Source organism: Ornithorhynchus anatinus, chromosome 3 (assembly GCF_004115215.2).
Source record: "Ornithorhynchus anatinus isolate Pmale09 chromosome 3, mOrnAna1.pri.v4, whole genome shotgun sequence".
Lineage (NCBI taxonomy): Eukaryota > Metazoa > Chordata > Mammalia > Monotremata > Ornithorhynchidae > Ornithorhynchus > Ornithorhynchus anatinus.
In genome coordinates this window covers 62,715,126-62,859,304 of record NC_041730.1, presented here as the reverse complement: position 1 = coordinate 62,859,304, position 144,179 = coordinate 62,715,126, and the positions used below count along the sequence as shown (strand labels likewise).

Genomic DNA, 144,179 nt, shown 5'->3' with positions numbered 1-144,179 from the left:
GATGTGCCTTCAATAAGGCTTTGAAGGGGGAGAGGGTAATTATCTGTAATTATGAGGAAGGAGGGCATTCCAGGCCAGAGGCAGGATGTGAGCAAGAGATTGGAGGCCTAGTGGAAAGTGTGCAGCACTGGGAATCAGAGGATCCGGGTTCAAATCCTGGCTCTGCCACTTGTCTTCTCTGTGACCTTGAGCAAGTTACTTAACTTCTATGTGCCTCAGTTACTTCAGCTGTAAAATGGAAACTAAGACTGTGAGCTCTGTGAGGGACCCGGACCGTGTCCCACCCGGTTATCTCGTATCTACTCCAGCGTTTTGTATGGTGCCTGATGCACAATAAGCGGCTAGCAAATACCATCAAAAATAGATGCATCTTGGCTACCCCACACCAGGGAGGAAGAGCAAAACCAGCAGGCCACCAGAAAGAGGAGAACAGAGATTCCGCTACCCAATTTAGGATGAACAAATCCCAGTAGGGCATAAAGAACGAGGGGTCAAAGACAAGGCTGTTTGAGATGATCCTTTGACAGGGGTCAGAAGACCCATTTCAAGCAGGGGCAGGAAGGCACGGCTCACCCTTACAGCAAAGATAAAGCCCCGGGCGGCCCCAGCCACTAGGAAAAGCGATCCAGGGGACCCTATAACAAAGAAAGCTGCTCCCAGAGGCAGTTCACAGAGTCCAAAACTTTCCCTATTTTCCTCCTTTTGCCTCTGAGTTGCATTCTGAGCGCGGCAGCTTCATAAAAGTCGGAATTGGATCCCCAGATTATTACGAGGCCGACCGGGGCTTAATCTTCTAGATGTTTTCATATTTGAGAGTAAAGAGGCATTCAGCACTTATCTAAAATTAAAATGGTGAGAAGTGAAACCCCTTGCAGGTAGATGAGTGTGATTTGCATTCACGGGTGCTTTTGTTCCCATTATTTGAGTCTCCATTCTGCCTTGCAGTGGGAGGAGGAGTGAATTAAGCTTGGTGTATAAGGCTTGGTTGTTTTCATAATAAATTTGGCATCACCTTCAGGAAATTGCACCCTTTTAATACAGGAATGTTTTTATTTAGATTCAGGTTTTCATCAGCCTGATGAGGCATGCAGTGTACTAGTAAATAATTAATCGGTTTCCAAAAGAAGGCGATCGCAAGGAATGTCAGCGCCTGACGTTGATAGCTTTATGAAACACCGGATAAAGGGAAAGTTATCAGCAAGGGGCCCCTGACGCCAGGAATGAAGTGAATTAGAGACTCTCTTCCTTCACCAAGACAAATTTGTGTTGGGTAACGGTGCTTTGCTGGGGAAGCCAATTGGAAAAGAATGATAGAGGCCCAGCCACTGAAGTTCATCAAAGTCATTTGTTTCAGGTAAGCTCATTTTTCACAGGCCAAGGGGATATTTACCTGGAGTCCACCTGTAAGGTATAGCCGACAGATTGAATGGTACAATGCTTTATTATATTTCACACCCTGGTGATTCAATATGATGTAGAGGGCGGGGGGCGGTGGGGGAAGGGAAAAGAGAAAGAGAGGGAGGGAAAAGAGGAAGAGAGAGAGAAAGGACGAGATTAAAAAATGCTAAGATGCTGTACTGTTTCCATTTAATATATATTTGTTGCCGCACTCAAGTAGACAAAAGGATCTTGAGTAACAGTCCGCAGTGAATTATGCTGCCCCGTGTCCTAGTATTCAGAGCAAACTTTTCCTTTCCCCGTGAGAGGGTGGAAGCTTGATTTCCAATTGTCTGGGTCATCAAGTCCCAAGGGCCATATCCTTCCTCGGGCTGTTGCTGCAGAAAGATCCTCACAACTCACCTAGGGAGATGAACCTCTCTCTGGAGCAGACTGGACTCCTACAATCTCCTCCTCTCAGGACTCCTTCCTTCCTACTTGTTCATGTTAATGGCACTTGCTCAACAATTACTCTGGGCCACATGCTGTGCTCAGTACTAGGATAGCTGCAATACAATCAGTTGAGGCCGAACCCCTGTCCCATATAGAGTTTACTGTGTAATCAAAGGGCCAAGATGATCATCCTGCTTGTTGATTTGATCGGCTCTCTCTCCTTTACTCTTCGCTTTATAGCTTTAGAAGAGCAGAAATTCTGTGGCCTGGGCCAACCAAAACCGGAGTATTCCCTGGTCAAGCTTAGTCGGGGAGGATGAACCACACCGTTACCGTATGCCCTTCAAAATCCTACAGAAGGCATATCTCCTCCGAGAGGCCTTCCCTGACTAAGCTCCCCTTTCCTCTTCTCTCACTCCCTTTTGCATCACCCTGACTTGCTCCCTTTGTTCTCCCCACCCCCAGCCCCACAGCACTTACATACATATCTGTAATTTATCCCTTTGTTCTCCCCCTTCCCAGCCCCACAGCAATTACATACATATCTGTAATTTATCTATATTAAGGTCTGTCTCCCTTGACTCTAGACTATAAGCGTACTGTGGGCAGGGAATGTGTTTGTTTACTGTTGTATTATACTTTCCCAAGTGCTTAGTACAGTACTCTACACACAGCAAGTGCTCAATAAATGCAACTGAATGAATGAATGAATGCAGGGCACTTGTGGACTCCTGGGCCTTATAGTGCAATTGGACACACAGGGAATTACATTCATGTGTGGTGATCCCCTCCCAGACTGAGGAGAAGCATAATATGAAGCTGAAGGGCAGAGAGAGGAAGGAGACATGAGAAGAAGAGGGAAAATTCACAGGCCACCTGTCTGACCCGAAACAACCTGCTAAATCATCAGACTGGAAGTCCGCCTGACCTAGTAGAAAGAGCCTGAGCATCGGAAATACCTAGGTTCTAATCCTGGCACCACCATTTGCCTGCTGTGTGTGGCTTCGGACAAGACACATCTTATCTGTGCCTCGGTCTCCTCGTCTGTCAAATGCGGATTAAAGACCTCTTCTTCCTCGCCCTTAGATTGTGAGAACCACGCGGGACAGGGACTGTGTATGACCTGATTATCTTGTATCTACCCCAGTGCTTAGTTCGGTGTTTGGCACATAGTAAGCATTTAACAAATACCATTATTATCACGATTATCCCAAAGTGTACAGTGAAAGTAAAACAGCTAGGCAGCAAACAAAAGATCTGACCAAAGTCACCTGGGAAGCAAAAACTACGCTTAAACGATCCATAAGTGTGGGTGGTTCATTTATCATGTGATATACATGCACTATCGTAATGTGCGTTTTAGAACATTACATTACTGGAGGGCATGTATATGTTCAGAACCCTCACAGCAAGGCGTGGGAACTCCAGAAATTTAAAATCAGAACAAAGTGTATATCAGCAGAGCTAAGAAGCACCAGAAAACAAGAGAGGTTTCTGAGGGCCAAAGGCAAAATAAGAGAACTGAGGATGAAGGAAACAACCACGTGGCTCAGTGGAAAGAGTCCTGGCTTGGGAGTCAGAGGTCGTGGGTTCTAATCCCAGCTCCGCCACTTGTCTGCTGTGTGACCTTGGGCAAGTCACTTAACTTCTCAGTGCCTCAGTTACCTCATCTGTAAAAATGGGGATTTAAAAATGTGAGCCCCACGTGGGATAATCTGATTACCCTGTCTCTACCCCAGCGATTAGAACAGTGCTCTGCACATAGTAAGTGCTTAACAAATACCATCATCATTATTATTATTATCACTCTCCTGGCTTGCAATTTTCTAATCATTTATATCCAGCAGGGTGGACCTAGAATGGAATGTATCATTATTATTATTATTATTAATGGTATTTATTAAGCCAAGAGTATGTGCAAGCACTATGCAAATGCTGGGGGAGATACAAGTGAACCATTTGAGACAAAGACTCTGACGTACATCGAGCTCACAGTCTAAGAAGTAGACTCACCCAACCCTCAGTCCCACAGTATTTACATACATCTCTGTAATGTATTTCTATTAGTGTCTATCCCCCCCAAAGACTGTAAGCTTCTTGTGGGCAGGGTACATGGTCATTCATTCATTGTCATATTTATTTAGAACTTACTGTGTGCAGAGTACAACAGTGAACAGACACATTCCCTATCCACAAATATGTTTCCAACTCTGTTGCACTGTACTCCCCCCAAGTGCTTTGCACACATTAAGTGCTCAATAAATACCACTGACGGATTGATTAATTGCCCCAGAAAAGGCTGATTGGCCTCAGAAACACAGCCCCTGCTTTAGACCAACCACCTTTTTCCTAGCTCTCTCTAGTCCAGTCTTAGGTCAAGAAAATTAATATGGCGGGTGGGGGGGTGGGTTGTGGCGCGGTGTGTGTGTGTGTGTGTTTAACACTCCCTATTTTAATTCACCTGTGCTGGGAGAGAATTGAGAGCGGAGACTTGAGTTGACCCCGTGGAAGAAAGCAGTGGCAAACCACCTCCTTATTTTTACCAAAAAAACTCCGTGGCTACACTACCAGAACAATTGTAGGTGAGGATGGGGCATTCACGGAGAGGTGTGTCCATGGCATCGTCGTCGCTATGGATAGGAGACAACTCCACCGCATAAGACAAGAACAGACAAGACCTAAAGTAGTACAGCACCTCTGTCAAAACCACTCTCAACAGGAAACTCTTTTGTTCTGCAAAAGATTAAAGCACCTGGGTGACAACTGGGGGAGGAAATTTGCAACCTCCAAGATCATTAATCCACCGAGTAATAACTTGAAAACTAAGAATCAATCTTATACAGAAGGCAAGGCTTTAGTTCTAAACTAATGGGCTGCCTTCTGCACTGCATCTCGTTAACCAAGACCCAAATACATAATGGCCTCCATTTGCATACCAGCTCTCTCTCCCAGCTACGGTTAGTAGTGTCCCTGAAAAGAAAGCAGCCCCATCGGGCAGCTGCTTAAAGGTTTCAGGATGGAGTTGCTGTTAACCAAGGTAGGGGAGGGGAAAGGGAGTGAGCGGAGAATCCGGACACTGGGCGTACACTAGCACAGCGTTCTTCGACTGAGACCGGGATCCCATCCCATTTCTTCTCTCTCCTCCCTTGTGCTCCTCAAAGTGGGGAGAATGGGTATGGGGACGGGACTCAGCTCTAATGGAAGGGAAGATTCTACCTTGGTTCTATCACTGGTTAATAAAAACAGAGGGGTTGACTTACTTCATGCCAATCTTTTCTCCTCTGGGCTTTCCCAAACCCATGATATTCTGACACTGTGAGCGCCTACTCGATGTAAATGCCAGACTACTTGTTTTGTTTTGCTGTCTGTCTCCTCCTTTTAGACCGTGAGTCCATTGTTGGGCAGGGATTGTCTCTATCTGCTGCCGAATTGTACATTCCAAGCACTTAGTACAGTGCTCTGCACCCAGTAAGCGCTCAATAAATACGATTGAATGAAAGAATGAATGGATGAATGAATTAATCTGCCTCAGCTGAGGCAGCGTGGCTTAGTGGACAGAGCACGGGCTTGAGAGTCAGAAAGATCTGGATTCTAATCCCGGCTTTGCCATGTATCTGCTGTGTGACCTTGGGCAAATCACTTAACTTCTCTGTGCCTCGGTTATCTCATCTGTGAAATAGGGATTAAGAGTGTGAACCCCATGTGGAACAGGGCCCGTGTCCAACCTGACTGACTTGTATTTGCCCCAGTGCTTAGAAGAGTAAGCGCTTAACAAGTACCGTAATTATTATTATTATTATTATTGAGGGTGAGCGAACTATGGCAGATTGCACAGGCTCCCATTTGTAGTGGGGAGAGAGAGGCAGGGAGGATCCAAAGTGTCAGACCCTATGGTCATCAGAACCAGGCAATGCCATTCCTGGATAAGACCAACGGTCCCATTCCCCATTCCAGACCAGAGGTAGATGCAACACAGCCAGCATGACCCTGAATCAAAGTTTAGGTGATTTGGGGATTCAGTGGCAGGAGCAGAAATCAATCAATCAACAGACTTATTGAGTCCTTACTGAGTGCAGAGAACAGTACTAAGCACTTGGAAAAGTTCAGTACAACACATTTCTTGCCCACGACAAGCTGACAGTCTAGAAAACTGAATATACAATACAGAACGGGGAGAGAAGATTGCTGCTTTAGAGTCCTTTTCCATTTTGTTGGGTTCCAAGGTCTGAAATAACGCCTGGTGTTTTCACATTTCTTGATACACAACCAAGTTCTCTGGTACTGCAGAACCTCACAGAAGGAAAACTCATGTTATCATTCTTGCTCCATGTCCAAAACTAAGCCCTTGTGACCAATCATTTCTTCCAACATTGCAATGCAGCATATCCAGATAGATGAGTGTTGTCTGAAGAATGTTCTCTGATTCTGCCTTCATTTTCTAGTCAAGACATGCAGTGAAAACAACACATTCTACTAGAACAGAGTTGTACGTGCAAAGTGGGGTTTGCACATATATCATTAAAGGCAGCATCACAACCAGTGATGGATTTCACTTCCAATAAACACTGGAAAAACATGTACTCAGAATGTCCAGAGTGTATTTTCTTTCTCTTTCTTGCTCTCTCTCTTTTCTCTCCCATCCCGGGTTTCCCTGCCCCCAGCCCACCTCTCTCCCTTTCTGAAACAGAGAAACAGGTGTAGAAGTTTCGTATTTTCATCATGTGCCACGTATGAAGCAGTTTGGCGTAATGGATATAGCACAGGCCTGAGAATCAAAAGGTTAAGGGTTCTAATCCTGGCTCCACCACTTGTCTGCTGTATGACCTTGGGCAAATCACTTCAATTCTCTGTGCCTCAGTTCCCTCACCTGTAAAATGGGTTTTGAGACTGTGAACCCCACATGGGACAGGAATTGCGTCAACCCGATTTGTTAGCATCCACCCCAGCACTCAATAGAGTGCCTGGCACATAGTAAGTGCTTGACAAATACTATTATTAATAAACTGTTTCAGTTAGTGTTCAATCCAGTCTTCACTGGACACCTGCCACTGAGCTCCCTGTGAGCTTCTTGTGCACTTCTGAAGAGGTCCGCTGAAATCTGGATGAAAAGTTTACCGAATCCCCAAACTACATGCAAGACCGTCAAAAATTTGCAGCTTCTATGAAGGCATACATATGTTTCCAATACTTTTCTATGACATTGTCGAAAAGTAGATAGCTTGCCAAAGCCACTCCTTGTTCTCTTTTATCTATCAGTCAGTGGTATTTCTTAAGCACTTACTATGAGCAGCTCACCATGTGCAGCTCACTAAGCACTTTGGTCAATACAGTGCAATAGAGTTAAGCAGCAGCATGGCCTAATGGATAGGGCATGGGCCTGGGAGTCGGAAGGACCTGGGTTCTAATCTCAGGCCCTCCATTTGTCTGCTGTGTGACTTTGAGCAAGTTAATTCACTTCCCTGAGCCTCAGTTACCTCATCTGTAAAATAGGGATTTAGACTGTGAGCCCCATGTGGGACATGGACTGTGTCCAACTTGATTAGTTTTTATCTACCCCAGAGATTAGCAAAATGCCTAGCACATAGCAAGCACTAAAATACCATAAAAAAGAGTTGGTAGATACAATCCCTGCCACAAGGAGCTTACAGTCTAGAGCTTACAAACTTTCCACTCCTTTACAGAAAAAATATCTGCCTGAAATACAAGACTCAGATTGATCGAACCAATTTAGTTCCAATAATCAAGAGTTCAGATAAATGGGTTAAATCGGGGTTGTTCCCCTTATAATGCCCATTCTCCACTTGGTTCAGTTTTCTGAACTGCTCTGTCACTTCTCCAAGTGAACTTCAGTTACCCTGTCTCCTGAACGACTCAGTTTTAGGTAGTCAAATTTCTGCTGGACTTCAACTGGAGCCCGATTTTCCCCATTTTCCTTTCTAAAAATCGTCTTCTCCCTCGGCGAACCGTGCGTGATAAAAGTGTTTTCTGAGAAGCCCGCATCCAAATACAATGGCCAGATGAACCTGGCCGATGAGCCGTCTCAATAAGAGCACTGCCCAGCCCCACTCAGGGCTGAGCAGAGCCCCGAGAGTGAAAGTGTCAATTCATAATACTTTCAAAGTAAAAAATCCAGTCTGGATAATCCTCTTAAGTCCCAGCAGAAAATAACTAGCATGATTGATAACCCAGGGACAATCTAGGTGTGTGGATAGACTTAGGTGAGTGCATAAGGAATATTTTCTCCAAGAAATGCGATGATTTAAAGCCAAGACTTTAACCAGTTGGCTACAGGCCTGAGCCTCCCTCCGTAGGAGTTCGGTTCGCCATGTCTGAGCAGGGCCTCACTTCTGTTCGAGGTCAACTGGGCCTAATAACAGCTACACAATTAACAAAAAGTGAAATTAACAGTCACCCAGCAATCGAAAAATGAAATCTTCCTCTGCTGCTGCTTCTTTCACATTGTCCTCCTCAGCCTCACCCTTCAACAGTTTCCAGAAAGCTTGTGAGAGAAAAATCTCTAAAACATTTTGACATTTCCTCTGCAATGGCTCATGAATCCAGCCATTCCTCCCCAGTCCCTGACTCCAGTCCCCTGCATCCAGTCTCTTGTCTCCAGTCTCTGTCCATCATTCCTGCAGCAGAAATTGTTTTTTCTGAAACACAACACTCATCTTCGAAAGTCAGCAGCGGCTCCCATTGCCTCCTTGCCTCTGACTAAAGCTCTTAGCAGCGTGGTTAAAGAGCTCTGCTGCTTACCTGCTATATGATCTGGGACAGGTCACTTAACTGTTCTGTGCCTCAGTTTCCTCAACTGTAAAATGGGGATTAGATACCTATTCTCCCTCCTACTTGGACTGTGAACCCCATCTACCCCAGTGCATAGAACAGTGCTTGACACATAGTAAGTGTTTAACAAATACCATAAAAATATTTCCCCATCTCTAAAACGGAGATTTAAACCTGTTCTTCCTCCTCCTCAGACTCTGATGCCCAGGTGGGGAAAGGATGGTGTCTGGTCTACTTATTTTATCTACCCCAATGCCTGGGATAATGCTTGGCACATAGCCCTTAACAAATGTCACAATTATTATTATTATTGACTTCTGAGTTCAAGCTCCACCAGATGGACTTTCATTCCTTCTCCCACTACCAACCAGCATGTGCTCATCACTCTGCCCGGCAGCCCACCAGCCTCTTCACTCGACTGCCCCGCAACTGAATTAACACACCCCATCCTAGCCACCTAGCCTGCTCTCTCCATTCCACTTTGTCCAACTAAGACCTTCAATTTCTTCAAATCCTTCTCAGAAAGCTTTCCCCAGAGGAAGCCTTCCCCGACTAAACTCCTGCTACCTCAGTCACTACTGATCACTACTTCCTCAGCCTTTGTCTCTGACTCGAGCTTTTAGCAAGGTGGCCGAGTGGAAAGAACATTGGCCTGGAATTAAGGGACCTGGGTTCTAGTCCTGGCCCTGCCATTTGTCACAGTAGTGTGATCGTGGACAAGTCACTTCAGTTCTCTGTGCCTCAGTTACAAAGGGATAAAATGGGGATTAAGATTGTGAGCCCAATGTGGGACATGGGCTGTGTCCAACCTGATCATCTTGTATTTATCTCAGTGCTTAGTTAGAGTGCCTGGCACATAGTAAGTACTAAACAAAAGTAATTAAAAAAAGGAGAAAGAAAAGAAGGGACTAGGGGAAAGGAAAGAAGAGAAGGAACACTTCGGTATAAGAACGAAGAGGAGGAGCACTTCAATATCAGATCACACCTACAGAGAAGCAGCGTGGCTCAGTGGAAAGAGCACGGGCTTTGGAGTCAGAGGTCATGAGTTCGAATCCCAGCTCTGCCACTTGTCAGCTGTGTGACTGTGGGCAAGTCACTTCACTTCTCTGTGCCTCAGTTACCTCATCTGCAAAATGGGGATTAAGACTGTGAGCCCCACGTGGGACAACCTGATTCCCCTATGTCTACCCCAGGGCTTAGAACAGTGCTCTGCACATAGGAAGCGCTTAACAAATACCAACCTACAAGTCACAGTTTATCTGAGCTCTACTCAATAATAATAATAATAATGGTATTTGTTTAAGCCCTCTCTATGTGCCAAGCATTTTACTAAGCGCGGGAGTGGATGCAAGAAAGGGGGGTTTGACACGGTCCCTGTCCCAAATAGGGCTCACACTCTTTTAGGGTAATATCTTCATTTGGTGGTCTGCAAATGCCCAGTGGGGCTTCACAGGTCAGGAGTTGCTATCGGAGCTGATTTTAGAGATGGGCAAAGCAAGAGGTTGCTTGGGGCCCAGGTTTGAAGGGTCTGCCATTCCTGGGTTCCCCTCCCTCTGAGTAGCAGCAGTGTCCCTGAGTGCAAAGAAACCGAGGCGGACAACTCTCCTTGGATGTCTTCCTGCCACCTCAAACTCAACATGCCCGAGACAGAGCTCCTTATCTTCCCACCCAAACCCTGTCCTCTCCCAAACTTTCCTGTCACTGTGGACGGCACCACCACCCTTCCCGTCTCACAAGCCCGCAACCTTGGTGTCATCCTTGACTCCGCTCTCTCATTCACCCCACATATCCAATCCATCACCAAATCCTGACGGTCTCACCTTCACAGCATCACCTAGATCCACCCTTTCCTCTCCATCCAAACCTCTCCCACGTTACTACAATCACTCATCCTAACCCAAACTGGATTACTGCATCACCCTCCTTTCTGACCTCCCAACCTCCTGCCTCTCCCCACTTCAGTCCATACTTCACTCTACTGCCCAGGTTAGCTTTCTACAGAAACATTCAGGGCATGTCACTCCCCTCCTCAAAAACCTCCAGTGGTTGCCCAGCAACCTCCACATCAAACAAAAGCTCCTCACTATTGGCTTCAAAGCTCTCCCTCAACTTGCCCCCTTCTTAGCTCACCTTCCTTCTCTCCTTCTACATCCCATCCCTAACACTCTGCTCTTGTGGCACAGTAAGTGTACTAAGTGCTGGGTTGGATATAAAATATTCAGGTCAGATACAGCCCCGTTCCCACCTGGGGCTCACAGTTTCAGTAGGAGAAAGGTTGAGGAAATTGAGGCATAGAGGATTAAGTGACTTATCCAAGGTCATGCAATTGGCCACACTACTAAGCCCTCATTTCCCTTACTTCTTCCTCCTTCTGCCTCACCCCTGCACTTGGATTTCCACCCTTTATTCCTCCCACCCTCAGCCCCACAGCGCTTAGTTACATATCCATAATTTATTTTAATGTCTGTCTCTCCAGCTTGACAGGCAGGGAATGTGTTTACCAACTCTGTTGCACTGTACTCTCCCAAGCATTTAGTACAGTGCTCTGCACACCATAAATACTCAATAAATACTACTGATTGAGTGATTGAAGTGGCAGAGCAGTGATTAGAACCCAGGTCCTCTGACATCCAAGCCCATGCTCTTTCCAATGCTACTTACTTCTCAGTGGAACCCGAGCTCCCATAGGGTATGCATAAAGAGGATGAATTCTTATCGATTTTCCCCTTATCCAGTTTTCTATTCCAAAACAGACCCTGAAGAAAGAGCCTCCTCCTTTCACCTCTAATGTGTCCCTCCAGCTCTTCTGCCCCCCAACAAAGGACAAACAGGGGTATCTGAGGGTGCCTATCTTCCTTGCCCATCTCCCAACTCTTGATTTCCCAACCTTGATGACCTTTTAAGCAGCCATGATAATAAGTGTCTCATCTTAAAGAAACCAGCCACTGGGTCTATTGGAAATCAGGCAGTGAACTAAAAGAAATGGAATGCGGTCCCTTTCCCTTTGGGTTTAGTTTCAGGAAATCTGCGGTAGTCAGAGAGGGACTCAGACTTGGTTTTATCATTATTATTAACAGTAATAATAATGGTTTTTGTTAAGCCCTTACAGTGTGCCAGGCACTGTACTAAGCACTGGGGAGGATACAAGCAGATTGGGTAGGACACTGTCCCTGTCCCACGTGGGGCTCTCAGTCTCAATCCCCATTTGGCCCAGAGAAGTGAAGTGGCTTGACCAATACAACACAGCAGACAAGGAGTGGAGCTGAAATTAAAACCCATGGTATTCTGACTCCCAGGCCCGTGCTGCTACTTATAATCTTTTAGCTTGGTGAGAAAGGTAGTAAAAGGAGCTAACCAAAAAAGAACCAAAAAAGATTGAAGTCAGCCAGAATGCAGGGAAAATCAGAGAGCAGAGCCAGAAAAATAATAGAAACAGCCACACTTACTGAACTCCTAGTTGGTGCAGTGCACTGTACTAGGAACTTGGGAAGTACAGAACGACGAAGTGACGTTTTCCCTTACCTCAAAGACCGTACACTCTAATGGGTGACAGACATAAAAAATATTTGCAACTAGAAGGGTTGAAATAAATTATTGAGTACCTATAGAGACATGAGTGCTGAGGAGGTAAATAAGTTCAGGAATGTTAAAGTTGGATGCATCCTGGATGTGAGGCTCGTTGCCATTGGCTCCCTGTCAATCGATAAATCAGTCAATCATATTTATTGAGCATTTATCGTGCGCAGAGCACTGTATCAAGCATCTGGGACATCTCATTGGGGGTCTTCTATTTATTCCCATTTTTTTCTAATTTCCCAATAACCATAGAAGTTTCCTTAAATTCTCATTTTCCCTACCCACCCTCCCCTCTGGGTCAGCTATGGTTTTGGCTGTGTGCCTCTTCTAGCACTTTGACACTCATCCCAGTCTCACAGTACACATGTAAATTTATATTCTGCCATTTCTTCTATCTGTAGTTCATTTTAATGTCTGTCTCTCCCTGTAGACTGTAAGCTCCCTGTGGGCAGGTATCATATTATTATTATTATAATGCAATGGAGTTGGTAGACGTGATACCAGCCTACCAACCCCATTCATTATAATAATAATAATAATGGTATTTGTTAAGTGCTTACTATGTGCTGAGCACTGTTCTAAGTGCTGGGTAATAATAATGTTGGTATTTGTTAAGCGCTTACTATGCGCAGAGCACTGTTCTAAGCGCCAGGGTAGATACAGGGTAATCAGGTTGTCCCACGTGAGGTTCACAGATAATCCCCATTTTACAGATGAGGTAACTGAGGCACAGAGAAGTGAAGTGACTTGCCCACAGTCACACAGCTGACAAGTGGCAGAGCCGGCATTCGAACCCATGACCTCTGAGTACTTACCCAAGTAAGTACATGGGTACTTTCCCAAGTGCTTAGTACAGTGTTTTGCACCCAGTAAGCACTCAATAAACAACATTATTTGAATGATGGATTGATTGAGCTGTTGGGTTTGTGTCTGGGTTGGAGATGAGGGAACATCACTGCAAATTAGATGGAGGCTTCCAAAGAAGATAAACACCTTTTTCCATCAGCAATGTGGGAGGCAAGGTTCAGGTAGCCCTGTAGGTGGAATCGAAGAGGTTTTAGGACCACTCATGCTCATCAGTGTCCCTAGACTGTAAGCTCATTATGGGCAGGGAAGGTGTCTGCTAATTCTTCTGTGAGTACTCTCCCAAACCCCTACTACAGTGCTCTGCACATAGTAAGTGATCAATAAATTCCACTGACTGATCAATGCTATCCTGTCTCCCATCCTGACCCGGCTCCCTCCCTCAACCACCCTCAGACCTATAGGCTGAGAAAACAAGCGTCTACTGGCAACATTCTCAGAATTCCCCCACAAAACAAAAATTCACCTCCAAGATCAACATAAAGGAAATAGGAGAGCCAAAGTCTGTTCAGTTCCTTTTATGCCCATTGCCTGGTTTCATCTAGACCCAGCCTGATTTCTTTCGAATCCAGGCTCATGGATAAGAGCTCATTTTCATGCCGGCAGTAACTCTCTAGGCTCCTGAGTGCTATTTAATGCTCTGGATTTTAATTTTACAGAATGTTATCTTATAGTCCTGAAAGAGTAATAATTTATCAAAAAAAAAAAACCAATTTCCCCTAGGACAGCCTCCATCTCTCTCTCTTGCTTAATAAACAAGTTTCCTCCAAAGGATTTTCTGGGTGCTTCCCAGTCACCTAGTAGGAGAAGTGATGCCAAGCTCAAAGGGTATATTTATCCATGCCCATGACTTTCCTTTTATCTTTCTCTCTTTCTCCCCTCTCATATCCCCAACATCACCAAATAAATAAATGAATATTGACTTAAAACATCACGCGCAGCCAGAACCCCCAGCTCCAAATCTGTCCTTGGCTCCGACCCAAATTCCACAAGAGGTCGACTCTTCTTCAACAGACTTCTGAAGAGGAAAGGCTGCCACGCAGGATTCAGAGAGACATCAGCATCCAGAGGCACAAATAAATGCATAATGGGGATCCTGAGGTGGGAGAGGAGGTCCTGGAGTCCAGCTGGTGTAGCCGGAACAACGCAGCAGAGATTAATTCTCCAAAAATACCTAAGAATCCAAATTGGGGTTAAAAAGGATTGGCTTTCTTTTCTCTCTCTGTCAAAGAAGTGAAAAGAAAGGACTTTTCAGACTGATAAAATAAAGCACTTCATTTGCATGCAGGCAGAAAAAATAGAGATTTCTCCAAATTCTCATTTATTTGCCATCTAAATGCAGCAGGAGGGAATTATTAATATTTAAGACTACCTCTGGCCACAGCAGCATTGTTTTTCTATTTATATCCCCCTAAGGTTCGACGAGGGTTATATTATGGCCTAAGGTCAGTTTGATAATAAAGGGTGCAACTGTTTTCCTTCCTTTTGGGGTGCCCCCGTCCACACGGCTCCATTAGTACTCCGCAAGCTACCTTAAGCGGCATCTGACATGTACAAACTGTTGCCTGTAGGTTGGCTGTTTGTTTGATTTTCTGCAGTGTGAAGGTTGAGTTGAGTCATTTTGCACCCAATTACTTTGCAGTAAATTTGTCGGATGATTCTTGTCGCACGGTATTGATCCAGCATGTCACCTTGAACTTGTTTATTGACACATCAAATTCAGAAGTCAGCCCTGCTCAATTTACCACTTCCCAATTATGGCATTTATATGATGTCACAGAAGCTTCTTGTCATGTTTTGATGAGGGCTATTTTTCCCCCTCTCACCAATCACCTGAGTAGCAGTTGCCATTTTTCTCTGACCTTTCCCGAGACAGATGGCGGTTCATAAAATACATCATTAGCACACATGTCATTTTATCTTGCCTGGGTTTTTTAAGTGAACGGTACTTCATTCAACAAAAGATTTTTCAATTTCTTCCCTGACGACAACATTTCTAAGCAGCTTTTCCCAGGCTAGGGAGGAGAGGAATTAATTCTCCAGATCTTCCAGTGGAAATTCACAGCAGCACTACTCACACAACAAAAGCTCTGTAAAGAGCACATTAAGGTGGTCACAGGCAATGAGCAAAGGGGGGAAATTCACAGATAATGATGAAATGAACCAGATGTGCTCTAACATCAAAAATGTGAAGGAAATGATTTCCATTTGGGCCTAGGTGGTGGTTCCTTGCCTCTAGAATCCAGGGTCGCCACTCCTGCTCCCTGATACGGTCTAAATGTTCACTCAGTTCGGAGGAGGGGTGCGTGTGGGTGTTGGTGGGTGTACACAGGCAAGTATGCTTGTGTGTTTTTGAGAGAGGGAAAGGCACCGAAGAAGAGAGAAAGGAAGAGAAGGAGAGAGAGGAAAGAGAGGACAGTATTGGGAAAATATTAAAGGGATATGGAAATGTATACCTCCATCCAATAATTTGCCATTCTCATCTGGATGACTAACCCAGTGGAAGGCATTTGGTAAGATGGAAAATGGCCAGTAAGGAGGAGGATTGGTGGAAGATATCTGATGTCTAGAGCAAAGAGATGAGAAGAAATGAATCCTGAATGCTAATCCTACCACTGCCTCATTGTCTACCCTTACCTCCGTCTCACTATGTAAATCATTTAAGTGAGGTGGGGGGGACCTCTAGAGGTCAGCTAGTCTTTTCCTCCCCTCCTCTCCAGATGGAGACACCCCTCCGCCAATAAGGAAAGGTCCCATCCTATTTCTAAAAACATCTAGCCCCGCTTATTCTCTAATTCCCCTTAAAAGCCCAACCCAGCAATCCATCACCCTAATCAGCAAGAAGTTCATTCATTCGTTCATTCAATAGTATTTATTGAGCGCTTACTATGTGCAGAGCACTGTACAAGGTCTTTTTTATGTCCAACTTCATTCACTCTTGCTGCAGTTTAAATCTATTTTTTCTAGTTATGTCTTCCTTGGCCACTGTTGGTACAAATGACTTTTGAGTAATGCTGAGCCTCAGTTTCCTGGAGCATAAAAACAAGGCAGCTCACAATAAGGGGCTTTCAGACATTAGTGGAGTAGACAGATTCTTTCTGTCCCTCATCCTACCCAATTTTGCTCATGTAATACATAAAAATTGAAATAAGATTTCTGTAATTGAATGGCTTTTAATCATTCACTTTCCATCATTACTTAGTACCATCATGCTAACCTGGTTATTTTCCAACTGCCTGTGAAACCATCTATTATGGGACTCCAGTGTCCTATCAGAACACTATCTGGGATTTGTCTTCCCAAGAGAACAGAATGTGGGGGTTAAATTCATCCCAGAGTGTTGTCATTTTAAATCTGGCTCAAGAGGAGGAAGTCCCCAAAACATTTCTATTTGTAAACTTAAAGCTCAGAGTTTGAGGGAAAATAATTCCATTCTGATAGTACCTTGATAGACTGATTTAAGACTTTCTTGCCAAGAGTCTCAGTCCCACAAGCCCAAGGTCATTAGGAATGTTTGCATCTGGGTCAACATTAAAGAACGATGACCTGGTCTTGCACCCGAGAGGCCCTGAGGGAGGTGGTCCGGACAGTGATTCACCTTCATCCAGGACATCAGGGAGATAGGCCTGAAAGGCCTCCGGGGAAACCACCAAGACACTCAGGCTCATTTTTCTTTGTCATGGGATTCCTGAGGGAAAAACCCTTCTGAGATATGGAGGAGCCCAATCCCAGCAGCAGGGCCTAGTGGCCTAGCTCAGGTCTGAGAGTCAGAAAGACCTGGGTTCTAATCCAGGCTCCGCCACTTGCCTGCTGTGTGACTTTGGGCAAGTCGCCCAACCTCTCTGTATCTCAGTTACCTCATCTGTAAAATGGGGATTAATGCTGTGAGTTGCATGTGGGACTTGTATCTACCCCAGAGCTAAGTACAGTATCTGCCACAGAGTAAGTGCAAATGCCATTAAAAAAAGATCTGCTGAGCTACTTGGATAAAACCTGAAGAGGTGATTTTACAATATGGTTTTATAGCCTCCCCTCCCCACCAAACACCTACTCCTTCCAACCCGAATCTTCTCCCATGGGCACTTCCATTTAATTGTACTTCTCTACGGGGATGTTTCAGATTCCCTTGTTCCTCAAGGGCAGGTTGTTTAAATTTGAATTATTTGACCACCACTTCTTGTCCCGCTTCGCTGAGGCATCCCAGAAGTCACTGGACTGAAGAACAACACGTCTATTACGCCAAGCTCGGAAACTGAAGTGTGATTTTAGAGAGAGAAAAAATCAAGCCAATCAGCAGTTGCTCTTGGGTTGAGACCTTGAATGTGACATTTCAGCCTAAAGAAAGGTTTTCCACAGCTGATTTATAAAGCCCTGAAGAAAGGGTCTCAGAATGGAAGGCTGAAAGCACCTTTAGCCCCGGCGGTCTGACATAGCACCAGCTCTGACTGCTAAAGTAAAACCATCCACGTTGTTTCCTTCAATTGAGAGTGACCGATTCTACAAATATAAATTGCCCAGTTAACTCAGGCCCCCGTAATACATTTGAATCTTAATTATTAAGACTCTTCAAGTGATTTTTTTTTAATCAGCAGGACATCTGCATAATCAGGTTTATGTTAGGTCTTTCCATTATCAGTGGTATTTACGAAGTGCTTACTGTGTACTAAGAGCTTGGGAGCGTGGAGTTGGTAGACCATGTCCCCTGCCCAGTGTCCATACAGTTTTTATTTACCCAGAGGATTTGGAGGGCAGAACCAGCCTGCATATATCCTGGGCATGTCACTCCCCTTCTTAAAAACCTCCAGTGGTTGCCTATCAACCTCCGCACAAAACACAAACTTCTCACTCTAGGCTTCAAGGCTCTCCATCCCCTTGCCGCGTCCTACCTCTCCTCCCTTATCTCTTTCCACTGCCCACCCTGCACGCTCCGCTCCTCTGCCGCCCACCTCCTCACCGTCCCCCGTTCTCGCCTATCCCGCCGTCGACCCCTCGGCCACGTCCTCCCGCGGTCCCGGAACGCCCTCCCTCCTCGCCTCCGCCAAACTAATTCTCTTCCCCTCTTCAAAACCCTACTTAAAGCTCACCTCCTCCAAGAGGCCTTCCCAGGCTGAGCTCCCCTTTTCCCTTTGCTCCCTCTACCACCCCCCTTCACCTCTCCTCAGCTAAGCCCTCTTTACCCCTTTTCCCTCTGCTCCCCTCCCCTCAGCACTGTACTCGTCCGCTCAACTGTATATATTTTCATTACCCTATTTATTTTGTTAATGAGATGTACATCACCTTGATTCTATTTATTTGCTGTTGTTTTAATGAGATGTTCATCCCCTTGATCCTATTTATTGCCATTGTTCTTGTCTGTCCGTCTCCCCCGATTAGAAATGTAAGCCCGTCAAAGAGCAGGGACTGTCTCTATGTTACCGATTTGTACTTTCCAAGCGCTTAGTACAGTGTTCTGCACATAGTAAGCGCTCAATAAATACTATTGAATGAATGAATGAATTTTCATTCACCCCCGATTTGAAAGTTGTCATGTCCAAATTGTTTAACTTGTTTCATTCACAGTTATCAACTGACCTTAGTATATAGTCGAAAGGAAAGAACATTGAAGTTGAACAACTGGCTTCTTATCATATTTCTCCCAGTGACTCACCACTAGTACTTGGGAAACCACTCTGCCCTCTCTATGCCTCACTTTCCCTACCTCTAACATGGAGACAATTATCCAAGACACCCACGTTCTTATCCCACCTCTGCCAGCCCAGCTGGATAATCTTGAGAGGAATCACTTAATTTCTCCAAGAAAGCATTTGATAAGTATCATAATCAATGAGTGCCTAAGAAGTTCTAGAAAAGACCCTGATGGGTAAAAAGTTTATGTCTGCCTTCTTTGCTAGTGGTCATTTTCTTCCCTGTGGTCAGAGACCATGTCTCTTGCTTAGGTGTTTCTGTTACACTTCCTCAAGGCCTTATTGTACTATCCCACCCCCAGTGGGCACTAGATAAATACCATTATTTCTGATACTAGAGTTAAAGAATTCATGGAGATAAACAATCGAGGTGATCAGTAGGATAGAATAAATTCCATATAGGATAGACTGAAGACTCATACTCTGTCCATGAGTTTATATGTATAGGCATACTCTTTGTTACAGTCATCCTACGATCCCTCTAGACTGCAAGCGCATTATGGGCAGAGAACGTGTCCGCTAATTCTACTGTACTCTCTCAAGCACTTAGAACAGTGCTCTGCAAAGAGTAAGTGCTCCATAAATACCAGTGACTGATTAATACAGCCCAGGAATACATACAATACTGTTTAATACCTCGAATACCCAATACATTATTGCAAGATGACTAAACAAATGAAGAAAAGTGGCTCAGTGGAAACAGCACGGGCTTTGGAGTCAGAGGTCATGGGTTCGAATCCCGGCTCTGCCACCTGTCAGCTGTGTGACTGTGGGCAAGGCACTTCACTTCTCTGTGCCTCAGTTACCTCATCTGTAAAATGGGGATTAAGACTGTGAGCCCCACGTGGGACAACCTGATTCCCCTGTATCTACGCCAATGCTTAGAACAGTGCTCTGCACAAAGTAAGCGCTTAACAAATACCAACATTATTATTATTATTATTACCATCAGCTAAGATGTTGAGAATAAAAAGTCTTACATCAGTTGTAAAGGCAGTGGATAAATCAATCAATCAATGGTATTTACTGAGCATCTGCTGTGCACAGACCATTGATCTAAGCAGTTAGGACAATACAATATAACAGAGTCGGCAGATTCATTTCCTGCCCACGAGGAGCTTGCGGTCTAGAGGAGGAAGAGCAGCATAGCTTAGGGGATAGAGCACAGTTCTGAAAGTCAGAAGGATTTGGGTTCCCCACTGCCTAATGTGTAGACAAGTCACTTAACATCTCTGTGCCTCAATTAACCTCATCTGTACAATGGGCATTAATAGCGTGAGCCCCATGTGAGAAAATGGACTGTGTCCAACCAGATTAGCTCATATTTACTCCAGTGCTAGTAGAGTGCCTGGCATATAGTAACTGCTTAACAAATATACCCTTTAAAAAAAAAGACTGACATTAAAATAAATTATGGATAAGTACATTAAGTGCTGTGGGTCTGAAGGTGGGGTGAATATCAAGTGCTTAAAGGGTACAGATCCAAGTGTATAGGCAGAAGGGAGAGGGAGCAGGAGAAATGAGGGCTTAACCAGGGAAGGCCTCTGGGAGGAGGTGAATTTATAAAATGACGGATGAATTTAGAATCATAACTGAAAAACACCCTGATGGAGAGAGTTCAAAAGTTGGCAGAGGTGGTCGGAAAGAGTTGACCTTCTATAAGGTACTTTATGAAGTCAAGAAGCAGGTGTTGTCATTCCTAAATTGGACAAATTCTTCCCTGTAGTTTAATAAAACACTACCACAGTCAGCTGTACAAGTCTCCTCTGCTGCCTCCTGAAAAGATTCAGTCATGTGACAATCTTCATTTAGTTAATAGCGTAATGTTATCCTTCAAATTAACCGACTAAACAATGATTTGGTGATGTTTAGCATGACATAGCAGTGTATAGCACATGAAAGAATTTCAAATTCTTTTTCCACAGGTCCTGAAGCAAATTCCAATTTGTTACATGTAAATACATGATACATCCACCCACCGTACGACCATATTTTCAAGGAACATAAACTTGCTGAATCAGGGGTGCCACTTTCCATTCAATGGAGCTCCAGATTGATGTATTCCACTGGTTATAAATATTCTAATATCTGACTACACTATTAGATTATAAGCTTTTTGTGGGCTGAGACCATGACTCTTCCTTCTGTTATACTTTCCCTTATGCTTAGAACTATGAATTGTATTCAGCAGGCACTAAAAAAATACCATTACTATTCTTTTTTTAAAAATGGCATTTGTTAAGCACTTACTGTGGGCAAGGCATGGGAGTAGATACAAGCTTATCAGGTAGGACATAGTCCATGTCCAACACGGAGCTTACAGTATTAATCCCCACTTCACAGATGAGGTAACTGAGGCACGGAAAACATAATAATAACAGTCCTTGTTAAGTGCTTACTGTGTGCCAGTTTATGTTCTAAGCACTGGAGTAGATACGAGTTAATCAGGTTGGGCACAGTTCCTGTCCCATGTGGGGCTCACACTTTTAATCCCCATTTTACAGATGAGGTAACTGATTTGCCCCAGGTCACACAGCAGGCAAGAGCCAGAGCCGGGATTAGAACCCAGGTCCTTCTGACTCCCAGGACCATTCTCTATCCCCTAGGCTGTGCTTTTACTCCTAAAATCTTTGCTACGGCTGCTTCTATTACTAGTCCTATTACCACCACTTTTTATGGTATTCTTTATTAGAGAAGCAGCGTGGCTCAGTGGAAAGAGCACAGGCTTTGGAGTCAGAGGTCATGGGTTCGAATCCCGGCTCGGCCGCCTGTCAGCCGTGTGACTTTGGGCAAGTCACTTAACTTCTCTGTGCCTCAGTTACCTCATCTGTAAAATGGGGATTAAGACTGTGAGCCCCACGTGGGACAACCTGATTCCCCTGTGTCTACCCCAGTGCTTAGAACAGTGCTCGGCACATAATAAGCGCTTAACAAATACCAACATTATTATTATTATTAATTAATCAATCAGTGGCATTTATTGAGCATTTACTCTGGGCAGAGCACTGTACTAAGTACTTGGGAGAGTACAGTACAACAGAATTAGCCGACACATTCACCGCCCATAACGAGCTAAGTGCTTACTACGTGCCAGGCACTGTACTAAATGCTACTACTTCTACTATTACTTTTTATGGTATTTATTAAGCGCTTACTATGTGATACAAACTGTACTCCTCCTACTATTACTACTAGTAGTTGCTGTACCTAAAGAGTGCGGACAGTTCGAATAGAGAATACGCAGTCACCCAGTTCCACAGTCCCACGATAAGAGATTGAGGCTTATAGATGATCACTTCAAAACAACAAGGAAAAACTTGGACAGGGTGAAGAGCATGTGCAATCATTAGCACGGGAAGTTGTGCAGAAAAAACAAGCCCCACTAGATTTAAGAAAGATTTAGACAAATTCTTAGAAGAGAGATCAATAAGGGATTACCACGGACAGACATTAGCCATGCATAGGAATGACAAGGTGGACAATCATCTTTTGTCGGTGTCTTGGTGACCCTGTTGGAGACAAAATCCTGGGCTGCCTAGTCCTAGTTCTGACCAGGAGCATGTCTGCTAATTCTGTTGCATCGTACTTAACCAAGTGCTTAGTGCAGTGTTCTGCACATAGCAAGTGTTCAATAAATACTACAGATTGACTAACTGATCGACAGTATGGACTTCTAGGTTCCGAAGGACTTGTACTTTTCCTGAATAAGGTGTCAAAATAAATCAAGGACATGGCTATCTTAGTTAACTTTCCCATGCTGCTTAAATAAAGAAGAATACCAAGAGGAACATAAAGCCAAATCCAATCAATAAGTCACTAAATAATTTTGGTAACATTTTACATTAAGGCAACATGAATTCTTTATTAAGAGTGAATAAATAATTTTTCCTTTTTCTTAAATTATGCTAAGATGTGCAGGGGTATAAATAATTGCTCGTGTTGGCGCTTGAAAGTGCTTTTTAGCAAGTTGTGATAACATCATCTATTAACTATTTTACAATCATCCCGGCAGGTCTCCATGCATCTTGGAATAATTTATTTTGTAAAGCTACTTCTATGAATCATTTATTCATTATTATTAAAGTATTTATAAACGCTGCTTTCATTTAGCATCATATTTTCTTTACTTCCTTTGAGTATATTGACCCAAAATGAGAAACTATTTTTTTTCTCTTTCGTTAGATCAGTATTGGAAGCCAAGACCCTTTTCGCTAACAATCTCAGAACCCAGAGGCCTGTCAGTTTTCTTTATCGTTTGGAAAATATGGTCTCTCTAAGAACCGGGTAACAGCAGCTGACAGTGGCAAAGGTCACACTGGAAGATAGGGGTTGGGAACGGCACGGCCTAGTGGATAAAGTACAGGCTTGAGAGCCAGAGGACCTGAGTTCTAATTCTGGCTCTACCACCTTTCTGCTGTGAGAACTTGGGCAAGTCACAACTTCTCTCTGCCTCAGCTTCCTCAGCTTCAAAATGGGGATTCAATCCCCGCTCTCCCTCCTACTTGACCGTGAGTCCCATGTGGGACGAGAACTGTATCCGGCCTGATTATCTTGCATCTACCCAGTGTTTGACACGTAGGAAGTGCTTAATAAATACCTAAAAAAGGTTAGCTTCTTCCACTCCTATACCCCCCTGCTAAAGAGCATTAATTTAGCTAATGAGCCAGAAGACAACTGATTGAAAGGAATCAGCACCATCACTGCAAGTTCAGTGGTAGGGTTTATGGAAAGTATGTCTTTATGTACAGAAAATGGCCCCTGAACGTAAAAAAATCTGTGCATACTCTTCTCAAAGCGTTTCACAACTAACAATTTGCTCATTGCATTCCATTCCCCAGCGAGAACAAGATTGACAGGGACAAGATAGTGTGAGTGGCACTGCCAAACCACTAGCATTATAACCAATTTCACCCTGCAGGTTCTCCATCTCGGAGTACTTGGGACCAAAGCCCTCCCATCATTCCCGACGGGAGATTCCATCACAATGAGTAGAGCATAATTCTAAGCACAGTTCCCGGGGGGGGGGGGAACTAATCTAACCCAACTGCAGGTTCTCAGTCTTCCAGATCCCCTAATCAACTTAGTTACCTGACCACCTCTCTCACTGCATTTTAGAAAGGAAGTGTCATTTGACGAAGGATAGGGTGCAGTTGTTTTTTTCCATCTCCAGTGAAGAGAGGATAACAAGGTGAAAGTTTACATTGTAGTGGGAGAGCTACAAAATAGACATTAAGAAGAACTTTCCAATCAGATTGTGAATTACAAGAATACATAATCACAGGAGATAGTGGAATTTCCTTCTCCAGACAAGGATGTTTCAGGGTCTCCAGGCAAAAGGAAAAAACAGATGAACTTTATAGTCCAGCCTGACCTAGGAATTCTGTGACAGTACCATGAACCTTGACCTAAAGGTAGACTCTGACCGAGACAAGTTTTAGAGCTGTCTATCCCTCCAAAGTGAAGAGTTTGCTGTAGAATCTTTGCTTCGTAACATTAATATTTTCCTCCGGCTAGTTATACGTACATTTTCTGAGGAAAGGTTGCAGGAGAAAGGAACTGAAAATGAAGAAATGGTGGGAAAGGTATGGCGGATTAGAGGACTTCCCTGATTAAGCCCTCATTTCCCCTTCTCCCTCTCCCTCCTGTGTCACTTTTGAGCTTGGATTTGCACCCTTTTATTAACCCCTCCCTCAGCCCTACAGCACTTATGTACCTATCACTAAATGATTTATTTATACCAATATCTCTATCCCCCTTTAGACTGAAAGCTCATTGAGGAAAGAAACATGTCTTCCAACTTTGTTGTATCTTACTCTCCCAAGCACTTGGCATGCTTCTCTGCACCCAGTAAGCGCTCAATAAATATGACTGATTGCCTGATTGGTGGATACTTTGCCTTAAACTGAGCAGTGTGATCTTAAAGACAACTAAAGCTAAACTCCCATTTTGAACACAAGAGGATAAAGGACACCGTCGGGGTGATCCGGGATGGTGAGAGGATGGGTGTGAAGGGAGCTCATTGTGGGCAGGGAATGCACCTATTATATTGTTGTGTTATACTCTCCCAAGCGCTTAGTTCAAAGCCCTACACACAGTAAGTGCTCAATAAATACAATTGATTCATCGACTTCCTTGACATCCGTCATCATGTAGGTAATCCCTAATTCATTCATTCAGTTGCATTTCTTGAGCATTTACTGTCTGCAGAGCACTGTACTAAGTGCTTGGTAAGTACAATTCAGCCACAGAGACAATCCCTACCCAACAACCGACTCACAGACTAGAAGGGGGAGACAGACAACCAAACGAAACGAGTAGACAGGCATCAATACCATAATCTCCTTACATTCCTATCATTTCATTCTTAATAGCCCATTATAGACCCCCATATCTGAATTTGTATAAATCCTTCTTGGATCTATTAATATTCTCTTCCTACATAATAAGAAGGGGCATGACCTATTGGAGAGTACCAGGGACTGGGAGTCAGAAGGACCTGGGTTCTAATTCTAGCTCTGCCATTTGTCTAATGGGTGATCTTAGGCAAGTCACTTAATCCGTGCCTCATTTACCTCACTTGTAAAATGGGGGTTAAGACTGTGAGCCCCATGTGGAACATGGACTGTGTCCAACCTGAGTGGCTTGTATCTGCTCCAGAGCTTAATACAGTGTCTCGCACCTAGTAAGCACTTAACAAATAGCATACAAACAAAAATTACTAGGGCAATGGCTTCCCTTGGTTTACCCACCCACCCCATCCCCAACTAGGGAAAAAAGCTTTTTCCCTCTGTTTTGAACTTACCACAGGTAGTGCCCCCTCATTCTATTACTTGTGTGAGCTGGGGAGGGTGTGCAATTGGATGTAAGTCCAATTATCTTCATGATTAGGAAGAAGAAACCAAGATACCCACCAAATGCTATGGGAATTCTTTCATTTAGATCACGCTTTGGGTGAAATAAGTTATTCTTTGGCTTTCCATGCCTCCCATTGCTCAACCCACAGTGGTAGTTTGGCACTATCAGTCAATCAATCGGTGATACTTATTGAGCACTTATGATGTGCAAAGCACTGTACTAGGAGCTTGGGAGAGTACTGCATGGCTCAGTGGAAAGAGCCCAGGCTTGGGAGTCTGAGATCATGGGTTCGAATCCAGACTCTGCCACTTGTCAGCTGTGTGACTGTGGGCAAGTCACTTAGCTTCTCTGTGCCTCAGTTACCTTATCTGTAAAATGGGGATTAACTGTGAGCCTCATGTGGGACTACCTGATTACCCTGTATCTATCCCAGCACTTAGAACAGTGCTCTGCACATAGTAAGCGCTTAACAAATACCAACATTATTATTATTATTATTACAACCTGGCAGAATTAACGGACACTTTCCCTGTCATTTATTCATTCAATCACATTTATTGAGTGCTTACTGTGTGCAGAGCACTGTACTAAGAGCTTGGAAAGTACAATTTGGTGACAAATAGAGACAATCCCTGCCCAACTAAAGGCTCACCGAAGAGGGAAACAGACAACAAAACAAGTAGAGAGGCATCAATAGCATCAATATAAATAAATAGAATTATGGATATATACACATCATTAATAAAATAAATAGAATAATAATATACACCAATGCTATGGGGTAGGGAGGGGTGGAGCAGAGGGAGGGAAATGGGGTGATGGGGAGGGGAGGAGGAGCAGAGGAAAAGGGAGGCTCAGTCTGGGAAGGCCTCCTGGAGGAGGTGAGCTTTCAGTAGGGCTTTGAAGGGGGGAACTTCGAGGCCAGAGGAAGGACGTGGGCCAGGGGTCAACGGCGGGACAGGCGAGAACGAGGCACATTGAGGAGGTCCATAATGAGAAGCCTGACTCCCCACAACAAGGACTCCATAAACCAGCAATGAACTCAGTCCTATGGTAATTACCCATCCAAACTCATCTGGGGTTGACATGTTCCCCCAGGAGATGTACGCAGACATCTTTCAGCCACACTCTCACCAAAGGCAAACTTCACTGTCAGCGGCCTCATCTTCAAATTTGAAAGACAACCGAGTGTATTTAAACATACGGAAAGTGGAATTCTGGAGAACAAATGAATCTGTAGCTCCCTTGAACTGAGAGGTATCTAGTCCAACGCTGATCTCCCAAGCCTTTGTTGGTCCTGGTCACTTCGAGGGCCCTCTTAGAATCATATTAGTGGAGAGACATTAATAGCCATTTTCATCCGCCAGCAGGGTTTTTTGCACCCACACAAATAAGAGTGGACAGCAAACAGATGCTATCCCATTTGCAAATATTGAATTTATGACATGTCAAGTTTAAATAGCCTATGCACCAGGCTGGCGAAGGGGAAGTCCTGGAACTCATTTTTCAGGCCTATCAAACGAGCAAGGCCGTTTCCCTTACTGGCTGGAACTAGAGTACGAGAGAAAGACTGAGAGAGAGAGATTCTGGGAAAAACTCTCCCTACCTTACAAAATTCAATTTGGCTGCCTTTATTTTTTTAGTCCCAAAAAGGTCCCAAAATAGCCCCTGTGCTACTTCACGGTATCGGATGACAAGGCATGGTCCCTCAGCTACCAATTAACCTTTGTGCTGGTTTTATTCTGTGGCACATCAGTTCTCTCCTTATTATAGATGTAGGCAGAGTTATTAATCTCTTACCCTAAACAAACTATTGCAGCCACACCTCCTGCTTCCTCTCTTTAGGCTGATGGGGCATTGTCAACTCAGGAAGCCTCAGCGTTAGCCCTATTTTTAAAGATGGTTCTTATTTTTCTGGGCATAACTTTCAGGAGCTGAAAAAAATTCTTTGTAGTTATTTCTGGGATGTGGACTTGACACATTAAAAAAACCACTATAGACTGATCTGTAGCATAAAAAAAATCTAATTTTGATAATTGACTGGACAGCCCAGGGTTTGGGTTACAAGAGTTGCTTATAGGGTTTCAATTTTGCACAGGAGCCAAACATTAAAAATTGCCTGTGGGTTGGTAATTCTTTTGCAAACAATATTAGTTCAGCTGTTTCGGTCTTGTCGAGCACACTGTCACTCGAAACTTGCAGCTAATTTGTTATGCTTGGTGCATGAAAAAGATCTCAAATAATAGCAGGAGGACAGAAATGATGAGGCATTCTAGAATGTAAATATGCCGCTGTGGAACTATTTGAAAATAATGGGGCTCAATTTGCAAAAATCAGAAACCCTTTGGACCCCACACATGTGGTCATTTAATCAACAGGATTAATGTCATCTAGAAGTTTGTAGGATGGCTACCAGCAGGTCAAGGGGGAAAAGGGAGGAAGCCTGCATGAGGACTGTTGTAAAGTTGATATACATTTCCACTCCTGGTCCAGGGAGATGAACATTTACTCACAAATGCAGATCCTTGAGATCTCTCCAAACTTTTAACTTCGATCCCCATCTTTTGATAGAAACACCCATCTAATGCTTTGAGAAATTCTTTTGATTTACAGAACATCTCCTTTTACCTCAAAGGAGAATAACTGTTGAAAAGCATCTCTCTAGGGAGTAAATGCTAGTTCAGATCCCTTCCAGAGAACAGCAAAGATGAAGGTAAGAAATTGTCAAAATCTGCCTTTGCACTGGAAAGGAAAAAAGACCACCTTCCCAGAGGTATCCCCCTAACCCCATTTGGAATATAAGCACCTTGTGGACCGAGAATGTGTCTCCTCTTTATTCCGTACTTCCCGAGTGCTTAGAACAGTGCAGTGCATCAAGAGGGCATTCAATAAATGCTGCTATTTTCACGACTCCCTCGTTGGTAAAATGAGGATTGAGACTGTGAGCCCCAAGTGGGACAGGGACTGTGTCCAACCTGATTAGCTCGTATCTACCCCAGTGCTTAGAGTAGTGCTCTACACATAGTAAGCGCTTAACAAATACCAAATATTATCATTATTATTACTACTGCTTTTAATACGATTGTCATTCCTACTTCTATCACTTCTCCTACACCTGTTATTACCAAACAAAAACTTTGCAGATTCAGTTCATCTACTTCTTCCAGCCCTCAATCCAAGTTGCTTTTCCACTGATCCTCAATCAGTCAGTAGCATTTATTGAGCACTTATTCCATGCAGGACACTGTTGTAAGCAGTTGTGAGAGTACAATAAAGTTAGAAGATATAATCCCTGGCCTCAAGAAGTTGTTTCTTCTCAGAGTCATTCTGAGAATTTTCATCAGTGAGTTGCCTCCCTGCTATTTATCTGATGCAATTCTGGGGTAAAGGGAGGTGTATTTCTTAAAAGATCCTATCCAGAACCCAATATAATAATAATAATAATATTAATGTTGGTATTTGTTAAGTGCTTACTATGTGCAGAGCACTGTTCTAAGTCCTGGGGTAGATACAGGGTCATCAGGTTGTCCCAAGTGAGGCTCACAGTCTTAATCCCCATTTTACAGATGAGGTAACTGAGGCACAGAGAAGTTAAGTGACTTGCCCACAGTCACACAGCTGACAAGGGGCAGAGCTGGGATGTGACCCCTTCATCAATCAAGCTCTCGTGGAAATAAGAAAGCTCCAAACCTGCCTGCTCTCTTTTCCTACCCCTTGCTTAACCCCTTGGTCCTCCTACAGGATTCCAGCTCTTTCTCCCCAAAATCAAATTTAGCCCCCATCGGTTTTTTTTCTTGGTATTTGTTAAGTGTTTACTATGTGCTGTGCACTATACTAAGCACTGGATTAGATTCAGGCTGACCAGGTTGGATATAGTCCTTATCCCACATGGGGCTCCCAGAGTTAATCCCCATTTTACAAATGAGGTAACTGAGGAACTGAGAAGTTAAGTGATTTACCCAAGGCCACACACCAGACCTGTGGTAGAGCCGGGATTAGAATCCAGATCCTCTGACTCTCAACCCGTCCTCTTTCCGCTAGACCATGCTGCTTCTCTAAGTCGTCCGCCTCTCCGTGACCCTCATTCGGGCCTTGGATCACTCCTTGGTGGTCAGCCAGCATATAGTTTCATTCTCTCCAGTGGACAGGCCTGAGGCCCCTCCCTATTCAGTTAAATAACACGAATATATAGAACATTTTCAGGGTGTCTAGTAGGGTCCATGGGGTCCATAGTAATAATAATAATAGCTTTGGCATTTGCTAAGCACTTACCATGTGCCAAGCACTGTTCTAACCACTGAGGTAATAATGATAATTACGGTATTTATTAAGCACTACGTGTCAAGCACTTCTTTTGAGGTTTTCTGCTGAATTCACACTGAGCATAATTAGCAATATTTCTAATGCCCCAAACAAAAATCCATCATATGGAGGTAGAAAAAGCACCTGTATTCAAAGCATTATCTTTATCATAGTGGTGAAGTGACCTGCTTGGAGTGCCCAGTGGAAGTGGAAGCAGGACCAGGTAAGAACAGGACTTGCCAGAAAAGAAAATGTACAGTACATCTTAGATTTGCTCCTGGAAGAAAAAGGAGTAAACTCCTAAGTGGCAGTGATTCTGCCTAGGTGCTTAACACATCATGGAAATCTGGCAGTGAGAAGGGCCCTGGAGAGGTTATCTAATCCATCCCCCTGCCTCCAGGCAGGAGCACCTTTCCTCCTTTCTGAAGTGATGAGTGTCATTCCCCAGGGAAAAAGATTTTTTTATACCATTATTTAAAACAGAAATGAGAAGCAGTGTAGTCTAGTGGATAGAGCACAGGTCTGGGAATAGGAAGACCTGGTTTCTAATCCTGACTCTGCCAATTGCTTGCTGTGTGACCTTGGGTAAGTCACTTAATTTCTCTGTGCCTCAGTTTTCCTGTTCTTCCTCCTACTGAGACTGTGAGTCCCATGTGGAAAGGGATAGCGTCCAGCCTAATTAACTTGAATCCACTCCAGTGATTAGAATAGTGTTCGGCAAACAGTAAGCACTTAAAAAGTATCATAAAAAGTAAAATAATAATAATAATAAAAAGAAATGATCATCCTCTCCCAAGGAGACTTGGACCCACCAAGCAGTTGACTAAGCACACCATTAAGATAGCAAGGACAGGACTAAAGATGGAAATGTTCCTTAGTGTCTTCACCTATTTCCCTAAGAAATATTTACAAGAGGGAGAATTATAGAGACAATGCAGGCCAAGTCTATAAAGACTAAGATTAATTGCCTGGTTGAGCAATTCTCCAGAAAATTCAGATCCAGAAATACAGCTGTTTGGGGTTTTTTTGCCCAAATTGCCCAGATAAATGTGGTTATAGAGACCTACCATTTAGTGAAGTAAATGATCAGGAGAAGCAGCGAGGCCTAGTGGAAAGAGCAAAGATTGGAGGTCAAAAGACCTGGGTTCTAATTCCTCCTCCACCACCTATGTACTATGTGACTTTGGGCAAATCACCTAAATTCAAATCACCTAAATTCTCTGGTCCTCCGTTTCCTCACTTATAAAATGAGGATGAAATACCTGTTCTCCCTCCCCGTAAGACTGTGAGCCCCTTATGGGACAAAGATTGTGTCTCACCTGGCTATTTGGATCTAACCCAGTGCTTAGTACAGTGCATGGCATATCATAAGTTCTTAATAAAAATCACAGTTGTTGTTATTATTATTTTAAGTGTAGACTGGATCTACACATATAAATTATTCAAATAATTCAGGTCCCCAAAAAATCCACTTTGGTTCGAATAATCTGGTTAGTTCAGAAAGAAGAGGGGTTTGGGCCTGAAATATCTGGATAAAGTCACTTGCACTGAAGGGCTCATTTTTCCAGATAATGAGGCCAGATACTTACACAACCTTTCCCATCCTCCCCCTGCCTGATGTCCTAGAAGTTATCAGCCTTGGGTACATCAACTACCGCTGATCACTTCCTAGACATCTCCACCAGAAGGTCACATGACTCCCCTGGGTCCCCTGGTCCCCACCTACAAAATCATAGCTTTCAGGGCCTTCAGTGTCCTCATAATAATAATAATAATAATTGTGGCATATATTAAGCTTTCACTGTGCGGCAGGAACTGGGGTAGATGCAAATTAATCAAGTTGGACACAGTCTCTGTCCCACATGGGGCTCACATTCTTAATCCCCATTTTACAGATAACTGAGGCACAGAGAAGTGAAGTGACTTGTCCAGGCTCACACAGGAGACACGTGGAAGAGCCAGGATTAGAATCCAGGTCCTTTTGACTCCCAGGTCTGTGCTCTATCCACCAAACCACAATGTCTTTATGTGTATGTCGCCAGTTCCCTCTCCTTTTTATTTTTAGCTCGTGAGCTCCCCAAGGGACGAGGATCATGTCTAGTTCCCACTTAAATATTCTTTGCCAATGCTTAGCTACAGTGCTCTGCACACGGAAAGTGCTTAATAAATACTATTACAACTTCTACTTATACTATGACAAGCAGCATTCTGCTGGCCTCCTAATTCAGTACCCTCTCCCATCCTGAGGAGAGTGTAGAAACCACCACATGCCAACGTTTAGGAGCCGTACTCCCCCGAGGGAGAAATTCAGTCCCCACTCTTGGAGCATGCTGAGGCTTCAGTGACTTCAGACCAAGCTCTGGCCCAGTGGAATTAAATGGGCAGAAGCCTAGCTTTCGTCCTTTCGGGCCCATCTGAATCTTTGCCGCCTCCAAGGCCATTTTTCAGGCCGAAATGACATGTGTACACTTGCAGCGCTGATGGTAGCTGGACTAGAAAGATGATGGACTGCATGATTGTGTCAAAGTGCTGATTTTTCTTCATCTGAAATGGCAGGATGCACTAGGGAGCTGCAGTAGAGATTTTTTTTTTTTTCGCCACACATGGATGCAATCATGCACACACCACGTGCGTGCAGACATAAAGCCTTACTGACAAGGCCCAGCTTAGAGTCAAGTGTTTCTGACTGACCTTTGTGTGGGTCAAGATGTCTTTGTCTTCAAGGGCAAAATGCACAGCCAATGTCCGCTTTAGCATTAGACCTGCCACTTTCTTTTGAGAGGGAATAATTAGCGGGACGATGTACTGACAATGCAGTCTTATCAGTGGTATTTACTGAGCGCTTTCTGTCTGCAGAGCATTGTAGTAGGTGTTGGAGAGAATACTCTCTTCCTAGCGACAAAGTGCAAACACCAAAAGCATAAACTCTATAAGGTGGGGTGTTCAAGGATGTGTGTAGATCCAAGAGGTGGTTGGGGGGAAGGGGAACAGAGGACCCATTCATTCCATGGATTAATAGGAGATCCAGAGATCCACATGGTTGGTTAGTGACAGAGTCAGGTCTGAAAATCAGGGCTCCTATGTTTTGAATGATCGATATGAATAAGGCACTTGAGAGTCGCTCTCACTAAGCTCAAACAGTTGGAGCAATGGACCTTATCAATCGATGAATAGTGCTGTGGGCAGAGTGCTCGGGAGAGCGCATTTAATAGATGTGATAGACTACGAGTCCCGTGTGCTAGAGGGGCTGTATCTGGCCTGCTTAACTTGTATCTACCCTAGCGCTTAGTACAGTGCTTGACATATAGTAAATGCTTAAAAAATACCATAAACAATAGGAGAAGGAAAAGTGGGTATGCATATGAGCTAGTTCCTAGGTAACAGGGTATGTAAGATTTGTTACAGGCCTTTGGATGGTTGTGAGAACATAAATGGCACAGAAGTAATAATAATAATAATGTTGGTATTTGCTAAGCGTCTATTATGCGCAGAGCACTGTTCTAAGCGCTGGGGTAGATACAGGGTAATCAGGTTGTCCCATGTAGGGCTCACAGTCTTCATCCCCATTTTACAGATGAGGTAACTGAGGCACCGAGAAGTGAAGTGACTTGCCCACAGTCACACAGCTAAGTGGCAGAGTGACAGTAAGGGGTTATAATCTGGAGAGATTAGAAATTAATCAAGGAAGGTTTCCTAGACGCTATTGTGACTGCACTAGAGTTTTGATTATGGGGAAAATTATAATTTATCAGATTGGAAGGGAGTTCCAAGGAGGGTGTAGGGTGAGCCCCATTTTACAGACGGGAGCACAGAGAAGTTAAACGACTTGCCCGAGATCACACAGCAGGCAAGCGGCAGAGCCAGCAGTGGAACCCCGACCCAGGCTCTTCCCACCGGGCCAGTAAATGGACAATGAGGCAGGCATTTGACCTTGGGCTTTCCTTGGTAGATTTTGAGGCAGTGCCTACCTCTACAGACATCCCCGTGTTCAACGAGAGACAACCAGCCGAGGTATCTGGCAGATCGATTTTTGCCCTGGGTAGACTTGAAGCCACACTATCTATTTCCACTGGAAATATCCGCTGGAAACATTTGCCCTCTCCGCAGTCAGCCATTGGGTCCCAAGTGGTGTATATAATCCGAAGCAGTAACAGTAAGAGCCTGCAGCTGAAAGAAGGGATGCCTCGGCCCAGGAGTGAGGAGGCCTCCGCTTCCCATTGATAATGACCTGAGTGTATTTACAAGAAATGAGCACTCAAGCACTGGCATCCTCTTATTGATGTGAAACTGCCCACCATTGAGGAAGCCCGGATGGCTGCATAGAAAACTAGAAATAAATAAAGCTCTTAAAGTCCCCTCTGTTCCTCCTGAGCTGCTAAGGTCGGCGACCTCTTAATTGCTGCAGAGATAAAGCTCTCTCCCTGTTGGTGCATACATACACAACACACACCACTCACATAAACACACACAAACACGGGCACAGAGACACACCACCCACATAAACATACAGACACACATATAGACACCACTCACACAAACACACATAGACACGCAGACACACGTACACATCACTCACACAAACACACACTCATAGACACACATACCACTCAATCACACACACAGTCCAAGCGCATCTGTAAGAATAGACACAAACTCAGCCTCTTGAACGGTCACAGAAACGGTGTCATCACAGGAAGGGACGATGACAAAGCACAAGCAACAAAAACAACTACACCAATAACGATCAGCAGCAGCAGCAGCAGATCTTATTTTTTGTAGGACATCTTTCTATTTCCAAAGTGCTTCCTTGTCACTTATCTCACTCTCATCTCTGGGTCATTTTCCCAGCCAGGCAAATCTTTTCAGTGTGGAGATTGCTCAGGGCTATTTCTGAAGTCTCGCGAAGAGATTCCAAGAGCAAGGGGGGTGTCGTCCCGAGACAGGATTTTTAACCTAAGGGACCTGAGGGAGACAATTGCCAAGATCTAAACCATTGGTCTGGGTCACCCGCAAGAGGCAAAAATTATGGCCACTGGTGTTTTTTGTGTTTAGTTGAGGGGTAGCTGAAGGGAAGTATGAGCTGTGGTCTGGGGAGGCAGCCCAGCCCACGTGAAAGAGCAGAGGATTTAGAGTCAAGAGGCCTAGATGTAAGTCCCAGCTCTGACACTGCTCCGCTGCGTGCATGTGGGACAAGTCACTTAACGTCTCTGGGCCTCGGTCTCCTCAACTGGAAAATGAGGATGAGTAATTCTGAGTGTGACAGAGACTCTGTCCAATCTCTTAATCTTGTATTTTCCCTAGAGTTTAACTCATAGTAAGTACTTAATAAACACCCTCATAATTATTATTTGAGGGCAGAATACTCTAATAGCAATATGTAAGCACGTGCAGTGCACTGTGTGCTTCAGTTATCTCATCTGTAAAATGAGGATTAAGACTGTGAGCCTCACGTGGGACATGGACTATGTCCAAATTTATTGGCTTGTCTACCCCAGTGCTTAGTACAGTGCCTCACACAAAGTAAGAACTTAAATACTACAAAAAAAAAAACCACTATACTAAGTTTTGGGTATGATCAGAGCCCAGAAGCTTTGGCACAAACCTGGAACAATAGTAAGTATGCCATCAATTCACCCAGTCAAATCTCTCCCTCTTGCCGGTATTGCCTGCTTCGATGCCTGAAAACTTTTCTCCTGAAAAAAGTATTTTAACATTTTGGAATCCTTAAGCAAAAAGCAACATAAGAGAGAAACAACATGGCCTAGTGGTTAAAGCATGGATTTTGGTGTCAGAAGGACCCAGGTTTCTAATCCTGGCTCTGTCACATATCTACTGTGCCACCTTAGGCCAGTCACTTAATTTCTCTGTGCCTCAGTTACCTCATTTGAGAAATGGGGATTAAGTCTGGGAACCCCAAGTTGGATATGGACTGTGCCCAACTTGATTAACTTGTACCTATCCCGGTGCTTAGTACAATGCCTGGCACATAATAAGCACTTAATAAATACCATAAAAAAGAGTATATGATTATTCCCTATGTATTTCTATTTGTCCTGATTTTCCCCATTTCAATCAATCAGTGGCATTTAATGAGCACTTACTGTGTGCCGAGCACTATATTCATTCAATTCAATCGTATTTATTGAGCGCTTACTCTGCAGAGCACTGTATTAAGCACTTGGGAGAGCACAGTATAACAGATACATTTCTGCCCACAACAGGCTCACAGTCCAGAAAGGAGCTCACAGTCTTGAGAGGTTACAGTGCAATAGAGTTGATGTTGTACTTTGTTTCATTAAAAAAACCCTTGAGAGGAGAGCACTTTATAGTCGTTGAATTTATGTAGCTCCTACTTTGTGCAGTGCACTGTACTTGTTGCTGAAGGAAACTACAAAGCAAGGTAAAACCAGGGCCTGCCCTCCAAGAGCTGACAGTAATGCAAATATTTATCAAGTGTATACTATGTGCCAAGTTCTGTGGTAAGCATTAGGGTAGGTATAAGATAATCAGAGCTGACCCTGTCCTACATGGGACTCGCATTCTAAGAGGGAGAACAAACTGATAGTTTATCCCCAGTTTACAGATGAGGAAACCGAGACACAGAGTTGTGAGAAGCAGCATGGTGTAGTGGCTAGAGCATGGGCCTGGGAGTCAGCAGTTATGGGTTCTAATCCTGCTTCTGCCACTGGTCCGCCGTGTGACCTTGGGCAAGTCACTTCATTTCTCTGGGCCTCAGTTACCTCGTCTGTAAAATGGAGTTTGAGACTGTGAGCCGCACGTGGAACAGGGACTTGGGTCCCACCCAATTTTGCTTGTATCTACCCCAGCGCCTCGTACAATGCCTGGCACACAGTGAGCACTTAACAAATACCACAATTATCCCCCATCACGACTGTAAGCCCGCTGTGGGCAGGGATTGTCTCTCTTCATTGCCGAACTGTACTTTCCAAGCACTTGGTACGGTGCTCTGCACACAGTAAGCGCTCAATAAATACGATTGATTGATCGATTGATTGACTTGCCTCAGAGCACCCAGCAGGCCAGTGGCAAGTTCAGAACTAGAACTCAGATTACTCTACTCCCGGACCCGTACTCTTTCCGCTAGGCCATGCTGCCTCCTAGCGAAATGCGGGAGAGAAGTGACACAGAATAGAGATCATTCAATGGTCATCAGTGGTATTTATTGAGCACTTACTGTGTGCAGAGCTCTGTACTAAGCGCTTGGGTGAATATAATACAACAGAATTGGTAGACATGATCCCTGCCCACAACAAGCTTAGAGATCTACATCAATTTATGGATATGCACATAAATCCTGTTGAGGTTACGGTGGATGATGTGATCAGGGGAAAAGAAGGTGTGAGTCCCTCAAGGGACAAGATCTGACTCTAATTCCCATTTGTATACTATTTCCCAGGATTTAATGCAATGCTCCGCACACAGGAAGAGCTTAATAATGTTGGTATTTATTAAGCGCTTACTATGTGCATAGCACTGTTCTAAGCGCTGGGGTAGATACAGGGTAATCAGGTTGTCCCACGTGGGGCTCACAGTCTTAATCCCCATTTTACAGATGAGGTAACTGAGGCACAGAGAAGTTAAGTGACTTGCCCACAGTCACACAGCTGACAAGTGGCAGAGCGCAGATTCGAACCCATGACTATTACTACCATTACTAGTTGTAGTAGTATAACTATGTTATACTATAACTTATAACTGTTAAGTATGAGAAGCAGCTTGGCTTAGTGGAAAGATCCCGGGCTTGGTAGTCAGTGGTCATGGGTTCTAATCACTGCTCCGCCACTTGTCAGCTATGTGGCTTTGGGCAATTCACTTAACTTCTCGGTGCCTCAGTTACCTCATCTGTAAACTGGGGATAAACTCTGTGAGCCCCCACTTGGGACAACCTGATAACCCTGCATCTACCCCAGCGCTTAGAACAGTGCTTGGCACATAGTAAGTGCTTAACAAATACCATTATTATTATAGAGAAGTCGGTCAGTCATGTCAATTACAGAGTAATGTACTAAGTGCTTGGGAGAATACAATATGACAATATAGCAGACACACTCCCTGCCTACAGTGAGCTTAGGGTCCTGAAGGCAGTATGGTTTACTGGACAGAGCACAGACCTAGGAGTTAGAGGACCTGGATTCTAATCCCAGCTCCACCATTTATCTCCCGCTGTCCTGGGACGCCCTCCCTCCTCACCTCTGCCAAACTAATTCTCTTCCCCTCTTCAAAGCCCTACTGAGAGCTCACCTCCTCCAAGAGGCCTCCCAGACTGAGCTTCCCCTTTTTCCTCTGCTCCCTCTGCTGCCTCTCTCCCCCCCCCTTCACCTCCCCTCAGCTAAGCCCTTATTGAATGAAGCCCCCTTTTCACCCCCTTTCCCTCTGTTCCTCTCCCTCTCTCTTCCCCTCCCCTCAGCACTGTGTTTGTCCCCTCATTTGTATATATTTTTATTACCCTATTTATTTTGTTAATGAGATGCATATCCCCTTGATTCTATTTATTGCGATTGTTTTTGTCTGTCTCCCCCAATTAGACTGTAAGCCCATCAATGAGCAGGGACTATCTGTTGCCGATTTATACATTCCAAGCGCTTAGTACAGTGCTCTGCACATAGTGAGCACTTAATAAATACTACTGAATGAATGAATTTATCTACTGTGTCACCCTGGGCAAGTCACTTAACTTGTCTGGGCCTCAGGGACTTCATCTTTAATATGAGGATTAAGACCTTGAGCCCCTTGTGGAAAAGAAACTGTGCCCAACCCTGATTATCCTTTATCTACTCTAGTGCTTATTACAGTGCCTGGCACAGAACAAGCACTTAACAAATGCCTTTAAAAAAAGGCATTCTGCATGTGGTCGGTTTTGAAAAGGGTTTAAAGTAGGGAAAGGAAGTAGTTCAGAGAGGCAGAGTGGGAAGGTGGAAAGGGTATTCCAAGCTGTGGGGAAGAATGTTTTGACAATTTAGATCCTGGAAAGCTGAGGGCAGGAGGAGGTTAGAAGATTACATTGCATGGAGAGGAGAGCACCACCTGAAGGATGGTTGTCTCAGCCACTTGTCTGCTGTGTGACCTTGGACAAGTCACTAAACTTCTCTGGGTGTCAGTTCCTTCATCTGTAAAATGGGAATTAAGACTGTGAGGCCCATGTGGGACAGGGATGTATCCAACCTAATTATCTTATAGCTAACTCAGCGTTAGGACAGAGCCTGGCACATAGTAAATACTTAACAAATGCCACAGATCATACATGACATTAAACTCTTCCTGGGGATGAAACAAGGGAGTGAGCAGAAAGGTAACAGCTATGCTTCAACATAAACCAACATGAGGGAATGAAGGGAGGGAAAAATAATCCAGCCTCCAGTTGGATGATGATAAACCAATAATTTAGTGTACCCTGAAAATTCAGAGATTTCACTGTGCACTCCCTCTTCTGGATCATTTCTGAAGATGTTAGATAAAACTGAACCCAACAAGGATTCTTGGGTGGTCCCACTTTATAAACAGATAAAGTGTCCTTTCATCCCTACCCTCTGCTTCTTAGCTTTAAGCCATTCATTCAATAATTCGTTCAATCACACTTATTGAGCATTTACTGTGTGCAGTGCAAAATACTATATTAAATGCTTGGGAGAGTATAATACAATAACAGATACATTCCCTACCCACAACGAGCTCACAGTTCAGAGGGGGAGACAGATATTAATATACATAAATAAATAACAGATATATACATATGTGCTGTGGGGATGAGAGGGAAGTTGAATGAAGGGAGCAAGTCAAGGTGACACAGAAGGGAGTGGGAGAAGAAGAGAGGAGGGCTTAGTCAGGGAAGGTTTCTGGGAGGAGATATGCTTTCAATAAGGCTTTGAATTGGGGGAGAGCAATTTTCTGTTGATATGAGGAGGGAGGGTGTTCCAGGCCAGAGGTAGGACGTGGGCGAAAGGTTGGCAGCGAGATAGACAAGATCGAGGCACAGTGAGACGGTTAGCATTAGAGGAGCGAAGTGTGTGGGCTGGGTTATAGTAGGAGAGTAGCAAGGGGGCAAGGTGATTGAGTGTTTTAAAGCCAATGGCGAGGAATTTTTGTTTGTTGTTGTAGCCAGTTTTCTCCCCATAGTGGAAGCCTCTCTCTAATCCCACAATTGCTCAGCAGGGGCGGGAAGTAGCCCAGGGAGAAGAGAGCTTCTTTATTCGTTTATTGATATTAATGTTCGTCTCCCCTTCTAGACTGTAAGCTCGATGTTGGCAAGGAACATGGCTACCAACTCTGTTCTATTGTATTCTCCCAAGCACTTAGTACAGTGCTCTGGACTGAGTAAACAATCAAGAAATATGATCGATTGAAGCAAAGGAACAGATCCCAGAAAGAGCAGACGCAGTAGCAGCCACCAAGCTGCACCTGGGGAGTAACAAGATCTAGAGAGCCAATCTCAGGTCTAGAGAAGACTGGTTTAGTCATCAGTCAGTCAATCGTATTTATTGAGCACTACTGTGTGCAGAGCACTGTACAAAGCGCTTGGGAGAGTATAACAGGCACATTCCCTGCCCACAACAAGCTTGCAGTCTATAATCTAGTCATGACTCCTGATCCTTAGGTGAACAGCAGTTAAGTACAGAATCAATGAGCACTTATTCTCTGAGCAATTACTCTATGTAGGGCTCTGTGCTAAATGTTTGTGATAGTACGATATTACTGAGTTGTAGATGTGATCCCTGCCCTAAGGAGCTTCCAATCTATAGGGGAAGACAGATAGTAAAAAGGATTAGCGTTAGGGGAATAGTCATCCATTGCAACTGACTTTTAACCTCCTGAAGACTGTAGATTCCTGATTTTCTTTGTCTTTGTATCGGGGTCATGTCTCTGAATCTATTTGCAAATTGGATTTCACATAATAGCAACAACAAATAATAATAATAGCAATGATGATATTTATATTTGTTAAGTGCTTCCTATATGCCAGGCACTATACTAAGAGCTGGGATGGATAAAAGTAAATAGGGTTGGACACAGTCCCTGTCCCACGTGGGGTTTACGATCTTAATCCCCATTTTACAGGTGAGAGAATACTTGAAGTACAGAAAACTGAAGTGGCTTGCCCACGGTCACCCAGAAGACAAGTGGCAGAGCTGGGATTAGAACCCAGTGCCTTCTGACTACCAAACCCATGCTCTATCCACTAAGTCCCTATAGACATGTATAGACTCCACAGTCATGTCTATCAGACAGCTTGATGGATGATCAGTTTCTGTCAGGAATGATCCCTGAAAAGATGCGGGAAACCCATTGGTCGACATTATGCCCTCCAACCTGACCCGTTTCCAATCTTTCCAGAAAATCATCGGTAAAAAGAGTCCAGGAATCATTAAACTCTTCATGCTGCCACTTAAACTCAAAAAAAAAAAAAAAAAGGCAGTGTTGGTTGGGGGAGGGTGAATAAAGTGATTAAACCATATGTCAGCCACTCACTGTTAACATGCACGTGCCTTTTAGTAAAATGTTTTAAATATATATGGCGGGAGGACATGATTGACAGGCTTTGGAAGGCCTAATGGAAACTAGCCGTTCATACTGCAAGTCAGCAGGCTTGTCATGCCATCTTCCATCATCCTTCACCTACTCTTTCATTTTTATAGAAACAGCTCCAAAGGAGAGGAGAGAAATTTCAAAAGGAAAAAAAAATCAATACTTTGAGAGATAACCTAACATTAATACAAAATCCAGGAGAAGTTCATTGCCTTGATGCCTGGCTGTGCCATCAATCAAGCCCCCGGATGGATTTCTGAGACCCCATTTGTTCAGAACCCGGCAGGTTCCGTTTTAGTTAAAATGCCTTTGGAGAGGCAGGTTTATGTTGAATGTCAAAATCCACTTACGGCACCAGCGGGAGCCGTGGAGACGCACACCGCCTACTCGGGGCGAGGGGGCCGAAAGGATCTCAGTTGGGAGGCGCTAAGCCAAATAATAAAAATAAAGGAACTGATTCCTTTAACACAAGCTGGCCCTCGAAGGAATGAAAAACCTCGCCACAGCAAGAAGAAGGAAACAGTGCCAGAAGCCACACATAGTGGCTACCATCACGTGGCAGAGGACCACTGGTACATGTGCAGGGTAGAAGGTGCTGCCCAGTCAGTCAATTGTATTTACTGAGCGCTTTCTGTGTGCAGAGCACTGTACTAAGTGCTTGGGAGAGCACAGTACAACAATAAACAGACACATTCCCCACCCATAATGAGCTCAGCCCCAGCTGCTCATGGTTCAGAATGGGTACATTAGGCAGTTGGTATTAACCCCACCCTCACACCCGCAGCACATATATGTGTGTCCATTAATGATTTATTTATATTAATTATGGTATTTGTTAAGCATTTACTATATGCCAGGCACTGTAGTAAGTGCTGGAGATATAATGAGGTTTGTCTGCCCCCCTAGAATGTAAGTTCACTGTGGGCAGGAACCTATCTACCAACTCTGTCGTATTCTACTCTCCTAAAGGTTTGGTACAGAGTTCTGCACAAAGTAAACACTCAATAAATACCACTGATTGAATGACTGCTAAATCAACCCACCAATAGTGTCATCTTCCAACCCAAAGAGCAGCTGAGATACCTCTGGGATGGAATGAGTCCACATCAGAGCCAAGTCCTGGGGATGTTTTATAAAGTCTTAGGCCCCTGAGGGTTCACTTGCACATTTCCCCGGCACAGGGTAAAACTCGGATAACTGGTGTAAATGGATATTTCCCACCATAGCCAGCCAGATGCAGGCTTGCCATTGAGATGCTTTCAGATAGACCGGTTATCTTCAGCGCAAACCTCAAATGAGAGCTCAGATAACCCTGCAACTAAATGAGGACCCTGAGCAGATGTTCAGAATCTATGGCTGTACTGTTGGTTGACTCTCTGGCCCATGTTTTTTCCACTAGCCCATGTTGCTTTTCCCCTTATTGTGAATCCCTCTTACTATGAATCCCCATAGATAGACTTTGTCAGTACAAGGACTATACACACACATACACACACATGCCCCCTTTCTATTTTTCCACCTCAAAATTTCCCAGATGTGCCCTTCCTCTCCATCTAAATCATCCAAACATCAATTACCCACGTCCAGGAAATCTTCATATCCTGACTAAGCTACTGTGTCAGCCTCCTCAGAGGCCTCCTTGCCTCCATCTTCTGCCCTCTCCAATCCGTACTTCACTCTGTCCCTCAGATCATCTCTCAAAACATAGTTCCCGCATGGGTCTCTCTTCCTCAGAAGTCTTCGACAATTACCCATTCTTCTCTACATCAAATAGAAACTCTTGACCACTGGCCATAAAGCACTCCATCAGCTTTCTCCCTCCTATCTACCCGCTCTCTTCCTCCCCTATACCTCAGCTGGTATTGTCCATTTGTCTCAATCTTGACTCTTCCACCTCTGATCTCTGACTGCCTACAACTCTCCCCTTTCAGAGTCACCAGACAAAAACCTCACCCCATCTTCAAAACTCTTATGAAATCCCATCTCCTCTAGGAGTAGTTAGAGTGGTAGAGGAGATAGTAGAACATACTCAATTTTCACTTAGGGTTTGTGCAAAGTACTAGGGACTAGGGAAGTACAGAACTTTCCCTGCCCATGAGGTGCTTGCAAACTAGTGAAGGAGAAAAACATCAAAGTATTAACAATCGCAGTGGTCAAAACAAATAATTGAACATATAAGAGCTCTTAGGATGGGTATAAATACGGTCTTAAGTGCTACAGTACAGTGCTCTGCACGCATTAAGTGCTCGGTAAATGTGACTGATTGATTGATTACTGTTCCCAGAAAATTAAGTGGGGAAGGCTTGTTGGAGAAGATGGGATTTCTGTGAGTGATTTGAATCTGGAAAGGGCTGTCAGTTGTTGGAATTGGGAGGGCGGGGGCGTTCCAAGCCAAGGAACAGCAGGAGCGAGGAGACACAGGTGAGAGAGATGAAAACAAGGCACAACAAGAAGGGTGGCTTTGGAGGAACGAAGAGAGCAAATAGGTGAGGAGCACTGTAGTCTTCAAGCCAACTGTGAGGAGGCTTTCCAAGATTATTATTTTTTTTTCCTTCCAGGTCACAACCTCCCAAACACCACCTCAGCAATTGTATGTATTTTTAACACATATCAATCTATGTACCCTATTATTTAAACACCTCTCCCTCCTAAGTGTATATTATGCTGTGTCTACTCCCGTTACAACGTCAATTTCTTGTGGGTTGGAATTGTGTCTCTTTCTTTTCTTTAATGATTAGACTGTAAACCCGTCATTGGGCAGGGAGTGTCTATCTGTTGCCGAATTGTACATTCCGAGCATTTAGTACGGTGCTCTGCACATAGTAAGCGTTCAATAAATACTATTGAACTTGTTAAGCACTTACTAAGTGCCAGGCACTGTACTAAACTCTGGGGTTGACACAAGCTAAACAGATTGGACACAGCCCTTGTCCCACATGGAGCTCACAATTTTAATTCCCATTTTCCAGAGGTAACTGCGGCACAGGGAAGTTAAGTGACCTGTCCAAGGTCATACAGAAGACAAGGCCGGTGCTGGGATTAGAACCCAGGTCCTCTGACTCCTGGGCCCCTGTTCTTTCCCCTAGACTGTGTTCTTTCCACTAAGCCAAGCTGTTATTGTATTCCCCTATTGTATTCTCCCAAGCACCAAGTACAAACCTCTGCACACAGGTGTTGAATAAATCCTACTGATTCATTAATTGATACCACTCCAATAGGCCCTCAGTGAATCTGTTGATTTTACAGGGTGTAAGATAAATCTGGGGTGTGAGGCGCTCATTGTCCTTGAGTACATCATTGCTTCAGGTTACCCAAGGGGCTGCCATCCTTACATGCTGAAGGACTAGATAGTTTCTGAAACAAGAAGGCAAAAACTATGAGGCCCAGAGGGTACAGCATAGCCCTGGGAGTTAAAAAGCCAAGTTCCTCCACTTGGCTGCTTTGTGACCTTGGTCAAGTGACTTTACTTCTCTGGGCCTCAGTTCTCCATCTGTAAAATGGGAATTAAGACTGTGAGCGCCATGGGGAACAGGGACCGTGTCCAACCTGATTAACTGTATCTACCCCGGTGCTTAGTTAGTACAGTGCCTGGCACATAATAAGCCCTTAAGAAATACCATAAAAAGGTACCTCAAGAGAGCGGAAGACCTTCCCCCAAATCAGAATCAAACATCAGAGTCTGTGATCAACAGGGTTTTGGGATCAGATTGAGGCCTCGGGGATAAAGTCCTAAAAGTAGGAATCATAGTTGGATGCAGAATTAGGGAGCCCTTGATTTAGGCTATTGGAAAAGGGTCATATTTTGCCTTAGAAATGTCTTCATGACAAGGTGCCAGCATCCCTATGCAATGGCAAAACCCTGGCTTCATTAAGAAAGGTATTGTACGACTCCAGTTAAAACAGGGATTAGCCTGGTGAGAAGGTCACTGATGGGGGCTATCTAGCTAGCTAGCTATGTAGCCTGGGATTTTAACAGAACATAAATGCATCATAGATAAGCTAATGAGTTTCAGGAGCCCCCGGTACCCAACTTTGGCCCTATAAAGGCGAAAGAAACATAAAATACTCAGCATGGAGGAAAGGCCCTCTGTTAGCCATGGCAAGCATGCATTGCCTCAGGATCTTTGGCTCCGGATCTACCTTTTGGAAAACAACCCTTTGAATGGTTTTCAGCCTGTGAGATTTGCTGCACTGTGAAGCCAGCAGGATCATAAGCTCAAATTGTTCTGCTCTCTGCCCACAGATGTGCTCGTTCTGTGTATAGTAACCAATTCTCATGCCACATCACTGAATAAGCCGTTTCTTCCTTCCCCGTGAGGAAGTTCCTGGAATCATGCCACTGTAGGCACGAAGGGAAGAACCTCCTTTGCTCTCACAAATATCCTTCCTCTTGCCCAGGTAGCCTCCTTCCTCCTTTATTTTTATGGTATGTGTTAAACGTTTATTATGTTCCAGGCACCATATTGAGCACTAGGATAGATAAAAGCCAATCAGGTTGGACAAAGTCCCCGTTCCACATGGGGCTATCTCAGTCTTAACCCCCATTTTCCAGATGAGGTAACTGAAGCACAGAGAAGTTCAATAACTTGTCCAAGGTCACAGAGTAGACAAATGTCACCTCACCTGTGGCCCTTCCCTCTCAAAGCTCCACTACGAGTTCAATGTTCCATTAACTAATCCACCCTGGTCGCCCCTGAATAGCTGCATCATCCATTAGTCCAATGGTTCCTCACGTTAGTGCATATGTCTGCACAAAAGGCTGTGGGATTCCATCCTTTGTGTCTTCATGAGTCATTTGGCCAACTCTAAGAATAATTATGCTGTGTGCTTTCTACGTGCCAAATATCAAGATAGATACAATACAACCAAATAGGACACAGTCCCTGATGTGGCTCACAGTTAAGTAAGAATGTTTAATCGTCATTCTGCAGATGAGAAAACTGAGGCACAAAGCTGTTAAATGGCTCAACCAAGGTCACACAGCAGCTAAAAAGTAAAACTGGGATTCAAAGCCAGGTCCTCTGACTCCCAGTCCTGGATTCTTTCCACACTAGGCCACACTGCTGCCAGGGTTTTTAACTCTCTTGCTTTGAATTTCTCTGTACTTTCCCTGGTGTCTTTGGGTTTGTCATGCCGTTCCACATTAGGTTGGAAGCTCTTGGAGGGTAAAGACTGTGTTTTCTGTTATCCCTTTAGTATCAAGAAAGTTGCTATGACCGTGGCAGACACAAGGTGGGCTACTGACTGTCTGAACCAGAATGTACAGTCAAAAACAGCAGAACATGAAGCATGTGATCTAGCGGATACAGCATAGGCTTGGAAGGTCCTAATCCTAGATCTGCCCCTTGTCTGCTGTGTGACCTTGAGCAGGTCACTTCACTTCTCTGTGCCTTACTTACCTCATCTGTAAAAAATGGGGACTAAGACTGTGACTGTGAGCCCCATGTGGGACAGGGAATGTGTCCAACCCCTCAGTTTAGTATAGTGCTTGGCACATGCACTTAACACTTAAATGCTTTTATCGTTATTATTACTAGCCTGATTTGTTTTAGCTTTTGTTCTTCATCTGGATCCCAGGCATTTTCGGGGTTAGCCCAGTCAAATGGGGGAGCTACCCATGTCTGTCGAAATAGAATAGAGAAGTAAGAGGTATCCCAGCTCCTCCTGAAAGGAAAGTAGCATTTAACAAAATTAGTGAATAGTTGCAGAGAACAATTGGCCCAAGAAGAAAAGGCCGACTTGACAAGCAGCAGCTTGGCCTAATGGATAAAGCATGGACCTGGAAGTCAGAAGGACCTGGGTTCTAGTCCTGGATCTGCCACTTGTCTGCTGCGTGACCTTGGACACATCACTTCACTTCTCGGGTCCTCGGTTACCTCTGGGGATTGAGACGGAAAGCCCCGTCCAACCTGATTACTTTGCATCTATTCCAGTGTTTAGAACAGTGCCTGATACATAGTAATTGCTTAACAAATACCATAAAAAAATACCACACTAATAAGAAGATCCAGGCACAGATCTAGAGGCTCCAATGAAAATGTTCAAGAGCCTCAGAAAAAATCTCACACAAAGCTCAGTGGTCCACCAAGCCCATTCATCTCAGGAATAGCTCCTCAGCACTAAACCCCAGCACTTAGAACAGTGCTCTGCACAGAGTAAGCACTTAGCAAATACCAACATTATTATTATTATTACAGTGTCAAAGATCTCCATCCTGGGAAGAATTTTAGATTATCAATCTCAGAGCATTTCTGGGTAATCACTCAGTGAATAATTATGATGTTTAGTCAGCGCTTACCAATATGGCAAGCACACTGCAAAGCACTTAATACAAGACAACCGGATGGGACACAGTTCTTGCCCCATGCTGGGCTCACAATCTAGAAGTCCTTGAAACTGAAGTGTGGAGTAATCAATCAATAGTATTTTTTGAGCATTTACTGTAGGCAGAGCACTGTACTAAGCAACTGGGAGTTGGTAGACACAATCCCTGCCCTCAAGGATTTTTAAATCTAACGGCCAATGCCTTTTTATAGGAGGAGTACTGGGCCCTGGAGAGAAAGCAACTTGCCTGGAAAGGTAATAGATTGTTCAAGGAACTAAACCTACAATCCCAGATACTCCTGTCCCAAACATTTTATAGTGAAGTGGGAATGTACTTCACACCAAGGCAGTGTACCAGATAGCTGCATCAGTGTGAAAACAGGAAAAATAGTTTCCCCACAGGACTCAGCGACCACTGGCCTGATGCTCAGGGACATTGTTTTTATGAGATTGCCCCCTCTTCCTTGGCATGCAACCTTTAGAGAGAATGGAACCAGAAAGAAGAATGGCTATTTCATCCTTAATTATGAACGAGTGGATTTCCTCTGTCTGTTCAGGTCGCGCTGCTCCATAATTCTGCAAAGCAGCAATTGTCCCCCTCCCTCAGAGATTGGCATTGACAACAATACAATTAATTATTAGAATAAAATAATAACAGTAAGAATAATCAAGGTTCCCTTGGTGATTTAATCTTCCTTCTTGTCTTTTCTGTAAATAACATCTAATCATCTTATCCAACCTCATTTTGATAATGGCTCTTTTCATCGCCACGCTGAAAGATTTTAATCTAAAATAAAAAGATGGGGGACGGGAGAGACTTTTGTCATTTTGTTGCGCTTTGGCTTTCTGTCTGTGTTAGTTCATTTCCTGTCTCTTAGTTCCAAATCAGAATAGGAGAAAAGAAGAAGGTGAGCATATTTTCCCCTTATGTTCCCCCTTTTTCTTTTCATAAGACTCCACAGGTTTTCTTTGTTCCTTGGATGTCATTCACCTGCCTGTCAGCACTTAAGAATGATGAGGAAGGGTGGCAGGAAGGAAAACCCAGAACCAAGAGGTGGGGAGTTTGGGAGTCAATGTTTGAGAAGCATCATGACCGAGTGATAAGAGCATGGGCCCGGGACTCAGAGGACCTGGGTTCTAATACTTGCTCTGCCACTTGCTTGCTGTATGATCTTGGGTAAATCACTTAACTTCTCTGTGTTCCAGTTTCCTGCCTTCTAAAATGCAGATTCAATACCAGTTCTCCCTCCTTCTTAGACTGTGAACCCTGAATGGGACAGGGACTCTGTCTGACCTGATTATCATATATTTACCCCAGTGTTTAGTACAGTGTTTGGCGCATATTAAGCGCTTAAAGCACACCACAATTATTAGCGCAACAGCTGCCGGAGGACCAGAGTGTGAGCAGGCTTGTCGGGTTAGGGATTTTTTCTAGCCCATGCTACTTACTGTACTCGCTTACGTTATATTAATGAGGACACATTTTAGTGTTCCAATCAAGTGCATATGCAGGAGATTTTCAGGGTCCTCCTACTGAGCTTAATGAGGAAAATGCCATTAGGAGAATCAATAGAACTGAAATAAAGACTGTGACTACCTCCTGAAATGTAACTACGCTCCACATACTCCTTAACAAGGGGAGGGGGTGGTCCTTTTCCCTAGAGATCTGGGTATGAAGCCGACTTAATTCTTCTACTGATAAAGGTACAGGACTGCTGATAAATGGAAAACAAAGCTATAATGATAATAATTGTTTTGTAAACTGCTTATTCTATGCCAAGCACTACCCAAGCACTAGGGTAGATATAAGTTAATCAGGTTGGACAAAGTCCTCGTCCCTCATGAGGCTTATAATCTAGGAGGAAGAACAGGTTTTGAATCCCTATTTTACACAGAAAACTTCCCTCCTTGTTTCTGATCCATGCCTGGGGTTTTCTGGAAACAGTTTCTAATCTTGATTTCATTAACACTGTTCTCTCCTCTTCTCTTGCTTTCTTTCTGGTTGCTCTCAAGCACTTAGTACAGTGTACTACACACAGAAAGCACTCAATGAATACAACTGACAGACTTCTCAGTCTCTTTAACTGGCTCCTCCTCTGACAGTGGGGGTTTCTCATGGCTCAGTTCTGAGTCTCTTTCTACTCTCCGTCACCACTCTGTCGGAGAATTCATTCGCTCTCAAGGCTTCAACTACCAACTCTATGAAGATGATTCCCAAATCTACATCTCCAGTCCTGACTTCTCTCCTCCTCTGCAGTTTCACATCTCCTCCTGCCTTCAGGGCATCTTTACCTTGATGTCCCACCAACACCTCCCACATAATATGTCCAAATCTGAACTTATCTTCTCACTCAAACCCCATCCTCTCTGTGACTTTCCCATCACTGTAGACAATACCATCATTCTTTCTGTCTCACATGTCCATATCCTTGGCATTATCCTCTACTTTGCTCTCTCATTCAACTCATATATTCAACTGTTACTTAATCCTGTCAGTTCTACACTCATATACTCAGTTGTTACCTATTCCTGTCAGTTCTACCTCTCAACAACACTAAAATCCACTCTTTCTTATACAAACTGCTACTATGCTGATTCAAACATTTTTCATAGCCCCCACTAGACTATTGCATCTGTACCCCTGCGGACCTCCCTGCCTCCTCTCTCTCCCCACAGCAGTTCATACTTCTCGCTGCTGCCCAGATCATTTTTCTAAAAAAATGTTCAATCCGTGTCTTCCCCAGTTCTCAAGAATCTCCATTGGTTGCCCATCCACTTCCACATCAAACAGAAACTCCTTATCTTAGGCTTTAAAGCACTCAGTCAGCTCACCCCTCCACTGATTTCCTACCACACTTTACTCTTCTAACACCAACCTACTCACTGTACCTCAATTTCATCTGTCTCGCCACTGATCCCTTGCCCATATCCTTCCTCTGGCCTGGAACTCCCTCCCCCTTCATAGCTGAGCACCACTTTCCCCAAGTTCAAAGCTTTATTTAAATCACATCTCCTCAAAGAGGCCTTCCTGGACTAAGCCCTCATCTCCCCTACTCCCTCTCCCTTCTGTGTCTCCCTGGTTTGGATCTGTAACCATTAATCACCTGATATTCATCTCATCCTCAATTCCACAGCCCTTATGCACATGTCTGTAGTTGATAATAATAATGATGGTATTTGTTAAGCGCTTACTGTGTGCCAAGCACTGTTCTAAGCAATGAGGTAGATACAAGGTAATTAGGATGTCCCATGTGGGGCTCACACTCTTAATCCCCATTTTACAGATGAGGGAACTGAGGCACAGAGAAGTTAAGTGACTTACCTAAAGTCACACAGCTGGCAAGTGGCAGAGCTGGGATTAGAACCCGTGACCTCTGACTCCCAAAGCCACGCTCTTTCCACTAAGCCATGCTGCTTCTCAATTGATGTTAATGTCCATCTCCCCCTGTAGACTGTAAGTCCCTGGTGGGCAGGTTATGTGTCTGCCAATTCTGTTGTATTCACCCAAGCGCTTAGCACAGTGCACTGTACACAGTAAGCATTCAATAAATATCTTTGATTGAAGTTTAAAATGCACAATTCCCTTTCCTGGATTTCTCTTTCCCTCCTTAGCTCCTACCTCTGGCCCCTTCCCTTGATCTGTCCCAGAGTCTCACCTAGCCATCCGTCTCGCCGTCTCTCACCCCAAGTTCTGCCTCCTCACCTTGCTTCCCTCCGCAATCATCAATCCCACCCACCTCCTCGGGCCTGCCTGATGAAGCGTGGAAGCAGCGTGGCTCAGTGGAAAGAGCACGGGCTGGGGAGTCAGAGATCATGGGTTCAAATCCCTGCTCCACCGCTTGTCAGCTGTGTGACTTTGGGCAAGTCACTTAACTTCTCTGGGCCTCAGTTACCTCATCTGTAAAATGGGCATTAAGACTGTGAGCCCCATGTGGGACAACCTGATCACCTTGTATCCTCCCCAGTGCTTAAAACAGTGTTTTGCACATAGTAAGGGCTTAACAAATGCCATCATCATTATTATTATAGGATGAATGAATCAGTCAACAGCATTTATTGCACTTGGATTTGTACCTTTTATTCATTCAAGCCTCAGCCCTACAGCACTTACATTCATATCCATCATTTATTTATGTCTCTCTCCCCCTCTAGACCGTAAGCTACTTGTGGGCACTAGTGTCTCTACCAACTCTGTTATATTATACTCTCCTACAGTGCTCTTCACACAGTAAGCACTCAATAAATATGACTGATCAATTGAACAACTAAGGGCAAAGACTACCCAATCCTCTTCACAACAAGCAGAAAATCCTGAGCATTAGCTTTAAGACACTTTATCAGTTTTCTTCCTTCAGTTTATCCACTATCTTCTCCCACTGTACCCCAGCTTGCATTCTTCATTCCTCTCAAGCTAATCCACTCATTGAGACTTGCTCTCATCTATCTCTCCTATGACTTCTTGCTCACTCTCCTTCTTCTGCCTGAAACTCCCTCTTCCTTCACTTCCACCACACCACTGCTCTCCCCGCTACAAAACCCTTTTGAAATCATACCAAGGAGACCTTCCCAGATTCATTTCTCTTCCCTCCTGGTTTCATTGCCACCCCAGCACTTAGCAACAAACACCCACTTAGGGAATCACAACCACCTATAGCAGTTAATCACCCACCCTACTTCTTAAACACTCACTTACCTCCATATCCACTTTCTGTTTTCTACCTGTAAATTATTTTACCACCCGTCTTCCCCGCTAGACTTTAAGCTCCTCAAGGACAGGGATCTTTTCAATTACCTCTATCATGCTCTCCCAGGTTTTTTTTTCCTAATATTTGTTAAGCACTTACTATGTGCCGGGGACTGTATTAAGTGTTGGGGTAAATACAAGCTTATCAATTTGGATGCAGCCCAAGCCCTACATGGGGTTCATAATCTTAATCCCCATTTTACAGCTGAGGGACCTGATACACCGAGAAGTGAAGCGACTTCCCCAAGATCACACAGCAGACAAGTGGCAGATCCGGGATTAGAACTCAGGTCCTTCTGACTTCCAGGCCGGTGCTCTATCCACTAGGCATTACTTAACACATACTTAACACAGTGCTCTGTATCCAGTAGGTACTCAATAAACACGACTGACTGATTGAATGGCAAGCCCTGTGCTCTATGAAGTTGAAAAGAAACAGTGGGAGTAGTAATAATATTTATTTAGAGCTTACTGTTTGCAAAGCACTGTACTAAACGCTGGAAAAGAATATACAAGTGAAAGTTAGACACTGACCAAGCCCTCGGAGGGTACAGTCCCTCAAGGAGCTTGCAGGCCAAAAGAACGGGTAAACCCTTTAAACATATATTTTGTACATTTACATTATATAAATGTACACAAAATGCAGAGAATTGAAGCATGAAGATGAAAAATTCACATGAGCACAAGGAATTGAAAATCCTTGACTGATACTTATGGAAATATCCAGAAGAGCACAAACGTTTCTGGAGTGGGTCAAGAGGCTGGAGTCATATGGGCTTATTTTTCATGGATCTGGGGGAAGGTGTTTAACGATGCTTTGTCAGAGGCAGGGCCACAGTTTGACAATGAAGAGAGGGGAGAGCATTCCAAGTGGAAGTAATGAAATAGGCAAAGGCATGGTGGTGGGATGATTAATTTGTGGGGAGCAGGGATTGGGTTTGCAGGCATTGATGGGGCAGATACTTTTTTATGCTATTTTTTGAGCACTTACGTGCCAGGCACTGTACTGAGCACTGGGATAGATACAAGCTAATCAGGTTGGACGCAGTCCTTGTCCCAAATGGGGCTCACAGTCTTAATCCCCACTTTACAGATGAGGGAACTGAAGCACAGAGAAGTCAAGTGACTTGCCCAGGGTCAATCAGTCAATCATAGTGACTCAATTTAATTCAATTCAATTGTATTTGTTGAGTGCTGTGTGCAAAGCACTGAACTAAGTGTTTGGGAGAGTACAATACAACAACCGACACATTCCCTGCCCACAACGAGGTCACAGTCCAGAGGGGGAGAAGGGCTTTAATATACATAAATAAATAAATTACAGATATATACTTATGTGCTATTGAGTGCTTACTGTGTGCAGAGCACTGAACTAAGCACTTGGGAGAGCACAACACAATAATTTAACAGACACAATCCCTGCTCACGATGATCTTGGAGTCTAGAGGATTGTCACAGCAGACAAATGGCGGAGCTGGGTTGAGAACCCAGGTCCGTGCTCTATCCGCCAGGCCACACTGCTTCTCATGGCAGCCTTGCCTGCCCATGGTGAGGGAGAAACAGGAAAGGAAAGGGGCAGCAAATGTAATAGGTGGCTGTTACAGCCACTCATCATATTTCCAAGGTTCCAAAGGTTTCTAGTCAAGGGAAGAGATTCTCGCACAAAGCCATAAACCAGATCGCTTTTTAAATTGCCATAGAAAAGAGCGGGATATAGATCATTCAGGCAGTACCATAAAGTAAGCATGCACATATTTAAAGTAGAGAGGCATCTGTAAGCATTGTTACCTTACTGCAGGGATCTCCTTCAGGCTATAGGATCGGTTCTTTATCATGCCAGTTACCTTCGTTTATATCCTGTGGGCCATATGTAACATTTGGGATGAGGAAAACGTGAATTACTGTCAGAAAGTATATTCAGCAGCCTCGTTAATTTGCTGTCATTACAGAGACCCTCCGTTCCTGAGCACTCGGGTAATTCAGTGACCGAGGAGATGGGTGAGGGCTACCAGATATCCCCATTTTCCAGGGACTACCCCCCACCTTTTGTCCTCTCTGCTCCCCATGTAGACTGTAAGCTCGTTATGGGCAGGGAATGTGCCTGTTTACTGTTATTCTGTACTCTCCCAAATGCTTAGTACAATGTTTTGCACACAGTAAGCGCCCAATAAATAGGACTGACTAACTTCTTCCCAAATCGATCCTGTTTCAGTAAACAACTGGGTTACAGGAAACATCCTAGAGAGGTGGTCCCTTCACTGAGAGCTCACAGGGGAAAGTGCGTTAGAAGAAGGGAGGGATCTAACAATCAAACAGTTGTATTTATTGAGAGCTTACTGTGTGCGGAAAACTGTACCGTCTGTGAGCGCCTAATAACGTTAGTGGTCGTGACCTCTGCCCTCTGCAGTTTAGAGCCTAGAAGAGGAATGTAGTGAATGAGGTGGGAGGGTGGCGTAGAAGAGGAAGTGGGAAAAAGATGAAGAAAATAAAAAGTTCTCTCTCTGAGTGTCTGGCAATATCTGACCCACCTAAACCACGATGCCAGCATATTAAGGATAATGATGGTATTTATTAAGTGCTTTTATTAAGTGCCAAGCATTAGGACTGGTACAAGATAATTAGATCTGACTCAGTCCCTGTCCCGTATGGGCCTCATGGTCTGAAAGGGAGGGAGAAAAGGAATTTAATCACCTTTTTACTGATGAGGAAACAGAGGCACAGAGACGGTTTCCTGCCTGAGGTCACACAATAGGTATTTCCACTTGGTCGACCTGAGACTAAAACCCAGGTTTCTTAACTCCAGTTCTCTTTCCACACTGAGTTCAAATTCTATTGCAAGTTTTCTGCATGCTATGTACCCAAAGATTGCTTGAAAGGTAATTGAAATATACCTAATAACATAATCCAATCATTTAATCTTCACATATACTATTTAAAATTCAGGCTGCACAAATATAGATTATAAATGTTGGTGGCCCTGGGTTTTTTGAAAAAATAAAAATCAGAGGCCTTATGTTGAAAAGCAAAAGGATAGCCTTAGAAAATATACTACATTCTTTAGGTTTGATGAAAGGTTTGCTCTTGATGAAAGGTTTGCTATTCATTATATCAACTCAGAGCATGCTAATAAATGTTTGACTGCATAACTGGGAGATAATGGAGATTATGAGGATCTTTATTTTGTCAACCCAATCAGTAATATCAAGTGCCTCCTCTGCATTCATTCATTCAATCATATTTATTGAGAGTTTAATGTGGGCACAGCACTGTACTAAGAGATTGTGAGAGTACAATGTAAAAATAAACAGACACATTCCCTGCACACAACGAGCTTACAGTCTAGAAGAGGGGAGACAGACATGAATACAAATAAATAAAATTACAGCTATGTACATAATTGCTGTGGGGCTGGGAGGGGAGAAGAGCAAAGGGAACAAGTCAGGGTGACGCAGAAAGGAGTGGGAGATAAGGAAAGGTGTGGCTTAATCTGGGAAGGCCTCTCGGAGGAGATTTGCATGGCTTCGTAGAAAGAGCACAGGCTTGGGAGTTAGAGGTCATGGGTTCTAATCGCAGCTACCCCACTTGTCTGCTGTGTGACCTTGGGTAAGTCACTTCACTTCTCTGGGCCTCAGTTCCCTCATCTGTAAAATGGAGATTAAGACTCTGGGACAACCTGATTATCTTGTATCTACCCTAACGCTCAGAACAGTGCTTGGCCCGTAGTAAGCACTTAAATACCATCACTATTACTACTATCAATAAGGCTTTGAGGGAGGGGGAGTAACTGTCGGATTTGAGAATAATAATAATAATGGGATTTATTAAGTACTTACTATGTGCAAAGCACTAAGCACTGGGGCGGTGATCAGATGATACAAGGTGATCAGGTTGTCCCAAAAGGGGCTCACAGTCTTAATCCCCATTTTTCAGATGAGGTAACTGAGGCACAGAAGTTAAGTGACTTGCCCAAAGTCACACAGCTGACAAGCAAGGCGTTCCAGGCCAGAGGTAAGACATGGACTGGGGTCAGCAGCGAGACAGGCGAGATGGAGGCACAGTGAGAAGGTTAGCACTAGAGGAGTGAAGTATGCAGGCTGAGTTGTAGGAGAGAAGCCAGGTGAGGTAGAAGGGAGGAAGGTGGTGAAATGCTTTAAAGCCAGTGTTGAATTTATGTTTGATGTGGAGGTGGATGGGCAAACACTGGAGCTTTTTGAAGAGAGGGGTGATGTCCTGAACATTTCTGTAGAAAAATGATCCGGGCCGCAGAGTGAAGTATGGACTGGAGTGGTGAGAGACAGGAGCAATGAAGCTGATGCAGTAATCTAGGCAGGATAGGATGAGTGATTGTATTATCACAACTCTCTAACAAGTTCTTGGCAGAACAGAGTTAGTACACATGGTCTTTACCCTCAAGGTGATTAGAATCTTGTGGGGGAGACAGACATAAAAATAATTTACATAAAGGAGGAAGGAAAAGCAGATATATGTATGACAGAGCTTAAGCAATAGGCTAGATGTGTACATAACCGTGTCAATAAACACTCAATAAATACCACTGGTTGACCGACTGATTGACTAGGTGGTAGTGAGGAGTAAATCACAAGTGTTCAGGTGAATCAGAAGGGCTGGTTTTGGAAGATTAGAAATTAACTCTTGCAGGAGGTGTGATTTTAGGAAGGATTTGGAGAGGGGGAGAGCTGAGGTCTGTTGGTTGGGAAGCAGGAGGGAATTTCAGTGGAGGAGGCTTGGGAAAGAGGTCGGTGGCAAGAGAAGCAGCATAGCCTAGTGGATAGAGCATGAACCTGGGAGTCAGACTTGGGTTCTAATCCCGATTCTGCCACGTGCTTGCTCTGTAACCTTCGACAAGTCACTTAGCTTCTCAGTGCTTCAGTTCCTTCATCTGTAAAATGGGGATTTAATACCTGTTCTCCCTCTTACTTGGACTGTGAGCCCCATGTGGGACAGGGACTGCGTCCAACCTGTTTATCTTGTATCTACCCCAGTGCTGGGCACTTAGTACAGTGCTTGACACATAGTAAGTTGTTAACAAATACCAAAATAACAATTATCAGGTCCCCTGAAAGGGGAATGTGCTAGAAAAATGACCCTAAAAATCACCTGCCTCACTCAGGCTTTAACCCTGGAGGCCAATATCCAGAAGGAAACTATATTAACTACATTGCTCAGTGTCTGAGACCCAATAAGCATTTAACAAATACAGTTATTATAACAACTTGCAGTATCAAATCAATCAGCCCATCAGCTAATATTTATTGAGTACTTACTATGTGCAGAGCACTGTACTGAGCGCTTGGGAGAGTATCATACAGTAGAATTAGCAGACTAACAACTCCGGCATGAAGCTAAATGCAACAGCGCAGCTGATTCCATTGCTGGAGAATATTTCTTTGTCACCTCCATTAGAGGGTAAACTCCTTATTTCTGTTGTACTTCTCAAGCCCCTGTACGGCTTGCACTCGGTAGGGTGAATGCAAAAAGTAAATGTCATTAGTACTGCCACTTATTACTTCTACGGACAATCTCTACGTTTGCGGCATTGAAAAGGCTATTTAGTCTGGAGCTTAAAACCGTGCTGTTACTTTGTAGTCACTCCCATTCTCATGAAGGAAATCTCGCCTTCTGTAATGTCACCTCTGAGCACGAAGGACAGGCTACATATATACAGTAGGACTCTCAGGGCTTTCTCCTGAAACACCTGGGGGACTTCAGCCTCCCTCTTACTGATAAGAAACTGAGGTTCAGAAAAGCAGAGCGACTCGTCCAAGGCCTCAAAGCAAGGGACAGCCAGGACCACTGCCTCTAATCCCCATCTTCCGAAACGCCTATGCAATCACTAAGGAACACGTCCTACTTCCTGCCCTCCTGCTGTAAAACTCTGCCTAATAAAAAAAGAGAAAAAAAACTTAATGGAAGTAAGGTCAGGTCAGTGACACGAGAAGATTTAAAGGGAAGACTCTGAGGAGCCAAGTTATTAGCAAATTGTGTATCAACTGCTTTCTGTGTGCAGTAATTTTTATAAAACATTTTTAATACACATCTCCAAATTAATATGGTGTTGGCTGCATTTTGTGGATCAATAGTATACTAAATATGGATTTCCCCAGGAACAGCTCCATGGCTCTGCCTGGTCAATAATATGTGTTATTAAGGCTCCCTAAATACATATTTACACAGTGGGTCCAATAATCCATCCACTCAAAAGTCCCTCAATGACCACTGGGTGAAGAAAGACCCAGCTACTCTCCCACACAGACGTGGGTTTTCTTCCTATTCAAAGAAGACACCACTTAGGGTGAAATTCACCTATGGATGTGTGTGTATATGTGTGTGACCCAAAAGACCAATTCAAAACCCACACTCTCAATCACATGAGATACACAGCAAGGCTTTGTGTTGTGCTGTTAAGTCTGAGGTTTTCAGAACCTAATGCTGTTTTCTGTTTTTCCTCATTGTTTCATGTTATTCCCAAAGCTTCTGGCCAAGCCACCCCTTTTGTAGTTGTACTATGCCACGGTGGATACCTGGTGGATATCTGAGGCAAATGACTCCCAGTCTGCAGCTTGGATGCAGCACTCATAATAATAGTAATAACAACAACATTAAGTTAAGCACTTACTATGTGCCAAGCACTGTTCTAAGTACTGGGATAGATACAAGGAAATCAGGTTGTCCCACTCCCACGGTCCTGGAACGCCCTCCCTCCTCACCTCCGCCAAAATGATTCTCTTCCCCTCTTCAAAACCCTACTTAAAACTCACCTCCTCCAAGAGGCCTTCCCAGACTGAGCTCCTCTTATCCCTCTACTCCCTCTACCACCCCCCTTCACCTCTCCGTAGCTTAACCCTCTTTTCCCCCCATTTCCCTCTGCTCCTCCCCCTCTCCCTTCCCATCCCCTCAGCACTGTACTTGTCCGCTCAACTGTATATATTTTCATTACCCTATTTATTTTGTTAATGAAATGTACATCGCCTCGATTCTATTTAGTTGCCATTGTTTTTACGAGATGTTCTTCCCCTCGACTCTATTTATTGCCATCGTTCTTGTCTGTCCGTCTCCCCCGATTAGACCGTAAGCCCGTCAAATGGCAGGGACCGTCTCTATCTGTTGCCGACTTGTTCATTCCAAGCGCTTAGTACAGTGCTCTGCACATAGTAAGCGCTCAATAAATACTATTTAATGAATTAATTCTTAATTCCCATTTTATAGATGAGGTAGCAGGCACAGAGAAGTTGAGTGACTTACCCAAAGTCACCCAGCAGACAAGTGGTGGGGTCAGGATTAGAACCCATGACCTTCTGACTCCCAGGACCTTTCTCTATCCCAGGGCCAGGTGTGATTTCCCTATGCAGATTATTATATTTCCTTGGTTTCCTTTGGATTTATCACCAGGCCCAACACTTGGCTGATTCAGCAAAGTGATTTACAATCATTTGCATGCCTTCTTGGGTGTGTGCCCCTAAGGCATAGTTAAGTACATACAGCAGGTTTTGTTTTTGTGGGTTTTTTTTACTTTTGGTTTCTTTAATGGTATTTCTTAAGTGCTTACTGAGTGCCAGGCACTAAACTAAAAGCTGGGGTAGATACAAACTAATCAGGTTGGACACAGTCCATGTCCCACATGGGGCTCACAGTCTTAATCCCAATTTTACAGATGAGGTAACTAAGGCACAGAGAAGCTAAGTGACTTGCCCAAGATCACACAGCCAAGTGTCAGAGTCGGGCTTAGAACCCAAGTCCTCCCAGGCCTTTACTCTTTCCTCTGCTTCTTGAATGACTGTCCCTGTCTCTCAGATTTTCGATAAATTGATTGACTTGGAGGAGTTTCCAAGGTGTAGAAACATATTTTAACACCTGCATGCACACCTTTGGGGCATCTTTCAGTTTAGCTGTGTAAAATAAATTGAACAGGGCCTGGCCCACTTCCCACTCCTGCAGTGTGGAATTGCAGACAGGTTATCCCAGCTCTGACCCACCACTTGTCTGCTGTGTGACCTTGGGCAAGGCACTTGACTTATCTGTGCCTCAGTTACCTCATCTCCAAAATCGGGGTTCAATACCTGTTCTCCCTCCTATTTAGATTGTGAGCCCATGTGCAACTTGACTGTCTCGCATCCATCCCTATGCTTAGTACAATGCTCGGCACAATGCACTTAAATACCGCAGTTTTGATTATTTAGTGCCTTTAGCCATGAGGAGAAACTCTTGGTTTCATAGTGGTCTGCCTAGCCCTGGATCGCTTCTGCTTTGATAATGATGATAATGACCATAGCAATCATAGTATTTATTAAGCGCTTTCAATGTTTCAAGCACAGTTATAATCACTGGGGTAAGTACAAGTTCATCCCCTCTTAGGCTGGCACCTGGTTAGTTTCCAGTAGTCTACCAGTCTCGGCTACGGGAAGGAGAGTCAAATGGAGGCATAACCACTCCATTGCTAGCTTGGTCAAAGGCTAGTGAGTGGAAAGCAATCGGCTACAAGTCAAAACTCACCTGTGCTGGGCAGCAACAGCATGGGAGAGAGTCAAGGGCGGAGACTTAAGTTTACTGCTCGGAAAGGGGCAGTGATAAACTACTTCCATCTTTTTTTTTTTTACCAAGAAAACTCTATGGATACGATACCAGAACGATTGCAGATGGAGTTGGGTCATTCTGGGAGAGATGTGCCCATAGGGTTGCGATAGGTCGGAAACAACTTGACAGGATAAGACAAGACACAGCGAGATACAAGTTAATCAGGTCAGATAGTGGTCCTGTCCAGCGAGGGGCTTCCAGTCCAAATAAGGGAGAGGCCAGGTATTGAATCCCCATTTTATAGATGAGTATGCTGAAGCACGGATTGACCCAGCTGCTGATCTGTGACAGCACAGAGAGATTAAGCAGTTTGCCTGTGGTTGCACAAGAAGCTAGTGATAGAGTGGGATTTTTTGAAAATTATTAAGATATTCATTAAGTACTTTTTTTGTGTCAAGCGCCGTTCTGAGTATGGGGATAGATACAAGTTAATTGGGTCGGACCCAGTCCTGTCCCACATGGATCTTACACTCTCAATAAGGGACAGAACAGGCATTGAATCTCCATTGCACAGATGAGGAAAGTGAGGCACAGAGAAATGAAGTCATTTGCCCAAGATCACACAGCAGGCAAGTGGGGGAGCTGGAATTATAACAGAGAACACGGGCTTGGGAGTCATAGGATCTGCGTTCTATCGTACAGTGCTCTGCATACAGTGTCTTCAATATATATGATTGATTCTCCCCCTCTAGAGCATAAGCTCACTGTAGAAAGGGAAATGTGTCTGTTTACTGTTGTATTGTACTCTACCAAGTGCTTAGTAATAATAATGATGGTATCTGTTCAGCGTTTATTATGTGCCAAGCACTGTTCTAAGCACTATGCTCTGCATGCAATAAGTGCTCAATAAATACAGTTGACTGACTGACTCATTTCCAATAGGCCACGCTGCTTTTCTCGTAGTAGTTAACGCCTTGAATAGGGTCTCAGGCCACCTGGAGCAGCTCAGCGGCAGTGTTTATTAAATAACACCAGCATTGCATGCTTACAAATCCCCAAGTAGAGGAAAACTCACACTCTAGTAGTCCCCCACGTGCATGCACGCAAGCTGTTTCTTCAGATACCACAGCATGAGGTATCCAGGCAGGCTTCACGTCGCCTGACTAATGTTCCCTAATTCCCTAACATCCTAGCCAAAATGTTTAGTGAAAACATGCATTATGGCAGAACTGTGTGTAGCTATTGTATGCAGAGGATGGGAGTAGGCACTTGGGAGCTTAAAATAAAGGTAGACGTTAACGGTACCTGCCAAGACTTCCTTCGGAGCCAGTGTCCAACGCAACCAATCAGGGACCAAGCAGGTAGGCAGCAGTAACTAACTCTGAGAAGAAACGTGGCCTAGTGGATAGAGCATGGGCCTGAGAGTCAGAAGGGTTTGGGTTCTAGTCCTGGCTCCGCCACTTGTCTGCTCTGTGACCTTGGGGAAGTCACTTCACTTCCCTGTGCTTCGCTCGCCTCATCCGTAAAATGGGGATTAAGAGTGTGAGTCCCACTTGGGGCGGGGACTGTGTCCAGCCTGATTACTTTGAATGTACCCCAGCACTTAAAACAGTGCCTGGTACCTAGTAAGCGCTTAACAAATACCATAAAAAGTTTGGTGTTATGAGTCTCGACCATATAATTCCCCTTTCCTTCCACCCTGAAGATCCCGTCTTCTCAGCACCCCAAGTAAAAATGATAATAATTGGGTTGTGGGCAGAGAACGTGTCTACCAACTCTGTTGTATTGTACTCTCCCAAGCACTGAATGGTATTTGTTAAGCACTTACTATATGACGTGCAATGGAGTAGATACAAAATAATTAGGTTGCACACACACACCCTTTCCCATATGGAGCTCACAATCTGAGAAGGAGGGAGATTAGGTATTTAGTCCCCTTTTATATTTGAGGAAACAGAGGCCAAGTGAAGTGGCTTACCCAAGGCCACACAACAAACAAGTGGCAAAGCCGGGATTAGAACTCAGGTCCTCTGAGTCCCAGACCTGTGCTCTTTCCACTAGGCAAGACTGCTTCTCTGTGCTACTCTGGAGAAGGTCCCTGTTCTGAGGGCTGCCTCTCTGGCCTACGGCAACGGGACAGGAAAGGTGAAGTCTAGTGAGATCCCCTCCCGCTGCCATCACGATGCAGTAAATGCATGAATGACCATTCTGACCGGTATAAAACATTAACAACCACTGAATTGAAGCAACACGGCCTATGAGGTAGCAATGTGACCTATGAGGAAGCAGTTTGGTCAAGTAGAAAGACCAAAGGCCCGAGAGTCATGAGAATCCGGCTCTGCTGTGTGGCCTTGGGCATATCACTTAGCTTCTCTGTGTCTCAGTTTTAATCTGTAAAATGCAAAGATCTAATTTGATCGTATCCATCCCAGTGCTTTTTAGAGTGCCTGGCTCATAGAAAGTGTTTAACAAATGCCACAGTAATTATTAACATGGAGATTCAACGCCTGTTCTCCCTCCCCCTTCATTTTCCTCTATAAACAGGTTGTGGGCAGGGAATGTGTCTATCAACTCTGTTGTATCATAATAATAATAATAATAATAATAATGGCATTTGTTAAGCACTTACTAGGTCGGGTTGGACACAGTCCCTTGTCCTACATGGGGTTCAGAGGCCTTTCCAGACTGAGCTCCCCTTCTCCCTCTACTCACTGTACCGCCCCCCTTCTCCTCTCCGCAGCTAAACCCTCTTTTTCCCCCCATTTCCCTCTGCTCCTCCCCCTCTCTCTTCCCATCCCCTCATCACTGTACTCGTCTGCTCAACTGTATATATTTTCATTACCCTATTTATTTTGTTAATAAAATGTACATTGCCTTAATTCTATTTATTTGCTATTGTTTTAATGAGATGTTCACCCCCTTGATTCTATTTATTGCTATTGTTCTTGCCTGTCCGTCTGCCCCCGATTAGACTGTAAGCCCAAAGGGCAGGGACTGTCTCTATCTGTTACCGATTTGTACATTCCAAACGCTTAGTACAGTGCTCTGAACATAGTAAGCGCTCAATAAATGCTATTGAATGAATGAATCCCCATTTTACAGATGAGGTAACTGAGGCACAGGGAAGTTGAATGTGAGCCCGTCATTGGGCAGGGATTGTCTCTATCCATGTCTGAATTGTATATTCCAAGCGCTTAGTACAGTGCTCTGCACATAGTAAGCACTCAATGAATACTACTGAATGAAATGATTTGTCCAAGATAAGTGGAGATAAGTGGCAGAGTCAGGATTAGAACCCATGACCTTCTGATTCCCCGGCCCGTGCTCTACTACACCATGCTGCTTCTACTCTCCGAAGCGCTCAGTACAGTGCTCTGCATACATTTAGTGCTGAATATATAAATCAAAGGTTTGATTGGGGATGGAGCCAGCTGTAACCAGAGTGAATTACTGAGTGGTGCTGAGTCCACGTAAAGCTGAGTCACATAAATGTAGCCACAGAAAAAGAGTGACCCTTTCTTCAGTTCTGCTTATCGATAACGGTGAACCCTGTCAGAATCTTTATGCTAGTTAAATGACTCACTATTGGAGAAGAAAGAGAATCAGCATGGCTTAGCAGATACAGCACCAGCCTGGGAGTCAGAGGACATGGGTTCTAATTCTGACTCCGCTAGGAGTCTGCTGCGTGATGTTGGGCAAGTCACTTAAGGTAACTGAGGCGCAGAGAAATTATCTGTAAAATGGGGATTGAGACGGTGAGTCCTATATGGGACCTGGACTGTGTCCAACCTGATTCGCTTCTATCTACCCCAGCGCTTTGTATAGTGCTTGACACATAATAAGAGCTTAACGATAGTATTAAAAAAAAAAAGGGTAGGCTCCAAATTTTGGGATATTTTTGGTTTGGTGGACCCTGGCTAGAAAACTAATAGATACTGCCAGAAATAGCCCTCAAAAGTCACAGTGGAGCCCCACTCATTCATTCAATCGTATTTATTGAGCACTTACTGTGTGCAGAGCACTGTACTAAGTGCTTAGAATGTACAATTTGGCAACACATAGAGACAATCCCTGCCCAACAACGGGCTCACAGTCTAAAAACGGGCTCAGTGGTATTTATTGAGCACTTACTGTGTGCAGAGCTCTCAGAGCTACTGCACTAAGCACTTGGATGAGTACAGTAATGTTGGTAGACACGATCCCTGCCCACAAAGAGCTTGAAATCTAGTGAGAGAGGTAGATAATAAAATGAATTACACTGGATTTGTCCATGGGTGGTGGACAGGGTTTGGGATGAAGGAAATTGCCCAGCCTTAATTGAAATGCCTGAAGGCTAGGGATTATGTCTGTGTATTCATTTCTGATAGCACCAAGTGCGAGGATATATGAAGTCAGGGCCACCTTGCTTTACTCCAATGGGAAAGGTAATCAGATCAAACAAAGCACTTCCAGACCAGCTATGCCATAGGATCTTGAGGAAGTGAGCCTGGGCTGGTAAATGGCTTGTACTTACCTGCAAGGCTTAACTAGGAACAGGATGGTTCTGTCAATCGGAACAGATTCAATGACGTTCCCAGCCACCAGCAGAGATGGCCCAAAAGTCCAGATGCCACAGCCTGGAAATCTCCCTCAAGAGGTGCATATCGATCGTCACAGGAGGCGGATTATACAAGGAATCTGTCTTGATTATGAGAAACGATCTCCCTGGAACAGCCAGTCAGCCACGCAGCCACGATGACAGCCGGGGACGCACATTACTCTCCCGGAAAGGTCAATCCAATAGGATGTAGGTTTGCATTCGGGCCAAGTCATGGTCACTCCATCACTTCACTCTATTCTCACTGCCCTGTCAGCTTTGTAATGGCTTTGCCCCCCTCAATGGCTCTCCTCCGTTGGTCCCCCTACACTAGACCGATACGCTAAATTAGGGCAGCCGGAGGTTGCTGAGGATGGCGGGATCATCACAAATGATAAACAGTGTCAAAGACAATTAGGGAGCCATGGAGTTAAGCATTCTTTCCTTGCCAGAATATGGAACGGGGCCTGGAAATGGTTTCTTAACGAGTCCAGCTCCTCCAACGACTATACGGAAGCTAGTTTGGGGCTCACGGCCGCAGTCAACTCTCCTCCCTCTGGCCCACTCCACATATTTGGCCTAGAATGCTGATTTCACTAACACGAAATCCTGTCAGTTCAACCTTCACTACATTGCTAAAATCTGCCCTTTCCTCTCCATCTAAACTATTACTTTAATCCTATCCTGCCTTGATCATTGCATCAGCCTCCTTGCTGACCTCCCTGCCTCTCCCCGCTCCAGTCCATACTTCACTCTGCTGCCTGCATCGTTTTTCTACAGAAAAGTTCAGGCCATATTTCCCCACCCCTGAAGAACCTCCAGTGGTTGCCCATCCAATTCCACATCAGACAGAAACTCCTCACCATTGGCTTTAAAGCAGTCAGTTACCCTGCCCCCTTCTAGCTGGTCTCCCTACTCTCTTCCTACAACCCAGCCCACACCCTTCGCTCCTCTAATGCTAACCTACTCACTCTATCTTAATCTCCTCTATCTTGCTGCTGACCTCTCGCCGACATCCTGCCTTTGATATGAAGAAGGAGGGCACTCTATGCCAGATAATTACTCCCACTTCAAAGCCTTATTGAAGGCACATCTCCTCCAAGAGGCTTTCCTTCACTAAGCCCTCTTTTTCTTCCACTCCCTTCTGCGTCACCCTGACTTGCTCCTTTAATTCATCATCCCTTCCAAGCCAAAAAGAACTTTATGTACATATCGGTAATGTATTGATTTATATTAATACCTCTCTCCCCCTCTAGAGTATAAGCCCTCTGTGGGCAGCGAATGTGTCTGTTACATTATTTTATCGTACTCTCTCAGCACTTAGTACAGTGCTCAGCACACAGTAAGTGCTCAACTGCCAATTCGGTACTTGGGAAATATTTAACCATAAGACTGGTCTTTGTGTATGTGTCAGTGAGCACTGCTGTTGGTTCAGTGGAGCGAGCACTGCTCTAGGTATGGGAAGATGTGGGTTCTTATCCCAGTTCTTCCCACAGCGAACAACGGCATATTCATTTTGTAATAGAATGTATCTCTGACTACCTACTCATTCATTGCACTCCGTGCCTCAGCGGGAACAGGACAGGCAAGGGCAAGAGAGAGTACAGGTAGCTCATTTTCTGCCCAGATTCATGGTCCTTGATCAATCGATGGTCTGAGAACCTCATCTTTTTGGGAAACTCCTTTATATGCTAGTCTATGCCTAGATTATGCTAGTCATACCTAAATTATGAGTCTGCTGAAGGCAAGGAACAAGCCTTCCCTCCTTCTGCACACCCAAATTCTATTCTCAGCTAGAAGCAGAATGGCTTAGTGGAATGAGCACTGGTCTGGGAGGCAGAAGGACCTGGGTTCTAATCCCAGCTCCACCACTTGTCTGCTGTGTGAATTTAGGCAAGTCACTTCACTGGGCCTCTGTTACCTCATCTGTAAAATTGGGTTTAAGACTGTGAGCTCTATGTGGGACAGCAACTGTGTCCAACCTAATTATCATATAACTACCCCAGTGCTTAGTACAGTGCCTGGCACCTAATAAGTGCTTAATAAATACCATAAAAAAAACTGACAGCCCCATACCTGGTTGATATTAATCAAAATACAGCTCCGAGTAAAAGATACCTTTTCAATTGAGAAGCAGCACGGCCTAGTGCAAAGAGCATGGGTCTGGGAGTCAGAGGACCTGGATTCTAATCCTGCCTCTGCCATTTGCTTGCTGTGTGACCTTGGGCAAGTCCCTTAATTTCTCCATGCCTCCGTTTCCTCATCTGTAGAATCGGCATTAAAATTCCTGTTCTCCCTCTCCTCTAGACCACGGAGGCCAAAGTGGTACAGGGATTGAATCTAGTCTGATTAACATTTCTCTACTCTAGTGCTTTGATAGTGCGTGGAAAGCAATCAATCAATGGTATTTAGTGAGCGCTTACTGTGTGCAGAGGACTGTATTAAGCACTTGGGAGAGTACAATAGAATTAGTGGATACGTTCCCTGCCCGTAATGAACATACAGTCTAGAGGGACATCTAAGTGCTTAATAATTGCCATTATCAATATTAAATTATTAATACTATAATTGAATAATCATATTTAGCCTGTCTGCCCCTTTACACCACAAGCTCCTTATGACCAGGACAATATATTTTTCTTCCTTTGTAACTCCCACTGTACCTAGCCTAACTGCTCAAAACTGTTACTGGCAGAAAAAAAAACACCTTTTCAGAAATATTTTATACACATGAGGTTTGATTCTCTTCTTTGGACCCAGGAGGATGACGAGTTAACTTACTGGGCTCACATCTCCCTCTGTCTTTACTTACTCTTGCCTTACAAGATTCCAGAAGAAGGGATTTCCCAGTCTTTAGTAGTAATCTTGTGTTTGGTTGTCTGCTGAGTCTTGGGTGGAGAGAGAAGATTGGATTGGCAGTTAGGAAACTGACATTCTAAGCCCAAGCCTGCCACTGATGTTTGCCACTGAGTGCTGGTTAATTATGGACAAATTCTTTGACCTCTCTGGGCCTTTATCTATCTGTAAAATACAGATTGTAATATCAACCCCTCTCTCAGTTCAAACTCTCAACAACCTATGATAAAAATCCAGGACATTATTGTATTTGGGTTGCCCTTTCTCACGTCTAACTGAAAAGGTTAAGTCTTTTCCCTTTTGCCTTTCCTCAGCAGAAACGGCGGGAGGCATCAATTCTCCAGGCTGTGTTTCCAAGTTGCTTAATCCATCGCTTGTTTTAGATGAATAAGTGCCAGGACCCGCCTCCCTAACCACTGCCTCTCCTGGTGGGTTCTGGGGTGAGGATCAGTGAGGGGGTTAATTACAATCTCTTCCACTCAGGGCACTGATGATGGGCAGTTGTGTTGCTGATTTGGAAACAGTATGCTGAGCAGACGGTGGTAAAACACTGATTTATTCAAAGGAGTTGCTGGGATTGGAGCCAAACTTTCTCTTTCCAAGGGGCACCTCAGTACCCAGCAGTCAGCAGATAAAAGTGCATCTCGACCTACACGTCTCACAAGACCCTCAGCCAAAGGCCTCTCCGCTCTTGGGGCCCTGCCCTCTGTTGACTCTAGGTAGAAATTTCAGAGCTTGGAGTTGTCACCTGTGACATCCCCAGGCACAAAAACAGGCCAGGAGGAGATCCTGCTTATTCCCTTCTCCTATTTGCTGCTCCCAATTCCTCAAAACTGGCAGCCTTCCCTGAAGACCACTGGGCAACACTCCAAATCGTCACCGGGTTAAGTGCAACTCACTCCACTGGGCAATTGTCCAATTTCTCTCTGGACTAATCCGACTCCGCCCCTAAATCAGGTAATCCCAGAATCCGTCTCCACTCTTCTCCCTTTCCTCTCCCCTTCTCCCCCGACCCTGATCGCCAGGCTCGAATCCTGGAAAGGCAGGGCTCAGTCTTTCCATTCTCCTGTGGGGCAGAGAGGGAATATTAAGAGAGGGGGTTCAGTGTAGAAGGATCTCAAAAACCCGCACTTAAACCTGAAATGCTCCGACCTGAGTGACATGTCAGGGGAGGGAAGGGTACAGATAGCTTCTCTTTCTATGTCCTTACTTGGTAGACCACCTAATTTGCGAGACAGAAGTTTTTCCTCTGGTTCTTGCCTAACTGGAGCTGTTCATCAATGCAGCTTCATGGGAAGGGGCAGCAGATCTTTGGTGTGTGGGGGAGGGAGTGTCTGAGTAGTGGGGAGGCATGGGATCGGAAGGGAAAAGGAAGTGGGCAGCCATAACCTGAAACCCATCCTGACCCCAGAGGCCCCCCTGCTGCAGTCAGGAAGGTTTAGCCTCGTAGATGAAAACAGCAGCCCCTGGACCAGGCCTTACCTTCAATCTTAACTCCCACTGACCATTCATTCATTCAATAGTATTTATTGAGCACTTACTATGTGCAGAGCAGTGTACTAAGCGCTTGGAATGTACAATTTGTTAAGCGCTTACTCTGTGCATAGCACTGTTCTAAGTGCTGGAGAGGATACAAGGTGATCAGGTTGTGCCACATGGGGCTCACAGTCTTAACCCCCATTTTACAGATGAGGTAACTGACGCACGGAGAAGTTAAGTGACTGGCCCAAAGTCACACAGCTGACAAGCGGCTGAGCGGGATTTGAACCCATAACCTCTGACTCCCAAGCCTCTTTCCACTGAGCCACGCTGAATCATGGTCAACTCCCTCTCAGGGGTGCTGGGATTCAATGCTACTAGAGACAGGCAGAGGGAGAAAACAGGTAACAATAACAATTGTGGTGATGAGAAGCAGCACTGTCTAGTGGAAGGAACATGGTCCTGGGAGTCAGAGAAGCTGGGTTCTAATCCCCGCTCTGCCAAATGCTTCTCCTGTGACCTTGGGCAAGTCTTTGTACCGCAGTTCTCTTGTTCTCCCTCCTACTTAGACTGTGAGCTCCATGCAGGACAGGGACTGTGTCCAACCTAATTCACTTCTATCTACCCCAGCATTTAGAACAGTGTTTGACATATAATAAGCACTTAAATACCATTGTAAACAAACTGTTAAGCACTTAGTGTAAGTCAAGCACATCCTAAGTCCTGGGGTAGACCCAAGGTAATCAGGTTGGACACGTAGGTAACTATTGCCTTTTACCGTGGTGAGGTCCATCCTGGGGTCGGGGAGATGGTAAATTGAAGCATCCATTATGCAGCCAAAGGAGTTGGGTGTGTAATTCAATGCCTCCCAAGAATGGATGATGTATTGGCCATCCTCTTATTGGCCTCTCCCAAGCACTTAGTACAAGTGCTCTGCATATGGTGAACGTTCAATAAGGATGACTGATTAAATGATCCTAGTTTTTCTTGCACCCCAGCCCGTTCTTTCTGTCTTACTGCTGCTACTGTGATAAGCTTCTGGGTCACGCAGGACACAACAGGCTTGCCAAATAAATTTTGGGCAGCAAAATTCCAAGCCATTTAGGGCAACCTTACAAATAAGGAGAAAATATGACCAGCCTTTCTTCTGTCCAGCCCGCCACTCCCCCACACACCACCCCTACTGACCCCACTGTGGGGACAAAGGTTAACAGGTAAATGAAGTTAGCAATTTTACTGATTACCTGGATTGTGTTGTCTTACCCTAGGCCAGCGGCTACTTGCAAGGCTCATTTAATAAGTTTTTAAATCCACTAAAAAGTGGGGCATGGAATAAGTGATTAAAAAAACCCTCCAGTGCCTTTGGTTAAACACCCTAATATAAATGATTAAAAATAGCTAATCTCCTAATGAGCAGGGAATTTTTTTTTTTATCGATTCAGTAATTACAAAATATATTGTAAAATCAATGTAAAATACTCTTGAAGTTCATATTGATTGGCTGGCTCTGATAAAATGATATTGAACAAAGGCTATATATCTCAAAGTGTAAATTTAAGCTAAATCTATTCCAGTCTGTTAGAAATGTAAATACAAGAATGGAACAACCCATTTATTGTGGCATCTAATCTGGGCTCTGCTCTTGCATAATTTCCATAGAATCAGTTCTAACTTTGGAAGCTATAGTTAATGAAACATAAGACTATTACTCCCCAGTGTATTTAAGTTTTCAGGCCTTTAAACAATAATTAATTAGGATTATATGACAAGAGAAGAATTTCCACTAGGAAAAGAAAAACTAATAGTTTCTCTCAACAAATGACGCCGAAACTCTTATTGACTCAATTTAATTTGTCCAATCTTCCCACCCAGGCTTCTCCGTCAGTAATTATTGGCTTTAAATACTTTCTACCAAGGAATGAGTTGCATTTTAAGTCTGCCACCTCTCAAGGTCCCAGACTTCAAGGGGCACTATAAATGTTCATGTATAGAAATAAATCCAAAGTCATTTTCATAGCCTCGTGATCAGCGCAATAATGTGGGTACTAGCAGAGATAGTTTTGTTGTTTGGATCAGCTGAAAGAGGGATACAGACAATTTTTTCTTTTTTTTCCTATGAGACGATGTCTTCAAAAACAGCTCCCATTTGGACTGGGTTCTGCCTGAATGATATTTCCTGAATATGCCACCATGTTCCCTCTTCCCTTTTTGGGAAAAAAAAACGGGTCTTTATATAGAAGCAGCTGTGTCTAGGAGAAAGAGCAGGGGCCTGGAAGACAGTGGACCTGGGTTCTAACTCCGGGTCTGCCATATGTTTGCTGTGTGACCTAGGGCAAATCGCTTAACTTCTCTGTCTCAGTTGCCTCATGTGCAAAATAGAGATTAAATCCTACTCCCTCCTACTTCGACTGTAATAATAATAATAATGTTGGTATCTGTTAAGTGCTTACTATGTGCCGAGCACTGTTCTAAGCGCTGGGGTAGACACAGGGGAATCCCCATTTTACAGATGAGGGAACTGAGGCGCCGAGAAGTTAAGTGACTTGCCCAAAGCCACACAGCTGACAAGTGGCCGAGCCGGGATTTGAACCCATGACCTCTGACTCCAAAGTCCGTGCTCTTTCCACTGAGCCATGCTGCTTCTCCAAGCCTCATGTAAGCCTCATGTGGGACAGGAACTGTGTCCAACCTGATGAATTTGTATCTACCACAGAGCCTAAACAGTGCTTGGCACATAATAAGCACTTAACAAGTACAATGATGATGATAATAATAACGATAATATTTTGTTGAACTAATGCAGTTCTGACTTGGACTCTATAGCCTTAGATCCCTCATCCTCCATGTTTCACTGGAAATTTAAATTGTTTCAAATCAAGAACAGAGGGTAACAAGGAATTCCTTGAAAAATGAGAAAAATGAGTAGACCTTTGATCTCCTGTGAATACTTTCCCCTCTCTGACCATTGTTTTTTTTCCCCCTAGGATTCTACACATTTTCTTTCTCCTTCACCCTTTCTTCCTCCCTCCCCCTCTGCCCTCCAAAGTTCTGGGAAACTGCAAGTAAATAGACATAGAGGAGGGAGAAAGGAAAAATATGGAAGAGAAAGGGCGGGAGAGGGAAGCAGAAGAAGGAAGAAAGGAGGGAAAGAGGAAACAGATGAAAAAAAACCTTCCAAACAAACCATTTGAAATTTAAAAGCTAAAGGCAGAGTAAGGAAGCTGACATGAATCAGGGCTGTCCGTCTATTCTGTCAGTAACAAGAGTTCCCGGAGAAGACCCTGCAGGGGAACTTGTTTTCTGTGAGCTCACAAACTTTCATGCCTGCATGGGCCTCTCCCTCAGATGTTTATGTGAGATTTGGTGTCTGCTCTGCTCTTCGCGGACCTAAGCCAAAGCCTAATATTTTTTGGGAAATATCTTTTTCCAAAAAGAAAAAGAACCCAAAAAACACATCCCTCTCAGGCTCAACAAGTAACCAATCCTCACCATCAGTTCTCATTCTAGCAGCGTTGGAAATATTGAAAATGGAGAATCCTGGAACGTGCAGTAAGTGCAACTGTATCCACCCCAGCGATTAGAACAGTGCCTGGCACATAGTAAGCGTTTAACGAAACCATGATTATTAATTATTAACAACCAAGTTGGTTGAGATAGAGCTCAGAACAAGCTTGAGAAGCAGTGAGGCCTAGTGGAAAGAGCAAGGACCTGGGGGTCAGAGAACCTGGGTTCTCATCCCAGTTCTGCCATTCACTTGCTTTGTGACCTTGGGCAAGTCACTTAACTTCTTTGTGCCTCAGTGTCCCTATCTGTAAAATGGGGATTAAATCCTACTCTTTCTCCCTTAGGCCATGAGCCCGACATTGTGTCCAACGTGATGATCTTGTATCACTCTAGCAGTGTTGGGACTATTGAAAATGGAGAATCCTCGAACATGCAGAATGTGAAACCTAGTTGGTTGAGGTAGACCTCATAAGAAGCTTGAGAAGCAGTGTGGCTTAGTGGATAGAGCTTGGGCCTCAGAGTCAGTAGGACCTGGATTCTAAACCTGGCTCCACCACATGACTTCTGTGTGACCTTGGGTAAGTCATTTAAGTTCGCTGGGCCTCAGTTACCTCATCTGTAAAATGGGGATTAAGAATGTGAGCCTGAGCTCTTTACCATCTCTCCTAAAGCATGTCCTCTCCCAAACTTTCCCATCACTGTAGACAGCACAACCATCCTTCTTGTCTTACAAGCCCGTAACCTTGGTGTCATCCTTGACTCGGCTCTCTCATTCAACCCACCTATCCAATGTCACCAAATCCTGTCAGTCCCACCTTCACAACATCGCTAAGATCCGCCCTTTCCTCTCCATCCAAACGGCTACCACATGAGTGTAATCACTCATTTTATCCCACCTAGATCACTGCATCAGCCTCCCTTCTGACCTCCCAACCTCCTGCCTCTCCCCACTTCAGTCTATACTTCACTCCTCTAGCCAGATTATCTTTCTACAAAAATGCTCAGGACATGTCACCTGGAGGGCCTCAAACACCTCCAGTGGTTGCTTAACCACCTCCATGTCAAACAAAAACTCACTATTGGCTTTAAAGGTCTCCATCACCTTACCCTCTCCTACCTCACCTCCCTTCTTTCCTTCCTCAACGCAACCTATACACTTCGCCCCTCTGGTGTTAATTTCACCGAGCCTGTTCTCACATGCCTCATCGGCGATTCCTGGCCCACGTCCTCTCTCTGGCCTAGAACACCCTCCCTCCTCAAACCCTCCAGACAATCACTCTCCCCCCTTTCAAAGCCCCGCTGAAGGTGCATCTCCTCCAAGAGGCCTTCCCAGACTAAGCCCCTCTTTTCTTCAGCTCCCACTCCCTTCCGTGTCACCTTGACTCGCTCCCTTTGCTCTTCCCCCCGTCCCCACCCCACAGCACTAGTTTATAAATCTGTAATTTTATTTATTAAAATTGATGCCTGTTTACTTGTATTGATGTCTTGATGCCTGTTTACTTGCACTGATGTCTGCCTCCCCGCCTCTAGACTGTGAGCTCATTGTGGGCAGAGATTGTCTCTCTTTATTGTTGTATTGTACTTTCCCAAGTGCTTAGTACAGTGTTCTGCACACAGTAAGAGCCCAATAAATATGATTGAATGAAAACACGATTCAGGGTGTCCAATCTGATTAGGTTGTATCTACCCCAGTGCTTAGAACAGTGCTTGGCACATAGTAAGTGCTTAACAAGTGCCGTGATAATTATTATTATTTTCTACCCCAGCACTAGTACAATGCTTGTCATATAGTAAGTGCATAATAAACAGCTAATCAATCAAGGGTGTTTACTGAACACATACTCAGTCCAAGGCACTGTTCTAAGCATTTGAGAGAATATATCAGAAACAAAACATACTTTCCCCGTCCTCAAGAAGCTCACCATCTAAATCACTGTTCAGGGTTGAGCTATAAGTGTCTGTATCGTTCACTGAGTTTCAGAAAGACTTATGGCAACTACGCCAATCTGGGTGCTACCCAAAAATGAACATTTTGGGGACTTAATTTGCATGAAGGCCCTTCATGTACTGAGAGCCTCAATCAGGTATACACTGATGAGTGTGGTGGGACAGTAGATTAGCTGAGAGACAGAATGGAGAATCAAAATGATATTTACATGAACATCAATCCCGGCTCTGCCACGTGTCAGCTGTGTGACTGTGGGCAAGTCACTTCACTTCTCTGCGCCTCAGTTACCTCATCTGTAAAATGGGGATTAAGACTGTGAGCCCCACGTGGGACAACCTGATTCCCCTGTGTCTATCCCAGCGCTTAGAACAGTGCTCTGCATAGAGTAAGTGCTTAAATACCAACATTTTTTTTTAATCAAATAACTTCAACAATAAACAGTTTCTTTATATTACTAATGCAGCTATTTATTCTCAGGGATCTATATACATAGCAGAGTAGCCCCACTATTACCTAAAACAAACAGTAAAGGAGATATAATATTATTAGTAAAGCAAACACTCCAATAGCTTACTTTAAGGGCTTGGACCATTAAGCCCTTGTGTCATAAGCTGTTCAATCTGCTCTGTTCCAACAGCTCATATTCCAAGGGTTGAAAAGATCTGAATAATTAAGACACAAGATGCACTGAAGTCTAAAAAAATTGAGAAGCAGCAAAGCCTAGTGGAAAGAGCTCAGGCCCAGGAGTCTGAGGACCTGGGTTCTAATAATAATAATAATGTTGGTATTTGTTAAGCGCTTACTATGTGCAGAGCACTAAGCGGTGGGGGAGATACAGGATAATCAGGTCATTCATTCATTCAATAGTATTTATTGAGCGCTTACTATGTGCAGAGCACTGTACTAAGCGCTTGGGATGAACAAGTCGGCAACAGATAGAGACAGTCCCTGCCGTTTGACGGGCTTACAGTCTAATCGGGGGAGACGGACAGACAAGAACAATGGCAATAAATAGAGTCGAGGGGAAGAACATCTCGTAAAAACAATGGCAACTAAATAGAATCGAGGCGATGTACAATTCATTAACAAAATAAATAGGGTAACGAAAATATATACAGTTGAGCGGACGAGTACAGTGCTGTGGGGAGGGGAAGGGAGAGGTGGAGGAGCAGAGGGAAAAGGGGAAAATGAGGGTTTAGCTGCGGAGAGGTAAAGGGGGGATGGCAGAGGGAGTAGAGGGAGAAGAGGAGCTCAGTCTGGGAATGCCTCTTGGAGGAGGTGAGTTTTAAGTAGGGTTTTGAAGAGGGAAAGAGAATCAGTTTGGCGGAGGTGAGGAGGGAGGGTGTTCCGGGGCCGCGGGAGGACGTGACCCGGGGGTCGACGGCGGGATAGACGAGACCGAGGGACGGCGAGGAGGTGGGCAGCAGAGGAGCAGAGCGTTGCGGGGTGGGCGGTAGAAAGAGAGAAGGGAGGAGAGGTAGGAAGGGGCAAGGTGATGGAGAGCCTCGAAGCCTAGAGTGAGGAGTTTTTGTTTGGAGCGGAGGTCGATAGGCAACCACTGGAGTTGTTTAAGAAGGGGAGTGACATGCCCAGATCGTTTCTGCGGGAAGATGAGCCGGGCAGCGGAGTGAAGAATAGACCGGAGCGGGGCGAGAGAGGAGGAAGGGAGGTCAGAGAGAAGGCCGACACGGTAGTCTAGCCGGGATATAACGAGAGCCCGTAACAGTAAGGTAGCCGTTTGGGTGGAGAGGAAAGGGCGGATCTTGGCGATATTGTAGAGGTCATCCCACGTGAGGCTCACAGTTAATCCCCATTTTACAGATGAAGTAACTGAGGCACAGAGAAGTGAAGTGACTTGCCAACAGTCACACAGCTGACAAGTGGCAGACCCGGGAATCCAACCCATCACCTCTGACTCTGAAGCCCAGGCTCTTTCCACTGAGCCATGCTGGTTCTAATTCGAATGCAATCAATTGTTTGCTGTGTGACCTTGAGCAAGACTTAACTTCTCTGTTGCCTAAGTTTCTTTAACTGTAAAATGGCGACTAAGGCTGTGAGCCCATGTGGGACATAGATTGGGTCCAACCTCTTAATCTTGTATCAAATCCAGCCATTAGTACAGTGCCTGGTATAAAGGAAGTACTTAAATACCCTAAATAAAAAGTCTGCTGAGCACTTTGGAAGGGGTTGTCAAACAATGATATTTACTGAGCACTTTGTGCGAAGCACTCTAAGCACATTTGGAGAGTAAAATATAGTTAGTAGACACAATCAGTTTCCTCAGTGAGCTTAGGTAAGGAAAGCAATTCCTCCCTCTGAGGAGGAAAGGAGCAAATGTCACAAGGCCATCAGTCACTAGCCCTCTCTGTCTTTGTGTGGAGGGACACTTTCTCTACCCACCTCGATGGCACTGCTGGTATGATCTCCTCCAAGCTCTACTCCTCTCTGAAACCAGGCGGACCACAGAGATGCCCAAACCTCAGTCCTGGGCTTACTTTTTTTGTTTTTTGCTTTGTTTGATAAACTGGGCCTGGCCACAAGACCCAATCAAGAACAGATGCATTATATGAGATGATTTTAGGTCCAAATTTCAAAGCCCAACTTGGGGGCCAGAGGTGGAAAGGGAGAGAAATCCCCAAAACCTGGGTGCCAACACCCCAGCACTGCAAGTTTACCAGGCTCAGGAGAAGTCAATTTATCCCAATGCCACACCAACCCCTGAGAAATCATAGGCTCTGTGGGATGGATGAAAATAAAGATTCCATCAGAAGCCAACAGAGAATTCACACAAGCTCCCTCTCTCCAGCTTCTAGCTTTCCACCTTCCTTGCCATCATCCTGAGGCTCCTCTGTGACTACGCCAGGGCTGCCCACTTTTGGGAAAACTGTGGGGGTGTGGACTCCCTTCTTAACTGCCTTCTCAATATTTATTAGGTGATCTTTGGATGAGTGTTTATTCCTTAATTTATCTATACCCTATGCTGCGGAATCCATTCAACAGGCATTCTTCAACAGCCAAAGCTTTAACCGGCTGCTGGGACAACCAGAATGCAATGCAGATGTGGCTCATCCTTCAAAGTGAGACACCCCAACCAGGGAGATTAAGGGGGAGGGGTCTTGAGGTCACCTGGACCCAGATCTGTAGTCAGCAGGATAGAGTCCAAAAGATTTTATTGAGCACCTTAAGGTGCGTCAGATGGAGCTAGAAATCCACGTTAGGGAATACGAAGCGTCAGTCATCCGATCGTGTTTATTGAGCGATTGCTGTGTGCAGGGCACTGTACTAAGCGCTTGGGAGAGTACAGTAGAACAATGCAACAGACACATTCCCTGCCCTCAGGGAACTCACAGTCTAGAAGGGGAGACAGACAACAATATAAATAAATTACAGATATATACATAGGTACTGTGGGGCTGGGAGTGGGGAAGAATAAAGGGAGCAAGTCAGGGTGATGCAGAAGGGAGAGGGAGAAGAAGAAAGGAGGGCTTAGTCAGGGAAGGCCTCTTTTTTTTTTTTTTTGAGCGGGGAAGGTAATTTGTTAAGTGCTTACTATGTGCCAGGTGCTGTACTAACTGCTGGGGTAGATACATGCAAATCAGGTTGGACACATTCCCTGTCCCACATGAGGTTGATAGTTTCAATCCCCATTTTACAGAAGAGGTAACTGAGGCACAGAGAAGTAAAGTGACTTGCCCAAGGTCACATGACAGAAAAGGGATTAGAACCCATGACTTTGACTCCCAGGCCCGTGCTCTATTGTGTTATGCTCCTTCTCTTGGTGGAGGAACTGTATCAAAGAGCTAATGGAAACTCGTGGCAGTTATTCAACAAGCTGTAGCTCTTTGAAGACTTTCAACTACTCATGAAAATCAACTTCTCCCATCCAGCTCTTGCTTCTGTAACAGAGTTATTAGATTCCAGCCTAAAATTCCCAATCTCTGCAGGCAACTTGGCTGGTGTGAATTTTTCATTGAAAAGACCAGGTAGGCTTCACCGAAAGGGACCAGGGAACCTCCCCCAGGAGGCCTCTCAAAGGGCAGTGGACGTTCCACAAACTCGCATTAAATTCAATATCTGCATTGCTAAGAAACCTATAATTTCAATCAATATTATTTACGGTGCTCTGACCGTGTGCCGAGCACCTTACTTAGCCCTTGGAAGAGTACAACATAACAGAGTTGGTAGACACATTCCCTGCCCACAAAGATAACTGCGGTATCTATTGAGAGCTTATTGTGTGCCAAGGACTGTATTCAGCACTGGGTTAGATAACAAGATAATCAGGTTGGATACAGTCCCTCTCCCGCAATAGGCTCCCAATCTAAGGGGGATGGAGAGAGGGTATTAAATCTCCATTTTACAGCTGATGAAAATGAGGACCAGAGAAGTTAAATGATTTGTCCAAGGTAACACAACAGGCAGATGGTGGAGCTGGGATTAGAATACAGGTCTAGCTGGACCCTAGGGCAGTGAACTTTGCTACACGGGTCTTGATGACTAAAATCTGAAGAGTTGGGAAGAGCTGGGGGAAGGGGACAGGGGGTTTCCCATAGGAAGAATTGTATTGTAATCCATCAATCAATTGTATTTATTGAGCTCTTATGTGCAGAACACTGTACTAAGTACTTGGGAGAGTATAATACAACAGAGAGTTGGTACTTTCCTAAGTGCTTAAAACCATGTTCTGCACACAATAATAATAACAATGTTGGTATTTGTTAAGCGCTTACTATGTGCAGAGCACTGTTCTAAGTGCTGGGGTAAACACAGGGGAATCAGGTTGTCCCACGCGGGGCTCACAGTCTTAATGCCCATTTTACAGATGAGGGAACTGAGGCACAGAGAAGTTAAGTGACTTGCCCACAGTCACACAGCTGACAAGTAGCAGAGCTGGGATTCGAACTCATGAGCCCTGACTCCAAAGCCCATGCTCTTTCCACTGCGCCACGCTGCTTCTCTAGCACTCAATACCATTGATTGGCTGATCGAACTGAAAGCTGCATGAGCCAGAGAAATGGAATAAATGCTGTAGTTTTCTTCTCAGTTGATCATTCAGTCTTTGCCAAATATGGCTGCTTTTTCCATTCACCCCCAGATGCAAATATTCCCAAACCAGAAAGCCAACCAGGCCTGCCGGCTGAATGCCCCCTCCCCATCTATCGACTGGGGTAAGGAGAATGGGGCTCTGACAGCTGCCACTCATGTCATGCTGAGAATCTGCCCTCTCAGGCCCCGTGCAATGAAACATCTCCTCCTGTCAGCTTAGGGTAACCCCACTGGTGGGACCTAAGAGCCAGCAAATCACATTTTCTCTTCCCCATTGCCCTCCCCCCTTTTTTGTTTTGGTTTCAAAATTGGCTCTGGGGTAATCCTGCCCCTTCATGACAACGTCCAGTGAGACTTTCATCTCTGGTTCTTTCTTGCAACGAAGCCATTTCCAAACCCCAGGTCTACCCCACATTGTCCCCTCCTTCACCATGGCAGCCCTTTCTTTGCCTCTCCGTCTCCTCCACCCCTATCCCTCTCTGGAAGCAAACCCAGCAAAACTAATTTCATTTATTTTTCCGTTTCCATACCCGAGGACGACCTGACACTGTCCCTTCCTCCACTGTGGCAGCCCTTCTTCCTCCTCTCCTTCTCTCTCTCCACCTCCTCAATCCCCGTCCCTCGCTGGAAGCAAACCCAGCAAGACTAATTTCATTTCTTTTTCCTTTAGTTTGTCTATCTGTGACAGCCCTTTTTATGCATTTAATTCATTCTCGATTTCTCATAATCAGAGGGAAGGTATCCCCTAAGGTTAGGAGAGAGCTTGTCAAAAAGGCAGCGTAAATTTGCAGAAGTAATCACCAAGTGTATCTCCACTTCCCTCTGCCCGTGGAACTATTAACTAATATCGCTGTCTAATCTTTTTTGCACTTATTTATTTTGTAGCGAGAAACTAGCGTTATAAACACCCCTACTGTCAAAACTTGTCATCCTCATTACCTCAAGGCGGGCTTCATCTCCGTTCTTCTAATTTCAGAGTTTCTCGAATTCACAGCCGCTGGAAATTGAGTACAAAATCCATTATCATTTGTATATTTTAATTATGCAAATGAGGCAGCTCAGCTGCGATGTCCGGGACCTGCAGGGATGCCTGACTTCATTCTGGGTGATTACAATTTATCCAGTCGAGTCACTTTAATTGTAACAAGCTAATTACATTGTTTCATTTGGCTTTAACAAAAGAAAAGGAGACAGAAAGCTTAATGGTAAAGGCCCGGAATGAAGCCGTTTCTCTCCGATGTGGGGCTGGCACTTCTGAATCAAAGCCGGTTAACCCTCCACCTGCAGAGGCTCAGACCAGAGAGGAAGGGATGGTGGGAAGTGGCAGTCTTTCACAAGTGTTCCTTTCTAGTCAGTTCATTAGCCATCTTGGCTAGGGAAGGGTGGGAAGGCTACCTGGGGGCTAAACATTCCTGAGCATTGGCTAAATAAAAGGGATATGGGGGACTTTAACCCAGACCCTCTAAATAATGATGGTAAAGTGCAGTTGTGCCAGCCACTGCGAATCCAACCCCATCGACGGCCCTCTTCTGGGTTTCTGGATCTTGGGAGAAATAGAGGGTCAGCTCCCAGAGCAGCTCCTTCTAGACTAGCCTCGCAGATGGGTCTTAACTCCATCAGCCCACCAGCGTTTTAGCAGCCTGCCAGATCTTAAAACGGCTCTCTCCGCTCAGACCAGCATCATGGCAACCACGTCCTGGTGGCGGAGAGGGTGAGAGACCTGAAAACCAGCAGGGCCAGGGCGCTGGGACATTTGTTAAACTTGCCTCTCAGTCTGGTTTCGTTCCAGTCCAGCCAAGTTTCTCTCTCTTCCTGGACACGTTCCCTGTTCTTGCATATGGAGGAAATCCAACATCAGATGTGTGATGTGGAGAAAGATCACAGAAGGACAGCAGGTTATACCAAAATCTGACTGAAGACTCTCCTCTCTGACTCTTTTTATGAATGTTCGAGTGGCCTGGAAAGCGACACCTTCCCACCAAGGTGCCCCTTGGGTGAGGAGGGTTGGGAATGGAGAATTTCCAGTCAGCCAGGATGTGATGGCCCATACAGGACTGTTGCTTTGGAACACCACCATCACCCACAAACACAATCCACCATCACCACCTCTATTCTGCTAAAGGGCCATGAAAAATTTAATGCCCTCTGGCTGGCGACAGAGCTCAAGGGAGAGGCCAATTGTCCTCCTGTGCTGGATGTTTCTATTCTCCCTCGTGGTTTTCTTAGCCCTCCAAAGCCACTGCACGATAGGGCGACAGACTGATACAAAGGGTAAAATGAAGATGCTGTTGCCGCTGCCCAAATTTCTAACTCTTCGTAAATTAGAGGCAGATGCCCAGCCACTCATAGCTCCATCAGATGGCTCTATGGAGTAATTATAATACTTTATGGACATTAACTCACTGATTCTCATAATACCCTGGGAGGTAAGAGCTCAGGATCATTATCCTCACTTTAAAGAGACCAAAAAAATCTCATTCCCTCTCACTCTCTCTTATTTTCTCTCTACATTTCTAGAGCACCTGTCACCAGAATTCATTGGACGGAGAAACACCGGGAAGACCTCAGCAAAACAAGAAGATGGATAAGTGAGAGGCAGAGTTTGGGGAAATGGGATAACAATGATGGAAGGAAAGAAGGCATAATGGTGCTCGGGACCAAAGAAATGCATGGATAGAGATGTTATAGGGAAGGATTTAAGGAGCTAAATAGGTAGAGCTCAACTAAGTGAGCTCCAGAGGGAGAAGCAGGAACAGATTATAAATACCTAAAACCTGGGAACTCAGCAGAGGAAAGAATGGCTCAACCTGGCATGAGGCTGTAGTTTCGAATGCTGCAATGAATTTAAGAAGGGGGAAGTTTAGATTGAAGATTAGCAATAGCAATGGAGGAGAAAAATAAACCAGGCAATGAAGCCAACCTCCGGTAACCTTGCGTAATCACCATTTGGAATGTTTAAACCAAATAGAGCCTGGTCTAGGAGGGGGCTGGAGAGAAGAATCCTAGCAGTGATGCCTAGATTAATCAATGAATTGAAAAAGTCAGCAGAACTTTTTGAGTTAAGTGGTTTTTCACTGTTGCCTTGCTTAGAGACAGGGAGATGCATTAGATGACTGTAAGCTTATTTTGGGCAGGGATCATATCTGTTGACTCTGTTGTATTTTACTCTCCCAAGCTCTTAGTACAGAGCTCAAATACCACTGATTGACTGATGACTGAGTGAGGTCCCTGCTATGCTTAAAATATTGACTGTATAAGAACACATGCGAAGCAGTCTGATCCCAATCAAGCCTTTATGAGTCCACTCCCAATCAGTCTGGAGCTTCCCAGGATATGCTGTGAGGAGAACAAGCACAGAAAAAAACACCAAGTCCTGGCTTTTGGGTTCCGGTTGGAAATATTTTCCAAGGACCTCCCTCATCATCATGATCAACAAGAAGTTGCCTCTTGGGTCTATCTCCCATATGCTCTCAAAATCTATACCCTTTTCATGCGTCTTAGGTCTAATTCATTCCTTCTCACCTCTTAAAAATTCTTCCTCCCATTCTCTTCCTTTCCTGTACCAGTCATTCAACCGCATTTATTGAGTGCTTACTGTGTGCAGAGCACTGTACTAAACACTTGGGAGAGTACAATATCTCTGTCCACAATGAGCTTATGGTCTAGAGGGGGAGACAGACATTAATATAAGTCACAGATATGTACATAAGTGCTTTGAGGCTGGGGATGGGGAGTAATGAATAAAGGGAGCAAGTTAGGACAACTCAGAAGGGAGTGGGAGAAGAGGAGAGAAGAGGATTAGTCAGGGAAGACACCTTGGAGGAGATGTGCCTTCAGTGAGGCTTCAGCCTCTCACTCTTCACTGGCTCCAGACTGTGAGTCCATTGTTGGGTAGGGATTGTCTCTACTTGTTGCCTAATTGTACTTTCCAAGCACTTACTACAGTGCTCTGCACATAGTGAGCACTCAATAAATACGATTCAATGAATGAATGCCATCGAACACACCCAAATTTCTTCTCTAACTTCTTTTGGATCCCACAGACCCCTCTAGCTATTACCCAATCTTCCTGTTCCCATTCTTGTCCCGACTCCTTGAACTGATGATTACACCTTCTGTTTTCATTTCCTTGCTACCAACTCTCTCCTAGACCCATTGCAATCTAATTTCTGGGCATTTTACTCACCCGTGATTGCTCCCCGAAATCTCCAGTGACTTCTCTTTATCCAGGTCTATTGGCTTTCACTCTGTCCTAAATCCTCCATAACTTCTCAGCTCCTTCCAGCCCCTTGACCATTCTCTGCTCCTGGAAATGCTCTTCAAAACTTGGTTCTACCAACACAGTATTCTTCTTGTATTCAATCTACAGATGGAGTACCTATCCCACTGCTTAGGTATTTGTTAAGCACATTTAAGTGTTTAAATTCTATAATTTTTGTCATTATACCTTAAAGTCCCTGATGGCAGGGACTGTGCCTTTTACCTCATATTTTTTATGGCATTTACTTATGGCGCTTACTATATACCAGGCACTGTACTTAATGCTGGGGTAGATACAAGTCAAACAGATTATCCCAGATAGGGATCACAGTCTTAATCCCCATTTTACAGATGATGGACAGCATCCCACATAAAGTAGGTGCTCAGTAACTACTAAGGTTTTGTTTGTTGTTTTTTTTACTGAGCCCCCAAGATTATATAACACTGCATTCACTTCTACAAATACATTTTGAAGATGGAAAAAGAGACTCTGCTCTCAGGGCCTTACAACCTAAAAAGGGAGACAAGACAGACAAAAGTACTCCCTATGTAAATAAATTATGGTACTTAAATAGACGCTGATTGACCCAATAGGTCCCTGATTGACCACACCCATTCTTCTTTATCCCTTGTGACACACTCCTCCTTCTCCTCATGTTTTTCTTGTACTATACTATGTACAATGTATGTGCTTTCTGAATACACTTTTCAGTCTTGAAGATGAAATCACGCAAAAGTATAGGGAACCTACCGGCTTGTGAATTCATGTTCTGTAACTAATCTTGGCCTTCAGAAAGACTTCTCCCCATAATTTACCTCATCTGTAAATTGGGGATTAATACTGTGAGTCCCATGTAGGACTGCATCCAACCTGATTAGCCTGTATAATAATAATAATGACAGTAATGGTATTTGTTAAGTGCTTACAATGTGCCAGGCACTATACTAAGCTCTGGGGTGGATACAAGTAAATCGGGTTGAACACAGTCCTTGTCCCACGAGAGGCCCTCAAGGCTCTCCGTCACCTTGCTCCCTCCTACCTCTCCTCCCTTTTCTTTTTCTACTGCCCACCCTGTACGCTCCGCTCTTCTGCCACCCACCTCCTCACCATCTTCCATTCTCACCTATCCCGCCGTGGACCCCTGGGCCACGTCCCCTCGCGGTCCTGGAACACCCTCCCTAAACTAATTCTCGTCCCCTCTTCAAAACCCTACTTAGAGCTCACCTCCTCCAAGATGCCTTCCCAGACTGAGCTCCCCCTTTTCCCTCTGCTTCCTCTGCTCCTCCTCTACCCCCTCTTCACCTCCCCTCAGCTAAGCCCTCTTTTCCCCCCTTTCCCTCTGCTGCTCCCCCTCTCCCTTCCCCTCAGCACTGTACTCATCCGCTCAACTGTATATATTTTCATTACCTTATTTATTTTGTTAATGAGATGTACATCACCTTGATTCTATTTATTTGCTATTGTTTTAATGAGATGTTCATCCCCTTGATTCTATTTATTGCTATTGTTTTTGTCTGTCCGTCTCCCCTGATTAGACTGTAAGCCCGGCAAAGGGCAGGACTGTCTCTATCTGTTACCGATTTGTACATTCCAAGCGCATAGTACAGTGCTCTGCACATAGTAAGCGCTCAATAAATACTATTGAATGAATGAACAATCCCCATTTTACAGATGAGGTAACTGAGGCACGGAGAAATGAAGTGACTTGCCCAAGGTCACACAGCAGACAAGTGGTGGAGCCAGGATTAGAATCCAGGCCCGTGCTCTATCCACTACACCATGCTGCTTCTGCCCCAGAACATAGTGTCTGGCTCCTTCACCGTCTCATTATTTTCCAATCAATCACAATCGTATTTATTGAGCGCTTATTGTGTACAAAGCACTGAACTAAACACTTGGGAAAGTACAGTGAAACAACAGAGATAATAGACTCCTTCTCTGCCCACCAAGAGTTTGCAATCTAGAGGGGGGAGACAGACATTAACATAAATGAATTGTGGACATTTACATAAGTGCTGTGGGGTTGAGGGAGGGGTGAATAAAGGGAGCAAATCCAAGTGCAGTGGTGATGCAGGAGGTAGAGGGAGAAGAGGAAAGGAGGAAAGGAGAAAAGAGGAAATTTGCCTTCAATAAGGCTTTGAAGGTGGGGAGAGTAATTGTCTTTCGGACATGAAGAAGGAGGGTGATGAGGGACAGAGGCAGGATGTGGGTCAGAGATCAGTGGTGAGATAGATGAGATGGAGGTACGATGAGTAGCTTGGCAGAAGAATGTAGCGTATGGGCTTGGTTGAATTAAGAAAAGAGTGAGGTAAGGTAGGAGGAGGCAAGGTGATCGGGGGCTTTAAAGCCAATGGTAAAGAGTTTCTGTTTGATTTGGTAGTGGATGGGCAACCACTGGAGGTTCTTGAAGAGTCGGGAAACATGATCTTAAAGTTTTTCTAAAAGATAAATAAATCTTAAAAATAATCCTGGCAGCAGAGTGAAGTATGGACTGGAGTGGGGAGAGACAGGGAGGTCAGAAAGGAGGCTAATGCAATCGTCCGGGCAGAATAAGTGCTTGGATTAAGGTGGTAGCAGTTTGGATGGGGAGAAAAGGGTGGATTTTCGCAGTGTTGGGAAGTATGAACCAACAGGATTTAGTAACAGATTGAATATGTGGGTTGAATGAGAGAGATGAGTCGAAGATAACACCGAAGTTACGGGCTTGTGAGACAGGAAGGGTGGCGGTGTTGTCTACAGTGTCAGGAAAATCATGGGGAGGACAGGGTTTGGATGGGATGATAAATTCTATTTTGGACATTTTACATTTAAGGTGGCAGTGGGACATCTGCACAGAAGTGTCTTGAAGACAGATTGTGAAGACTCGCCCAACGATTTGCATTTCAAATTATCTAAAGAGGAATGATTCTTCCAAATCACCCAGGTCAAAAATTCACAAATTTCAGTCCTCGGCTCTCAAACAAGTCTCCAAAAGAGAAGATTCATGACAATCCACAACTGATACGAAGGAAAGTCAAGGAAACGATCACTTAGGAAAGGCCACTTCAGACCCCCCATGGGGCTTGGATTTGAACCCAGAGCCCAGCCTCCCCCTTCAGTCAGCCAACCACCAAACCCATCTCACCTTTAAAAAATATCCTTGCTCAACCATTTTATCTACGTGAAGATGCTGTGTGAGGAAAAGCCCAGACCATTGGCTTAGGCAGGACGGCAGAAATTCCATCCTGCCCATCCAAGCCTGCCACACAATAGATGAAGGATAGTAAATAATTAAAGAGAATCATTGTGTAATGGGCTGACCCCTGAGCATTGTACATCACTCAATCTGATTCCTTCCCTCTCTAATCTAGATGGTTTGAGCCTTCTCTTCAGTGTGCCCGTTAATGACCTTTCATGAGAATTAACTGATAGAAAGCATCAACTCTGTATCTACTGCATTTTTTAAAAGCCGCACCATACCATATCTATTTGCTTGCCCGCACAGATTAGATTTGTAAAAACAATTTGAATGATTTAAACCGTTGGTTATGGGAAAGACTATTGAGCTGCTGAGGAGAGGGAGGGGGTTCCGCTGCATCTGTGGGCCGCATCAGACCCTGCTGGAGATGAAAGCGGTCCAGGCCGGTCAAGACTGCAAGCTCCTCCTCTGAACTGTAAGTTCCTTGTGGGTGGGGATTGGTCTACTGGCTCTGTGGTACTGAAATAATAGTAATGGCATTTATTTACCACTATGTGAGAGAAACAGGTGGGAATTAAACCTGGTCTTTGTCCCCCAGGTGCCTAGTACAGTGCTTGCAAACAGTAAGTGCTCAACAAATATCATTAATTGATTGGCTCTAGAATGCAAGAGAACCCCCAGAGTTTGTCCCTGGGAATTCACTATCCAGCAGATCCTAGTTCTGTTTCCTGTTAGGGTTTGTTCTCTTAAAAGCACCAACATTCTTGAGCCTTGAAGAATTCAATCAACTGTGCATGTTACTAGCTCTCATTTTTCCATGCAATGGAGGCAAGCAGTCAGGTGAATAACAACAGATACATGAAATTGGAGACAGCACCTGGGGAGGCAAGGCTCCTTGTGTACAAATCTGAAATTTATTTATATTAATGTCTGTCTCCCCCCTCAGACTGTAAGCTTGTTGTGAGCAGAGAACATGTATACTTATTGTTATATTGTTCTTTACTAAGTGCTTAGCACAGTGCTATGTATACAGTTAAGCATTCAATAAATGATATTGACTGATTTACTGACTGAACAATGGGAAGAGGAAAACCTGAGTCAGTGGAGCAGTGGAAGAGCCACTCTTGCAGACTGTGGGAGCGCCTAAGGAAGATGGTCAGAGATGATAGTAGGAACTTAAAAAAAAAAGTCTAAGGAATTGGCTGATCCAACATTAAAATGTTGGAGCCATTTCACTAAACATCACCCAGTCCTCTACAAAAGGAAAGCTGCTATAGCCATTAGCTAACCCTCAGTCAGTTTGCAAAGCCAGATAAAACTGGGAGAATGCCCTGGTTTTCTAGAGTCTGATATTTCAGCTTCTTAAGAAATACATTAGTTAAAGCAAAACAAGAGAATTAGAGGTGTATTTTAACCTTCATTGTGGTTTGTCATTCTCAAGTATTTCTTTCTAATTCTTATACCAAGATTCACCTATGAAAATAAAGTAGGTCCTGATCCAGTATACTAATATCACTGAGGTAAAAAGACCTCAAAAGGTCATCTAGTCCATTATTCTGTCTGCTTGGATAACCTTCTCTATAGATCTTAATCTCCAAGGAAGAAGGTTCTATGGCCTCCTTCAATTGCTCCAACATCTCATAACAAGGATGGCCTTCCTTATATTGAAAGAAATCCCTCTTCCTGCAGTTTAAAGGGTCAGTAAGATAGGGAATGACAGAATTTGGGTCGGAAGATGAGGAGATTTGTTTTAGAAATGTTCAATTTGACTATCAAGCGGGATAAACAAGTAGAGATATCCTGAAGGCAATAAAAATAATAATAATAATGATGGTATTTCTTAAACACTTACTATGTGCCAGGCACTATATTGAGCACCGGGGTAGATACAAGCTAATCAGGTTGGACACAGTCCATGTCCCACATGGCCTCAGTCTTAATCCTCATTTTACAGATGAGGTAACAGGCACAGAGACGTAAAGAATCGAGTCTTAAGGGAATCTCACAGTTAGAGGGTGGGAGCCAGAGGAGGAGTCTGTGAACAAGACCGAAGTCACAGCCAGAGAGAAAGGAGAACCAGGGTTGGACATTGTCAGTGAAGGCAACCTTAGATAATGTTTCCAGGAGAAGGTGGCGGTTCACAGTGTCAGAGGCAACTGAGAGACTGAGGAGGATTAGTGTGAAATAGAGGCCATAAGATTTGGCAACAAGAAAATCCTTTAGGAGGGGATTTTCCATGGAGTGGGGTGGGCAGAAGCCAGATGAGAGGGAGTTGGAAAGAGAACTGGAGGAGAGGAATTGGATGAAGGCAGCTGGTATAGACAACGCACTCAAGGAGTTTGGAGAGGGATGGCAGTAGAGAGCTGTGGGGTCAAGGGAGGATTTTCATAAGATACGGAATACATGAGTCTGTTTGAAAACAGTGGAGAAGAAACCATTGGAAAGTGAATGTTCAAGGGATGACTTCTTAGATACTTCAATGACCTCTCAGCTCCCTCTTTTAGCACCTCAGCTGTTCGATTTCCTTAGCTTCAAATTATGCAGTTCAGAGCGGATTCAAATTTTGGTGCTTTTCTTATGCTTCCACATCTTTCTTGAAAAGTTATCTTTTGTATCACAACTTTCCGGGCTGGGGAAGAGAAAAGGGTTGCAGAGGGAGAGTTGAGAAATCGGCTCTTCTTGGTCTCAATCCCAGAGCAAATTCAGCCTCAGAGGGTGAGTGATTTTAAGGTCAATAGTATGCTTGGTTCGGGAAGGCAAGAAACTAGAGTTAAATTTCTAGCTCTCTCAATGGCTCAAGGAATGACCTTGATACCATTTCCATTCCACAGTCAAACCTTCTGAAGAAGTTTACCTCCTTCAAGGCAAGATGATGGAGACAAATGAGAGGAGACCCTGAGAAGTGCTTTGTGCTTCCCAGGACAAGGCACTAACAAAACAACGTGTGATTATTGCATCCATTCAGTTGTTTTGTTACAAAAAAAAAAAAAAAGAAAAACAAATTACATTTTTCCCCACATTGAGCCCAAATAATTCTAACCGTGGGATTTTATAATTCCAAACTTGATGTGTGGCTAGTCCCCAATGTGAAATAATTACTTTGATGAGTTTCCAAAAGATTGCTAAGAAATAATGAAGCTGTAAGCAACATAACCATCATTTTTCTCCCTTGGGCACTACAGAATTTCTGTGAAATTTTTACTTATGCTGTTGCCTGCGCTACTAAAGTTACTAAACTCCATAATTTTGTGAAACTCTAGTCAGGGAAGGCCTGCATGTTCAGAAAGCTCTAGTGTAACACCCAAGATTCTGCCAGACCAAATGTTCTCTCTCTAAGCATACCAAACATCATTTGGTTTTCTTATCAGGGAGAAGGAAATTAAATGCAAGAATCTATGTTGATGTGCCATTTAAGACCGCAGATTTAAAATAAGCCATTAGATGCCAAAGTTAAGATTAGTAGGAGCGTTCATTCACTCGCACTGCTTCATGTCAAGTGCTAGATTGCTAGGTAAACATATATAAATATTGACTTTATTATGCCGTAGTGCAATGTGGGTGAGTTAATGATGCCATGAGAACATTCATTTTCACATTTCCTTACTTTTGCATGTTTTAATTTGCAACTTAATGCTGCATTATCATAATTTTTTGCATTATGTAATGATTAAAGTGAGACATATATTTATTGATTTTTTTGATTTATTTAAATGTAACAATTGCCCTAGGGCATGTGCATGTACAAAATACACATTCAACAGTCAAACTGAACCAGCAGATAAATCCCCCATTAAAAAAGGCATTTGGGAATCTTGGGAAAAAAAAGAAAAAAATTCTGGAAATGGAGTAGGAGGGAAGGAGGGGATCTTGAAAGGTCATTTAACCCAATCCCCTGTCTCAAGACAGATGTCCTTTTCTGTTAATGCAAAAAAGCAAGGGTCTTCTACAACATCACTTCATTCCTCTTTCAGTTAATTTTCCTCTAGTGATGAGGTGTGACTGAAATCTCTCTTTCTCCTACTGAAACTCATTTCAGCCACTGAAGAGTAGACGATGAGATGAAGGAGGGCAAAATGCATGAAAATTCTATTGTTTTAAATAAAGGCTGTATGACCCTTGATAAACTCTTTCTTTCAGTTGTCCAAATAGATGTGCATTCCATCAGGTGAAAGATTCTAAGATTTAAGGCACCAGTTTAAGAGACCCTATGGCCCACACTACAGAGGGTAGCCCAAGACAACTCAAAGTGGATGAATTCAGCCTTGATTCTCCCACTGTTCACATTACAACTCCTGGGCCTTTCTTCCTCCCAATCTTCTCTTCAACAGCAGGAACCCTCAAGTGGTTATGAGAAGCTGCATGGCCTAGCGGATAGAGCATGGGCCAGGGAGTCAGAAGGACCTGGGTTCTAATCCCTTCTCTGCCACTTGTTTGCTGCGTGCCGTTGGGCAAGTCTCAAATTCTCTGTGCCTCAGTTACCTCATCTGGAAAATGAGGATTCAGACTGTGAGGCCCATGTGGGACATGGACTTTGTCCAACCTGATTAGCTTGTATCAACCCCAGGGCTTAGAACAGTGCCTGTCACATAGTAGTGCTTAACAAATACCATCATTTTCAATATTATTATTATCCCATGACAACAGGTACTACAGAGACCATTCAGTCCAGGGATCTTCTAATTTTTCAAAAAGAGGAGCACTTCATTGAGGTGACTATGCTTTTGGATCAACTCCAGAAGTTGGGAGTAGTGGGGTCTGCTCTCATCTGGGCTGGATCCCAGCTGCCTCTGGAACACGTCCCTTTCAGAACAGGAGTACATCACAACAGCCCTGTTCTAAAAATAGCTCCCAGAGGGCCTTTTTTTTTTTTTAAATTGGTGCTTCTTAAGCATTTGTGTCAAGCACTAAACACTGGGGTACATACTAGATGATATTAGAGGATGGTTGGACACAATCCTAGCCCCCCATGGAGATCACATTCTAAGTAGTTTGGGATTTAATCCCCATTTTACCTATGATGTAACTGAGGCACCGAAAAGGTAAGTGACTTGCCCAAGGTTACACAGCAGGCAAGTGGTGAAACCGGAATTAGAACCTAGAACCCTCTGGCTCGGAGGCCCATTCACTTTCCACTAGGCCACACTGCCTTCAAAAAAAGACACACAAACTGACAGATACCAGGAGTGAAGGGGAATCACCTTTCCTGGAAGGGGTTCGCTCAGGTAGGAGAAGTAATGTGTTGTTGTGGGCACAGACCACAGTGATCTAGTTTACTGCTCAGCATTTCATTCATTCAATCGTATTTACAGAGTGCAGAGCACTGTACTAAGTTCTTTGGGAGAATACATCAGTAAACAGACACATTCCCTACCCACAATGAGCATTTGAGCAGGATAATGCCTCAATCGCCCAAGCCGACAGTCATAAACTTAAGAATCTGTGTAGGAAGGATGTTTCTTATCCCCACACTCTAACCAGAGAAACTGAGTCTCCTATCTAACTTGTACAGGGGAGCCTGACTCTGGCATTTAGCAGGAGGAAGTGGGAATAGAAGCATGCCCTGGATGGACAGTATTACTGAAAAGAACAGGAGACAAAGCCAGGTCCCAGTGGCAAGAACCAGCTCATTAAAAACAAAAAGCAGAAGTGGATGCTACTACTTGCCTCCAGATCTGCTCCCTAGCTCTACCGCCAGAAAAAGTGATCTAGGAATCACAATTTTCCATGCTTTTAAAATAATACCAGGACCATGTGGGGCAGTTTGGTCAAAGAGGTACCCCGCGTGACCTATGGAAACCAGGATTAAACCAACAAGAGGGAAGAGTCTAAGTTATAGGCCCTATTAAGTCACCCAATCCCAATTTGCTTCTCTAACACAAAAACCTACTCACTGTACTTCTATCTCTTCTGTTTTGCTGTAGACCTCTCGCCCACATCCTACCTCTGGCCTGGAATGCCTTCCCTCTTCCGATCTGACAATCACTCCCCCATCTTTAAAGACATCTCCCCCAAGAGGCCATTCCTGATTCAGTCCTCATTTTCTTTTCTCCCACTCCCTTCTGCATCACCCTGATCTGCTCCTTTTATTCACACTCCACCCCCCACATACTTACATATATATCCATAATCAATTTAGTGTCCATCTCCCACTCTGGACTGTAATCTCATGGTGGGCAGAGAATGTGTTCGTTATATTGTTTTCTCCCAAGTACTTAGTACAGCACTCTGCACACAGTAAACTCTCAATAAATACAATTGATTGATTGATTGATGGCCTCCCACAAAGTCCAGCTTTGTCAGTTTGCAGATCTCCACTATCCTGTCTTCATTCATCTCCAGGTCTTGATGGGGAGTTGCAAAGAGTCGAGGAGCTTAAATCCTGAGTCGCCCAGGTCCAGGAAGAAGCAACAAGAACACCACAAGTCGAGACCCTTAAACCTCCCCCATTCTCTGCTCCTCTGATTCCTTTCTCCTCTCCTAACAGCCACTCTCTTAATGGACTAGAACTCATTTGCAGCTTGGCTGTAGCTGTCAACTTCCCACGTCGCTTACAAATCTGCACAGCAATTCTTGCCTGCCTCTAACTTTCCTGATACTGTATGGTTTATTGTGTGTAAATATCTAACAAGGGGGAAAAGACAAACGGAAGTTCCGCTCCATTTCAGTGAGGTTCCCTTCACTAAAGGAATTGATATCCTCCTGTTTAATGGGATGATCGGGAAACCATGGAACTGATGAGGTGGGTCTTTCTAACATCAGGCACCACGGCACGGTGCTCTCTCCGGGGGGAAAAACAGATCTTCGTAAGATGTCAGCATCCCTACTTGGGCGCCTCTGACTCGGGAGATATCTTAAAATGTGGGATTTGATTTGCCATGCGTTCTGGGACCTGGTGAAGGAAGGGTTCAGAGCAGACTGGGAGTGATGGTCTGGAGGGGTTAACGACAGTAATAGTAATCCTCCTGCCTGCTGCCTAAGGATCTGGGAAGAGGAAAAGTCTGCCAACTTATTGAGCTTCTAGGAGAAAATGGTGGGGTAATTCACCCCAGGAGAGCAGCAGCCAATAGAGAAGCAGCATAACCTAATGAATAGATCACGGGCCCGCGAGACAGAAAGACCTGGGTTCTAACCCAGACACCACCATTTGTCCGCTGTATGACCTTGGGTAAGTCACTTCACTTCTTTGCTTCAGTTACCTCATCTGTAAAATGGGGATTAAGATTGTGATCCCCATGTAAAACATGGACTGTGTCCAACCAGATTAGCTTGCAATCTACCCCAGCGCTAGAACAGTGCCTGGCACTTAGTAAACGTTAAGCAAATACCACAAAGAAAAGTCTGCCCTGAATTTGGAGCAGAGGGTTTGGAGGTTCAGAGAGATAATATGAGGGGCCACAAGGCACTAGTGGAGCAGAAAAGGATGCCCAGTTCTCTAAGCCTTCAGAACCAGAACCAGTGTGGACTAGTAGATAGAGCATGGGCCTGGGAGTCAGAAGGACCTGGGTTCTTATCCCAGCTCTGCTACTTGTCTGCTGTGTGACCTTAGGCAAGTCACTTCACTTCTCTGTGCTTCAGTGAAATAAGGATTAAGACTGAGCCCTATGAGGGACAGGGACTCTGTCTATCCCACTTATCTTGTACCTTCTTAGTGCTTAGAACAGTGCCTACCTGGCATTTAGTAACAATGCCTGGCACAAATACCACAATTACTAAGGTGCTGCTTCATTACTATCATTAACCGTAATGATACTTGTTAAGCCCTTACTATGTGCCAAGCACTGGACTAGGAACGCGGGTAGAGGACCTGGATTCTAATGCCAGCTCTGCCTCTTACCTGCTGAGCAATCTTGGGCAAGACAACTTCCCTGGAGTCAGTTCTCTCAGCTGCAAAATAGGGAGTCAATGTCCGTTCTCCCTCCTATTTAGACTATGAGCCCCGTATGGAACCTGATTATCTTGTATCTATCCCAGTACTTAGTACAGTGCTTGGCACGTAGTAAGGGCTTAAAAAATGCCACAATTACTAGTAGGATTTAATCCCCATTTTACAGATGAGGTAACTGAGGCACAGAGAAATTAAGCGACTTGCCCAAGGTCACATAACAGGCTATTGGCAGAGCCAGAATTAGAACCGAGGACCCCGACCCCCAGGCCTTTGCTCTTTCCTCTATGCCACGATGCTTCCCAAGGAACGAGAAAGTCCATTGCAAGCTAATTCTAGAGACTCCCAAGCAAACCTCCCAGAGATATTTAGTCTCCAAGGGAAAATACTAGGCCCTTCCAGTTTTAAGTATCCCAAAAGAAAGCCCTCCCACCTCAGCCTCAGTCCTTTCCAATATTCCAGCAGCCTCCTCACCCTGATCCCACCCCCATCTCCAGCAGCAGTGTCCCATAGAGATGCCCAGTGTGCCTGGGGGAGGCGAGGGATGGAATAGTGTGGACTAAGTACTGGGGGAAAAAAGAAGTCAGAGTTAAGCCCTAAGGGTTCAATCTTTTTTCTCCTTTGTCAGAGCAGATGGGGAAAGGAATGCTTCATGAAAGGCAGATTATCCTGGACACTGGGGAAAGCTGGGAGGATGGGTCTATAAAATGCCAGGAGGAAGGGAGTCTGGATTGATGTCAGGGAGGTGGTCATGATGGGGACTAATTCAACACAAGAGGTAATCCACTCAACCTGTTCAGACCCCTCTGCCTCTTTTCATCTGCCCTCAACTTTTTCTCCTCTCAACCAGCTCCTCCCTGGGCACATAGACAACCACCTCTCTTACAGCTAAATTCTCTTTCCTCGTCCTTAAAGAAAACAATAGAAAGCTATGGGGGGAGGGGAAAGTGGGAAGGCTGGGGGAACTGGCTCTCAGACTGAGACTACTGCCTGTCTGGAGATTCAGCAGATTTACCCAGACTGAGTAAACTGAATCAACTCGGGTTGATTTGTTTCTTTTTCCTGGGAAAAGTATCACTGATTCCAAGGGTCAAAATGGCCAGGGAGGGCTGGGGGTCAGTTTGTCCTGGCAGGGGGTCCCCTGCCTTGTTCCTTGCCTTAACCCATCCTGGGCAGGTGAGAAACTTGCTGTTTGTTTTTTAAAAAAGATTTCTCACATATGTGTTGTCCCAGCATCCCTTACTCTCCTATTCCAGAGTCTAATAACCCTGACCTTTAAGAAATTCATGTCTAACCAAAATCCTTTCTGCGGGAGATTCACTCATTTTCTCTTTATTTTACTCTGATCACTTCTTAATGACAAGCCTTCATTCCTGAACTCTTAGTGGCAAGAGCATAGGCCTGGGAGTCGGAGGATCTGGGTTCTAATCCCGGCTCCACCACTTGTCTGCTGTGTGAGGTTGGGCAAGTCACTTAAGTTCTTCATTTTTCAGGTTTCCTTATACGTGAAATGGGGATTCGATAGCTGTTCTCCCTCCTTCTTAGACTGTAAACCCCATGTGGGACAGGGACTGTGTCTGACCTGATTGACTGGTATCTATCCCCACTGATTAGAACAGTTTGACATATGCCATTAAAAAACAAACTTAAAACTAGGAAATTCTTTCATTCTTTTGTATGTACTGAGTGCTTACTGTGTGCAGAGAACTGTACTAAGTGCTTTGGAATGTTCAATATAACAAACACACATTCCCCGCCCACATTGAGCTCACAGTCTAGATGGGGAGACAGATATTAATATAAATAAATTACAGATATGGACATAAGTGCTTTGGGGCTGGGAGAGGTTGATGAATGAAGGGAGCCAGTCAGGATGACACAGAAGGGAGAAGGAGAAGAGGAAAGGAGGGCTTAGTCAGGAAAGGCCTCTTGGACAGAGAAGGCTTTGAAGTGGAGAGAGAGTAATTATTAAATCTTGAAACTAATACATCCATGACTAACAAAAGGAGACACTTCCAGCAGGTCATAATCATTTGGAATATATCACTGGAAATAAATGATAGTAATTGTGGTATTAAGTGCTATTTACCAAGTGTAAGGGTAGATACGATGCAATTAGATCAGATATCTCTATCCCACACTTGGCTCACAGTCTATGGAACAGGGAGGAGAACAGGTATTTAAATCCCATTTTACAAATGAGGAAACTGAGGTAAAGAGATGTTAAGTGATTTGCCCAAAGCCAAGCAGCGGGCAAGTGGCAGAGGCAAGATTTGAACCCAAATCTCCTAACTCCTACTAATCCAGTGCCCTTTCCACTTGGCCACACTGCCACGGAAGTTGAATACGCCAATAAATCGAAAAAATTAATGGAAAAGAGGTCTGTGATCTGTTATTAAAGGAAGCAGGAGCCAAGGAAGTAAGAAGGCACAGCTCAAGCATTAGAATAAGTGTAAGAAGTGCAACTATTCATTCAATCGCATTTATTGAGTGCTTACTGTGTGCAGAACACTGTACGAAGCACTTAGGAGAGTAAAATACAGCAAAAAACAGACATATTCCCTGCCTACAATAAGCTTACAGTCTATGCCATATTTCCTTCAAGCTTTCTTTGATGTCACTAACACAAACAGAATTCTGGGCAAGTAGGAACCTTGGCCTGAACCCAAAGGCATGTTTTGGTAGGGTTCGTTTATATATATATATATATATAGAGAGAGAGAGAGAGAGAGAGAGAGAGAGAGAGTCTAAAACTTCTTTCCCCTTCACATCCCTGCAGGTTTCCCTGGGCATAAGCTCCACAGGCAGAATCGACCAATCAAAAATGTAATTTATTGGGCACCTACTGACTGCAAAACACTATAATAAACAAATGAGAGGCTCACAGGCCCCAGTGTGGACTGGGAATTAATTACCACTTGAACTAGGTATTTATATGGGAGAACTGGATCAGTTAGATTCCCTCAGGAAGAAGGGAAGGAAGGGTATCCAAGGAAAGGAAAATCTCTTTGGATTGTAAGCTTCTTACACTACTTTCTTGTTCACGGTGAAATAAAAGGAAGCTGTCTGCTTCAGATAAGTTACCAATCATCATCCAAGGTTAAAAAATGATTGGTCACCTTATATTCATTCAATAGTATCTATTGAGTGCTTACTATGTGCAGAGCACTGTACTAAGCGTTTGGAATGTACCTTATACCCCAGCTCACCAGAAAGTGGAACTCTAGTTGAAGCACAAACTCTTCATTCTGAGCTTGAAGGAACACCACAAGCAAGTATTTTTTTGAGCACTTGCTGTGTGCAGAGCACTGTACTAAGCATTTGGGAAAGTACAATATAACAGTGTCAATGGATACATTCCCTGCCCACAATGAGCTTACAGTCTAGAGGGGAATAATAATACTCTACTAGTTCCAGCACTCCTACATGGGGGAAAAAGCCACGCTATTAAAAGAGAGGAAAGGGAAACTAGGTGGGTGGGAAACGGGACCTTGGACAAGGCAGGGAGACCTACTTTGAAACTGGGACTCCTCTTCCTTGTCACTTTCCTCATTTCTAGCGGCTAAGAGGAGTGTCCCCAACCTTTGTTCTGAGCAGCAATGGCTATTGTTTCTATTTGACAATTCCAGATCATTTGCATCCATTGTCTCCACTACATAGTGCACAAAGAGAGGGCAGTGTAATAATTATCTACCTACAGATGGCAGCCAGAAGCCAACCAGGTGGGGAATTAGATCTCTAAGCTTTTTTTTCCTATTGGTGCTGAAGCATGAAGAACATCATGAGGAAAAAGGGAAAGCCTGACCTCCCACTGTCCCTGCTCAGCATATCCTGTTCCAGGCCAGGATTCCCCATCCACCCCTGGGAAATGTTCGGTCAATGCCCGGTCAGTGATAAACAATGATCATATAAGCCAAAGAATACAACTTTACATCAAACACTCATTGCCACTCATCAATCTTGAGGCTTCTTTTGTACTATATCTCACTCAGCTTCCCAAACTCGCTTAGTACAGTGCTCTGCACACAGTAAACATTCAGTAAATACCTCTGATGATGATGATGAAGGTATATTGGGCCTGGTAAGTGGGCAAAGAAAAGTGAAAGAACTGGTCTAGCTTGAACAAGAATCTCTGTCTTCTAATTACCCATCCAATGATCTAAAAATCTCAGTGCTGAAGGTGCCTCTAGGAACCATGGTGATGAATTAAAGAGCCACATATAATCTCTGACTTTATGAATGAAGTCTCCTCCACAACCAGAGGCAGTCGTTTGTCCTTCACAATGAGAGTGGGGTGGTCTAGTGGACATTAGCATAGAGACTAGAAAACTATTGGTTTCTAGGGGCAATCATTTCCCTTTGGAGAGTTTTGGGGGTTTCTCCCATGTAAAGTAAGAGTATCAATATTCATTCAGCCCTAGGCCCCAAAGGGGAAGAATGTTCCATGCTTATAGGTCAAGCAGTATTTGATAGTACTTATTGAGTGCATACTGTATGCAGAGGACTGTATAGAGCACTTAGGAGAGTACAGTAGTTAGTAGACATGATCAGGGAGCTTGCACTCTAGTGGAACAGAAACACAAATTATAGATAGAGACGATAGGGGATAAAAGGATTGTTCAAGAAAAGTCTAAAGAGCACTATTCATTCAATCATATTTGAGTGCTTATTGGGTGCAGAGCACTGTACTAAGCAATTGGGAGAGTACAACAGTTACATTCCCTGCCCACAATGGGCTTGCAGTCTCAATACCCTGGGAAGATGAAACCTGGAATCCAGTTATAACAGGAACGGAAAATGAAGGGAGAATAGGGGAGAGAGACATTGGAAAGAAGGGACATCCGTAGGAACATTTTTGAAAATCAAGTGTTGGAAATCAGGAATGAGTGAATGTCATTTGGGCATACTAAGAAAGGGATGCGGGGTCAGACTGAAGTCTCAATGTTTCTCAAAAAACTCCTCCCAACTCTCAACTCCTCACTTTTGTGGTTTCTCAGGAGGAGGTCTCCTGCCTGCTCACTATAGGTACCCCCTCTACCTGCACCCCTTCTAACCTTCTGAAAGCATTTGCCCCCACCCTTCTCTCTTCCCTCAACTTCAACCTCTCACTTTCTCTGGGGTGGCTCCCCTCTGCTTTCAAACATGTCCACATCTCCCCTCTGCTTAAAAATCCTCTCTCAAACCCACACACGCCTCCAACTATCACCCTATCTCCCTATTCTCATTCATATAATTAAAATAACGGTAATAATAATAATCACAGTAACAATAATAATTAAGAGCTTAAGTACCACAATATGTGCCATGCACTGTATCACATGCTGGAGTATATTTAAGATTATCAGGTCATATGTAGTCCCTGTCTCAGATGAGGCTCACATTCTAAGGGGGGGGGGAGAGAGAGCAGCTATCTATCCACATTTTTCAGATGAAGAAACTAAGGTTCAAAGGAGTTAAAGTGACTTGTCCAAGGTCACACAACAGGTATCTCCTGGATCCACCTCTTCCCCTCCAAACTACTACTCTCCTCCCCTAGACTGTAAGCTCCTAGGGATCAGAGTTCATTTCTACAGATTATATTGTACTCTCTCAAGTACATAGTACAGTGTTCTGCACAATGTAAATGCTCAATACCATTGATTGATTAAATCTAAACACCGGTTATGTCATAGTTAAACTATTGGATCGGCCTCTTCACTGGTCTCCCTGCCTCAAGTTTCTCTCTCTCACTCTGATCATCTGAGGGAAGCAGCATGACCCAGTGGATAGAACACGGGCTTGGGAGTCAGAAGGACCTGGTTTCTAATTCCACCTCTGACATTTGTCTGCTTTGTGACCTTGGGCAAGTCACTCCATTACCCTATTTATTTTGTTAATGAAATGTACATCACCTTGATTCTATTTATTTGCTATTGTTTTAATGAGATGTTCATCCCCTTGATTCTATTTAATGCTATTGTTCTTGTCTGTCGGTCTCCCCCGATTAGACTGTAAGCCCATCAAAGGGCAGGGACTGTCTCTGTTACCGATTTGTACATTCCAAGCGCTTAGTACAGTGCTCTGCACATAGTAAGCGCTCAATAAATACTATTGAATGAACTTCTCTGTGCCTCAGTACCTCATCTGTAAAATGGGAATTAAGACTGTGAGCCCCATGTGGGACTGGGACTATGTCCATCTGGATTTGCTTCTACCCACTCCAGCATATAGTGCAGTACCTGGCACATAGTAAATGCTTAACAAGTAACAGTTATGATTATTATTCTCTTCCTGAAGCATTGTTCTGCTCCTCAAAGCCTTCTGCTGTCTTTCTGTGTCCCTTGTAATCAAATAGAAACTCCTTACACTTATTTTTTAAGTCTCTCCAGCAATTTGTCACATCTCATATATTTACTCTCTTCATCCACGACTCCCAACCCACTGTCTCTCTTTCTCCCAAGCTCACCTTCTAACTTTTTCACTGTCGACTCTCCTTCCTCCATCCCCTCACTCAAACTATTCCTCCAACACGGAACTGTCCCCCTCGGGAAAATCCTACAGACCTCAACCTTCCCAATAATTCAAAGCCTGTCGTGCATTCAGGTAGAATCATACAACTCTCCAAGATTCTGCTTCCCAGGCTAATATGAACCCTGTGAAGTTTCAGCACCCAGCATGGTGTAATGAGCCCAATTTGATACTAATGAGCTCATAGTTATTCATTTCTGCTGGCACCAAAGAGTGATGAACTGCATATTGTTTTTCCCAAAATAAAATGATTCTTGAATCAGGTGTTGCAAAAAATAAATAAATAAATAAAAGGAATCCTAACTGTCTTCTGAGGCATCTGGCAGGAACATCAAAATGAAAAGAAGTTTCCCTTAAGATGTGGGACAACGTTTGAAATCTGCTCCAGCGGTGGTGTTCTGCATCGCTGATCATAATTTATCATCATCTTCATATATTCTTATAGAAGTAATACAAATCACCACAGCCAATTAATCAATCTATAATTAGGAGCTGACATGAACATTTACTACCATCAGGCATAATTTATATGATTACAGATGATTAAATAAAATGTAATTGAGTGAACAGGCAATTTGTTAAGCACATGTAAATGCAGACATATCACCTAAGGCTGTGATCCCATCAGCTTTCCCTAACTACGCAGGATCAGGTGAGGTCAACCCTGGGATGGGAGACCACTACAGAGGCTGAACTCCAGGTGGGGCAGACACTGTACTGGAGATAAGATAGGTGGAACTTTCTGAGTTTGTACTGAACGACAATAATGGAGGAGCAAAGTACAGAAGAGGTGTCTCTCTGATGAGAGGTGAGTTTGACCCACTCTATCTTGGGGGAACTCTTCTAACAGGAGTCACCTCGGAAGTATGAGAAGCAGCATGGCGTAGTGATTAGAGCATGGGCCTAGGAGTCAGAAGGTCATGGGCTCTAATCCCAGCTCTGCCATGTGTCTGCTGTGTGACCTTGGGCGAGTCACTTTACTTTTCTGTGCCTCAGTTGCCTCATCTGTAAATTGGGGATTGAGACTGTGAGCCCCAGGTGGGCTAGGGACTGTGTCTAACCCAATTTGCTTGAAATCTACCCCAGCGCTTAGTACAGTGCCTGGCAAATAATATGTGCTTAATATCTCAATTATTATTAAGTAACTGAACAATTAAAACCAAACTTCTGCCTATCCTCCTAGTGGCAACAGCTGCTCTTTGCTGGGTAAAAACCCAAAGTAAATCCTTTGCTGAAGAGCCATTTCCCTCATCTGTTTTAATAAATATACCGCAAGGTGTTTATTAAGTGCTTACTATGCACCAAGCACTGTGCTAAGTGCTGGGGCAGTTAAAAGATAATCAGATCAGACACAATCCCTGTCCCACACAAAACTTGCAATCTAAGAGGGAATCCAGGATGACATTGAGATTGCAGGGCTCTGGAACAGGGGAGATGGTGGCATTATTGTCTGAGATGGAAATGTTAGGAGGAAAGGTGAGTAGTTTGATTTTAGACACGTTAAATTTGAAGTGCTTGTGAGAAATCCAATTCATGAGACTATTGTATTTTTTCATCTCTTACTGTGTACAAAAGCACTGTACTAAGCACTTGGGAGAGTGCAATGCAGCAATAGACACATTCCCTGCCCACAACAAGTTTACAGTCTAGGCGGTGGGGGTGGGGGTGGGAGAGAGAGTCAAATATAAATGAATAAATTATAGATATGTACATAAGTGCTGTGGGGCTGAGAGCGGGGATAAATCCTGCAAACTTCCTGTGGGCAGAGAACGTGTCTTCCAACTTTTACATTGTATTCTCCCAAATGCTTAGTACAGTGCTCTTCATTCACGCTCTAATCCTGGTTCCATCACTTTGCCGTGTGATCTTAGGCGAGTCAACTCCCTTCCTTTGTGCTTCAGTTACCTCATCTGTAAAATGGGGATTAAGACATACAATGGATTTCTGAATCAGAAAGAGAATGCCAGGCCTTGGAGTGGGCAGCAAACAGTAGGGAAGAGGAAAACATATTCCTTAAGGGATTTTAAGAAATAAAAGGCCCCCAAACCCTAGCCATAAAGTGAAGAGTGTTTCCAGAATAACCGAGACAGCAAGGAAGATAGGCCACAAAAGGAGTAATTTGTGCTGCCTTTGCAGAGCTAATCTAGTCAGTGTGCCTCACTCTCATCTTTTTCATCTCTAGTATCTTGCTCACACCTTCTCCCCTTGAATTCTCTCTCCTTCAACAAATTCAACAGACCACTTCCCACATCTTGAAAGTCATTCTGAAATCACATCTCCTCCAGAAGGCCTTCATCAATTAATTTCTCATTTCCCCACCTTATCGCCTCCAACTCCCATGTCAGCACTTCCACGCCCCTAAGCACTTAAGTACCCTCGCCCCCCAGTAACACTTATGTTCATATTTTATATATTCTATTACTTCTTCCTTTCTGTAATTTACTTTAATGTCAGTCTCCCCCACAAGATTGTTAATTCCTTGAGGGCAGGTATCATGACTACTAATTCTATTGTAGTCTCCCAAGCAATTAATACAGTGCTCTGTACCAATTGACGTTGATTGACTGATTTGCTCACAAGGTTTTAACTACCAACCCTACATGGCTGACCTCTAAACCTACCTCTCAAGCCCTAACCTTTAACCCACTCTATAACCCTGTATTTCCTCTTGCCTACAGAGTCTCTCCACTCTGATGTCTTGCTGATGCCTCAAACGCAATATATCCAAAGACTAACTTCTCATTTTTCCTTTCTAAACTCAATCTCCCTCCTTATATAGTCCATCAATTAAAGGTACTTATTGAATGCTTACTGTATGCAGAGCACTGTACTAAACACTTGGGAAAAAACAATAGAGTTAATAGATATGATCCCTGCCCATAATGAGCTTAGAGCCTGCAAAGGAGAAACAGATGATAAAAAAAAAAATCTTCCATTTCCTCAGAAGTCTACAACTCAATTCAATGGATTTAATTGATGGTATATGAGTGCATGCTATCTGCAGAGCACTGTACTAAGAGCTTGGGAGAGTATAGAGTTAGCACACATTCCCTGCCCACATCAAATTTACAGTCCTCCTCATCTTTCAGCTTTCACTCAACTGCTAACTCCTGTCACTTCTTCCACATCTCCTGCACCCACCTCTTCCCCTCCACCTAAAATGTTTCCATCCTGGTCCGGGTTCTTGTTTTATTACAGATTACCTTATCAATCTCCTCACTGGTCTCCCCATCTCCAATAATAATAATAGTAGTAATGGTATTTAAGTGCTTACTATCTGCCAGGCACTGTACTAAGCACTGGGGTGGATACAAGCAAATCAAGCTGGACACAGTCCCTGTCCCACACAGGGCTCACAGTTTCAATCCCCATTTCACAGATGAGATAACTGAAGCACAGAGAAGTGAGGTAATTGGAAACCATGACCTTTTGACTCCCAGGCCCGTGCTCTATCCACCACAACATGCTATTATATTGAGTACTTATGCTTAGTGTGTGCAGAGCACTGTACTAAGCATTTGGGAGAGTACAATATAACAGAGTTGGTAGACATGTTCCCTGCCCACAAGGAGATTGTACTGAACACGGCTACATAGATCATTTTGAAACGTATCTCCATATTCCTCTAAAAGCTCCAAGCAATGCACATCTCCCTCTGCAGCAAGTAGAAACGTTTTACAGTTGACTTCAAGGCTCTCCAGGAGTTCTTTCCATCTTCCATAGAGACTTTCTTCCTTTCTATTCTGCATCTCACAATCTGCACTTCTAAGGTCACCCACCTTTCAATTCTAAACTGAACCTCACTCTAAACTCTCCAGCCTTTGACGACTCGCTCACACTGTTTCCTCAGCTTGGAACTAATTCCCACCCCCCTGGATTCACCAGACAGGAGCTCTCCCCATCTTCAAAGCCCTCCTAAAATCCCACCTCCTCCAGGAAACCCTTTTTAATTGATTCATAAACCACATTAGCCTAGCACCCACCCTTTCTGCTTCATGTATTCCATTCCCACTTTAAAAATTTATATATTCCATTATTTACTGAGCTGGTTCATCCTGATAACTTCAAGCTCCTTCCTGTTGGAGTTTCATTCTTCCTCCTTCTTCCACAATTTGTAAATATTTTTTGTCAATCTCCCTCTATTACAGGGCAGGGAATGGGTGGCTTGCTTCTATTATTCACACTCAATAGATTTTCAATTAAGATGATTGATCTATTGATTGATTCTGATGCTAGGCTGTGTAAGACATCAACATCAATAAATATTTATTGAATAATTCCTGCAGGCAAGTTACTGGAGTAGGCATTCATCCGATACGTGAGAGAGCAGGGTATCCGATCTTAAGGAATAAGAAACAGCAGCTCCTCTGCTGGGAAGACTGTGAACCTGTCACGAGATATGGATTCTGGACCCAGCTAAGCCATTGATTTTTACCATGTGAACTTGGGTAAGCCACTTCCCCTCTCTGTGCCTCACTTTCCTCATTTGCAAAAAGTGGATGAAAAAAAATCTGTGTCCACTTCACAAGGATTATGAGGGAGCCAAATGAGAATTTATGTGAGTGTGCTTTGGCAATTAAAAGCACTAAATAAATTCAAGGTGTTATTACATCAAAGGATGAGTAAAATCCCAAAGGATAATAATGGAGGAAAGAAATATTTATAGAAAAATTGTACTTGTACCTGCCATGGTGACCACTAACACATGAAAGGATTGTACATCCTTTGCCACAGCCTCCTCCACATCCAGACACACACACTTATTTAGCTACATAACAACTATGTGAAATATCAAAAATTTAAACCAGCATGCATTTACCCTGTAAATCAGTTTATTTCTGGTGACATTAGCGTTTTTTTTGTTTAGAAACTAACTGATAACTGAAACTGCTCTTACACTCATCTCCTCGCAAGCAACAGGAATAGTATCACTTCATGGCATATTACATAAGAACATCATAAGGACAGAAGTAAGGTTCATTGCAGAAATTCACAGAACTCATTGGTTGGGCAAGGAAAGGAATAGTTGAAAAGTGACTAGTATGAATCCAGATAACTGACCTTGGAATGAGCCAAGGGAAAAAAAGGGCAGAAATCCCTCAAAAATCCCAGCAGCCCAACCAGATATGGCAGAGACTGGATGTCTACCTGGAGCCCAGAATTCTCAGGGATATCCAAATCAGTTGCAACAGCAAAACCACTTGACCCTGGCTTGAAGGCAGCCTTAGCTTGCAAATAATAATAATGGTAGTATTTGTTAAGCGCTTACTATGTACAAAGCACTGTTCTAAGCCCTGGGGGGATACAAGGTGAGCAGGTTGTCCCACGTGGGGCACCCAGTCTTAATTTCCATTTTATAGATGGGGTCACTGAAGCTCGGAGAAGTTAAGTGACTTGCCCAAAGTCACACAGTTGACAAGTGGTGGATCCGGTATTAGAACCCATCATCTCTGACTCCCAAGCCGGGGGTCTTTCCACTGAGCCACACTGCTTCTCACTAACTGCTTTTGTGGATAGGTGACGGAGGGTCCCAATTTTCCCGCTACGCCAGAGGTTTCTGGGAGACTTATCAATAATAATTATTATGGTACTTTTTAAATTCTTACTCTGTAACAAGCACTGTACTAATCACTGGGGTAAATAGTAGGTTAATCAGGTTGGATACAGTCCCTCCCCCAGAGTCTAAGTAACAGGGAGTGGGATTTACTTCCCATTGCACAAATGAGGAACTGAGGCACAAAGTGAAGCGATTGATCCAAGGTCACACAGCAGACAAGTGGCAGAGCTGGGACTAGAATCCAGTTTCTCCTCTTCACAGGCCCATGCTCTTTCCACGAGGTCAAACTGCTTCTCAAAATATTATCCACTCTCCAAACCGCGTTTCTAGGCCTTTACATCTCAAAAACACTCGAAGAACAACCAGTTTCTTTCTTCCTCCCTAACCTCTCATCCTCACTTCTTTCTGGTTCACTGGAAGCACAGGCACGATAAGGACAGGATCTGTGTACTCAAATTGGTCCCTTTGCTCTAGCCACAGGAGCCCTCCTTATCTGCAAAGCCTTCTGCTCTGGGTTTATGATCCAGGTGAACAATTAGCTACACCCCGGCTATACTGTTATAGGCTGCTACCGAAACAGAATCAGGCACTGCAAATGGCAACTGCAGTCATGAACCCCAGAACAGCTTTAATATGGGCTCCATGTAGAAGGCGAAGAAAATGCCTTGAATTTGTACAGTATTTTCATGTTACAAAGCACTTTAATGTTAGTTGTCGCCTTTCCTTTTTTTTTTTTTTCATCCCCACAATATTCCCGTGAGAAAAGGAGAGGCATGGATTGTTAGCTCCATTTTACATATGAGGAAACTGAGCCCCAGAGAGTTTGGACCTGTGGCCCAAAGCCACCCAGCAGGTCAGTGGCAGAGCTGGGATTAGAATCAGGGTGTCACTGAACTTTTAAACCAAGGCCATCCCACCAGTGCTGATTGACTTCAGAACTTCATTTCCTTGGACTCACTGAATTCGTGAAGAGGTGTGTCAAACTGAAAAGAGTTTAACAAATTCTAATTTTAAATCCAGGTGGCTTTACATCAGTGTGGAGTATCAAATTTGCAGCTAACTGGCAGAGATCCAGATACCTTCATTAGTGTTCTTATCAGTATCTTTTAAACACTAACAATTAGCTAGCTCTTCCCCCACTACCTCCAATCAGTCATTCAATTGTATTTGAGCACTTAATGGGTGCAAAATACTATACTAAGTGCTTGGGAGAGTATAACATAACAGACAGTAACACTGAAAATCTGGGGAACCTTAGTAAGAGCTGAGAATCTACAGTGAGTTACGCTGAGGATTTTAAAGGACAGTATGAAGACAGGTGGCCAGGATAATAAAGATTAGGCTTCTGTATGAATCTCAATAAAGGTTGCTTGCCTGCTTCATGTCTCAGCTGTCCTGACTTTCTCCGAAGTGGAAAAAATCTCAGAGGAGAAAAACTTAAACACACAATTATCCCATTTTGTCTGGGACCATCTGTTTCCCAAAAGAGTACTCCTATCTTAAAGGAAGATTAGCATGCGACTGAGTCTTGATCTTCACTTAGGGAAGACGGTAACTAGACCTGTTTTACCTTCTCAGGGTCGCACCTGGAGAGTTGCCAGTATTCTACCAGTCTCAGCCACGGAAGGGAGAGTCAAGCAGAGGCGTACCCATTCCATTTCTAACTTGGGCACGGTTAGCAAATGGAAGGCAATCTGCTAAAAGTCAACACTCACCTGTGCTGGACAGCAGTGGCAGGGGAGAGAGTTGAGGGTGGAGACTCAAATTTACTGCATAGAAGAAGGCAATGGTAAACCACTTCTGTATTTTTACCAAGAAAACTTTTTGGTTACACTAAGAGAACGATTAGCAGATGGAGGTGGGGCATTCTAGACGTTTTGTGTCTATGGAGTCACTATGATTCGGAGATGACGCGACAGCATAAGACAAGATGTGTTCTGATTCCTCTGGGGTGGGGTTCCTACCTTTTTTTTTTGGTTGCCCGGTATTTCATAAAAGTTAGAATTTAAATTTTAAACCTGTTCTGCAAACAGCCAATTGACCCCTTGTTCACACTTTTTTATTCAAGCAAATAACACCAATTTCATTCCACCCAGAGAAGAAGCAAGCTAGCAAATGTTTGGGACAGGCAAGAAAATGTTGGAACTTCTTTGCAATGATGGCCTAAGCAAAGAATATGGTTGAAAAGTTAGGGCAGCCCCACACATTAGTTCCTTGTCCATCAACTCGTCCTACGAGAGCTACTTTGGGTCAGGTTGTCAGATGATTTGCCTGGGGGAGATCAGGCAACAGCTGTTCCAGGCTCAGAGAGGACTGATGCAAGGTCAGGAACCCAGCTAACCCTATCCCTCTGGGATGGGGAGAAGAGATTGCTCTATGGAGGGAGAAAATGACCCTACTAAGGATAATGTATTTGGGACAGTGCGAAAGAGCCACAAAAGAAGCAGAGGTGAGGAGCCTGAAGGGTAGACTGTCAGTGTGGAAGATGGGAGCGGCCAAGTGATATAACCCTAACGGAGCCATCAGTGATTACTGTCCTAATGCAACTTTAGAGGGCTGGATCTAGAAGAGGACTAAACCGCTTCAGTAGACACAAGAACAGAATGGGAATTTCTCCATGACTCCTGCCTGGGCACAGATTTCAGTTCTTTGACCTAAGAATTATAGTTGCTGGAAACAACTACCTCGGATGTACTTTTAATCACACGTAATTACTGCGACTACTCCAGCTAGAGTCATCCCTTCTGGGATCAATGAAATATTGTGCATTCTTTCTGACTTCTCCTAAAGGACTCCATCACTGAAGACACTGGGGGCCTTCCCTAGGGAAGGTATATTTTTCCTACCAGCTGGTGTGGTTTATGAATCCCTCTCGTACTATGGTGGCTGAAATACTTTGGGTTGTGGAATATTTTCCTTATTAAGTTTGGATTCTGTTGTGTGTAAAACCCGATCTCCCACAGCCTGGTCCACAGATCACATCCAAGTGTTCATGACGACATCATTTTTAAGTTAATATTAATTAAGGTCCATCCATTTTCCCCCCGTTCGACATGACAGACTTCTAAGTGCTATTGCTTGAGATTTATTTTTATCCTTCTGACGGATAAGAAACATTAATGAGGGCATTGTAGTATTCTGGGAGTGAACGCCACCCTCGAATGCCAAATGGAGAAGAACCAGAGTGATATTTGATTACTAAAAAGGATACTTATAAGAATGGGTATTCAAGACCATTTTCATAGGACTGAGAATGCATAGAAAAATCTGGAAATGCAACATATGGATTATGGAAAGAGAAGAAAGATGAGCTTTCTTAGGCAGAACCGTTAATGAAATCACTTTTCTGACATTAAGACCTCCAGCTTGTCAGCCCCTCATGCAGCCTTGCCTCATGGCAGCACAAACAATTTGGGTCAGTGTGATGTTTAAACTCTTAAGTGGTACCACTAATCTCCATTAATCTGACTTTAAAGAGGAGGCATAATGCTTAATACAAGAGCATAAGAGTTGTTAATGCATCCTCTTCAGATGGGCTACGTTAATACGCAACTCCCACCAAAAGACGGGGCTCTTTGGAATTGCGTTTGAGTGTTAAAAATAAAAATCAATTCCCAGGTCTTCCTGGAAAGTCTCTCTTCCCCGTGATTATTTTCCATTGTAATGTTCCTGGACAATCTAATTGAAGTAAGCACATGTCAAGATGGAACTCCTCCTGCAGAGTAAACTGGCCTGAAATTATATTTTCATCTGCTTGCTTGGAGGATGCACAGAGCCAAGACATGGCTGGGCCCTGACTAAAGATTTCTGGACCCCCGAATACTTGTGGAGATTGCCTGAGATGAAGATCAAGACACAAAACCTGGGTCTGAGAGGAGAGCAATATCTCATACCGATTGTTATTGTTATTTATGGACTCACCGAATCTGCCGTACTCCAAGGCAGTGACATTTTGGTAGCTTTAAGTGTTATGGGATCTCTGGTTCTAGACTCTTTGCTCTGGAGTCTTACCATCAGCTCTGCCAGAATCGTCAGATTGACTCTGGCCAAATGAAGTGGAATGAATACTAAGCACTGAGACACTTCCCCCAAAGTCACCCAAAAGGCCAGTGGCAGTGATGGACTATAACCCAGGGCTTCAGACTCCCAGTGTTATGGAGAAGCAGAGTGGCCTAGTGGATAGAGCATGGGCCTGGGAGTCAGAAGGACCTGGGTTCTAATCCCAACTCCACCACATGTCTGCTGTGTGATCTTAGGCAAGTCACTGAACTTCTCTGGGCCTCAGTTACCTCATTTGTAAAATGGGGATTAAGAGTGTGAGCCCCACGTAGGACAGGGAATTTATATGTACCACAGCATTCACAACAGTGCTTAACACATAGTAAGTGCTTAACAAGTACCATTATTATGTTCCTTCCATGCTGCTTCTTAAAGTCTTATTAGTGTTGTTCTGGGTTGCAAGGAATCTATGTAGCTGATAGCAGCAAAAAAAATTTGTCAAGCGCTTACTACGTGCAGAGCGCTGTTCTAAGCGCTGGAGTAGATACAGGGGAATGAGGTTGTCCCACGTGAGGCTCACAGTCTTCATCCCCATTTTACAGATGAGGGAACTGAGGCACAGAGAAGTGAAGTGACTTGCCCACGGTCACACAGCTGACAAGGGGCAGAGTCTGGGTGGGTTTTGAGGAAATAAGTGGAGCAAATATGCTTGGTTTAGGGCAGTCCTGAATTAGACAGACAACTACCTCATTCTCCACTTAACTAGAATGTTCATAGCCTAAGAGATCTGTGTGTTAAATTCTATCACTACTTTCTGCCCAAGAGTACTTGACTGCAAAACAGCAGCAATGAAATGCTTTTGGGGAGGATAAGGCAGTGATCTAGAGTTGCAACAGTAGATGTCGATCTGAAAAATGCTAAAGGAAGATGTCAGTGGGTCTTGGGGAAAAATGCTGAACTCCTGGTGGTGTATTAGAAGACCTACTTTTTGTTATCAACTAGTTTATTAATCCGACTACAGCTCTTGAAGCAGAAAGGGAAGTCAAGAGCTGGCAATAAACCGGGGAAATTGGGCCACATAAATAGCCCACTAAAATTCCCTTCAGCCATCTAAATCAATCAGTTCAGCTATCAATCCAACCCATATTCATCAATCTACTGACCTCCAGCCCAATTCTCTCCTTGAGCTAGCCAGGACTCCACTACTCTGTCCTTCCTAGAGTGGGCAGACACCCATCTCCCACCCACATCCTCTGCTACTATTGGTTACAAGAAGGAGCATGGCTTAGTGGAAAGAGCACCAGCCTGGAATTTGGAAGCCCTGAGTTCTAATCCTGGCTCCATCATTTGTCTGTTCTATGACCTTGGGCAAGTTACTTGATTTATCCGGGCCTCAGTTCTCTCATCTTCAAAATGGGGATTCAATGGCTGTTCTCCCTCCAACTTGGGCCGAGCACCCCAAGTGGGACCTGATTAGCTTATATCTATCCCAGAGCTTAGTAGAGTGCATGGTACATAGTAAGAACTTAAATACCATTTAAAAGGTATTGCAACTATTATAATCAGTAGTTTCCCTGCACCCAGAAAAATGCTAATAAGGTTGTGGGAAGCAGCAAGGAAAGAAAATTTGGGAGTCTGAACCGTGGAGTTCTAGTCCATCTCTGCCATTGGCCTTCTGGGTAACTTTGGGCAAGTTACTTAGTGTTTAGTACTGTACCTAATAAGTCCTCAAAAAATACCACTGAGTAATCGATTAGCCTCCCTGCATACCAGTTTCCTCTCCTGGAAAATAAGGATAAGGAACTTGCTTTCCCTGCCTCTTACACTGTGAGTCCTGTCTATGACAGGAGCTGTATTGTGGTATTGTACTTTCCCAGGTGGTTAGTGAAGTGTTCCGTACACAGTAAGCGCTTAACTGTCTGATGCGATTGACTGTCTGATGCGATTATCTAGTACACATCCCAGCGATGGGCAACAGTAAACACTTATTAATTTTATTTTCAGAAGGGATCATCCCTGAATGACTAGAAGAAGGTTGAATGTCACCCAGCCACCAGCCCTCCCTTCAGAGGTCCTACACCAGACTTGCTCCTGCCTCTTCCCTTTTGTTCCTCCCCTTTCCCTCTCCTCCGAACCTTCTCCACAGAACAGAGCACTCAAGGTTTTGGAACAGCACTGAACCTGAACGTAGGGATCAAGTCTCTTTCTCCCCCCATTCTAGACTGTGAGCCCGTTGTTGGGTAGGGATTGTTTCTATTTGTTGCCGAATTGTACTTTCCAAGCGCTTAGTACAGTGCTCTGCACAGAGTAAGCGCTCACTAAATACAACTGAATGAATGAATCACCTCACCCCTTCCTGTCGTAGGATCGGTCATGGGGAGGCGGGGAGAATCAGTCTCACCTTCAAGAGATAGAAGGCTTTAGGATAGGAGGGCATGATATAAATCACAAATTGTATTAATTTGGAGACTTCATGCAATCGACTGCTAGGCCTAACCATCCAGAGTGCACTTGTTTCCAATATGCTTGGTGGATTTTCGTCTTCCTATTATGCTTTGTATTTGCAATGGGAATTACAATCACTGGTAAGTGAAATGTGACCAAATATATCAATTCCAATCATTTAACGCAAACTTGCAATTCAGTAGGTTGCTTAGATTATGCTCTCTGCTAGCTATATATCCAGGAAGAGAGACAACTTGAGTTTTGCGAAAGAAAAAAAAAATCAATCTATTGGCTATTATGGAAGCTCTTAATGCAAACTGTTCAGCAAGAGATGCATTTTTCATCAGCTTGTCCACATTCCCTAGAAAAATGTTGTACTGGCTCCCTGGGCAGATCTGTGATTAAGGATCATATTAATCTACCCTATTACATCACCACCTCCCCACAACCCCCCAAATAACCTGATGCTTTGGCACTCACTGAACAGAGATTAAGTGCTTCTCTGAATGACTCCAATCCCTAGCAAGTGCTTTCTTCCCTTTCTCTGGCTTCCCTATTTGGTCCATGACTTTTACTGAAGGGTGCTTATGTTTGGTTAGGTCAGAGGGGGCTTTTCTTTTGTTTGGGGGAACAATGAGATTGGACCCAGAGATGACGATATCATGGCTAGCAATGATTTTAGCAAAATCAGTCATTGAAGGTGGAGAGACACTTGATTTAGCCTCACTGGAGCCTGGAGAAATAGAAGTTTGCTCATTTCCACCCTCTGGCTGGTAGGAGTCAAGTCCTGACATCTCTGCTTTGTTTTATTTCTGAATGGTACTCATCAGACTAATGATTATAGCTGGGCCTCTTTCATCAAGAATTCACAAGAAAAGCACAAGACAAATCATAGAAGCAGCATGGCCTAGTGGAAAGAGCATGGGCCTGGGAGTCAGAGTACCTGGGTTCTAATCTTGGCTCCACCACTTGTCTGCCCTGTGACCTTGGGCAAGTCACTTAATTTTTCTCAGTTACCTCATATGCAAAATGGGGATTAAAACTGTGAGCCCTATGTGGAACAGGGACTGTGTCCAACCTGATTTTTTTGTATCTACCCCAGGCTTAGCAATAGCAATTATTTATTATTATTATTATAGTACAGTGTCTGGAACACTTAAATTCCATTAAAAAAAAAAATCAGGCTCAGACTCTGAGCTCCAGATTGGACTTTGCTACAGGGGTAGAGTGGTGTCATATTTTTCCAATGAAATTATCTTAAGAATCTAAGATTTGAACTTAAACCACACAACTCCACAGCTGAAGAAGCCACTGATTTTGCCTCCCAGAAGCATTTTTTTTTTTTTTACATTTGAAGCCATCTGAGCTCCAATGAGATCATCATGATTTCTCCTGAGGTATTTTTCCCCTTAAATTATCTTTATATGCACACCCTCAATCATCAGCTGAAGGCAGTCCTATCAGCTCATATCAGAAAATATTGAGTGACTTTAAAAATTGGGCACGGTGCTTCCCCGTTATTGCCATCAGATCTCATTTGAAGTTATAGCAAAATATGAGCAATGTTAAGAATCAGGTGATTATTGCCTCACCAGAAATATGGACTTCCGACAGAAGTGAAAAACTTGAAGGGAAATGCCCAACTCAGACCGCACTTATCACCTCCAGGTATGGAATAGAAAACCAGTAACTCCGCCACTAGGGAGATGGAGAGGTGAATCGTAGTAGTATTTATTAAGCGCCAGGCATTATACAGAATTCTGGGTGTAGATAGAAAAGAATCAGATCAGATATAGATCCCGCTCACATGAGGCTCATGGGCTAAGGGGAAAGGAGAACAGGTATTGACTCACCAATTTACAAGAGGAAACTGAGGCTCAGAGAAGAGTCCAAGGTCACATAAGAGACAAATAGCAGAGGAGGGATTTGAACCCAGATCCCCTGACTCCCAGGCCTGTGCTCTTTCCACTTGGCCCCACTACTTCTCAAGATGAGTGATCTCAACTTGCTAGGGCCCATACTCCAAGGCTCACTGTAAACTGAATTGAGGATGCCAGGGTGGCACGCAAATAGCCAATCCTTCAAAGCACGGGTGTTATTTGAAGGAATTTCTCCTCCTTCACCACATCCTCTTGGAGGAGGAAGGCAGGTCCTATAGGAAGAACGCCTAGGCCCTAATATCCTGGCCTTCTGAAAAAGGCAGGCATAGGGACAGAAAGAAGTCAAGCTATTTCTGGGCCCACGAACTTGACCGTCTTCCCACACACACACTTCCCCCCCACCCAGAGGAAGGCCCCGCCAGCCTCCTGTGACCACATGGCTAAAAAGAGGGGCCCCTTTTGTTAAAATAAAAAAAAACCAAACACTTGTCTTTTAGCCATTAATCATGCATCTAAGAGCGTTTATTAATGCCCTGTCAATTGCTAATAGTGAAGCCAGTCTGTCAGCTCCCCTCCCAGTTAGCTATGTGCAAACAGTGGTGATTAAGCACCAGATTTAACATCCTCATGAATATTTAAGAGGCTGTTTTTGAAAGTTTCCTGTCCTTTTACACTAATAGCCCCATTAAAACCTGTTTACAAGCCAGTCATGAGAGTAACTGCGTGCACTTAAAACACAAGAGCGTTCCCCCAAGAGGAGCACTTTAGCCACGTGAGGATAGCAGCTGATCAATAAGGTTCTTAAAGTAAGACTGTCTGTCTAAACCCAATGGAAACGACCCTTATGTGATAGACATAAAGAGCTGGCAAGGACCCAACTTGTTAATTAGGCAGCAAATAGGAGAGAGAGCTTAAGCCCTCCCGATCAGGCTGGGGCGCTGTCCGGGGTGACCCCGCTCTCACTTCTCAGAAGTTTGCCGGGAGATGTCAATAGCAGCTAGGAAAAGAAAAGAACTTGGAAATCAACTTGTTGGAAGTGATAGGACTCGCATATCTTTTATTCCCTCTAGACTACAAGCTTCTTGTGGGCAGGGAGCTTGTCTACAATCTCTGTTGTATTAAACTCTCTCAAGCACTTATTAAAGTGCTCTGCACATGGTAAGTGCTCAGTAAATACCTATGAATATGAATAATACCTATTCATTGGTCCCTGACTCCACTCAGGACATAGTTTGGGAGAGGGAGACAATGAGCCTACTTTCTGGGGAGCTGCACCTGGATAAGGGGTGGACCCCAGTCTCTGCAGAAGGGCAAGTTATGGGAGCATACAGATCACTGGGATTCCAGGCTCTGCCCTTGTGTTAGCTCCAGATGCAGATTGATTTGCAGTATAGCCCGTGGAGCTGTTAAACCAGCCAGGAAATCCAGTTTTGACTCACCGGCCACGGGCCAGATGTTGGTGAGGCAGCAGGCCTAAAAGAAAGTTAAAGTACTGAGCCTCGTCTTTCTAGTCTCAGAAACTTTGTGGGACAGCAAGAGGAAGAAAATGAAACTCGGGCTGGTGCCTGCCTAAAAAATGGTATGAGGAGACAGGAAGGGAGGTAGATATGAGCAGAAGGGGGAAGGGAAAGCTCTAGGAAATGGGGGTGAGAGGTGGGACATCTCGCCCACATACTACCTCTGGCCTGGAACATCCTCCTTCTTCATATGGCACATAGTAAGCACTTAACAAAAAACATAATATTATTATAACCAACACTCACTCTCTCCACCTTCAAGGCCTTATTGAAGGCACATCTTCTCCAAGAGGCCTTCCCCAACTAAACCCACATTCCCTCTTTTCCCACTCCTTTCTGTGTCACCCTGATTTCTCCTTTTATTCAGCCCTCCCTCAGCCCCCCAGCACTTATGCACATATCTGTAATTTATGTATATTGTTTGTCTCTCCCTCTAGACTGTGAGCTTGTTGTGGGCAGGGAGTGTGTCTACTAGCTCTGTTACACTGTACTCTCCAAAGCACTCTGCACACAGCACTTGTTCAATAAAAACTGATTGATTGAGAACAGTGAATGTTGGGATCCATACGGAGGCTACTTAGGACCTGAGAAAGATGTGCTCTAGGCTTGTTGTCCCACACCCTGGAATAAGAAGTTTCCCAGGGCCCACTCTGCCAAGGACCTAGTCTTGCCAAGAGGAGGTTCCCCTTGGGATGGTCTTGCCTCTTCTCTGGGAGAGGTGCACCTCTTCAGGACCAGATTGTCCAAATCCTATTCTGGTGCTCTGCTCTTGTGTAGGTTCAAGAAATATTTATTGCCTTGCTCACAATAAGGAATCCTGACTGTGGCAGCCTTTGCGATCCAAGGAACTCCAGGGAATGTCCTCCTTCCAAGAAGGAGCATGACCTAGTGGAAAGAGCACGGGACTGAGAGACAGGACTTGGGTTCTAATCCTGTCTCTGCCACGTGTCTGCTTTGTGACTTTGGGCAAGTCACTTAACTTCTCTCAGACTCGGTTGCCTTATCTGTAAAATGGGGATTAAGACTATGAGTACTATGTGGGACAGGGACTGTGCCCAATCTGATCATCTTATATCTACCCCAGGATTTAATATAGTGCCTGCCACATAGTAAGAACTTAAATACCAGCTAAAAAAAAAAACTTGGGTGGGAGAAGGGAGGGACTGTGGTCTAGAGCATCATATCTGTTGCTCAGATCCCAAGGGAAAGCCTCCAGGTTAGGGAGCAATTTAGAGGGCACCCTCACTTCCCTCTCCCCAAAGCCACACAAAAGAAATTCAGTGAGTGGAGCCTCTGATCATCCTGAGCACAAACAGGGACTGTTGCTCTTGTTAATGAGCTTGATTCTCCCTTTCTAGGCGGGCTTAAGCAGTAATAAGGTGTCCTCTTGGACATGTGAGGAGAAGAGGCTCCCTTGACCCACTCCAGAGCTCTCCCCCACATTTTGGATTTTAATGGATGGACCTCAGAATGCCCATGATCCTGCCCCATGGAGGAGCTCCTTGCCCAACGAGGCCACACTCGGGTTGAGGGGAGAGGAGATGAGAGCAGTGCCTCCTTTCCTCAATCCTGTGGACACCCTGCCAAGAAGAATGTACCAGAGTAGTGTATGCCCAGGCACAACTCCCTGAAAGAGAATCCTACCAATTCACCTTGGAAGAGACTCGTTTTACAGCTGTGGCTGAGCTCTGAGGGGTCATATAGGGCCAGGATAGAGAGAGGCCCCTCCCAGGGGAAATGTTTACTCTGGCCCACTCCCCTCTATGCAGGATGAGAAACCAGGTCCATTCCTTTTTGAACCTTCATCAAGTGGTAGGGGCTGTGATATCTCCAACAACCCTGGTTGGCCCTTCAGAGACAAAAGGACTTTGGAAAGCTTAGGCAATTATCTGTGAGTCAGGATGAATTGGAGGTGTGTGGGGAGAGGGACATGGCTCGGTCTGGCCCTCTGGGGAGACTCCGAATGTAGAGAGCAGCATGAGAGAGGAGGAGAAACACCAAACAGCCAGGATCACATTAGAGCTTGGTGGACCTCAGGGTCCAAAATATAAGCTAGTCAGCTCCTGCATCCTCCAGAATTTACTTGCAAGGAGGGGAAGAGGACCAAAGGTTAAATTAAGGGCTTAAATCCATAAACCTATGGAAAAAGCACCGAGCTGGAAAACAGGAGACCTGGTCCTAGTCTCAATTCTGAGGGGACATGCTGTGAACTTGGGCAATCATTTAACTTCTCTGAACTTCATTCCCACCCACCCCCTCCCCAACATCTGTATGGAAAGGATAAGAATCTCTGCCCCTCCCTGCTTCTCCGGGAAGTTGGGAGGACAAATGAGATAACCAATATGAAAGCGTTTTGAGAAAACGCCAAGGATCTAAATCTTTGAGCCAAGGAGACAAAGCATCAGGAGGGTCACCCAGAGAGCCAGAAAAAGAGTTGGATCCATCATCTTTGGACTGCAATTGCCATGGAAATCCTGAAGAGGAACAGAAGTCTAGGAAACTGGATTCTATTTTCCACATGAACCTTGACCCTGACCATTTCACTTGATCTCTCTGTTCGCTTCAGATTCTGCGACTGGACAGAGGAACAAGCGAAGAGTTGTCCCTAGCTAATGGTAACGTTATTTAGCATTTTGGGAAAACTTTTACCTGTGCAGAGTGAGTGATGGTTAATCATTATGTATACCCTAGTAACAATTTTCCCTGCTGTTACTGTAGATAGCACCTCCCCTCCAGAACTGGAGAAGCAGTGTGGCCTATTAGCTAGAACATGGGCCTGGCAGACATGAAGACTGGGTTCTAATCCTGGCTCCACCACTTGTCTGCTGTGTGACGTTGGATGAATCACTTGGTTTCTCTGTGCCTCAGTTACCTCATCTTTAAAAGGGGGATTAATACTGTGAGCCCCATGTGAGACAGGGACAGTGCCCAGCCTAACTTGTGTCTACCCCAGCACTTAATACAGTGCCTCGCATATAGAGGGTGCTTAAATACCATAAAAAAGTTACAGATGAATCTCAGGTCTGACACTTCAGAATTGAGAACCTGCATAAAGGAATTGATTCCAGTGTCTCACACACTCTCAACACTGCCAGTTATGTTCCAGCTGGAGCAGAGGGGGCAGAATTAATAGCTAGCAGAGGTGCAACACATTCCTAAGTGCTTCTGGCCCACAGTAGCCAACTACAGATATAATCAGGTCTCCTTATTCTTAGAGTAATGTTCTTTCCACTGAACTAGCAGCCGGTCCTCTTAGGAGCTCAAAGCACTTATCTCATTTTGCCCCCACATCACCATGATGTAGCCAGAAATTCTTTCCTCTAGAAGATGGAGTAGGAGTAGAAATGTTCAAACCCAGTGGGACATCAGGGGGTAGAACACAAATTAAAAGTTGGTACTTCACTTCCCCTCATCTTGGGCCTAATTCAGTCCATTCCATCTTTTAAAGGTTCTTGGTGGGAAGAGTGCCTTGGGAGTGCAGAGACATACTATGAAATGAAGCCAGGACACAAAGAAAGAAGCAGCATGAAGTAGTGGAAAGAGCAGGGCTGGGAGTCAGAAGGTCAGGCGTTCTAATTCCAGGGCTGCCACTTATCTGCTGCGTGACCTTGGGTAAGTCACTTCTCTGAACCTCAGTTACCTCATCTGTAAAATGGGAATTATGACTGTGAACCCCACATGGGATAGGGACTGTGTTCAACCCAATTTGCTTGTATCCATCCCAGTGCTCAGTACAGTCTCTGGCCCATAATAAATGCTTAACTAATGCCATAATTGTTATTCCTTAGACCTGAGGAACAATTCCCTGATTTTACAGATTGTGAGACTCTGCAACATATAAACTAAAGAAGACTGTGGAATCCAGTTCTTTGGGGAAAAAAATTAATAAAAGACAACAGTCCAGCTGGAGTAGCTTAGGTGCAATCATGTCTGACCTTGAGAGATGTATTCTTTGGCTCCAGGTTTCTAAGAGTACATAGTCTGAGCGTGGCTCAGTGGAAAGAGCCCTGGCTTTGGAGTCAGAGGTCATGAGTTCGAATCCCAGCTCTGCCACTGTTCAGCTGGGTGACTGTGGGTAAGTCACTTAACTTCTCTGTGCCTCAGTTACCTCATCTGTAAAATGGGGATTAAGACTGTGAGCCCCACGTGGGACAACCTGATTCACCTGTGGCTATCCCAGCGCTTAGAACAGTGCTCTGCCCACAGTAAGCGCTTAACAAATACCAACATTATTATTATTATGGTAATCTGGATGTGGAACTGTATGACGCTAATTTGCCGTGACACTAGTCAGTCATGGCTTTACAGTGATGATGATTGGGTCTTCCATCAGGAAAGTTGGCAACATGGCCTATTGACTATTAGACTACAAGCCCTATGAGGGACAGAGTTTGGATCTGACATGATTACCTTTTAGCTACCCCAGCACTTAGTACAGTGTCTGGCACAAGTGTTAAACAAATGCAATTATTATTAGAAAAAAAATAAGACTGGGAATCAGGAGATCTGGGTTCTAATTTCCTCTCTGACACTGACCTTTTAGGTGACCTTGGGCAAGTCACCTAAGCTCTCTGGCTTCCGTTCAGTTTCCTCATTTGTAAAATGAGGGATAAGATCTATTATAACTCCTGTGATTGGGAGGGTAGGGAACCACCATGTACAGATAATCTTATACTATAGCAGTGCCTAACTTGGTAAATGCTTAATAAATACCATCATTTTTCTGAGCCCTAAATCCTGAGACTGCAGGTCTGAGAGCCTCCAAGAAGGGACTGATCATAGTGTTACTGGTTTGTTCAGCTCCAGAAACGCACTCTCTCATTTCTCTTTCAGCCATAATCCTGCTGAGGCACAGAACGCAACAAGCAAAATAGCAGGGCAGGGGTGCAGCAAACTGCAAAATGAGTGCAAAGGTTCTTTTGAGAGCTGGATCACAGCACGAGGCTATGCCCTTTTCATACTTTATGACCTTTCTACCTCAGTTTTTTTCATCTGCAAAATGGAGATTAAATATTTCACCTTAGGTTCTGAGCCCTAAATGGGACAAGGACTGTCTAATCTGACTGTATTGAATCTACCCTAGCATTTATCCCAGTGCGTGGCACATACGCACTTTTAAAACTCATTGTTATTATTATTAGTATCCCAGAGGCATTTGTCTTAGGAGCCGCTGCAATCTTTACTGCCCATGTTAGCAAGCCATATTCCAGGATTCCTGCTGGAGCTATCCACCTCTCAGTATGCCTTGGGCAGTCCTCCTGTTAGAGATTTTCCCCACTGACAAAATAGCCCCAGCAAGGAGAATTGGGACTAGAAAATAGGAACATGTGATCTCAAAGCAATGCTCTTTCCACAGGACCAAAAGTAGCGCTGGCTATTCAATTCTCTCAATATAACTGCAGAGACCATACTGAGACTCTTGAAGGTTGACGCTTACCAGTCTATGGTGAATTTACTCTTCCATCCCAAATCTCGATTACTATCCTTTTGTGGGCTTGGAGTGAGATAGTCTTGCTCATCCCATTCGGCAGTTATTTCACAATTCTCTCAAATGGCAGGGAGGTGAGATGAGGGCAAGGATTGCATTTTTAAATCCCCTACCCAATATATAATATTGAAGTAATTTGTGTCCCACCAGGAGGGACACTACAAAAAAAAAAAAAAAGACTCACTGAAATTATTTCTCATAGAAAATTAGTCTTCAATAGAAGAATGTGACATACTCTAACATAAACACCAGTTAAGATGGATTGCTTTGCTGCCACTTTGCTCACTAACTAAAGAAAAGGCCTGTTTGAATTTGGGTGTCTTATTTTAAATGAATATTGATTCACTGAAATTCATAACTTCTGTTGGAAAACTAAGTCAATAAAACTGCATTGAATTCTGATTATTAATACTTCCTGGAGCTGAGGTAATTATAGTTCCAAACACTAATAAAAGATTGCACATCTAATTAACAGCAGTCATAAAAGACTACAAATACACTATATATTAAATACAATAACTAACATTATTGCAACATTAAGATTGAAAAATTAAGGAGGGAGTAGTCTAGAATGTAAAGGTTCCTATGGCAACATTAATGCAGCCAAGTAATGATTATTGCTGTTGTTAATGTTAATAATAACATTTTGGTTGCTATTATCAAATATTTATTAGTACTAATAACAGTATTGATGCAATTTTACCTTTATATGGCACCTTTTCGCTGATGCACGGGAGACATTTTAGCAGTGATAGTTGGCAGTAACTCCCAAAACCTATGGGAAAGTGCTTTCATTTCACAATCGTTGGGATCTCTCCTCGACTCCCCTCAGAAAAGGGTTTCAAATTCTGACTTGTTTCTGTTTCTTGAAATTCCTTCTAGATATGTAGCTGGATAGAATTCCATCCCTCAGTCCAACTCCAAGCTGACCTCAGAAAATCGTTCCGTGTTCTGCCTGAGTACTGGAGGGCAGGAAAACCAGAGCCCCAACCGTACTGAGCTAATCAACAGTGAAGGACGGGTGATGGAGATTTGTGAAAGAAAATCCTCTAGGTCTGTAGGTCCCATTACCCAAGAAAACTGTGGAATTGCCTTCTCTTGAGATCCTCAAAGGAAAAAACAAAAAGGCAATTCTGCTTGGGACAGCTACAGTACAGACTTACCTTGACATGGTACGGGACAGTGCTCATTCATCCTCAGAGGTGTAGGGGGTTCTAAGCATGGTATAAAAATCCTTATTTTAAAATTGCAAGCTAATAGCTTCATTTTAAATTCAATTACTTTTCCACCTTCCTCCACCCCACCCACCCCCCCCTTTTTTTTTTTTTAGAAACTGCTTTTCCACTGCTCTATGGTGAGACTTCTGTAGGGATCCTAGTTTAAGCACTTAATGTTACTAGTGTTACCTTGGCCCTTTCAGAGTCCAACTGCAACCAGAATGGTCTTTTTCAATCAATGGAATTTATTGAGCACTTACTGTTTGCAGACTATGGTACTAAGTGCTTGGGAGAGTGCAACAACACAATAATACAACAAGCTTACACTCTAGAGGCTTAGTGTCAAGAAAATCTGCCTCCAACAACCCTTGGTCTGCGCAAATCCAGGTAGTTTTGTTTTGCTCTGATTCTCACTCCAAGCTAGTCACAGAAAGCGGGATTCTCTTTGCAGAGTTTGGAGGCAATCACTGCAGTAGAAACAGGTTTCAACTCGAATATTGCTGCCCATCCAGGTTCCTAAAGCAGGTGATTAAATGACACCTGCAGAGTCGTGGGGGCAGCTTCCCTCCTCTCCTCATCGTTCCAGACCACAATTAGCTCGTTATACACTCAAACTAAGGCACCGGGCACAGTAGAGCCCAAGTCTCCAACTCAGATAGAAGTATGATTGAGCCAGCTTAGCAAAGTGCGGCATTATGATTAAATTAATCAGAACTCTTTTGAAATGACTTTGGAAGCACCAGGAGTTTGTTTTTAATGGCATTTTCCAACTCCAAAGACTTCACTTCAAACAACATTTGTTTGTTTGGTTTAATTGCCATGAAGGACATTATCAACATTATCCTCAGCAAAAAAAATCAAATCAAATCAAGGAATGTCTTGACTGCTAGAACCCATACTGATGCCAAGAACGGAACTTGGATCCCTCACACTCCATCGCCCACCCTTGGTTCATGAGTTCAAGGGCAAAAGATCAAAACCAACTTTCATTCCTCCCAGGCCCGAGAGTCAGGGTGATTGGCACCATTCAGTTGCAAAAACACTGATCTACAGTCACGATCCATTCTCATGAGAAATAAAGACATGGATAAACAAAACCCATGGCTAATCCAAAAAAGTCTTATTTTATGATAGTATTTGTTAAAGCTCTCTCTCAGAGTCAAACCTGGAGAATTTCCAGTACTCTACCAGTCTCGACTATGGGAGGGAGAGTCAAGGCAGAGGCATACTCATTCCAATCCTAGCTTGGCCAGTGGCTAACGAGTGGGAGGCAATCTCTGTTACAAGTCAAAACTCACCTATGCTGGGCAGCAGCAACACGGGAGAGAGTCGAGGGCAAAGACTCAAGTTTACTGCATGGAAGGAGGCAACGGTAGACTATAAGCCCGTCAAAGGGCAGGGACTGTCTCTATCTGTTACCGATTTGTACATTCCAAGCGCTTAGTACAGTTTTCTGCACATAGTAAGTGCTTAATAAATACTATTGAATGAATGGTAAACCACTTCTGTATTTTTACCAAGAAATCTCTATGGCTACACTACCAGAACGATTGCAGATGGAGGTGGGGCGTTCTGGGAGAGATGTATCTAAGGCATCGCTATGGGTCGGAGACGACGCAGCATAAAATAAGATATGTTAAAGTGCTTACTATGTGCCAGGGACTGTTCTAAACGCTGGAGTAGATACAAGTTAATCGGGTTGGACACGGACCCCACACGGGACTCAAAGTCTTAATCCCCATTTGACAGAGAAGGTAACAGGCACAGAGAAGCTAAGTGATGTGTCCAAGGTCACACAGCAGACAAGCAGTGGAGCCAGGATTAGAACACAGGTCCTTCTGACTCCCAGGCCCATGCTCTATCCACTAGACCATGCTATTTACTTGGGCCAATTCAACCTCCTCACTATTTTTTAACTAGAGCTACAATAAGCAAGATTGACTTTCTTTTTATTGGCTCTTTTTTTTTAAAAAAAAAAAAAACCCTCCTCCTCTCAGAAAGTGCTAAGTTGGATATATTTAAAAAAAAAAAAGCCAAAAACAAAGACAGGGAGGGAAGGCGGGAGGGAAAGGCAGAGAACAGTAAGCACCAAAGGATCTGGAGTGTGTGCACTAACAAGCCCTGAATAACTGAGGGAAGCACTTGAAATTTGTATTGTGTCAAATCCAACCCTTACATAAAACCAGCTTAATGTTTCTGGCATTAGAGAATTGTAGGGTCAGCCTCTACTTAACATCAATAGGAATTTTGATTGGATAATAAACTTAACTATAATCACTGTCAGAATGTTTATGCTGTTTAAATGACTCGCCATTGGAGAAGAGAAGCGGCGTGCCTAGTGGATAGAGCATCAGCCTGGGAGTCAGAATACCTGGTTCTAATCCCAACTCCATTACTTGTCTGCTGGTGTGATATTGGGCAAGTCACTTAACTTCCCTTTATCTCAGTTACCTCACCTATCAAATGGGGATGAAGACTGTGTGCCCCACGTGAGACAGGGACTGTGTCCAACCTGATTTTCTTCTATCTATTCCATAGATTAGTGCAGTGTAACTGCTTAGCAAATACCACAGTAATTATTATTATTATTAAATTGAATTAAAGATCAGTCACTAGGCTCAGGACAAAGTGGTTTTCTTTAAAGGTTGTTAGTGTTTCTTTAAAAGTTCAAGAAATGAATTTGATCTGGGTTTGTCAAAGTAGGCTAACTTCATTTTTTTTTTCCAAAGTCAGTAGGATACCATCCAAGCTTATACCCTTTTCCCCATCCCTTTTGATGACTGTGGGTGAGTGGGGAGGGATGAGAAGAGCAACTATGGTGCTAAAGATTTTCTTTCAACTGCATTTTTCAGGGAATCCCAGGGAAGCTGTGTGGCCTAGTGGAAATAATACACACCTGGAAGTTGGGGGTCTGAGTTCTTATCACAGTTTGGCCACTTGCCTGCTGTGTGAGCTTGGGCAAGTCACACCTTCTCTGTGTCTCAGCTACTTTATCCGTAAAATAGGGATAAAATATCCATCCTCCCCCAACTATAGACCATGAGACCCATGTGGGACAGGGACTGTGTCCAATCTGATTATATCTACCTAAGCACTTAGTACAGTGTCTGGTGCATAGTAAGAGACATATTATTAGACATTTAACATTTTCTCACAAAAATATCTACATCACACAGCATGAGTTAATGCTACTTGTGTCTCAAGTCCTAAGCAGTCATCAGTTTTAAAAGCATCTAACCAATGTGCATACTACAACTAGAACTCCCAGTATACAGAAGGTCCTAAACTAAGCATGTTCCAGCTCAAATGTGGTAGGACCTACATTTAAAGTAAGGAAAGGGTAGCTAGGGGTTGTTGCAAGACAAGCTGAAGAGTTTAGCCAGGAGAGCCTTGGGTAATTTTAATAACTATACACAAATGTCTCGAAGTAGGACCATTTTCAAAATTACAAGACCATCTGGAGTCAGCCAAATATTTAGTCACGCTAAGACATCTCTTCCACTCCCAACCCATTTTACAAAGCTCCCGATATGGTACTCGCCAGTTTTTTCCTCGCCCTTTTCAAACAGTTCACAGGCTATAAACTCCAGGTAGGGGAGGAATGTGTCGTTTCATTAATCTGTACTGCCCATGAGCCTACTACAGTGCTCCATACCGAGAAGGTGCTCAGTAAATTCATACCCTTTTGGAAAGAACAAGAGGAGTCAAAGGACCTGAATTTTAATCCTGCCCCTACCATTTGTCTGCTGTATGACCTTAGGCAAGTCACTTAACTGCTCTGTGCCTTAGTCTCCTCATCTCTAAAATGGGAATTCAATATCTGTTCTCCCTCCTACTTAGACTCTGAGCCCCATATGGGCAGGGAGGTGCCTGACCCGAGTATCTCGTGTCTATTCTAGTACATAGTACAGTACCTGGCACATTTTAAGCACTTAAATAGCACAATTAGCCTCATTATTATGAACCCCTACACAAAGAAAGATGGCTGATTGAGGATGGAATGGAAGCCTGATGCCACTATAAGGCAGTGGAGGGCACTGTTGTATAGACTGATGGGAAGAAGTTGTTGGATCTGAATTTCTTACTTTGTAGTAATGGTATTGATCCTTGATATTGTTGTTTTGCTCTGAAATCGAATGTTTCCAGGCTTCATTTCGACAGTCCCACGGAGGTTTACAGACCATCGTCCATCTAGCAAAGATGTGCTCTGCAAGGCTTCCTTTAGCCTTGGGGCACGATAGAAGACGGTGTCTCCAGTTGATTTTGCAAATGGTATCAGTGGTAGAACTGGGGGCTTACTCCCTCTAAAGAGGGTTCAAAAGTCTCTCACCTGCCAGAGCCACCTGCAAAGAGGGGAAGATTGGACAGCAATCAGCACGCAGGAGTTCATATCCACCAGAAAGCAGAGAGGACCCAAAGGTTGCTTCTGCAGGGCTCTGAAATTTGTACATATAACTTGGACCATTTCCCGGAAAAGTTACCCAAGACTTGAGCTAACGCTGAACCAAACGCTCCTTGAGGTCCTAAAAGTCGGATTGGTCTCCACATCTTCCACAGAGCAGGTCAATGCTCGCGACTGCCGATTTATACATTCCAAGCGCTTAGTACAGTGCTCTGCACATAGTAAGCGCTCAATAAATACTATTGAATGAACTGTAAGACTCTTCTAGACTGTAAACTCGTTGCAGGCAGGGAATGTGACTGTTTGTCATTTCATACTCTCCCAAGCGCTTAGTACAGTGTTCTGAATTCAGTAAGTGTTCAATATAGAGAAGCAGCGTGGCTCAGTGGAAAGAGCCTGGGCTTGAGAGTCATAGGTCATGGGTTCGAATCCCAGCTCCACCGCTTGTCAGCTGGGTGACTGTGGGCAAGTCACTTCACTTCTCTGTGCCTCAGTTACCTCATCTATAAAATGGAGATTAAGACTGTGAGCCTCATGTGGGACAACCTGATTACACTGTATCTACCCCAGCGCTTAGAACAGTGCTCTGCACAAAGTAAGCACTTAAATACCAACATTATCATTAATAAATATGACTGAATGTGATGGGAATTTGCAGCCAGAACACTCCCCCCTCATCTCGGTGCCATGACCGGACCAAGTGGTACCCTGGCAAGAATTCTCCATTCTCACCACCAGTTCTGGCTTGGAGAAGCAGTGTTGTTTGCATTTTTCTTCTAGTGAAAACTCCAGCAGCCTCTCTGTATTTTCTCACATTTCTAACTTTCCTCTTCTAACTGGATTTGTGAAGGTTCAAAATTGCCCCCAGACCCACATTGGTTCAGAGAGTCAAAAAAATGGCCACTATTTTGGTTTTGAGAAGTTTAAATGTATGAAGATTTCTCTTTCCTACTCCTGCAGAACCAAGTGGTGTCAATACTGGCAAAGGGGATTAGTGAGAGATCAATCAAGCCTAAAATACATGTTATTGGAGGGGGGAAGTGGGGTGCAGCTCCCCTCAGTTAGACACCTCATGTGCCTAATGCAGGCCAAATGCACAGATTCAGTTGCTCAACTTGAAAAAAAAAGTTACTCCTTTAGCACGTATGCTGAGCCAGACACGGTACCAACTAATGGGGTAGCTATAAGTTAATCAGGTTGGACACCGTCCTTGGCCCACATCACAATCTTAATCACCATTTAACAGATGAGGTAACTGAGGCACAGGGAAACTAAGTGCCCTACCCAAGGTCTCACCTCAGACAAGTGGTGGACCCTGGATTAGAACCCAGAATCCCAGCTCTGCCACTTGACAGCTGTGTAACCTTGGGCAAGTGACTTTACTTCTCTGGGCCTCAGTTCCCTCATCTGTAAAATAGGGATTAAGACTGTGAGCCTCATGTGGGACAACCTGATTATCCTGTATCTACCCCAGCGCTTAAAACAGTGCTCTGCACATAGCAAGCACTTAATACCAACATTATAATTATTATTATTATCTCCCAGGCGCATGCTCTATCCACTAGGTCACACTGCATAGACATTGACTCTGGACTTCATTAACTGGTAATTGTCTTAGCGTAAGGAAACCACAGTTCAGAATGCCACAGCTAATCATCTAGAAGAGAGCCCATTTAACCCAACCAGACAGAATGAAAAGAAAGTTTTTCTTGGGGCTTGTTTCAGTTCTTAGAATCCTAAAACAGTAGCATAGAGCTAAGTGAACATTTTGGAAAGCTCCTTAGACTAGTAAGAGGAGAACAAAGGTTCCTCTTCTCCTCCTTTCCACAACAGTGAAATAGCATACCATTACAAAGCTTCCACTGTATGAATCCAATAATGGCAGAGAGCTGACAGCCCAAACCTTTTTGCAATATTAAATACATTTCTGCTGCAGAACTAGCCAGATAAACCCAGTAAGTGTGTCATCCAAATAGCAGGTCGGATGAGTGCTCAATTTAGAGTTAATAATATGCTATTAAAATTACATCTGTCAAATTATTTCATACATAATGCAAACACATGATTTATCACAGTTAAGAAGTTCTTGAAATGCCTAAAGCAACTGTCTAGCAAAAAGAAAACTATTTCTTTTCATTCTGGTAGACCACTAACCTAAAATATTTTGACTGATTTATTTTCACAAAGAATTTTTATGCAGATTAAGGGTCTTGGCGGGGGGCGGTGAGGGGGCTGAGGAGTGGCATCAGCTGAATTGGGTTTCTAAATAATCTTCAGAGCTTTTGGGGGGCCATGCAAAATATCCACAATTTAAATGTAATAAGTCCCCCAAATACAGCACATATTCTAAAAATAGCATAACTATTAGATACATTCTAATCTTTCAGAAGATGCTTGAACAAAATTCACAAAGCACCAAAAAAGAATAAACTTTTATTTTTAGATACCATCTAGTCTTCAAATCTGAATGTTTACCATATCAAAATATATTCTTCTTCATTTCATAAATGCCTCTACTGACACGACCAAAAGCCAAAATTACTAGCTAGGATTAAAAACCTTTATCTCTTCCCCATTGAGAATTTTTGCATCAAAATGCACTCCTGGGCTGTAGGCTCCCGTGTAAAGAAAGTAAAACCACATCTCAAATTGGGCAGCGGGCATTTAGTGTAAGGAAACCACAGTTCAGAATGCCACAGCTAATCATCTAGAAGAGAGCCCATTTAACCCAACCAGACAGAAAAGAAGTTTTTCTTGGGGCTTGTTTCAGGAGGCACTCTACAGTGGCAGAAATAGGCAGGGAAACACAATTCAAATCCTGCAGGGGAAAATGAGTATATCTTTAGACAGAAGATTGTCAGCCAGGAAACTAGAACACTGAGAAGCTGAGTAGCAAGCCAAGGATCACACAACAAATCTATGGAATACATGGAACGGCGACTGTTAGAGCTGTGGCTCAGACTTCCATGTTGTCTCCCTTAAGAATTCCTACAGGCAGAAAACCCCATTTAAAAGTAGCCCTATTCCCTGAAACATGATTATGATGAGACCCCATTTTAAATAAGCTCTCCTAAGTAAGGTATATCCAAGAGGCTCTCCAGACCATAAGCTCCTTGCAGGCAGAGAACACATCTACCAACTCCATTACATTGTTCTCTCTCAAACAATAAATACAATTAACTTTAACAAGCATTTGGGTTAGGATGCAGTGGCAGCAATTTCTTAGATATGAAGTACTCCAGTGCCCTCCAGAATCAGAAGAACCAGCTACAGCCCTCAAAAATGCATATGAGGAATGAAGGAATCTGACTTTTTAGAACCAGAACTCCTAAGAAAGAGTAAAAAAGAACCTTTCAAAAAAGGGTTATAGCTAACCCTTTCAAGTTTCCTGGACTGTTGTTAGCAACACTGATTTCAATAAGACATGCAACCACCATCAACAACCCCCACTTAACCATGAGTGATTGATAAAGGCCAATAACAAAATTGTTATAGGAAATCTTACCTCAACTCCAGAGAAACCTTGAAAGCAGGAACATAACACTGCAGCACCACCAACCTCTTCCTCCCCCCTTACCCCCACCTCAAATGCTATTTGTAGAATCCTGAAAACAGCTGCTCATCTACAGGCCAAGGGTGACTATGAGATGAGTTAGATGAGTAGCAGAAACAGCTGATTTCAATCACCTTACTGCCATTGCTTCCATGAAGGAATGGGCTGGTTCAACTTTGGTGTGGGTTCATACAGTATCAGCTAGAAGTTTGAAACTTACAAGTAGAAAAGCAAGGCCTGAAAGGATAGAAAACTAATGAGGTAGAGAAATTGACTAGCTTGGCAAAAGTGAACACTGCAAAGAGTAAATAAATATGGTTAGATTATGGAAAAGAGGAGGAAAACTTTGTGGCTGATTAATTCATATTTATTAAGCATTTACTGTGTGCAGAGCACTGTATTAAGCATTTGGGAAAGAAGGCTACAACAGTAAACAGTGACGGTCCCTAGCTGTATCACAGAGAGAAATCTTGAAGAGCAAAGAAATTGATTCAAAAAGTGAATGAAAACCACCTCATCATCATAATCAACAACAGCATTTATTGAGTTCTTGATAGGGAGAGCACTGTACCAGGCACTTAGGGAGCATACAAAAGGAATACAAAATGTGATCCTGCCTTGAGGCATTTTAGAGTTCTGAGTGGTGATTAAGCCCTGAGAGATTGGACAAGAGCATCAGGAGTCATAATCCTGCCCTAAAACTCCAGGAGGGAGAACAGATAGACTAGCGCAGCTCTTCCATTCTTGTTTTAAATATCCTTGTATTGAACCGGGCCTTAGGTTTCGCTCACACCTTTCTCCAGAGAACAGAAAGCTCCTTTTGAACAATGAACTCAATTCTCCTACACACTGAAGGATATCAGTTTGGCTCTGGAGGTTGCCCAGGCCAAAGTGCAAATCATAAGCAGACCACAAATAAACTCTAGTTTACAGCTCTTTGGCTCCACATGACTGCATGAACCTGAATTTACCTAAAAATGGGGAGAAAGTTGTGCTTATTTGCCTTCTTCGTCCTCCCAACTGCCCTGGAAGTCATTGAGGTGCTTATTAGGCACTGGGTTATTCTCACTTTGCAGAAAGGCAAACTGAGGCCCAAACAACAGAAGTTCTCTTTCCTTACTGACAATTCTTTCTGCTCCTGGCTTTGGTAGACTTCCAACCCAGGCTCCTACCTCCCAGGCCAGAGTTCTCTGTGCATTCTAATTTCACTGAAATCACTGTGTTCGATTTGTTAAAGTCGTACTCTTAGCCCTTTGGGCCAGAGATATTGCCTTTTCATCTGAACACACCACTTGGTCCACATTTACAGAATACGACTAGTATTAGTATTGCCTGTTGAAGTACGGTTAATATTACTGCTAATAATACGCCTGTCCTTGGCTGATGCCCAAATTGTTATAATTTGTCAAAACTAGATTATTCTGCGAAATTAAAATATTATTCTAATAATAATGCTAATAATAATAGCCAACAGCTGCAACATAATTATCCATCGTGCATTCACTACGAGGCATCCATCTCTTCGGGAGAAATCAGTGTGGACAAACGCGGGGGTTATCCCCAAAGAAAGTCTGGACTGCACGGCCTTATTTCATTTACACATATTGCTGTTAAATGCGCTGCTCCACCAACGACTAACTAAGATGAATCTTGCGGGCCCGTTAGTGTTGGGAGAAGGGCGGTGGGGTTGCTTTGGGCTAGAAATTCGGTCTGAGTTTCTTAGTCCCACTGAGGCTTTGGGTCAGAGAGCTCCAGCAAAACAGAGGGATTGTCCTCCTGCAGCTAGCCAAGGATCCTTCTGGGCCTCCTTGCCTCGCAAGTCCTAAAGAAGAGAGAGAGAGAAAGAGAGAGCTGACATTCCTGGGGGTCCTGGGCTGGCGGAGCAGAATGTGCAGGGGGATGAGGGAACTCCAGCCCCCGGCTCAACCCTCCAACTGGAGGATGGATTTGGGGAGCCCCGCCGAGACCACCAGTGCTTTAATAGCACGGACAGCGCCGGTTCCTCAAGCCCCCTGGTTTAATCACCATAATAATAGTAATTGTGGTTTTTGCTGTAATAATTATAATTATGGCATTTGTTTAGCGCTTACTATGTGCCGAGCACTGTTCTAAGCGCTGGGGTAGATCCGAGGTTAGCAGGTTGTCCCACGTGGTGCTCACAGTTTTAATCCCCATTTTACAGTTGAGGTAACTGGGGCCCAGAGAAGTTGAGTAGCTTGTCCAAGGTCACACAGCAGACGAGTGGTGGAGTCGGAATTAGAACCCACTTCCTCTGATTCCCAAGCCCATGTTCTTTCCACTAAACCACCCGTTCTTTCCACTAAACCACCCTGCTTATTATGTGCCAAACAGTGTCCTAAGCCCTGGGGTGGGTACAAGCAAATCGGGTTGGATACAGTCCCTTGTCCCTCGTGGGGCTCACAGCCTCAATCCCCATTTTACAGATGAGGGAACTGAGGCCCGGAGAAATGAAACGACTTGCCCAAGGTCACAGAGCAGACAAGTGGCGGGGCCGGGATTAGAACCCAAGACCTTCTGGCTCCCAAGCCCGTCCTCTATCCACTTGGCCGTGCTGCTTCTCTGCTCCGATCTCCCGGTGGGACAGGTCCGGAGGACTTCTCCGCCCAAATCCACCAAATCTGGGTGACTCGGGGTGAGCAGAAATCTGCTGCCACCTCGGATCCCGCTCGAGGCTCCCTGGCACGACTGGTCGATGGGATGGGATTCGGGAAAGGGAAGGGGTTGGGGGAGCCGGGAAAGGGGACGGAAGAACTAGGCAGACCCTCGGATCCCGTCTTGGAGAGGGATCGGACCCGTGATGGCTGAGAATAAATTGCCAGCGACTGGAGGAGGACCTCCTCCCTCCTCTTGGCTCCTAGTGAGGCGAGGCTGATGCCAAGAGCGAAATCCGAGCCAGCCGATCCCTTTCTGGGATCCCCGAATAGCACCCCGACCCCTGTGGAGCAGAGAGGGGGGGCTCCTGGAGGGGAAACTCCCCTTGCCACCCTGCCCCGAGCCGGAGAGCATCCCTGGGGAGGTTGGCAGGGAGATCGCGCCCGTCACTGGGCAGGGATTGTCGCTATCTGTTGCCCAATTGTCCATTCCAAGCGTTTAGTCCAGTGCTCTGCACATAGTAAGCGCTCAGTAAATACTATGGAATGAACTGACCCGTTTCTGGACGGATCTGAGCCGTCCCTGCCGCCAGAGAGGGAGCAGATGATGGGAAAGGAAGGGTGAGGAAGACTTGGCCCTCATCTGCTGTCGGGTTAACACCCAAGGGGGAATTAACACCGGGAGGAGGAGGGGTGAGGCATGGGGGAGAGGTGTGCCTGTGTGAATCTCCCCGTTTTCATCATTATTATTGTCGTCATTATTGGTATTTCTTAAGCGTTTACAGTATGCCAAGCACTGCTCTAAACGCTGGGGTAGATACATAATAATCAGGTCGGGATTAGCCCCTGTCCCACATGGGGCTCCCTTTTCTCAACCTTTTTTTTCCTGTTAAAAAAAAAATAAGTAAGAAGATTAGCCATTGGGTTCACCCTCCTTTACAACACTTTAGAAACTTGGAGAAATCCCGCGCCGGATATTCATTCATTCAGTCGTATTTATTGAGGGGTTCCTGTGTGCAAAGCACTGGATTAAGCGTTTGGGAGAGTACAGTACGACCACAAACAGACACGTTCCCTTCCTACAACGAGCTCACAGTCTAGAGCATATCTCAAAATGTCTCGATACTGAGTGTCTGGAAATGACAGTTAATCCCAAACCCCATTGTGTGAACCAACACACACACACACACACACACACACACACACACACACACCCCTTACTCGGTGTGACCGACAATTGTTTCCCTGCTTGAGATTTCTTTGTGGATTTATAATATATAGAGAGATGTGTACAAAGCAGAACAATTTGTATGATGTCCAGATCCATCTAAATATCTAAGCATTCCTATTACAAATCAGTATAATACTCCCTAAATAGATAAAGCTGCAGATATGGATGCGGACATTCATTTATTCTTTCAATCACTCACATTTATTGAGTTCTTACCGTGTGCAGAGCACTATCCTAAGCGCTCGGGAAAGTACAATACAACAGTAAGCCGTGATATTTCCTGCCCACAACGAGCGTACAGTTTAGAGGGGGGACAGCTCAGTGTGTCATAGAAAACATATCCAAATAATTCCATCTCCTCCGTCCCCAACCCTGATTAAGAAAAGAATGGAAAACCCAAATCGGCAAAGAGGAAGGGAGAAGGGGAAATGGAAGAACAGAATAGAAAGCTCTAAAAGCTTTATAACTCAAGTTATTCTACCCCATTCCTTTCCAAAAATAAAAAGGAAATTTTAATTAAATGTCACAGGTGTCTCTTCCCCAGTTCCCTTCCTTGCGTCCTCGACCTTTGAAGAAAATAGGCTACCGTGATGGGCTAAGAAGTGGACAAGGGACTGTCAGGGCAGACTACATTTTGATTCTTTCTCCGGGAGATGCCCTTGGGCGAAAAGGATAGATAGATGGGTAGAGAGATAGATGGATAGAGAGATAGATATGTAATGAATAAGCTAGCGAGCCCATTCCGGCTGAGTTGGGACACGGCTTTTGACCTCTGTGCCCTGAGCTTTAAGCAGAAAACATCTCCACCAAACCGTCACCAAGCCCGGGATAAAACTTCCCAACAGGTGTGCCCGCCTCCGGCTCCAGATGGACAAACTCTGAGATGTTCTCCACGGACTGACGGCAGAGGTGCCCATTTTTCTTTCTGGGTAAGGAGGAAGGAAAGGGACAGGTGTCCGGCGGGGAGGAGAGAGAGGCAAGCAGAATGAGGTTTGGGAGCAGGAGGCAAACTTTAAAAAGACCCGATTTAGCATCTCTCCTGTCCGACTCGGCCGTTCTCTGTCAGAAGGAGAGGCAAGGGATGGGTGAAACTGGGAGTCCCACCCAAAAACTAAGGGAGGGGGATTTTGCTCCCACCACTGGAGCCTTGGGCAGCCCATGGCGCTTATCGCACCCTGGGATTGGCACCTAATTCTGACACGAGTGACTTGCGTGTCTGTGTTATGCCTGCCATTCGCTTACTGAAACAGTTGTGCAGCTAACTCGCTCCTCCGTGTCCTATAAACAAAGCAAACTATGATTCTGTGATGACACCACAGTACCTGTGTATATGTGTGTGTGTGTGTGTGTGTGTGCTTGTGTGCGTGTGATGCATACAGTCTGCGGTGGCTTCCAACCCAGCAGCTAAGGGCTGTTCTCTTAATGAATTACTAATGAGTTAAAATTGGGCAGCAGGCTTAATTAAAGCGTAGAGGCAATGTGTTTACCACATTGTAATTGAACTCATTAGGGCTATGGCTTTTTGTTTTTAAGCAGCCGCCTTTCTCCCTGCGTCAAATGATCTATGGGAACGGTCCGTGTATTAGGGAAGGGGAAGGAGAGAGAGGGAAAAGTATATATAGTGTAAATCAATTATTTCCATGGAAAACACGACTTTGGGGGAAAATAAAACACTGAGCGATTTCTTTGATATTTTCGGAATCTGCACTGTGCCAGCGTGCTTTGGGATGTGTAAGAGCACAGTGGGCGGAGTTTAAAGTTTGAGGTTTTCCTGAGGTGGAGGGGGTTGGAAGAAGGCGTGAGGGAAGAGAGGACGGTTTGGATTTACTTTGGAAACACACACACACTCACACTCACAGCGTGAGACTGAACCTGAGATTCTTCCATAATATCATTTCTTTCCCGTGCACTTCCCTTTTCCTCCATCTCCTCAGAGCACCCACGCTTGAAGGCGCATACATTCTCATACTCACACACCCCTTCACAAACACCACACACATTAACACAAAAGCGAACACACACTAATGGATTCCCACGCCACTCACACCCTCATCCACGTCCCTACGGTAAAGACCCTTTAAAGAGCCATTTCTGAACCCGAGATGTCTTTGGAGGAAGACTCCGAGTCCTCTAGGTTTCCCGTAGAAGGTGGAGATTTCATATACCTCTCTAAATTCCCTCCTCCAGGTCTCTGCAAGAAAGGTGAGCGGGAGAGAGGTGGGGGAAGAGTGCGACGCGAGCTATTCCTTGTGCGTCTCTACTTTCACCTTCCCAATTTCTGCTTTGCGGATCCCTAGGGGTTTTTTTTTTTTTTTTTGCAGTATTACCCACCCATTCCCAAACTGGGGTTTCCGTCTACTCAATTGTTTAAACTGGAGTAAATTTAGAAGAGCTGTAGATGAAGCTTTGGAGAATTGACCGTGCTCCCACGAGAGTGCAGTAGATGCGCTCTTCCAGGGAAAGGGTACTTATTCTGACCAATTAGTCTGGGATTCCTCCCCCTCCCTTTGCCTCTCCCCTTTTCGATCCTTTCCCTGGCTCCCTCCCTCCTCCAATTTCTTGGGCGCTCCCCTCTTCCCTTCTGGCCGGGCTCTCGGTAGCACCGCCTTGCCTGACCCATAGGTGGCGTCGGAGTTCCAGGTTTGAGGGGTGAGGCGGGGGCCGGGGGTGGGGGGCGTGAGGAAAAGGGAAGGGAGAAATGCGAAAGAAAAAGAGAGAAGGGGGGAGTGAGAGAAAAAGAGGGGGGAAAGACTAGGAGAAAGAGGGAGGGGGAGAAAGAGAGAGAGGAAGGGGAAGGGAGGGAGAGGAGGAAGAAAGGGGGGAAGAGGGGAAGGGGAGAGAGTGGAGAGAGAGAGGGAGAAAGAGGAGGAGAAAGGGGAAGAAAGGGAGAGAGTGGGGAGAAGGGGGGAAGGGAAAGAGAGAGTGGAGAAAGGAAGAGAGTGGAGAGAGAGGGAGAAAGGGGGAAGAAAGGGAGAGAGTGGGGAGAAAGAGGGGGAGGAAGGGGAAAGGAAGGAGAGAGTGGGGAAAGGGAGAGAGTGGAGAGAGAGGGAGAAAGAAGGGGAAGAAAGGGACAGAGTGGAGAGAGAGGGAGAAAGAGGGGGAAGAAAGGGAGAGAGTAGGGAGAAAGAGAGAGAGGAAGGGGAAGGCAAGGAGAGAGTGGGAAAAAGGAGAGAGTGGATAGAGAGAGGGAGAAAGAAAGGGAAGAAAGGGAGAGAGTGGAGAGAGGGGGAGAAAGAGGGGAAAAGGAGGAAGAAAGGGAGAGAGTGGGGAGAAACGGGGAGGAAGGGAAAGGGAAGGAGAGGGTGGAGAGAGTGGAGAGAGAGAGAGAGGGAAGAAGGGAAAGGGAAGGAAAAGGTGGGGGAAAGAAAGGAGTGGAGAAGAAAGAAAGAAAGAAAGAAAGAAAGAAAGAAAGAAAGAAAGAAAGAAAGAAAGAAAGAAAGAAAGAAAGAAAGAAAGAAAGAAAGAAAGAAAGAAAGAAAGAAAGAAAGAAAGAAAGAAAGAAAAAGAAAGGGGGAGCAAGGGGAAGAAAAAGATAGAGTGCGGAGAAAGCGGGAGAAAGGCAGAGAGAGGGGGAAGGTGCAGAGAGAGAGAGAGAGAAGCTGGGGGGCGACTTGGGACAGAAGAAACCCTTACCCAAACAAGCAGTTTACAACTTGCAGAGGACGGGGGCGGAGGGGAAGGGGAGGGAGGCCTGGCCGAGCGTGTGCCAGGGGCGGGACAGGAGGGGAACCGGGAGGGCGGGAGAGGACTTGGCGAAGCCGGGAGCGAGGCAGCGCAGGACGGAAGGGGGCAGAGGGGGAGCTGGAGGGGAAACCGAGGCTGCACAGGGGGTGGGCCGGGGAGGCGGGGAGACGCGGAGGCGGAGCGCGGAGGAGGAACTGGAGAGACACAGAGAGAGAGAGAGACAGCGAGAGAGAGACACACACACACAGAGACAGACAGAGACGGAAAGGAGATCGACCGGCCTCCCCCACCAGGTAAGAGGCTCTGCAGTCGGTTCTCATCGGCTCCGGGTTTGTATTTATTTATTTGTTTTATTTATATATTTATTTATTCAGGGGAAGGGGAGAGCGATGGGTTTGACATGGTTTCAGGAAAAAAAAACTCCTGGACATAAATTCTTCCTCCGTCTCCCTCCACCTCCGCCCCCACCCCCACCCCAACCCCGGACCCCGCTCATCCTGATCATTTATTTCTTTATTTAGCTGTTGGGTGTGTGTGTGTGTGTGTGTGTGTGTGTGTGTGTGTGTGTGTTATCCCCTTTCCTCTCCCCGCTAACCCTTGTCTCCCCTCTATCCCCCTTCTCCCCCTCCTTTTCCCGCCTGACCCGGTAGGTTGAGGTAATTGTCTCTAATTTGTTGCTAAAAGATTAATTGCTGAGGGTGGGTCGATTTGATTAAGGCAATTAATCTTTGGTTACAGTGCTCTGGTGTCACTTGCAAAAAGGGAGACGGAGGGGGCCGGGGGGGCGGGGAGGTTGGGGGACGGGGAAGGAGGAGACTTTCCGAGGTACTGATGGAAAGCAAAGCTCTGTCTGCTAGGCCCTCTTGGTTTTCCCAACTAATTCCCCTTTCCCGCATCGGGACAGGGCACGGGAACTTTTCCGGGTCGGGATTTCGCAGCCGGAGAACGGAGAAGGTGGTGGTGGTTGGGGGGGATCTATTGACCTCCCCCTCACCCCCTCCTCCCTCTTCTTTAACCTGGGGGTCGGGGCCAAAACTCCCTTCCCACCCCCAAACCCTCCCCGTTTATTCCGCGTCTGGTCCTCGGTAGCACCAGCCCGGCCCACCCACCGGGGCGGGGGGGGGGGGGGGGTGGAAATCTGCAAACGTCTCTTTAAAAAGTTCCCAAAGCTGGAGTTTCTCTTTTGGTGAATAATTCATGCTGATCATAAATAACTGATGGGAGGGCGGGAGTGCACGGAGAAAGGAGAGAGAGGGAGGAGGGCGGGGAGGGGCCAAGGCCGGCCAAGGGAAGACGGATCGAAGAGTTTGTTAAAGAACCATTAACGGCACTGGCGGGAGATGTTCCTCGTCGTACGTCAAGTGAATAATCATAATGATGATGGTGGTATTTGTTAAGCGCTTACTAAGAGCCAAGCCGTTTTCGAAGCGCTGGGGTTGATACAAGGTAATCAGGTTGTCCCACGTGGGGCTCACCGTCTCAATCCCCATTTGACAGATGAGGTAACTGAGGCCCAGAGAAGTGAAGTGACTGGCCCAAAGTCACACAGCTGTCAAGTGGCGGAGCCGGGATTAGAACCCATGACCTCTGACTCCCAAGCCCTTGTCTTTTCCACTAAGCCACTCTCAGCCCCGATCCAGAGAACGAGCCGGGGACGGCCCCCTCGACCCCACTCCACCCGACCCCCCCCCCCCCGGCCTCCACGCCCCCCTCTCCCCGCAGGGAGGAAAGGGGGAGGGGAGATGGGGGGGGTCCGAGCCCAAGGGGAGACCACCTCGACCCCTCCAGAAAACGCAGCCCCTCGCACACACTCGCAGCCCCTTGCTCCCAGGCTCCGGACCTGCTTCCTCGCCGCCCTTAGGTCAGAGGTCAGAGTGTTTTTCAGGCCCACCTCTTCCCCTCTCCAAAGGGTCTTTGCTTTCCTCCCTTTTGGGGTCTCTCTGTCTCTGTCTCTCTGTGTGTCTTTCCTGTCTCTGCCTTCCTCTCTCTCTCTCTATATATATGTAATATATATCTGCGTATCTGTTTCTCTATGTCTGTCTCTTCTCTATTTCTCTCTCTCTCTCATTCATTCATTCAATCGCATTTATTGAGTGCTTATTGTGTGCAGAGCACTGAACTAAGCTCTTTCTCCTTTCCTCCCTCCCTCCCTCCTTCCTTCCTGCAATATGCTATGAATGAAAGGTGACCTACGAGCTAAGGTCAACAGGGTCTACTGTCGGGGCTCCCTCGGGCTCCCTCACCCTCGAGGCTCCCATCGGAGAGAGACATTTGGGGTTGGACTTGTGTCCCGGGCCGGCCCCCCGGGGTCACCCTCGCGGTCACCCTACGCTGCCCTCTCCCCCGAGGCTTGAGTTGCCCAGGACTTACTGGCATTCCCTCCCACCCTCCCCCTCCTGTCCGGGGCTGGAGGAGGCCATTGTTAGGAAGCCCCCAAGGCCCCAGGTTCACAATTTAGGTGAAAACTAATTCAAATCTGTATATTACATTTTTAAATCCAAGGTCCCCACCGGCCACCTTCCAGCTCCCTAAGATCTTTCCACCCAGTGAGGGCCAGGTGTGCGGTGGCCCTGCAGAAGGAGGGTGAGGGTCTTCTGATCTTTCCTCCCGAAGCACCTCTGGTGACCGCTCCTTCGGACACTGCCGCTTCTCTGGGAAACCAGAGACCGGCCTCGCCTGTCAATCTGCCTCGGCCCTTCGTTATGCACGTGGGCCAACAGCAGAGAGGAGCGAATAACGTAAAGGCCAGGCCCGCAGGAGGCTCCATCTCTTCTGGGTCCCTTTTACCCAAGACCGTGCGGGTGTCACTGATTATGGAGTCCATCTCCCTACCTTCTTTCCCTCCCCCTTCCCCTCATCTTCCTCCCTCTCTCTCCCTTCCCTCCCCCTCCAAAACCCGAATGGAACAAAACCAGGAAACTAACCAGGGTTTGTTTGGTGGTGGTGGTTGTATTTTGGGGGGGGGGGGGGACGAGGGTGGAAGCCTTGTTTTTTGAGTTTTTTTACCAGCTCCAGAAAGGAGAAAGTTGCAGGAGAAAGCCACATGCTAGCTACAACCTACTGGGTGCTTCTAGCGGGGACGAGGGAGCTGACAGGATGGTAACAAGTTCCCCCAAGAGCCGTGGGGGTAGGAGGTGGAGGGAGGGAGAGGAGGTTGAAAGCCAGAGAGGGGAGAGGGTCTCTCCCGTCCGAGCCAAACAAACCCAATCCCCATAGGTTGTTTACTTCTCGTATAAAATACAACTCTCCCAAGCAAGCAGGAAGTTACTGCAAACATGTATCAATAATGGATGAATCTCCTGTAATAAAATACTTACATAATTAGCCCGACTCAAGTTTGTGCATTATGTTAACCTTTTGCAACTCAGGGTTGAAGAGAATTTGCTCGAGAAATCCTCAGCCTGCCCTTTTAACTCGCAAAATAAATAGGCGACCTTTTGTCTTTTAAGTCTGCTGTACACTCCCGGGCGTTCAGTACGGCGTTCTGCCCACAGCAGGCGTTCAATAAATACTACCGATTGATTGATTTAGACAGCAACGTCCAGTAATCATCCGTCTTCCGCTTTCTATTAGGCTACGGTTTCCACTGCTGAACCGGAACGTAAGTACTTCTGAAATATAACAGAAAACTCTCTTCGGTGAATTCAGAACAGTCATTAACATTCCGTTTTAAGTGAATGTTAACAGTAAATAAAGAAATCTCTTGATTGTAATAGTAGTAACAAAGCAATAATTACCCAGTAGGTGGTCATCAGTAATGATAAATGTATCATTATTACTGTGTGAGGCTGGGAGCTGGGTTTTGGAAACTACTTCAGACTTTTTAGTAGCGTGGCTGGTTGCAGAGCATTTCTTAGTATGCAAAAGCCATATAATTTTATACACAATTTAGGTGAAAATAAATTTAAATCTGTATATTACATTTTTAATTTCAAGTTAGTAATTAAAGTTGGTTCGTTATATCTCCTCTGAAACTCTCAGTGCTCATCTCGATGGTTTGTTTGTACAATTTGTTTCTAAGACACCCAAGGTTACGTGGTTCTAAAAGATGGAAAATTTAATCATTTGCCAACATTAGGAGTTTGCCAATGATATCATAATGTCTCTTGAAAAGTTTGGGCCGGTGCCCCCCTTTGGTTTAAATCTCCCTTCCTTTGAATCTCCAAGGCCTAGGGCAGGTTCTGCTTGTGGTGCTTTGTTTTGTGGGGAAAAGTTTGTCCTTCCTTTAAATACCCGAAGACACCCATCCACGCCCTCCTCTCCGGTGGGTCGATATTCACTGTGGCTTTATTTTGAGAGAAGGGATGGCCCGCTCAGAT

At 44.5% G+C, this 144,179-nt stretch overlaps 1 long non-coding RNA gene and 1 other non-coding gene across 2 annotated transcripts; one reads left to right on the top strand and one right to left on the bottom strand.

Moving 5' to 3' along the window:
- Positions 1-54,293: 54,293 nt before the first annotated feature.
- LOC114810020 lies at positions 54,294-132,328 on the bottom strand. The gene is made up of 3 exons (XR_003757765.1): positions 132,286-132,328; positions 81,387-81,444; positions 54,294-54,363 (listed from the first exon to the last, which is right to left on the bottom strand). It is a non-coding gene; the product is annotated as an uncharacterized LOC114810020 (long non-coding RNA).
- LOC114810932 lies at positions 109,400-109,537 on the top strand. The gene has a single exon (XR_003758621.1). It is a non-coding gene; the product is annotated as a small nucleolar RNA SNORA7 (small nucleolar RNA).
- Positions 132,329-144,179: the final 11,851 nt, after the last annotated feature.